Here is a 141,946-nt window from a genome sequence, read left to right on the forward strand (position 1 = left end):
AGCCGGCCCTAAGCATAGGCAAACTCAGCAAATGACTAGGGACATCCATCCAAGCCTACCTAGGGCCAGCGGAGGTTTGGGGAAAGTGACTGTGTTATAAAAATGTTTTGATTAATGTCAGCTCAGCACAGGTACTATGTGCTGGCCAGGTGAGGGGTGCTGGTGCTGTGTGCTGGCCAGGTGAGGGGTGCTGGTGCTGTGTGCTGGCCAGGTGAGGGGTGCTGGTGCTGTGTGCTGGTCAGGTGAGGAGTTCTGGTGCTGTGTGCTGGCCAGGTGAGGGGTGCAGGTACTGTGTGCTGGCCAGGTGAGGAGTGATTGGTGATGGGTGAGGCTGTGATCTGTGCTTCTGGGTGAGGGGTGCTGTGCTGGGAGAGGGAAGAGGTGTTCTATAAGAGGGGTGCTGGTACTGTGTTCTGGCCAGGTGAGGGGTGCTGTGTGCTGGCCAGGTGAGGGGTGCTGGTGCTGTGTGCTGGCCAGGTGAGGGGTGCAGGTGCTGTGTGCTGGCCAGGTGAGGGGTGCAGGTGCTGTGTGCTGGCCAGGTGAGGGGTGCAGGTACTGTGTGCTGGCCAGGTGAGGGGTGCAGGTACTGTGTGCTGGCCAGGTGAGGGGTGCTGCTGCTGGCCAGGTGAGGGGTGCAGGTACTGTGTGCTGGCCAGGTGAGGGGTGCAGGTACTGTGATCTGTGCTTCTGGGTGAGGGGTGCTGTGCTGGGAGAGGGAAGAGGTGTTCTATAAGAGGGGTGCTGGTACTGTGTGCTGGCCAGGTGAGGGGTGCTGGTGCTGTGTGCTGGCCAGGTGAGGGGTGCTGGTGCTGTGTGCTGGCCAGGTGAGGGGTGCTGGTGCTGTGTGCTGGCCAGGTGAGGGGTGCTGGTGCTGTGTGCTGGCCTGGTGAGGGGTGATTGGTGATGGGTGAGGCTGTGATCTGTGCTTCTGGATGAGGGGTGTTGGATGAGCATTTCTGTGTGGGAGAGGGGTGATGGGTGTTGTTGGCTGCCTCTGTGATCTGTGCTGTTGGGTGAGGGGTGCTGTGCTGGGTGAGGGGTGCTGTGCTGGGTGAGGGGTGCTGTGCTGGGAGACAGGGAGAAGGGTGCTTGCCAGGGACATGCAGTAAGGGGAGGCAGGGAAAGCAGAGCCTCCCTTGTCATAATAATTAAAATAAGATATTTATAACAGATTCTGTGTATATCTGCTTTGCATTGATCTTTAGTAAATATCAGTCGGGAGGCAGTGAGAGCATTGCCTCCCACTGACAATACTGTAGAAACCTTTCTGAAGTGGGGGCAGTGCAATGTCACGGGCTGTAACACGCCATTGATAATATAGGGGAAGGCAGCACCTATAGAAATGTCTCCTTGACATGGACTCATCTTCAGCCCACATGAAGATCCCGTCCCCGCCAGTCATTCTGCAGAGTTCGGCAGTGGCACCTTAGCATCATTTTTAAAATTCAAATTAGCTGCCGTGACCCAATCATGGCTTGCGACGTCATCACCCGCACCCTCGGCTGGCTTATATAAACAGTCTACCAGTGGGGAAGGAGCGTGCAAGAGCTCCCGAAGATAGAAGACTTCGAAAGTCCTGGGGAGGCGGCGGCCATTCACAAGAGCTGATAGGCCGCCGCCCGCTGGTGAAGATGCTGTATAATATACTGTTATTACAGGATTCATGTGTCTTGTATTTATTTAAATTTTTCTTTACATGTGGACTACAGGTGTCAGCATGCCCTTAATGTCCAGGTACATAGGCACTTGTGGTTCTACAACTGCCACCATGCTGGGGCAGGCTTGCTGGGATCTGTAGTATGCCTGTAAAGAACAATATTATCATATCGTGAACCCAGCACCCAGGGGTGCACGGGGGAAGCAATCGGGAAGCCGACTGCCTAAATACCAGCAGCCGGCTTCCCGACTGTCATTTCCCGGCAAGGGTGAAATGCCGGGCATCTAGATGTAGACGCCCGCATTTCCCCGATGCCGGCAGACCGGCGCCCGGCATCCCAATCGTAGCGATGCTGGGCGCCGCGAGCGGACAGCCGCGGGGGGTGGGTTAGGTTTAGGGCTCCCCGAGGGGACTTACGGTTAGGCACCCCCCCCGGGAGTGTTAGGGTTAGGCTAGGGGGAGGGAGGGTTAGGGTTAGGCACCCCCGGGGGGGACTAAGGTTTAGGCAGCGGGGAAGGGGGTGGTTAGGGTTAGGCACTTAGAGGGGGGATTAGGGATAGGCACCCCCCCAGGAGGGTTAGGGTTAGGCTAGGGGGAGGGAGGGTTAGGGTTAGGCACCCCCCAGAGGACTTAGGTTTAGGCAGCGGGGAAGGGGGTGGTTAGGGTTAGGCACTTAGAGGGGGGATTAGGGTTAGGCACTTAGAGGGGGGAAGTTAGGGTTAGGCATCCTAAAGGAGGGTTAGGGTTAGGGGGGTTAGGTTAGTATATACTCACCTATCCACGATCGGGTTTCCAGTGCTGTCGGGCTTCCGCTATGCGGCCGGCGGTATTTCATACCCATTCCGTGCAGGGCATAGCACTGGGCTTTCAGCCTAGTACTGATTGTTGCTCGGTTGGGGGGACCCCTTTTTTATTTTTTTGGAATCCCCACTTTCCGAGGAATTACAGCCCTGGGCTGACTAGTTTAAAGGGGGTTAATGTGATGGCATGGGGATCCCACACGGAGTTTTCCCCCTGGTATGGCATTATTCTCCTGACTGGTTCAGCCTGGTGCTGGTTACTGTTATATAGGGGGAACCCTACGCTGTTTTGTTTTATAAGGGGGGTGTTAATCAGCCAGTGCCTCCCCAGCCATTGACCTCACTGCATGTCACTAGTGCTCGCTCAGAGGTGGAACTAGCGGCAGAGCAGCCGGCACATTGAACTGACCTGGGCCCGCCGCAATGAAGGGGGCTGCATTCGCTAACGCAGAGGGGTTTCCAAATACCGAATACAGAACCATACACAATGACACAGACACACACATACACTAACAGACACACACATACACTAACAGACTCACACATACACTAACACACTCTGACACAGACACACACATACACTAGCAGACACACACATACACTAACAGACACACACTAACAGACACACACACACATACACTAACAGACACACACTAACAGACACAGACACACACATACACTAACAGACACACACACACACTAACAGACACACACATACACTAACAGACACACACATACACTAACAGACACAGACACACTCTGACACAGACACACACACACACTAACAGACACACACACACACACACTAACAGACACACACACACACTAACAGACACACACATACACTAACAGACACACACACACTAACAGACACACACATACACTAACAGACACACACATACACTAACAGACACACACATACACTAACACACTCTGACACAGACACACACATACACTAACAGACACACACATACACTAACACACTCTGACACAGACACACACATACACTAACAGACACACACATACACTAACAGACACACACATACACTAACAGACACACACACTAACAGACACACACATACACTAACAGACACACACACACTAACAGACACACACATACACATACAGACACACACACACTAACAGACACACACACACACACTAACAGACACACACACTAACAGACACACACATACACTAACAGACACACACACACTAACAGACACACACACTAACAGACACACACATACACTAACAGACACACACACACTAACACACACACACACACACACACTAACAGACACACACACACTAACAGACACACACACACACACTAACAGACACACACATACACTAACAGACACACACACACTAACAGACACACACTAACAGACACAGACACACTCTGACACAGACACACACACACACTAACAGACACACACACATACACTAACAGACACACACATACACTAACAGACACAGACACACAATAACAGACACACACATACACTAACAGACACACACATACACTAAGAGACACACACATACACTAACAGACACAGACACACACATACACTAACAGACACCGCTTTCACTTAAAAACATGAACGCAGGCAAACAAGTACAGCATCATTTATTAAAGAACCACGGAAACCCGCCACCGGGTGACTGAAACTGCACAACCAGCAGTGCCAGACTAAGGACAACATGGCTGGAGCTGAAATGTATCAAGGGCCGACTGTGTGTCACTGCAAGGGGTGTGATCAGCACTGCAGAGTATTTCTCCCGGGCGGGCAGGGGAAGCGCATCACAACGCTACCTCTCCGCACTACATCACTACACTACCTCTCCGCACTACATCACATCCGCACTACATCACACCGCTGCCTCTCCGCACTACATCACACCGCTGCCTCTCTGCACTACATCACATCACACAGCCGCCTCTCCGCACTACATCACAACGCTACATCACATCACACAGCCGCCTCTCCACACTACATCACTATGCTACATCACATCACATCACACCGCCGCCTCTCCGCACTACATCACACCGCCGCTTCTCCGCACTACACTACCTCTCCGCTCTACATCACTACGCTACAACACATCACACAGCTACCTCTCCGCACTACATCACAACGCTACCTCTCCGCATTACATCACACCGCCGCCTCTCCGCACTACATCACAACGCTACCTCTCTGCACTACATCACTACACTACATCACATCACACAGCTACCTCTCTGCATTACATCACACCGCCGCCTCTCCGCACAACATCAAAACGCTACCTCTCCGCATTACATCACACCGCCGCCTCTCCGCACTACATCACAATGCTACATCACATCACACCGCCGCCTCTCCGCACTACATCACACCGCCGCTTCTCCGCACTACACTACCTCTCCGCACTACATCACTATGCTACAACACATCACACAGCTACCTCTCCGCACTACATCACAACGCTACCTCTCCGCATTACATCACACCGCCGCCTCTCCGCACTACATCACAACGCTACCTCTCTGCACTACATCACTACACCACATCACATCACACAGCTACCTCTCCGCACTACATCACACCGCCGCCTCTCCGCACTACATCACACCGCCGCCTCTCCGCACTACATCACACCGCCGCCTCTCCGCACTACATCACAACGCCGCCTCTCCGCACTACATCACAACGCCACCTCTCCGCACTACATCACAACGCCGCCTCTCCGCACTACATCACTACACTACATCACATCACACAGCTACCTCTCCACACTACATCACACCGCCGCCTCTCCGCACTACATCACAACACTACCTCTCCGCACTACATCACACCGCCGCCTCTCCGCACTACATCACTACACTACCTCTCCGCACTACATCACACCGCCGCCTCTCCGCACTACATCACTACACTACCTCTCCGCACTACATCACACTGCCGCCTCTCCACACTACATCACAAGCTTCTGACACTATATATAACTACACTACGTCACCACACTATATATAACTGCACTACATCACCACACTATATATAACTACACTATATATAACTCCACTACGTCTCCACACTATATATAACTCCACTACGTCACCACACTATATATAACTCCACTACGTCACCACACTATAAATAACTCCACTACGTCACCACACTATATAGAACTCCACTACGTCACCACACTATATAGAACTCCACTACGTCACCACACTATAAATAACTCCACTACGTCACCACACTATATATAACTCCACTACGTCACCACACTATATATAACTCCACTACGTCACCACACTATATATAACTCCACTACGTCACCACACTATATATAACTCCACTACGTCTCCACACTATATATAACTCCACTACGTCACCACACTATATATAACTCCACTACGTCACCACACTATATATAACTCCACTACGTCACCACACTATATATAACTCCACTACGTCACCACACTATATATAACTCCACTACGTCTCCACACTATATATAACTCCACTACGTCTCCACACTATATATAACTCCACTACGTCTCCACACTAAATATAACTCCACTACGTCACCACACTAATATATAACTACACTACATCACCACACTATATATAACTACACTACATCACCACACTAATATATAACTACACTACATCACCACACTAATATATAACTACACTACATCACCACACTAATATATAACTACACTACATCACCACACTAATATATAACTACACTACATCACCACACTAATATATAACTACACTACATCACCACACTATATATAACTACACTACATGACCACACTATATATAACTACACTACATCACCACACTAATATATAACTACACTACGTCACCACACTAATATATAACTACACTACATCACCACACTAATATATAACTACACTACATCACCACACTAATATATAACTACACTACATCACCACACTAATATATAACTACACTACATCACCACACTAATATATAACTACACTACATCACCACACTAATATATAACTACACTACATCACCACACTATATATAACTACACTACATGACCACACTATATATAACTACACTACATCACCACACTATATATAACTACACTACATCACCACACTAATATATAACTACACTACATCACCACACTAATATATAACTACACTACATCACCACACTATATATAACTACACTACGTCACCACACTAATATATAACTACACTACGTCACCACACTATATATAACTACACTACATCACCACACTATATATAACTACACTACATCACCACACTAATATATAACTACACTACATCACCACACTATATATAACTCCACTACGTCACCACACTATATATAACTACACTACGTCACCACACTAATATATAACTACACTACATCACCACACTAATATATAACTACACTACATCACCACACTAATATATAACTACACTACATCACCACACTAATATATAACTACACTACATCACCACACTAATATATAAGTACACTACATCACCACACTATATATAACTACACTACATCACCACACTATATATAACTACACTACATCACCACACTAGCTGTTGTGTGTATATCAAGCTTTTTAGCCACAAATACACTATGGCAACTGAAGATGGTCACAATTTGATTTTATTTATCATTTAAACTTGTCGCTAACTGAACCAAGTTATAAATAGTTATAGAAAATTGCTACTTGAAGATAACTTTGTCTTTCTGGGCAGAAAAGGTGAATTATGATTGGTTTATGACTAAGACCCAGCACCTTGCTTTATCTGCAAAAGTGGAAGAAGAAGGTGAACGGCTTGATATGGAGGAATCTGTGCAGTGGTGATAGGTAGGGAGGGTCAATTATTTAGGGCAAAATCTATGATGTAATGCAGAGAAGTAGTGTTGGGTATAGTGGGGTGAGGGCCCAGGGGGTAATGCAGGAGAGAGGGAAGTGATGCAGAGAAGTAGTGTTGGGTATAGTGGGGTGAGGGCCCAGGGGGTAATGCAGGAGAGAGGGAAGTGATGCAGAGAAGTAGTGTTGGGTATAGTGGGGTGAGGGCCCAGGGGGTAATGCAGGAGAGAGGGAAGTGATGCAGAGAAGTAGTGTTGGGTATAGTTGGGTCAGGGCCCAGGGGGTAATGCAGGAAACAGGGAAGTGATGCAGAGAGGTAGTGTTGGGTATAGTGGGGTGACGGCCCAGGGCATAATGGAGGAGTCAGGGAACAGATGCAGAGTAGTGGTGTTGGGTATAGTGGGGTGAGGGCTCAGGGGGTAATGCAGGAGACAGGGAAGTGATGCAGAGAGGTAGTGTAGGGTATAGTGGGGTGAGGGCCCAGGGGGTAATGCAGGAGACAGGGAAGTGATGCAGAGAAGTAGTGTTGGGTATAGTGGGGTCAGGGCCCAGGGGGTAAAGCAGGAGTCACGGAAGTGATGCAGGGAGGTAGTGTTGGGTATAGTAGGGTGAGGGCAAAAGGGGATAATGCAGGAGACAGGGAAGTGATGCAGAGAGGTAGTGTTGGGTTTAGTGGGGTAAGGACAAAAGGGGGAAATGCAGGAGTCAGGGAAGTGATGCAGAGAAGTAGTGTTGGGTCTAGTGGGGTAAGGACAAAAGGGGGAAATGCAGGAGTCAGGGAAGTGATGCAGAGAAGTAGTGTTGGGTATAGTGGGGTGAGGGCCCAGGTGGTAATGCAGGAGTCAGTGAAGTGATGCAGAGAAGTTGTGTTGGGTATAGTGGGGTGAGGGCCCAGGTGGTAATGCAGGAGTCAGTGAAGTGATGCAGAGAAGTAGTGTTGGGTATAGTGGGGTGAGGGCCCAGGGGGTAATGCAGGAGTCAGGGAAGTGATGCAGAGAAGTAGTGTTGGGTATAGTGGGGTGAGGGCCCAGGGGGTAATGCAGGAGAGAGGGAAGTAATGCAGAGTACTAGTGTTGGGAATAATGGGGTGAGGGCCCAGGGGGTAATGCAGGAGAGAGGGAAGTGATGCAGAGAAGTAGTGTTCGGTATAGTGGGGTGAGGGCCCAGGGGGTAATGCAGGAGTGAGGGAAGAATTGCAGAGAAGTAGTGTTGGTTATAGTGGGGTTAGGACCCAGTGGGAAATGCAGGAGTGAGGGAAGTGATGCAGAATGGTAGTTTTGGGTATAGTGGGGTCAGGGCCCAGGGAGTAATGCCGGATAATCGGAAGTGATGCAGAGAAGTAGTGTTGGGTATAGTTGGGTCAGGGCTCAGGGTGTAATGCAGGAGTCTGGGAAGTGATGCATAGAAGTAGTGTTGGGTATAGCATGATGAAGGCCCAGGGGGAATGCAGGAGTCAGGGAAGTGATGCAGAGAAGTAATGTTGGGTATCGTGGGGTCAGGGCCCTGGGGGCAATGCAGGAGACAGGGAAGTGATGCAGATAGGTAGTGTTTGGTATAGTGGGGTGAGGGCCCAGGGGATAATGCAGGAGAGAGGGAAGTGATGCAGAGAGGTAGTGTTTGGTATAGTGGGGTGAGGGCCCAGGGGATAATGCAGGAGAGAGGGAAGTGATGCAGAGAGGTAGTGTGGGTATAGTGGGGTGAGGGCCCAGGGGTCAATGCACGAGTCAGGGAAGTGATGCAGAGAAGTAGTGTTGGGTTTAAGTGGGGTTAGGTCCCAGGGGGTAATGCAGTAAACAGGGTAGTGATGCAGAGTGGTAGTGTTGGGTATAGTGGGGTGAGGGCCCAGGGGGTAATGCAGGAGTAACCGAAGTGATGCAGAGAAGTAGTGTTGGGTATAGTGGGGTAATGCAGGAGTCAGGGAAGTGATTCAGAGAGGTAGTGTTGGGTATAGTGGGGTCAGGGCCCAGGGGGTAATGCAGGAGTCAGGGAAGTGATGCAGAGAGGTAGTGTTGGGTATAGTGGGATGAGGGCCCAGGGGCCAATGCAGGAGACTGGGAAGTGATGCAGAAAGGCAGTGTTGGGTACAGTGTGGTGAGGGACAGGGGGCAATGCAGGAGAGAGGGAAGTGATGCAGAGAAGCAGTGTTGGATATAGTTGGGTCAGGGCCCAGGGGGTAATGCAGGAGTCTGGGAAGTGATGCAGAGAAGTAGTGCTGGGTATAGCGGGGTGAAGGCCCAGGGGGAATGCAGGAGTCAGGGAAGTGATGCAGAGAAGTAATATTGGGTATAGTGGGGTGAAGGCCCAGGGGGTAATGCAGGAAACAGGGAAGTGATGCAGAGAGGTAGTGTTGGGTATAGTGGAAGATGGCCCAGGGCATAATGGAGAAGTCAGGGAAGTGATGCAGAGAGGTAGTGTAGGGTATAGTGGGGTCAGGGCCCAGGGGCTAATGCAGGAGACAGGGAAGTGATGCAGAGAAGTTGTGTTGGGTATAGTGGGGTCAGGGCCGAGGGGGTAATGCAGGAGTCACGGAAGTGATGCAGAGAGGTAATGTTGGGTATAGTAGGATGAGGGCAAAAGGGGATAATGCAGGAGACAGGGAAGTGATGCAGAGAGGTAGTGTTGGGTTTAGTGGGGTGAGGACAAAAGGGGGAAATTAAGGAGTCAGGGAAGTGATGCAGATAATTAGTGTTGGGTCTAGTTGGGAGAGGGCCCAGGGGGTAATGCAGGAGAATCGGAAGTGATGCAGAGAAGTAGTGTTGGGTATAGTTGGGTCAGGGCCCAGGGGGTAATGCAGGAGTCTGGGAAGTGATGCAGAGAAGTAGTGTTGGGTATAGCGGGGTGAAGGCCCAGGGGGAATGCAGGAGTCAGGGAAGTGATGCAGAGAAGTAATGTTGGGTATCGTGGGTTCAGGGCCCAGGGGCAATGCAAGAGACAGGGAAGTGATGCAGATAGGTAGTGTTGGGTATAGTGGGTTGAGGACGAAAGGGAGAAATGCAGGAGTCAGGGAAGTGATGCAGAGAGGTAGTGTTGGGTATAGTGGGGTGAGGACCCAGGGGGTAATTCAGGAGACAGGGAAGTGATGCAGAGAGGTAGTGTTGGGTATAGTGGGGTGATGGCCAAGGTGGTAATGCAGGATTCAGGGAAGTGATGCAGAGAGGTAGTGTTGAGTATACTGGGGTGAGGGCCGAGGGGGTAATGCAGGAGACAGGGAAGTGATGCAGAGAGGTAGTGTTGGGTATAGTGGGGTGAGGGCCCAGGGGGCACTGCAGGAGAGAGGGAAGTGATGCAGAGAGGTAGAGTTTTCAGTATAGTGCGGTGAGGGCCCAGGGGGTAATGCAGGAGACAGGGAAGTGATGCAGAGAAGTAGTGTTGGGCATAGTGGGGTGAGGGCACAGGGAATAATGCAGGAGTCAGGGAAGTGATGCAGAGAAGTAGTGTTGGGTATAGTGGGGTGAGGGACCTGGGGGTAATGCAGAAGTCACAGAAGTGAAGCAGAGAAGTAGTGTTGGGTATAGTGGGGTAATGCAGGAGTCAGGGAAGTGATGCAGAGAAGTAGTGTTGGGTATAGTGAGGTGAGGGCACAGGGGGCAATGCAGGAGACAGGGAAGAGATGCAGAGAGGAAGTGTTGGGTATAGTGGAGTGAGGGCCAGGCGGGCAATGTAGGAGAGAGGGAAGTGATGCAGAGAGGTAGTGTTTGGTATAGTGGGGTGAGGGCCCAGGGGATAATGCATGAGTCAGGGAAGTGATGCAGAGAAGTAGTGTTGGTTATAGTGGGGTCAGGGCCCAGGGGGAAATGAAGGAGTCAGGGAAGTGATGCAGAGAAGTAGAGTTGGGTATATTGGGGTCAGGGCCCAGGGGGAAATGCAGGAGACAGGGAAGTGATGCAGAGAGGTAGTGTTGGGTATAGTGGGGTGAGTGCCCAGGGTGTAATACAGGAGTTAGGGAAGTGATGCAGAGGGGTAATGTTGGGTAAAGTGGGGTTAGGGCCCAGGGGATAATGCAGGTGTCATGGAAGTGATGCATAGAAGTAGTGTTGGGTATAGTGTGTTGAAGGCCCAGGGGGAATGCAGGAGTCAGGGAAGTGATGCAGAGAAGTAGTGTTGGGAATAGTGGGGTCAGGGCCAAGGGGGAAATGCAGGAGTCAGGGAAGTGATGCAGAGAAATAGTGTTGGGTATAGTGGGGTCAGGGCCCAGGGGGTAATGCAGGAGACATTGAAGTGATGCAGAGAGGTAGTGTTGGGGGTAGTGGGGTGAGGACAAAAGGGGATAATGCAGGAGAAAGGAAGTAATGCAGAGAAGTAGTGTTGGATATAGTGGGGTCAGGGCCCAGGGGGAAAGGCAGGAGTCAGGGAAATGATGCACAGAAGTAGTGTTGGGTATAGTGGGGTGAGGGCTCAGGGGGTAATGCAGGAGACAGGGAAGTCATACAAAGAAGTAGTGTTGGGTATAGTTGGGTCAAGGCCCAAGGGGTAATGCAGGAGTCAGGGAAGTGATGCAGAGAAGTAATGTTGGGCATAGTGGGGTGAAGGCCCAGGGGGTAATGCAGGAAGCAGGGAAGTGATGCATAGAGATAGTGTTGGGTATAGTGGGGTGACGGCCCAGGGCATAATGGAGGAGTCAGGGAAGTGATGCAGAGAAGTAGTGTTGGGTATAGTGGGGTGAGGGCTCAGGGGGTAATGCAGGAGACAGGGAAGTGATGCAGAGATGTAGTGTAGGGTATAGTGGGGTCAGGGCCCAGGGGGTAATGCAGGAGACAGGGAAGTGATGCAGAGAGGTAGTGTTGGGTATAGTATGGTGAGGGCAAAAGGGGATAATGCAGGAGACAGGGAAGTGATGCAGAGAGGTAGTGTTGGGTTTAGTGGGGTGAGGACAAAAGGGGGAAATGCAGGAGTCAGGGAAGTGATGCAGAGAAGTAGTGTTGGGTATAGTGGGGTGAGGGCCCAGGGGGTAATGCAGGAGTCAGGGAAGTGATGCAGAGAAGTAGTGTTGGGTATAGTGGGGTGAGGGCCCATGGGGTAATGCAGGAGAGAGGGAAGTGATGCAGAGAAGTAGTGTTGGGTATAGTGGGGTGAGGGCCCAGGGGGTAATGCAGGAGAGAGGGAAGTGATGCAGGGAAGTAGTGTTCTGTATAGTGGGGTGAGGGCACAGGGGGCAATGCAGGAGTCAGGGAAGAATTGCAGAGAAGTACTGTTGGGTATAGTGGGGTTAGGACCCAGTGGGAAATGCAGGAGTGAGGGAAGAGATGTAGAAAGGTAGTTTTGGGTATAGTGGAGTCAGGGCCCAGGGGATAATGCAGGAGTCACGGAAGTGATGCAGAGAAGTAGTGTTGGGTATAGTGGGGTGAGGTCCCAGGGGATAATGCAGGAGAGAGGAAAGTGATGCAGAGAAGTAGTGTTGGGAATAGTGGGGTCAGGGCCAAGGTGGAAATGGAGGAGTCAGGGAAGTGATGCAGAGAAATAGTGTTGGGTATAGTGGGGTCAGGGCCCAGGGGGTAATGCAGGAGACATTGAAGTGATGCAGAGAGGTAGTGTTGGGTGTAGTGGGGTGAGGACGAAAGGGGATAATGCAGGAGACAGGGAAGTAATTCAGAGAGGTAGTGTTGGATATAGTGGGGTCAGGGCCCTGGGGGAAATGCAGGAGTCTGGGAAGTGATGCAGAGAGGTAGTGTTGGGTATAGTGGGGTGAGGGCCCAGGGGGCAATGCAGGAGACTAGGAAGTGATGCAGAAAGGCAGTGTTGGGTACAGTGTGGTGAGGGCCCAGGGGGCAATGCAGGAGAGAGGGAAGTGATGCAGAGAAGTAGTATTGGGTATAGTGGGGTGAGGGCCCAGGGGGTAATGCAGGAGAATCGGAAGTGATGCAGAGAAGTAGTGTTGGGTATAGTAGGGTGAAGGCCCAGGGGGAATGCAGGAGTGAGGGAAGTGATGCAGAGAAGTAATGTTGGGTATCGTGGGGTCAGGGCCCAGGGGCAATGCAAGAGACAGGGAAGTGATGCAGATAGGTAGTGTTTGGGATAGTGGGGTGAGGGCCCAGGGGGTAATGCAGGAGACAGGGAAGTGATGCAGAGAAGTAGTGTTGGGTATAGTGGGGTGAGGACGAAAGGGGGAAATGCAGGAGTCAGGGAAGTGATGCAGAGAGGTAGTGTTGGGTATAGTGGGGTGAGGACCCAGGGGGTAATTCAGGAGAAAGGGAAGTGATGCAGAGAGGTAGTGTTGGGTATAGTGGGGTGAGGGATGAGTGGTCAATGCAGGAGACAGGTAAGTGATGCAGAGAGGTAGTGTTGAGTATAGTGGGGTGAGGGCCGAGGGGGCAATGCAGGAGACAGGGAAGTGATGCAGAGAGGTAGTGTTGGGTATAGTGGGGTGAGGGCCCAGGGGATAATGCAGGAGTCAGGGAAGTGATGCAGGGAATTAGTGTTGGGTACAGTGGGGTGAGGACCCAGGGGGTAATGCAGGAGACAGGGAAGAGATGCAGAGAAGTAGTGTTGGGCATAGTGGGGTGAGGGCCCAGGGGATAATGCAGGAGTCGGGGAAGTGATGCAGAGAAGAAGTGTTGGGTATTGTGGGGTGAGGGACCTGGGGGTAATGCAGAAGTCACGGAAGTGATGCAGAGAAGTAGTGTTGGGTATAGTGGGGTAATGCAGGAGTCAGGGAAGTGATGGAGAGAAGTAGTGTTGGGTATAGTGGGGTGAGGGCACAGGGGGCAAAGCAGGAGACAGGGAAGTGATGCAGAGAGGAAGTGTTGGGTACAGTGGAGTGAGGGCCAGGCGGGCAATGTAGGAGAGAGGGAAGTGATGCAGAGAGGTAGTGTTGGCTATAGTGGGGTGAGTGCCCAGGGGGTAATACAGGAGTTAGGGAAGTGATGCAGAGGGGTAGTGTTGGGTATAGTGGGGTCAGGGCCCAGGGGATAATGCAGGAGTCATGGAAGTGATGCAGAGAAGTAGTGTTGGGTATAGTGGGGTGAGGGCCCAGGGGATAATACAGGAGAGATGGAAGTGATGCAGAGAAGTAGTGTTGGGAATAGTGGGGTCAGGGCCAAGGGGGATATGCAGGAGTCAGGGAAGTGATGCAGAGAAATAGTGTTGGGTATAGTGGGGTCAGGGCCAAGGGGGTAATGCAGGAGACATTGAAGTGATGCAGAGAGGTAGTGTTGGGTGTAGTGGGGTGAGGACGAAAGGGGATAATGCCGGAGACAGGGAAGTAATGCAGAGAGGTAGTGTTGGGTATAGTGGGGTGACGGCCCAGGGCATAATGGAGGAGTCAGGGAAGTGATGCAGAGAAGTAGTGTTGGGTATAGTGGGGTGAGGGCTCAGGGGGTTATGCAGGAGACAGGGAAGTGATGCAAAGAGGTAGTGTAGGGTTTAGTGGGGTCAGGGCCTAGGGGGTAATGCAGGAGACAGGGAAGTGATGCAGAGAAGCAGTGTTGGGTATAGAGGGGTCAGGGCCCAGGGGGTAATGCAGGAGTCACAGAAGTGATGCAGAGAGATAGTGTTGAGTATAGTAGGGTGAGGGCAAAAGGGGATAATGCAGGAGACAGGGAAGTGATGCAGAGAAGTAGTGTTGGGTTTAGTGGGGTGAGGACAAAAGGGGGAAATGCAGGAGTCAGGGAAGTGATGCAGAGAAGTAGTGTTGGGTATAGTGGGGTGAGGGCCCAGGGGGTAATGCAGGAGTCAGGGATGTGATGCAGAGAAGTAGTGTTGGGTATAGTGGGGTGAGGGCCCAGGGGGTAATGCAGGAGAGAGGGAAGTGATGCAGGGAAGTAGTGTTCGGTATAGTGGGGTGAGGGCACAGGGGGCAATGCAGGAGTCAGGGAAGAATTGCAGAGAAGTAGTGTTGGGAATAGTGGGGTTAGGACCCAGTGGGAAATGCAGGAGTGAGGGAAGTGATGCAGAAAGGTAGTTTTGGGTATAGTGGGGTCAGGGCCCAGGGGATAATGCAGGAGTCACGGAAGTGATGCAGAGAAGTAGTGTTGGGTATAGTGGGGGGAGGGCCCAGGGGATAATGCAGGAGAGAGGGAAGTGATGCAGAGAAGTAGTGTTGGGAATAGTGGGGTCAGGGCCAAGGGGGAAATGCAGGAGTCAGGGAAGTGATGCAGAGAAATAGTGTTGGGTATAGTTTGGTCAGGGCCCAGGGGGTAATGCAGGAGACATTGAAGTGATGCAGAGAGGTAGTGTTGGGTGTAGTGGGGTGAGGACAAAAGGGGATAATGCAGGAGACAGGGAAGTAATGCAGAGTGGTAGTGTTGGATATAATGGGGTCAGGGCCCAGGGGGAAATGCAGGAGTCAGGGAAGTGATGCAGAGATGTAGTGTTGGGTATAGTGGGGTGAGGGCTCAGGGGGTAATGCAGGAGACAGGGAAGTCATGCAGAGAAGTAGTATTGGGTATAGTTGGGTCAGGGCCCACGGGGTAATGCAGGAGTCTGGGAAGTGATGCAGAGAAGTAGTGTTGGGTATAGCGGGGTGAAGGCCCAAGGGGAATGCAGGTGTCAGGGAAGAGATGCAGAGAAGTAATGTTGGGTATAGTGGGGTGAAGGCACAGGGGTTAATGCAGGAAGCAGGGAAGTGATGTAGAGAGGTAGTGTTGGGTATAGTGGGGTGACGGCCCAGGGCATAATGGAGGAGTCAGGGAAGTGATGCAGAGAAGTAGTGTTGGGTTTAGTGGGGTGAGGGCCCAGGTGGTAATGCAGGAAGCAGGGAAGTGATGTAGAGAGGTAGTGTTGGGTATAGTGGGGTGACGGCCCAGAGCATAATGGAGGAGTCAGGGAAGTGATGCAGAGAAGTAGTGATGGGTATAGTGGGGTGAGGGCCCAGGTGGTAATGCAGGAGTCAGGGAAGTGATGCAGAGAAGTAGTGTTGGGTATAGTGGGGTGAGGGCCCAGGGGGTAATGCAGGAGTCAGGGAAGTGATGCAGAGAAGTAGTGTTGGGCAAAGTGGGGTGAGGGCCCAGGGGGTAATGCAGGAGAGAGGGAAGTGATGCAGAGAAGTAGTGTTGGGTATAGTGGGGTGAGGGCCCAGGGGGTAATGCAGGAGAGAGGGAAGTGATGCAGAGAGGTAGTGTTCGGTATAGTGGGGTGAAGGCACAGGGGGCAATGCAGGAGTCAGTGAAGAATTGCAGAGAAGTAGTGTTGGGTAAAGTGGGGTTAGGACCCAGTGGGAAATGCAGGAGTGAGGGAAGTTATGCAGAAAGGTAGTTTTGGGTATAGTGGGGTGAGGGCCCATGGGGTAATGCAGGAGAATCGGAAGTGATGCAGAGAAGTAGTGTTGGGTATAGTTGGGTCAGGGCCAAGGGGGTAATGCAGGAGTCTGGGAAGTGATGCAGAGAAGTAGTGTTGGGTATAGCGGGTTGAAGGCCCAGGGGGTAGTGCAGGAGTCAGGGAAGTGATGCAGAGAGGTAGTGTTGGGTATAGTGGGGTCAGGGCCCAGGGGGTAATGCAGGAGTCAGGGAAGTGATGCAGAGAGGTAGTGTTGGGTATAGTGGGCTGAGGGCCCAGGGGGTAATGCAGGAGACAGGGAAGTGATGCAAAAAGGCAGTGTTGGGTACAGTGTGGTGAGGGCCCAAGGGGCAATGCAGGAGAGAGGGAAGTGATGCAGAGAAGTAGTGTTGGTTACAGTGATGTGACGGCCCAGGGGGTAATGCAGGAGTCAGGGAAGTCATGCAGAGAAGTAGTGTTGGGTATAGTTGGGTCAGGGCCCAGGGGGTAATGCAGGAGTCTGGGAAGTGATGCAGAGAAGTAGTGTTGGGTATAGCGGGTTGAAGGCCCAGGGGGAATGCAGGAGTCAGGGAAGTGATGCAGAGAAGTAATGTTGGGTATCTTGGGGTCAGGGCCCAGGGGGCAATGCAGGAGACAGGGAAGTGATGCAGATTGGTAGTGTTCGGTATAGTGGGGTGAGGGCCCAGGGGATAATGCAGGAGAGAGGGAAGTAATGCAGAGAGGTAGTGTGGGTATAGTGGGGTGAGGACCCAGGGGGTAGTGCAGGAGTCAGGGAAGTGATGCAGAGAGGTAGTGTTGGGTATAGTGGGGTCAGGGCCCAGGGGGTAATGCAGGAGTCAGGGAAGTGATGCAGAGAGGTAGTGTTGGGTATAGTGGGGTGAGGGCCCAGGGGGCAATGCAGAAGACAGGGAAGTGATGCAGAAAGGCAGTGTTGGGTACAGTGTGGTGAGGGCCCAAGGGGCAATGCAGGAGAGAGGGAAGTGATGCAGAGAAGTAGTGTTGGGTATAGTTGGGTCAGGGCCCAGGGGGTAATGCAGGAGTCTGGGAAGTGATGCAGGGATGTAATGTTGGGTATAGTGGGGTGAAGGCCCAGGGGGAATGCAGGAGTTATGGAAGTGATGCAGGGAAGAAATGTTGGGTATAGTGGGGTGAAGGCCCAGGGGGTAATGCAGGAAACTGGGAAGTGATTCAGAGAGGTAGTGTTGGGTATAGTGGGGTCAGGGCCCAGGGGGTAATGCAGGAGTCACAGAAGTGATGCAGAGAGGTAGTGTTGGGTATAGTAGGGTGAGGGCTAAAGGGGATAATACAGGAGTCAGGGAAGTGATGCAGAGAGGTAGTGTTGGGTTTAGTGGGGTGAGGACTAAAGTGGGAAATACAGGAGTCAGGGAAGTGATGCAGATAAGTAGTGTTGGGTATAGTGGGGTGAGGGCCCAGGTGGTAATGCAGGAGTCAGGGAAGTGATGCAGAGAAGTAGTGTTGGGTATAGTGGGGTGAGGGCCCAGGGGGTAATGCAGGAGAGAGGGAAGTGATGCAGAGAAGTAGTGTTGGGTATAGAGGGGTGAGGGCCCAGGGGGTAATGCAGGAGTCAGGGAAGAATTGCAGCGAAGTTGTGTAGGGTATAGTGGGGTTAGGACCCAGTGGGAAATGCAGGAGAATCGGAAGTGATGCAGAGAAGTAGAGTTGGGTATAGTTGGGTCAGGGCCCAGGGGGTAATGCAGGAGTCTGGGAAGTGATGCAGAGAAGTAGTGTTGGGTATAGTGGGGTCAGGGCCCAGGGGGTAATGCAGGAGTCAGGGAAGTGATGCAGAGAGGTAGTGTTGGGTATAGTGGGGTGAGGGCCCAGGGGGCAATGCAGGAGACAGGGAAGTGATGCAGATAGGTAGTGTTCGGTATAGTGGGGTGAGGGCCCAGGGTATAATGCAGGAGAGAAGGAAGTGATGCAGAGAGGTAGTGTGGGTATTGTGGGGTGAGGGCCCAGGGGGTAATGCAGGAGACAGGGAAGTGATGCAGAGAAGAAGTGTTGGGTATAGTGGGGTGAGGACGAAAGGGGGAAATGCAGGAGTCAGGGAAGTGATGCAGAGAGGTAGTGTTGGGTATAGTGGGGTGAGGACCCAGGGGGTAATTCAGGAGAAAGGGAAGTGATGCAGATAGGTAGTGTTCGGTATAGTGGGGTGAGGGCCCAGGGTATAATGCAGGAGAGAAGGAAGTGATGCAGAGAGGTAGTGTGGGTATTGTGGGGTGAGGGCCCAGGGGGTAATGCAGGAGACATTGAAGTGATGCAGAGAGGTAGTGTTGGGTGTAGTGGGGTGAGGACGAAAGGGGATAAGGCAGGAGACAGGGAAGTAATGCAGAGAGGTAGTGTTGGATATAGTGGGGTCAGGGCCCAGGGGGAAATGCAGGAGTCAGGGAAGTGATGCAGAGAAGTAGTGTTGGGTAAAGCGGGTTGAAGGCCCAGGGGGAATGCAGGAGTCAGGGAAGTGATGCAGAGAAGTAATGTTGGGTATCTTGGGGTCAGGGCCCAGGGGGCAATGCAGGAGACAGGGAAGTGATGCAGATTGGTAGTGTTCGGTATAGTGGGGTGAGGGCACAGGGGGCAATGCAGGAGTCAGTGAAGAATTGCAGAGAAGTAGTGTTGGGTAAAGTGGGGTTAGGACCCAGTGGGAAATGCAGGAGTGAGGGAAGTGATGCAGAAAGGTAGTTTTGGGTATAGTGGGGTGAGGGCCCATGGGGTAATGCAGGAGTCAGGGAAGAATTGCAGAGAAGTAGTGTAGGGTATAGTGGGGTTAGGACCCAGTGGGAAATGCAGGAGAATTGGAAGTGATGCAGAGAAGTAGAGTTGGGTATAGTTGGGTCAGGGCCCAGGGGGTAATGCAGGAGTCTGGGAAGTGATGCAGAGAAGTAGTGTTGGGAATAGCGGGGTGAAGGCCCAGGGGGCAAGGCAGGAGACAGGGAAGTGATGCAGATAGGTAGTGTTCGGTATAGTGGGGTGAGGGCCCAGGGTATAATGCAGGAGAGAAGGAAGTGATGCAGAGAGGTAGTGTGGGTATTGTGGGGTGAGGGCCCAGGGGGTAATGCAGGAGACAGGGAAGTGATGCAGAGAAGAAGTGTTGGGTATAGTGGGGTGAGGACGAAAGGGGGAAATGCAGGAGTCAGGGAAGTGATGCAGAGAGGTAGTGTTGGGTATAGTGGGGTGAGGACCCAGGGGGTAATTCAGGAGAAAGGGAAGTGATGCAGATAGGTAGTGTTCGGTATAGTGGGGTGAGGGCCCAGGGGGTAATGCAGGAGACATTGAAGTGATGCAGAGAGGTAGTGTTGGGTGTAGTGGGGTGAGGACGAAAGGGGATAAGGCAGGAGACAGGGAAGTAATGCAGAGAGGTAGTGTTGGATATAGTGGGGTCAGGGCCCAGGGGGAAATGCAGGAGTCAGGGAAGTGATGCAGAGAAGTAGTGTTGGGTATAGCGGGTTGAAGGCCCAGGGGGAATGCAGGAGTCAGGGAAGTGATGCAGAGAAGTAATGTTGGGTATCTTGGGGTCAGGGCCCAGGGGGCAATGCAGGAGACAGGGAAGTGATGCAGATTGGTAGTGTTCGGTATAGTGGGGTGAGGGCACAGGGGGCAATGCAGGAGTCAGTGAAGAATTGCAGAGAAGTAGTGTTGGGTAAAGTGGGGTTAGGACCCAGTGGGAAATGCAGGAGTGAGGGAAGTGATGCAGAAAGGTAGTTTTGGGTATAGTGGGGTGAGGGCCCATGGGGTAATGCAGGAGAATCGGAAGTGATGCAGAGAAGTAGTGTTGGGTATAGTTGGGTCAGGGCCCAGGGGGTTATGCAGGAGTCTGGGAAGTGATGCAGAGAAGTAGTGTTGGGTATAGCGGGTTGAAGGCCCAGGGGGTAGTGCAGGAGTCAGGGAAGTGATGCAGAGAGGTAGTGTTGGGTATAGTGGGGTCAGGGCCCAGGGGGTAATGCAGGAGTCAGGGAAGTGATGCAGAGAGGTAGTGTTGGGTATAGTGGGGTGAGGGCCCAGGGGGCAATGCAGGAGACAGGGAAGTGATGCAGAAAGGCAGTGTTGGGTACAGTGTGGTGAGGGCCCAAGGGGCAATGCAGGAGAGAGGGAAGTGATGCAGAGAAGTAGTGTTGGTTACAGTGAGGTGACAGCCCAGGGGGTAATGCAGGAGTCAGGGAAGTCATGCAGAGAAGTAGTGTTGGGTATAGTTGGGTCAGGGCCCAGGGGGTAATGCAGGAGTCTGGGAAGTGATGCAGAGAAGTAGTGTTGGGTATAGCGGGTTGAAGGCCCAGGGGGAATGCAGGAGTCAGGGAAGTGATGCAGAGAAGTAATGTTGGGTATCTTGGGGTCAGGGCCCAGGGGGCAATGCAGGAGACAGGGAAGTGATGCAGATTGGTAGTGTTCGGTATAGTGGGGTGAGGGCCCAGGGGATAATGCAGGAGAGAGGGAAGTAATGCAGAGAGGTAGTGTGGGTATAGTGGGGTGAGGACCCAGGGGGTAGTGCAGGAGTCAGGGAAGTGATGCAGAGAGGTAGTGTTGGGTATAGTGGGGTCAGGGCCCAGGGGGTAATGCAGGAGTCAGGGAAGTGATGCAGAGAGGTAGTGTTGGGTATAGTGGGGTGAGGGCCCAGGGGGCAATGCAGGAGACAGGGAAGTGATGCAGAAAGGCAGTGTTGGGTACAGTGTGGTGAGGGCCCAAGGGGCAATGCAGGAGAGAGGGAAGTAATGCAGAGAGGTAGTGTTGGATATAGTGGGGTCAGGGCCCAGGGGGAAATGCAGGAGTCAGGGAAGTGATGCAGAGAAGTAGTGTTGGGTATAGCGGGTTGAAGGCCCAGGGGGAATGCAGGAGTCAGGGAAGTGATGCAGAGAAGTAATGTTGGGTATCTTGGGGTCAGGGCCCAGGGGGCAATGCAGGAGACAGGGAAGTGATGCAGATTGGTAGTGTTCGGTATAGTGGGGTGAGGGCACAGGGGGCAATGCAGGAGTCAGTGAAGAATTGCAGAGAAGTAGTGTTGGGTAAAGTGGGGTTAGGACCCAGTGGGAAATGCAGGAGTGAGGGAAGTGATGCAGAAAGGTAGTTTTGGGTATAGTGGGGTGAGGGCCCATGGGGTAATGCAGGAGAATCGGAAGTGATGCAGAGAAGTAGTGTTGGGTATAGTTGGGTCAGGGCCCAGGGGGTTATGCAGGAGTCTGGGAAGTGATGCAGAGAAGTAGTGTTGGGTATAGCGGGTTGAAGGCCCAGGGGGTAGTGCAGGAGTCAGGGAAGTGATGCAGAGAGGTAGTGTTGGGTATAGTGGGGTCAAGGCCCAGGGGGTAATGCAGGAGTCAGGGAAGTGATGCAGAGAGGTAGTGTTGGGTATAGTGGGGTGAGGGCCCAGGGGGCAATGCAGGAGACAGGGAAGTGATGCAGAAAGGCAGTGTTGGGTACAGTGTGGTGAGGGCCCAAGGGGCAATGCAGGAGAGAGGGAAGTGATGCAGAGAAGTAGTGTTGGTTACAGTGAGGTGACGGCCCAGGGGGTAATGCAGGAGTCAGGGTAGTCATGCAGAGAAGTAGTGTTGGGTATATTTGGGTCAGGGCCCAGGGGGTAATGCAGGAATCTGGGAAGTGATGCAGAGAAGTAGTGTTGGGTATAGCGGGTTGAAGGCCCAGGGGGAATGCAGGAGTCAGGGAAGTGATGCAGAGAAGTAATGTTGGGTATCTTGGGGTCAGGGCCCAGGGGGCAATGCAGGAGACAGGGAAGTGATGCAGATTGGTAGTGTTCAGTATAGTGGGGTGAGGGCCCAGGGGATAATGCAGGAGAGAGGGAAGTAATGCAGAGAGGTAGTGTGGGTATAGTGGGGTGAGGACCCAAGGGGTAGTGCAGGAGTCAGGGAAGTGATGCAGAGAGGTAGTGTTGGGTATAGTGGGGTAAGGGCCCAGGGGGTAATGCAGGAGTCAGGGAAGTGATGCAGAGAGGTAGTGTTGGGTATAGTGGGGTGAGGGCCCAGGGGGCAATGCAGGAGACAGGGAAGTGATGCAGAAAGGCAGTGTTGGGTACAGTGTGGTGAGGGCCCAAGGGGCAATGCATGAGAGAGGGAAGTGATGCAGAGAAGTAGTGTTGGGTATAGTTGGGTCAGGGCCCAGGGGGTAATGCAGGAGTCTGGGAAGTGATGCAGGGATGTAATGTTGGGTATAGCGGGGTGAAGGCCCAGGGGGAATGCTGGAGTCATGGAAGTGATGCAGGGATGAAATGTTGGGTATAGTGGGGTGAAGGCCCAGGGGGTAATGCAGGAAACTGGGAAGTGATGCAGAGAGGTAGTGTTGGGTATAGTGGGGTCAGGGCCCAGGGGGTAATGCAGGAGTCACAGAAGTGATGCAGAGAGGTAGTGTTGGGTATAGTAGGGTGAGGGCTAAAGGGGATAATACAGGAGTCAGGGAAGTGATGCAGAGAGGTAGTGTTGGGTTTAGTGGGGTGAGGACTAAAGTGGGAAATGCAGGAGTCAGGGAAGTGATGCAGATAAGTAGTGTTGGGTATAGTGGGGTGAGGGCCCAGGGGGTAATGCAGGAGAGAGGGAAGTGATGCATAGAAGTAGTGTTGGGTATAGAGGGGTGAGGGCCCAGGGCGTAATGCAGGAGTCAGGGAAGAATTGCAGAGAAGTAGTGTAGGGTATAGTGGGGTTAGGACCCAGTGGGAAATGCAGGAGAATCGGAAGTGATGCAGAGAAGTAGAGTTGGGTATAGTTGGGTCAGGGCCCAGGGGGTAATGCAGGAGTCTGGGAAGTGATGCAGAGAAGTAGTGTTGGGTATAGTGGGGTCAGGGCCCAGGGGGTAATGCAGGAGTCAGGGAAGTGATGCAGAGAGGTAGTGTTGGGTATAGTGGGGTGAGGGCCCAGGGGGCAATGCAGGAGACAGGGAAGTGATGCAGAAAGGCAGTGTTGGGTACAGTGTGGTGAGGGCCCAAGGGGCAATGCAGTAGAGAGGGAAGTGATGCAGAGAGGTAGTGTTGGATATAGTGGGGTCAGGGCCCTGGGGGAAATGCAGGAGTCAGGGAAGTGATGCACAGAAGTAGTGTTGGGTATAGTGGGGTGAGGGCTCAGGGGGTAATGCAGGTGACAGGGAAGTCATGCAGAGAAGTAGTGTTGGGTATAGTTGGGTCAGGGCCCAGGGGGAAATGCAGGAGTCAGGGAAGTGATGCACAGAAGTAGTGTTGGGTATAGTGGGGTGAGGGCTCAGGGGGTAATGCAGGTGACAGGGAAGTCATGCAGAGAAGTAGTGTTGGGTATAGTTGGGTCAGGGCCCAGGGGGTAATGCAAGAGTCTGGGAAGTGATGCATAGAAGTAGTGTTGGGTATAGCGGGGTGAAGGCAAAGGGGGAATGCAGGAAGCAGGGAAGTGATGCAGAGAGATAGTGTTGGGTATAGTGGGGTGACGGCCCAGGGCATAATGGAGGAGTCAGGGAAGTTATGCAGAGAAGTAGTGTTGGGTATAGTGGGGTGAGGGCTCAGGGGGTTATGCAGGAGACAGGGAAGTGATGCAAAGAGGTAGTGTAGGGTATAGTGGGGTCAGGGCCTAGGGGGTAATGCAGGAGACAGGGAAGTGATGCAGAGAAGAAGTGTTGGGTATAGTGGGGTGAGGACGAAAGGGGGAAATGCAGGAGTCAGGGAAGTGATGCAGAGAGGTAGTGTTGGGTATAGTGGGGTGAGGACCCAGGGGGTAATTCAGGAGAAAGGGAAGTGATGCAGAGAGGTAGTGTTGGGTATAGTGGGGTGAGGGCCCAGGGGGTAATGCAGGAGACATTGAAGTGATGCAGAGAGGTAGTGTTGGGTGTAGTGGGGTGAGGACGAAAGGGGATAAGGCAGGAGACAGGGAAGTAATGCAGAGAGGTAGTGTTGGATATAGTGGGGTCAGGGCCCAGGGGGAAATGCAGGAGTCAGGGAAGTGATGCACAGAAGTAGTGTTGGGTATAGTGGGGTGAGGGCTCAGGGGGTAATGCAGGAGACAGGGAAGTGATGCAGAGAGGTAGTGTTGAGTATAGTGGGGTGAGGGCCCAGGGGGTAATGCAGTAGACATGGAAGTGATGCAGAGAGGTAGTGTTGGGTATAGTGGGGTGAGTGCCCAGGGGGTAATACAGGAGTCAGGGAAGTGATGCAGAGAGGTAGTGTTGGGTATAGTGGGGTCAGGGCCCAGGGGGTGATGCAGGAGTCAGGGAAGTGATGCAGAGAAGTAGTGTTGGGTATAGTGGTGTGAGGGCCCAGGGGGTAATGCAGGAGACAGGGAAGTGATACAGAGAAGTAGTGTTGGGTATAGTGAGGTGAGGACGAAAGGGGGAAATGCAGGAGTCAGGTAAGTGATGCAGAGAGGTAGTGTTGGATATAGTGGGGTGAGGGACGAGTGGGCAATGCAGGAGACAGGGAAGTGATGCACAGAGGTAGTGTTGGGTATAGTGGGGTGAGGGCCGAGAGGGCAATGCTGGAGACAGGAAAGTGATGCAGAGAGGTAGTGTTGGGAATAGTGGGGTGAGTGCCCAGGGGGAAATACAGGAGTCAAAGAAGTGATGCAGAGAGGTAGTGTTGGGTATTATAGCGGGGTTACGGCCCAGGGGGTAATGCAGGAGAGAGGGAAGTGATGCAGAGAAGTAGTGTTGGGTATAGTAGGGTGAGTGCCCAGGGGGTAATACAGGAGTCAGGGAAGTGATGCAGAGAAGTAGTGTTGGGTATAATGGGGGGTTGAGGACAAAAGGGGGTAATGCAGGAGTCAGTGAAGTGATGCAGAGAAGTAGTGTAGGGTATAGTGGGGTCAGGGCCCAGGGGGTAATGCAGTAGACAGGGAATTGATGAAGAAAAGTAGTGTTGGGTATAGTGGGGTGAGGGCCCAGGGGGTAATGCAAGAGACAGGGAAGTGATGCAGAGAGGTGGTGTTGGGTATAGTGGGGTGAGGGCCCAGGGGGAAATGCTGGAGTCAGGGAAGTAATGCAGAGAAGTAGTGTTGGGTATAGTGGGGTGAGTGCTCATGGGGTAATGCAGGAGACAGGGAAGTGATGCAGAGAGGTAGTGTTGGGTATAGTGGGGTGAGGGCCCAGGGGGTAATGCAGGAGACAGGGAAGTGATGCAGAGAGGTAGTGTTGGGTATAGTGGGGTGAGGACAAAAGGGGATAATGCAGGAGTCAGGGAAGAGATGTTGAGAAGTAGTGTTGGGTATAGTGGGGTGAGGACAAAAGGGGGTAATGTAGGAGTCAGGGAAGTGATGCAGAGAGGTAGTGTTGGGTATAGTGAGGTGAGGGCCCAGGGGGTAATGCAGGAGTCTGGGAAGTGATGCAGAGAAGTAGTGTTGGGTATAGTGGGGTGAGGGCCCATGTGGTAATGCAGGAGTCAGGGAAGCGATGCAGAGAAGTAGTGTTGGGGATAGTGGGGTGAGGGCCCAGGGGGTAATGCAGGAGAGAGGGAAGTGATGCAGAGAGGTAGTGTTCGGTAAAGTGGGGTGAGGGCCCGGGGGGTAATGCAGGAGTCAGGGAAGAATTGCAGAGAAGTAGTGATGGTTATAGTCGGGTTAGGACCCAGTGGGAAATGCAGGAGTGAGGGAAGTGATGCAGAAATGTAGTGTTGGGTATAGTGGTTTTAGTGCCCAGGGGGTAATGCCGGAGAATCAGAAGTGATGTAGAGAAGTAGTGTTGGGTATAGTTGGGTCAGGGCCCAGGGGGTAATGCAGGAGTCAGGGAAGTGATGCAGAGAAGTAGTGTTGGGAATAGCGGGGTGATGGCCCTGGGGGAATGCAGGAGTCAGGGAAGTCATGCAGGGAAGTAATGTTGGGTATAGCGGGGTGAAGGCCCAGGGGGAATGCAGGAGTCATGGAAGTGATGCAGGGAAGATATGTTGGGTAGAGTGGGGTCAGGGCCCAGGGGGTAATGCAGGAGTCACGGAAGTGATGCAGAGAGGTAGTGTTGGGTATAGTAGGGTGAGGGCTAAAGGTGATAATACATGAGTCAGGGAAGTGATGCAGAGAGGTAGTGTTGGGTTTAGTGGGGTGAGGACTAAAGTGGGAAATGCAGGAGTCAGGGAAGTGATGCTGAGAAGTAGTGTTGGGTATAGTGGGGTGAGGGCCCAGGTGGTAATGCAGGAGTCAGGGAAGTGATGCAGAGAAGTAGTGTTGGGTATAGTGGGGTGAGGGCCCAGGGTGTAATGCAGGAGAGAGGGAAGTGATGCAGAGAAGTAGTGTTGGGTATAGAGGGGTGAGGGCCCAGGGGGTAATGCAGGAGTCAGGGAAGAATTACAGAGAAGTAGTGTTGGGTATAGTGGGGTTAGGACCCAGTGGGAAATGCAGGAGTGAGGGGAGTGATGCAGAAAGGTAGTTTTGGTTATAGTGGGGTCAGGGCCCAGGGGGTAATGCCGGAAAATCGGAAGTGATGCAGAGAAGTAGAGTAGGGTATTGTTGGGTCAGGGCCCAGGGGGTAATGCTGGAGTCTGGGAAGTGATGCAGAGAAGTAGTGATGGGTATAGTGGGGTGAGGGCCCAGGTGGTAATGCAGGAGTCAGGGAAGTGATGCAGAGAAGTAGTGTTGGGTATAATGGGGTGAGGGCCCAGGGGGTAATGCAGGAGAGAGGGAAGTGATGCAGAGAGGTAGTGTTCGGTATAGAGGGGTGAGGGCACAGGGGGCAATGCATGAGTCAGTGAAGAATTGCAGAGAAGTAGTGTTGGGTAAAGTGGGGTTAGGACCCAGTGGGAAATGCAGGAGTGAGGGAAGTGATGCAGAAAGGTAGTTTTGGGTATAGTGGGGTGAGGGCCCATGGGGTAATGCAGGAGAATCGGAAGTGATGCAGAGAAGTAGTGTTGGGTATAGTTGGGTCAGGGCCCAGGGGGTTATGCAGGAGTCTGGGAAGTGATGCAGAGAAGTAGTGTTGGGTATAGCGGGTTGAAGGCTCAGGGGGTAGTGCAGGAGTCAGGGAAGTGATGCAGAGAGGTAGTGTTGGGTATAGTGGGGTCAGGGCCCAGGGGGTAATGCAGGAGTCAGGGAAGTGATGCAGAGAGGTAGTGTTGGGTATAGTGGGGTGAGGGCCCAGGGGGCAATGCAGGAGACAGGGAAGTGATGCAGAAAGGCAGTGTTGGGTACAGTGTGGTGAGGGCCCAAGGGGCAATGCAGGAGAGAGGGAAGTGATGCAGAGAAGTAGTGTTGGTTACAGTGAGGTGACGGCCCAGGGGGTAATGCAGGAGTCAGGGAAGTCATGCAGAGAAGTAGTGTTGGGTATAGTTGGGTCAGGGCCCAGGGGGTAATGCAGGAGTCTGGGAAGTAATGCAGAGAAGTAGTGTTGGGTATAGCCGGTTGAAGGCCCAGGGGGAATGCAGGAGTCAGGGAAGTGATGCAGAGAAGTAATGTTGGGTATCTTGGGGTCAGGGCCCAGGGGGCAATGCAGGAGACAGGGAAGTGATGCAGATTGGTAGTGTTCGGTATAGTGGGGTGAGGGCCCAGGGGATAATGCAGGAGAGAGGGAAGTAATGCAGAGAGGTAGTGTGGGTATAGTGGGGTGAGGACCCAGGGGGTAGTGCAGGAGTCAGGGAAGTGATGCAGAGAGGTAGTGTTGGGTATAGTGGGGTCAGGGCCCAGGGGGTAATGCAGGAGTCAGGGAAGTGATGCAGAGAGGTAGTGTTTGGTATAGTGGGGTGAGGGCCCAGGGGGCAATGCAGGAGACAGGGAAGTGATGCAGAAAGGCAGTGTTGGGTACAGTGTGGTGAGGGCCCAAGGGGCAATGCATGAGAGAGGGAAGTGATGCAGAGAAGTAGTGTTGGGTATAGTTGGGTCAGGGCCCAGGGGGTAATGCAGGAGTCTGGGAAGTGATGCAGGGATGTAATGTTGGGTATAGCGGGGTGAAGGCCCAGGGCGAATGCAGGAGTCATGGAAGTGATGCAGGGAAGAAATGTTGGGTATAGTGTGGTGAAGGCCCAGGGGGTAATGCATGAAACTGGGAAGTGATGCAGAGAGGTAGTGTTGGGTATAGTGGGGTCAGGGCCCAGGGGGTAATGCAGGAGTCACAGAAGTGATGCAGAGAGGTAGTGTTGGGTATAGTAGGGTGAGGGCTAAAGGGGATAATACAGGAGTCAGGGAAGTGATGCAGAGAGGTAGTGTTGGGTTTAGTGGGGTGAGGACTAAAGTGGGAAATGCAGGAGTCAGGGAAGTGATGCAGATAAGTAGTGTGGGGTACAGTGTGGTGAGGGCCCAAGGGGCAATGCAGGAGAGAGGGAAGTGATGCAGAGAAGTAGTGTTGGTTACAGTGAGGTGACGGCCCAGGGGGTAATGCAGGAGTCAGGGAAGTCATGCAGAGAAGTAGTGTTGGGTATAGTTGGGTCAGGGCCCAGGGGGTAATGCAGGAGTCTGGGAAGTAATGCAGAGAAGTAGTGTTGGGTATAGCCGGTTGAAGGCCCAGGGGGAATGCAGGAGTCAGGGAAGTGATGCAGAGAAGTAATGTTGGGTATCTTGGGGTCAGGGCCCAGGGGTCAATGCAGGAGACAGGGAAGTGATGCAGATTGGTAGTGTTCGGTATAGTGGGGTGAGGGCCCAGGGGATAATGCAGGAGAGAGGGAAGTAATGCAGAGAGGTAGTGTGGGTATAGTGGGGTGAGGACCCAGGGGGTAGTGCAGGAGTCAGGGAAGTGATGCAGAGAGGTAGTGTTGGGTATAGTGGGGTCAGGGCCCAGGGGGTAATGCAGGAGTCAGGGAAGTGATGCAGAGAGGTAGTGTTGGGTATAGTGGGGTGAGGGCCCAGGGGGCAATGCAGGAGACAGGGAAGTGATGCAGAAAGGCAGTGTTGGGTACAGTGTGGTGAGGGCCCAAGGGGCAATGCATGAGAGAGGGAAGTGATGCAGAGAAGTAGTGTTGGGTATAGTTGGGTCAGGGCCCAGGGGGTAATGCAGGAGTCTGGGAAGTGATGCAGGGATGTAATGTTGGGTATAGCGGGGTGAAGGCCCAGGGCGAATGCAGGAGTCATGGAAGTGATGCAGGGAAGAAATGTTGGGTATAGTGGGGTGAAGGCCCAGGGGGTAATGCATGAAACTGGGAAGTGATGCAGAGAGGTAGTGTTGGGTATAGTGGGGTCAGGGCCCAGGGGGTAATGCAGGAGTCACAGAAGTGATGCAGAGAGGTAGTGTTGGGTATAGTAGGGTGAGGGCTAAAGGGGATAATACAGGAGTCAGGGAAGTGATGCAGAGAGGTAGTGTTGGGTTTAGTGGGGTGAGGACTAAAGTGGGAAATGCAGGAGTCAGGGAAGTGATGCAGATAAGTAGTGTGGGGTATAGTGGGGTGAGGGCCCAGGTGGTAATGCAGGAGTCAGGGAAGTGATGCAGAGAAGTAGTGTTGGGTATAGTGGGGTGAGGGCCCAGGGGGTAATGCAGGAGAGAGGGAAGTGATGCATAGAAGTAGTGTTGGGTATAGAGGGGTGAGGGCCCAGGGGGTAATGCAGGAGTCATGGAAGAATTGCAGAGAAGTAGTGTAGGGTATAGTGGGGTTAGGACCCAGTGAGAAATGCAGGAGAATCGGAAGTGATGCAGAGAAGTAGAGTTGGGTATAGTTGGGTCAGGGCCCAGGGGGTAATGCAGGAGTCTGGGAAGTGATGCAGAGAAGTAGTGTTGGGTATAGTGGGGTCAGGGCCCAGGGGGTAATGCAGGAGTCAGGGAAGTGATGCAGAGAGGTAGTGTTGGGTATAGTGGGGTGAGGGCCCAGGGGGCAATGCAGGAGACAAGGAAGTGATGCAGAAAGGCAGTGTTGGGTACAGTGTGGTGAGGGCCCAAGGGGCAATGCAGTAGAGAGGGAAGTGATGCAGAGAGGTAGTGTTGGATATAGTGGGGTCAGGGCCCTGGGGGAAATGCAGGAGACAGGGAAGTGATGCACAGAAGTAGTGTTGGGTATAGTGGGGTGAGGGCTCAGGGGGTAATGCAGGTGACAGGGAAGTCATGCAGAGAAGTAGTGTTGGGTAAAGTTGGGTCAGGGCCCAGGGGGAAATGCAGGAGTCAGGGAAGTGATGCACAGAAGTAGTGTTGGGTATAGTGGGGTGTTGGCTCAGGGGGTAATGCAGGTGACAGGGAAGTCATGCAGAGAAGTAGTGTTGGGTATAGTTGGGTCAGGGCCCAGGGGGTAATGCAGGAGTCTGGGAAGTGATGCATAGAAGTAGTGTTGTGTATAGCGGGGTGAAGGCCAAGGGGGAATGCAGGAAGCAGGGAAGTGATGCCGAGAGATAGTGTTGGGTATAGTGGGGTGACGGCCCAGGGCATAATGGAGGAGTCAGGGAAGTGATGCAGAGAAGTAGTGTTGGGTATAGTGGGGTGAGGGCTCAGGGGGTTATGCAGGAGACAGGGAAGTGATGCAAAGAGGTAGTGTAGGGTATAGTGGGGTCAGGGCCTAGGGGGTAATGCAGGAGACAGGGAAGTGATGCAGAGAAGTAGTGTTGGGTATAGAGGGGTCAGGGCCCAGGGGGTAATGCAGGAGTCACAGAAGTGATGCAGAGAGATAGTGTTGGGTATAGTAGGGTGAGGGCAAAAGGGGATAATGCAGGAGACAGGTAAGTGATGCAGAGAAGTAATGTTGGGTTTAGTGGGGTGAGGACAAAAGGGGGAAATGCAGGAGTCAGGGAAGTGATGCAGAGAAGTAGTGTTGGGTATAGTGGGGTGAGGGCCCAGGGGGTAATGCAGGAGTCAGGAATGTGATGCAGAGAAGTAGTGTTGGGTATAGTGGGGTGAGGGCCCAGGGGGTAATGCAGGAGAGAGGGAAGTGATGCAGAGAAGTAGTGTTGGGTATAGTGGGGTGAGGGCCCAGGGGGTAATGCAGGAGAGAGGGAAGTGATGCAGGGACGTAGTGTTCGGTATAGTGGGGTGAGGGCACAGGGGGCAATGCAGGAGTCAGGGAGAAATTGCAGAGAAGTAGTGTTGGGAATAGTGGGGTTAGGACCCAGTGGGAAATGCAGGAGTGAGGGAAGTGATGCAGAAAGGTAGTTTTGGGTATAGTGGGGTCAGGGCCCAGGGGATAATGCAGGAGTCACGGAAGTGATGCAGAGAAGTAGTGTTGGGTATAGTGGGGGGAGGGCCCAGGGGATAATGCAGGAGAGAGGGAAGTGATGCAGAGAAGTAGTGTTGGGAATAGTGGGGTCAGGGCCAAGGGGGAAATGCAGAAGTCAGGGAAGTGATGCAGAGAAATATTGTTGGGTATAGTGGGGTGAGGGCTCAGGGGGTAATGCAGGTGACAGGGAAGTCATGCAGAGAAGTAGTGTTGGGTATAGTTGGGTCAGGGCCCAGGGGGTAATGCAGGAGTCTGGGAAGTGATGCATAGAAGTAGTGTTGTGTATAGCGGGGTGAAGGCCAAGGGGGAATGCAGGAAGCAGGGAAGTGATGCCGAGAGATAGTGTTGGGTATAGTGGGGTGACGGCCCAGGGCATAATGGAGGAGTCAGGGAAGTGATGCAGAGAAGTAGTGTTGGGTATAGTGGGGTGAGGGCTCAGGGGGTTATGCAGGAGACAGGGAAGTGATGCAAAGAGGTAGTGTAGGGTATAGTGGGGTCAGGGCCTAGGGGGTAATGCAGGAGACAGGGAAGTGATGCAGAGAAGTAGTGTTGGGTATAGAGGGGTCAGGGCCCAGGGGGTAATGCAGGAGTCACAGAAGTGATGCAGAGAGATAGTGTTGGGTATAGTAGGGTGAAGGCAAAAGGGGATAATGCAGGAGACAGGTAAGTGATGCAGAGAAGTAATGTTGGGTTTAGTGGGGTGAGGACAAAAGGGGGAAATGCAGGAGTCAGGGAAGTGATGCAGAGAAGTAGTGTTGGGTATAGTGGGGTGAGGGCCCAGGGGGTAATGCAGGAGTCAGGAATGTGATGCAGAGAAGTAGTGTTGGGTATAGTGGGGTGAGGGCCCAGGGGGTAATGCAGGAGAGAGGGAAGTGATGCAGAGAAGTAGTGTTGGGTATAGTGGGGTGAGGGCCCAGGGGGTAATGCAGGAGAGAGGGAAGTGATGCAGGGACGTAGTGTTCGGTATAGTGGGGTGAGGGCACAGGGGGCAATGCAGGAGTCAGGGAAGAATTGCAGAGAAGTAGTGTTGGGAATAGTGGGGTTAGGACCCAGTGGGAAATGCAGGAGTGAGGGAAGTGATACAGAAAGGTAGTTTTGGGTATAGTGGGGTCAGGGCCCAGGGGATAATGCAGGAGTCACGGAAGTGATGCAGAGAAGTAGTGTTGGGTATAGTGGGGGGAGGGCCCAGGGGATAATGCAGGAGAGAGGGAAGTGATGCAGAGAAGTAGTGTTGGAAATAGTGGGGTCAGGGCCAAGGGGGAAATGCAGGAGTCAGGGAAGTGATGCAGAGAAATAGTGTTGGGTATAGTGGGGTCAGGGCCCAGGGGGTAATTCAGGAGACATTGAAGTGATGCAGAGAGGTAGTGTTGGGTGTAGTGGGGTGAGGACAAAAGGGGATAATGCAGGAGACAGGGAAGTAATGCAGAGTGGTAGTGTTGGATATAGTGGGGTCAGGGCCCAGGGGGAAATGCAGGAGTCAGGGAAGTGATGCAGAGATGTAGTGTTGGGTATAGTGGGGTGAGGGCTCAGGGGGTAATGCAGGAGACAGGGAAGTGATGCAGAGAAGTAGTGTTGGGTATAGTGGGGTGAGGGCCCAGGGGGTAATGCAGGAGTCAGGGAAGTGATGCAGAGAAGTAGTGTTGGGTATAGTGGGGTGAGGGCCCAGGGGGTAATGCATTAGTCAGGGAAGTGATGCAGAGAAGTAGTGTTGGGTAAAGTGGGGTGAGGGCCCAGGGGGTAATCCAGGAGAGAGGGAAGTGATGCAGAGAAGTAGTGTTGGGTATAGTGGGGTTAGGACCCAGTGGGAAATGCAGGAGTGAGGGAAGTGATGCAGAAAGGTAGTTTTGGGTATAGTGGGGTGAGGGCCCATGGGGTAATGCAGGAGAATCGGAAGTGATGCAGAGAAGTAGTGTTGGGTATAGTTGGGTCAGGGCCCAGGGGGTAATGCAGGAATCTGGGAAGTGATGCAGAGAAGTAGTGTTGGGTATAGCGGGTTGAAGGCCCAGGGGGTAGTGCAGGAGTCAGGGAAGTGATGCAGAGAGGTAGTGTTGGGTATAGTGGGGTCAGGGCCCAGGGGGTAATGCAGGAGTCAGGGAAGTGATGCATAGAGGTAGTGTTGGGTATTGTGGGGTGAGGGCCCAGAGGGCAATGCAGGAGACAGGGAAATGATGCAGAAAGGCAGTGTTGGGTACAGTGTGGTGAGGGCCCAAGGGGCAATGCAGGAGAGAGGGAAGTGATGCAGAGAAGTAGTGTTGGTTACAGTGAGGTGACGGCCCAGGGGGTAATGCAGGAGTCAGGGAAGTCATGCAGAGAAGTAGTGTTGGGTATAGTTGGGTCAGGGCCCAGGGGGTAATGCAGGAGTCTGGGAAGTGATGCAGAGAAGTAGTGTTGGGTATAGCGGGTTGAAGGCCCAGGGGGAATGCAGGAGTCAGGGAAGTGATGCAGAGAAGTAATGTTGGGTATCTTGGGGTCAGGGCCCAGGGGGCAATGCAGGAGACAGGGAAGTGATGCAGATTGGTAGTGTTCGGTATAGTGGGGTGAGGGCCCAGGGGATAATGCAGGAGAGAGGGAAGTGATGCAGAAAGGTAGTGTTGGGTATAGTGGGGTGAGGGCCCAGGGGGCAATGCAGGAGACAGGGAAGTGAAGCAGAAAGGTAGTGTTGGGTACAGTGTGGTGAGGGCCCAAGGGGCAATGCAGGAGAGAGAGAAGTGATGTAGAGAAGTAGTGTTGGGTATAGTTGGGTCAGGGCCCAGGGGGTAATGCAGGAGTCTGGGAAGTGATGCAGGGAAGTAATGTTGGGTATAGCGGGTTGAAGGCCCAGGCGGAATGCAGGAGTCATGGAAGTGATGCAGGGAAGAAATGTTGGGTATAGTGGGGTGAAGGCCAAGGGGGTAATGCAGGAAACTGGGAAGTGATGCAGAGAGGTAGTGTTGGGTATAGTGGGGTCCGGGCCCAGGGGGTAATGCAGGATTCACAGAAGTGATGCAGAGAGGTAGTGTTGGGTTTAGTAGGGTGAGGGCTAAAGGGGATAATACAGGAGTCAGGGAAGTGATGCAGAGAGGTAGTGTTGGGTTTAGTGGGGTGAGGACTAAAGTGGGAAATGCAGGAATCAGGGAAGTGATGCAGATAAGTAGTTTTGGGTATAGTGGGGTGAGGGCCCAGGTGGTAATGCAGGAGTCAGGGAAGTGATGCAGAGAAGTAGTGTTGGGTATAGTGGGGTGAGGGCCCAGGGGGTAATGCAGCAGAGAGGGAAGTGATGCAGAGAAGTAGTGTTGGGTATAGAGGGGTGAGGGCCCAGGGGGTAATGCAGGAGTCAGGGAAGAATTGCAGAGAAGTAGTGTAGGGTATAGTGGGGTTAGGACCCAGTGGGAAATGCAGGAGAATTGGAAGTGATGCAGAGAAGTAGAGTTGGGTATAGTTGGGTCAGGGCCCAGGGGGTAATGCAGGAGTCTGGGAAGTGATGCAGAGAAGTAGTGTTGGGAATAGCGGGGTGAAGGCCCAGGGGGCAATGCAGGAGACAGGGAAGTGATGCAGATAGGTAGTGTTCGGTATAGTGGGGTGAGGGCCCAGGGTATAATGCAGGAGAGAAGGAAGTGATGCAGAGAGGTAGTGTGGGTATTGTGGGGTGAGGGCCCAGGGGGTAATGCAGGAGTCACAGAAGTGATGCAGAGAGATAGTGTTGGGTATAGTAGGGTGAGGGCAAAAGGGGATAATGCAGGAGACAGGTAAGTGATGCAGAGAAGTAGTGTTGGGATTAGTGGGGTGAGGACAAAAGGGGGAAATGCAGGAGTCAGGGAAGTGATGCAGAGAAGTAGTGTTGGGTATAGTGGGGTGAGGGCCTAGGGGGTAATGCAGGAGTCAGGAATGTGATGCAGAGAAGTAGTGTTGGGTATAGTGGGGTGAGGGCCCAGGGGGTAATCCAGGAGAGAGGGAAGTGATGCAGAGAAATAGTGTTGGGTATAGTGGGGTGAGGGCCCAGGGGGTAATGCAGGAGAGAGAGAAGTGATGCAGGGAAGTAGTGTTCGGTATAGTGGGGTGAGGGCACAGGGGGCAATGCAGGAGTGAGGGAAGTGATGCAGAAAGGTAGTTTTGGGTATAGTGGGGTCAGGGCCCAGGGGATAATGCAGGAGTCACGGAAGTGATGCAGAGAAGTAGTGTTGGGTATAGTGGGGGGAGGGCCCAGGGGATAATGCAGGAGAGAGGGAAGTGATGCAGAGAAGTAGTGTTGGGAATAGTGGGGTCAGGGCCAAGGGGGAAATGCAGGAGTCAGGGAAGTGATGCAGAGAAATAGTGTTGGGTATAGTGGGGTCAGGGCCCAGGGGGTAATGCAGGAGACATTGAAGTGATGCAGAGAGGTAGTGTTGGGTGTAGTGGGGTGAGGACAAAAGGGGATAATGCAGGAGACAGGGAAGTAATGCAGAGTGGTAGTGTTGGATATAGTGGGGTCAGGGCCCAGGGGGAAATGCAGGAGTCAGGGAAGTGATGCAGAGATGTAGTGTTGAGTATAGTGGGGTGAGGGCTCAGGGGGTAATGCAGGAGACAGGGAAGTCATGCAGAGAAGTAGTGTTGGGTATAGTTGGGTCAGGGCCCACGGGGTAATGCAGGAGTCTGGGAAGTGATGCAGAGAAGTAGTGTTGGGTATAGCGGGGTGAAGGCCCAGGGGGAATGCAGGTGTCAGGGAAGAGATGCAGAGAAGTAATGTTGGGTATAGTGGGGTGAAGGCACAGGGGGTAATGCAGGAAGCAGGGAAGTGATGTAGAGAGGTAGTGTTGGGTATAGTTGGGTGACGGCCCAGGGCATAATGGAGGAGTCAGGGAAGTGATGCAGAGAAGTAGTGTTGGGTTTAGTGGGGTGAGGACAAAAGGGGGAAAAGCAGGAGTCAGGGAAGTGATGCAGAGAAGTAGTGATGGGTATAGTGGGGTGAGGGCCCAGGTGGTAATGCAGAAGTCAGGGAAGTGATGCAGAGAAGTAGTGTTGGGTATAGTGGGGTGAGGGCCCAGGGGGTAATGCAGGAGTCAGGGAAGTGATGCAGAGAAGTAGTGTTGGGTACAGTGGGGTGAGGGCCCAGGGGGTAATGCAGGAGAGAGGGAAGTGATGCAGAGAAGTAGTGTTGGTTACAGTGAGGTGACGGCCCAGGGGGTAATGCAGGAGTCAGGGAAGTCATGCAGAGAAGTAGTGTTGGGTATAGTTGGGTCAGGGCCCAGTGGGTAATGCAGGAGTCTGGGAAGTGATGCAGAGAAGTAGTGTTGGGTATAGCGGGTTGAAGGCCCAGGGGGAATGCAGGAGTCAGGGAAGTGATGCAGAGAAGTAATGTTGGGTATCTTGGGGTCAGGGCCCAGGGGGCAATGCAGGAGACAGGGAAGTGATGCAGATTGGTAGTGTTCGGTATAGTGGGGTGAGGGCCCAGGGGATAATGCAGGAGAGAGGGAAGTAATGCAGAGAGGTAGTGTGGGTATAGTGGGGTGAGGACCCAGGGGGTAGTGCAGGAGTCAGGGAAGTGATGCAGAGAGGTAGTGTTGGGTATAGTGGGGTCAGGGCCCAGGGGGTAATGCAGGAGTCAGGGAAGTGATGCAGAGAGGTAGTGTTGGGTATAGTGGGGTGAGGGCCCAGGGGGCAATGCAGGAGACAGGGAAGTGATGCAGAAAGGCAGTGTTGGGTACAGTGTGGTGAGGGCCCAAGGGGCAATGCAGGAGAGAGGGAAGTAATGCAGAGAGGTAGTGTTGGATATAGTGGGGTCAGGGCCCAGGGGGAAATGCAGGAGTCAGGGAAGTGATGCAGAGAAGTAGTGTTGGGTATAGCGGGTTGAAGGCCCAGGGGGAATGCAGGAGTCAGGGAAGTGATGCAGAGAAGTAATGTTGGGTATCTTGGGGTCAGGGCCCAGGGGGCAATGCAGGAGACAGGGAAGTGATGCAGATTGGTAGTGTTCGGTATAGTGGGGTGAGGGCACAGGGGGCAATGCAGGAGTCAGTGAAGAATTGCAGAGAAGTAGTGTTGGGTAAAGTGGGGTTAGGACCCAGTGGGAAATGCAGGAGTGAGGGAAGTGATGCAGAAAGGTAGTTTTGGGTATAGTGGGGTGCGGGCCCATGGGGTAATGCAGGAGAATCGGAAGTGATGCAGAGAAGTAGTGTTGGGTATAGTTGGGTCAGGGCCCAGGGGGTTATGCAGGAGTCAGGGAAGTGATGCAGAGAAGTAGTGTTGGGTATAGCGGGTTGAAGGCCCAGGGGGTAGTGCAGGAGTCAGGGAAGTGATGCAGAGAGGTAGTGTTGGGTATAGTGGGGTCAGGGCCCAGGGGGTAATGCAGGAGTCAGGGAAGTGATGCATAGAGGTAGTGTTGGGTATAGTGGGGTGAGGGCCCAGGGGGCAATGCAGGAGACAGGGAAGTGATGCAGAAAGGCAGTGTTGGGTACAGTGTGGTGAGGGCCCAAGGGGCAATGCAGGAGAGAGGGAAGTGATGCAGAGAAGTAGTGTTGGTTACAGTGAGGTGATGGCCCAGGGGGTAATGCAGGAGTCAGGGAAGTCATGCAGAGAAGTAGTGTTGGGTATAGTTGGGTCAGGGCCCAGGGGGTAATGCAGGAGTCTGGGAAGTGATGCAGAGAAGTAGTGTTGGGTAGAGCGGGTTGAAGGCCCAGGGGGAATGCAGGAGTCAGGGAAGTGATGCAGAGAAGTAATGTTGGGTATCTTGGGGTCAGGGCCCAGGGGGCAATGCAGGAGACATGGAAGTGATGCAGATTGGTAGTGTTCAGTATAGTGGGGTGAGGGCCCAGGGGATAATGCAGGAGAGAGGGAAGTAATGCAGAGAGGTAGTGTGGGTATAGTGGGGTGAGGACCCAAGGGGTAGTGCAGGAGTCAGGGAAGTGATGCAGAGAGGTAGTGTTGGGTATAGTGGGGTAAGGGCCCAGGGGGTAATGCAGGAGTCAGGGAAGTGATGCAGAGAGGTAGTGTTGGGTATAGTGGGGTGAGGGCCCAGGGGGCAATGCAGGAGACAGGGAAGTGATGCAGAAAGGCAGTGTTGGGTACAGTGTGGTGAGGGCCCAAGGGGCAATGCAGGAGAGAGGGAAGTGATGCAGAGAAGTAGTGTTGGGTATAGTTGGGTCAGGGCCCAGGGGGTAATGCAGGAGTCTGGGAAGTGATGCAGGGATGTAATGTTGGGTATAGCGGGGTGAAGGCCCAGGGGGAATGCTGGAGTCATGGAAGTGATGCAGGGATGAAATGTTGGGTATAGTGGGGTGAAGGCCCAGGGGGTAATGCAGGAAACTGGGAAGTGATGCAGAGAGGTAGTGTTGGGTATAGTGGGGTCAGGGCCCAGGGGGTAATGCAGGAGTCACAGAAGTGATGCAGAGAGGTAGTGTTGGGTATAGTAGGGTGAGGGCTAAAGGGGATAATACAGGAGTCAGGGAAGTGATGCAGAGAGGTAGTGTTGGGTTTAGTGGGGTGAGGACTAAAGTGGGAAATGCAGGAGTCAGGGAAGTGATGCAGATAAGTAGTGTGGGGTATAGTGGGGTGAGGGCCCAGGTGGTAATGCAGGAGTCAGGGAAGTGATGCAGAGAAGTAGTGTTGGGTATAGTGGGGTGAGGGCCCAGGGGGTAATGCAGGAGAGAGGGAAGTGATGCATAGAAGTTGTGTTGGGTATAGAGGGGTGAGGGCCCAGGGCGTAATGCAGGAGTCAGGGAAGAATTGCAGAGAAGTAGTGTAGGGTATAGTGGGGTTAGGACCCAGTGGGAAATGCAGGAGAATCGGAAGTGATGCAGAGAAGTAGAGTTGGGTATAGTTGGGTCAGGGCCCAGGGGGTAATGCAGGAGTCTGGGAAGTGATGCAGAGAAGTAGTGTTGGGTATAGTGGGGTCAGGGCCCAGGGGGTAATGCAGGAGACAGGGAAGTGATGCAGAAAGGCAGTGTTGGGTACAGTGTGGTGAGGGCCCAAGGGGCAATGCAGTAGAGAGGGAAGTGATGCAGAGAGGTAGTGTTGGATATAGTGGGGTCAGGGCCCTGGGGGAAATGCAGGAGTCAGGGAAGTGATGCACAGAAGTAGTGTTGGGTATAGTGGGGTGAGGGCTCAGGGGGTAATGCAGGTGACAGGGAAGTCATGCAGAGAAGTAGTGTTGGGTATAGTTGGGTCAGGGCCCAGGGGGAAATGCAGGAGTCAGGGAAGTGATGCACAGAAGTAGTGTTGGGTATAGTGGGGTGAGGGCTCAGGGGGTAATGCAGGTGACAGGGAAGTCATGCAGAGAAGTAGTGTTGGGTATAGTTGGGTCAGGGCCCAGGGGGTAATGCAAGAGTCTGGGAAGTGATGCATAGAAGTAGTGTTGGGTATAGCGGGGTGAAGGCAAAGGGGGAATGCAGGAAGCAGGGAAGTGATGCAGAGAGATAGTGTTGGGTATAGTGGGGTGACGGCCCAGGGCATAATGGAGGAGTCAGGGAAGTGATGCAGAGAAGTAGTGTTGGGTATAGTGGGGTGAGGGCTCAGGGGGTTATGCAGGAGACAGGGAAGTGATGCAAAGGGGTAGTGTAGGGTATAGTGGGGTCAGGGCCTAGGGGGTAATGCAGGAGACAGGGAAGTGATGCAGAGAAGTGTTGGGTATAGTGGGGTGATTACGAAAGGGGGAAATGCAGGAGTCAGGGAAGTGATGCAGAGAGGTAGTGTTGGGTATAGTGGGGTGAGGACCCAGGGGGTAATTCAGGAGAAAGGGAAGTGATGCAGAGAGGTAGTGTTGGGTATAGTGGGGTGAGGGCCCAGGGGGTAATGCAGGAGACATTGAAGTGATGCAGAGAGGTAGTGTTGGGTGTAGTGGGGTGAGGACGAAAGGGGATAAGGCAGGAGACAGGGAAGTAATGCAGAGAGGTAGTGTTGGATATAGTGGGGTCAGGGCCCAGGGGGAAATGCAGGAGTCAGGGAAGTGATGCACAGAAGTAGTGTTGGGTATAGTGGGGTGAGGGCTCAGGGGGTAATGCAGGAGACAGGGAAGTGATGCAGAGAGGTAGTGTTGGGTTTAGTGGGGTGAGGACTAAAGTGGGAAATGCTGGAGTCTGGAAAGTGATGCAGAGAAGTAGTGATGGGTATAGTGGGGTGAGGGCCCAGGTGGTAATGCAGGAGTCAGGGAAGTGATGCAGAGAAGTAGTGTTGGGTATAATGGGGTGAGGGCCCAGGGGGTAATGCAGGAGAGAGGGAAGTGATGCAGAGAGGTAGTGTTCGGTATAGAGGGGTGAGGGCACAGGGGGCAATGCATGAGTCAGTGAAGAACTGCAGAGAAGTAGTGTTGGGTAAAGTGGGGTTAGGACCCAGTGGGAAATGCAGGAGTGAGGGAAGTGATGCAGAAAGGTAGTTTTGGGTATAGTGGGGTGAGGGCCCATGGGGTAATGCAGGAGAATCGGAAGTGATGCAGAGAAGTAGTGTTGGGTATAGTTGGGTCAGGGCCCAGGGGGTTATGCAGGAGTCTGGGAAGTGATGCAAAGAAGTAGTGTTGGGTATAGCGGGTTGAAGGCTCAGGGGGTAGTGCAGGAGTCAGGGAAGTGATGCAGAGAGGTAGTGTTGGGTATAGTGGGGTCAGGGCCCAGGGGGTAATGCAGGAGTCAGGGAAGTGATGCAGAGAGGTAGTGTTGGGTATAGTGGGGTGAGGACCCAGGGGGTAATTCAGGAGAAAGGGAAGTGATGCAGAGAGGTAGTGTTGGGTATAGTGGGGTGAGGGCCCAGGGGGTAATGCAGGAGACATTGAAGTGATGCAGAGAGGTAGTGTTGGGTGTAGTGGGGTGAGGACGAAAGGGGATAAGGCAGGAGACAGGGAAGTAATGCAGAGAGGTAGTGTTGGATATAGTGGGGTCAGGGCCCAGGGGGCAATGCAGGAGACAGGGAAGTGATGCAGAAAGGCAGTGTTGGGTACAGTGTGGTGAGGGCCCAAGGGGCAATGCAGGAGAGAGGGAAGTGATGCAGAGAAGTAGTGTTGGTTACAGTGAGGTGACGGCCCAGGGGGTAATGCAGGAGTCAGGGAAGTCATGCAGAGAAGTAGTGTTGGGTATAGTTGGGTCAGGGCCCAGGGGGTAATGCAGGAGTCTGGGAAGTAATGCAGAGAAGTAGTGTTGGGTATAGCCGGTTGAAGGCCCAGGGGGAATGCAGGAGTCAGGGAAGTGATGCAGAGAAGTAATGTTGGGTATCTTGGGGTGAGTGCTCATGGGGTAATGCAGGAGACAGGGAAGTGATGCAGAGAGGTAGTGTTGGGTATAGTGGGGTGAGGGCCCAGGGGGTAATGCAGGAGACAGGGAAGTGATGCAGAGAGGTAGTGTTGGGTATAGTGGGGTGAGGACAAAAGGGGATAATGCAGGAGTCAGGGAAGAGATGTTGAGAAGTAGTGTTGGGTATAGTGGGGTGAGGACAAAAGGGGGTAATGTAGGAGTCAGGGAAGTGATGCAGAGAGGTAGTGTTGGGTATAGTGAGGTGAGGGCCCAGGGGGTAATGCAGGAGTCTGGGAAGTGATGCAGAGAAGTAGTGTTGGGTATAGTGGGGTGAGGGCCCATGTGGTAATGCAGGAGTCAGGGAAGCGATGCAGAGAAGTAGTGTTGGGGATAGTGGGGTGAGGGCCCAGGGGGTAATGCAGGAGAGAGGGAAGTGATGCAGAGAGGTAGTGTTCGGTAAAGTGGGGTGAGGGCCCGGGGGGTAATGCAGGAGTCAGGGAAGAATTGCAGAGAAGTAGTGATGGTTATAGTCGGGTTAGGACCCAGTGGGAAATGCAGGAGTGAGGGAAGTGATGCAGAAATGTAGTGTTGGGTATAGTGGTTTTAGTGCCCAGGGGGTAATGCCGGAGAATCAGAAGTGATGCAGAGAAGTAGTGTTGGGTATAGTTGGGTCAGGGCCCAGGGGGTAATGCAGGAGTCAGGGAAGTGATGCAGAGAAGTAGTGTTGGGAATAGCGGGGTGAAGGCCCTGGGGGAATGCAGGAGTCAGGGAAGTCATGCAGGGAAGTAATGTTGGGTATAGCGGGGTGAAGGCCCAGGGGGAATGCAGGAGTCATGGAAGTGATGCAGGGAAGATATGTTGGGTAGAGTGGGGTCAGGGCCCAGGGGGTAATGCAGGAGTCACGGAAGTGATGCAGAGAGGTAGTGTTGGGTATAGTAGGGTGAGGGCTAAAGGTGATAATACATGAGTCAGGGAAGTGATGCAGAGAGGTAGTGTTGGGTTTAGTGGGGTGAGGACTAAAGTGGGAAATGCAGGAGTCAGGGAAGTGATGCTGAGAAGTAGTGTTGGGTATAGTGGGGTGAGGGCCCAGGTGGTAATGCAGGAGTCAGGGAAGTGATGCATAGAAGTAGTGTTGGGTATAGTGGGGTGAGGGCCCAGGGTGTAATGCAGGAGAGAGGGAAGTGATGCAGAGAAGTAGTGTTGGGTATAGAGGGGTGAGGGCCCAGGGGGTAATGCAGGAGTCAGGGAAGAATTACAGAGAAGTAGTGTTGGGTATAGTGGGGTTAGGACCCAGTGGGAAATGCAGGAGTGAGGGGAGTGATGCAGAAAGGTAGTTTTGGTTATAGTGGGGTCAGGGCCCAGGGGGTAATGCCGGAAAATCGGAAGTGATGCAGAGAAGTAGAGTAGGGTATTGTTGGGTCAGGGCCCAGGGGGTAATGCTGGAGTCTGGGAAGTGATGCAGAGAAGTAGTGATGGGTATAGTGGGGTGAGGGCCCAGGTGGTAATGCAGGAGTCAGGGAAGTGATGCAGAGAAGTAGTGTTGGGTATAATGGGGTGAGGGCCCAGGGGGTAATGCAGGAGAGAGGGAAGTGATGCAGAGAGGTAGTGTTCGGTATAGAGGGGTGAGGGCACAGGGGGCAATGCATGAGTCAGTGAAGAATTGCAGAGAAGTAGTGTTGGGTAAAGTGGGGTTAGGACCCAGTGGGAAATGCAGGAGTGAGGTAAGTGATGCAGAAAGGTAGTTTTGGGTATAGTGGGGTGAGGGCCCATGGGGTAATGCAGGAGAATCGGAAGTGATGCAGAGAAGTAGTGTTGGGTATAGTTGGGTCAGGGCCCAGGGGGTTATGCAGGAGTCTGGGAAGTGATGCAGAGAAGTAGTGTTGGGTATAGCGGGTTGAAGGCTCAGGGGGTAGTGCAGGAGTCAGGGAAGTGATGCAGAGAGGTAGTGTTGGGTATAGTGGGGTCAGGGCCCAGGGGGTAATGCAGGAGTCAGGGAAGTGATGCAGAGAGGTAGTGTTGGGTATAGTGGGGTGAGGGCCCAGGGGGCAATGCAGGAGACAGGGAAGTGATGCAGAAAGGCAGTGTTGGGTACAGTGTGGTGAGGGCCCAAGGGGCAATGCAGGAGAGAGGGAAGTGATGCAGAGAAGTAGTGTTGGTTACAGTGAGGTGACGGCCCAGGGGGTAATGCAGGAGTCAGGGAAGTCATGCAGAGAAGTAGTGTTGGGTATAGTTGGGTCAGGGCCTAGGGGGTAATGCAGGAGTCTGGGAAGTAATGCAGAGAAGTAATGTTGGGTATCTTGGGGTCAGGGCCCAGGGGGCAATGCAGGAGACAGGGAAGTGATGCAGATTGGTAGTGTTCGGTATAGTGGGGTGAGGGCCCAGGGGATAATGCAGGAGAGAGGGAAGTAATGCAGAGAGGTAGTGGGGTGAGGACCCAGGGGGTAGTGCAGGAGTCAGGGAAGTGATGCAGAGAGGTAGTGTTGGGTATAGTGGGGTCAGGGCCCAGGGGGTAATGCAGGAGTCAGGGAAGTGATGCAGAGAGGTAGTGTTGGGTATAGTGGGGTGAGGGCCCAGGGGGCAATGCAGGAGACAGGGAAGTGATGCAGAAAGGCAGTGTTGGGTACAGTGTGGTGAGGGCCCAAGGGGCAATGCATGAGAGAGGGAAGTGATGCAGAGAAGTAGTGTTGGGTATAGTTGGGTCAGGGCCCAGGGGGTAATGCAGGAGTCTGGGAAGTGATGCAGGGATGTAATGTTGGGTATAGCGGGGTGAAGGCCCAAGGCGAATGCAGGAGTCATGGAAGTGATGCAGGGAAGAAATGTTGGGTATAGTGGGGTGAAGGCCCAGGGGGTAATGCATGAAACTGGGAAGTGATGCAGAGAGGTAGTGTTGGGTATAGTGGGGTCAGGGCCCAGGGGGTAATGCAGGAGTCACAGAAGTGATGCAGAGAGGTAGTGTTGGGTATAGTAGGGTGAGGGCTAAAGGGGATAATACAGGAGTCAGGGAAGTGATGCAGAGAGGTAGTGTTGGGTTTAGTGGGGTGAGGACTAAAGTGGGAAATGCAGGAGTCAGGGAAGTGATGCAGATAAGTAGTGTGGGGTATAGTGGGGTGAGGGCCCAGGTGGTAATGCAGGAGTCAGGGAAGTGATGCAGAGAAGTAGTGTTGGGTATAGTGGGGTGAGGGCCCAGGGGGTAATGCAGGAGAGAGGGAAGTGATGCATAGAAGTAGTGTTGGGTATAGAGGGGTGAGGGCCCAGGGGGTAATGCAGGAGTCAGGGAAGAATTGCAGAGAAGTAGTGTAGGGTATAGTGGGGTTAGGACCCAGTGAGAAATGCAGGAGAATCGGAAGTGATGCAGAGAAGTAGAGTTGGGTATAGTTGGGTCAGGGCCCAGGGGGTAATGCAGGAGTCTGGGAAGTGATGCAGAGAAGTAGTGTTGGGTATAGTGGGGTCAGGGCCCAGGGGGTAATGCAGGAGTCAGGGAAGTGATGCAGAGAGGTAGTGTTGGGTATAGTGGGGTGAGGGCCCAGGGGGCAATGCAGGAGACAGGGAAGTGATGCAGAAAGGCAGTGTTGGGTACAGTGTGGTGAGGGCCCAAGGGGCAATGCAGTAGAGAGGGAAGTGATGCAGAGAGGTAGTGTTGGATATAGTGGGGTCAGGGCCCTGGGGGAAATGCAGGAGACAGGGAAGTGATGCACAGAAGTAGTGTTGGGTATAGTGGGGTGAGGGCTCAGGGGGTAATGCAGGTGACAGGGAAGTCATGCAGAGAAGTAGTGTTGGGTATAGTTGGGTCAGGGCCCAGGGGGAAATGCAGGAGTCAGGGAAGTGATGCACAGAAGTAGTGTTGGGTATAGCGGGTTGAAGGCCCAGGGGGTAGTGCAGGAGTCAGGGAAGTGATGCAGAGAGGTAGTGTTGGGTATAGTGGGGTCAGGGCCCAGGGGGTAATGCAGGAGTCAGGGAAGTGATGCAGAGAGGTAGTGTTGGGTATAGTGGGGTGAGGGCCCAGGGGGCAATGCAGGAGACAGGGAAGTGATGCAGAAAGGCAGTGTTGGGTACAGTGTGGTGAGGGCCCAAGGGGCAATGCAGGAGAGAGGGAAGTGATGCAGAGAAGTAGTGTTGGTTACAGTGAGGTGATGGCCCAGGGGGTAATGCAGGAGTCAGGGAAGTCATGCAGAGAAGTAGTGTTGGGTATAGTTGGGTCAGGGCCCAGGGGGTAATGCAGGAGTCTGGGAAGTGAAGCAGAGAAGTAGTGTTGGGTATAGCGGGTTGAAGGCCCAGGGGGAATGCAGGAGTCAGGGAAGTGATGCAGAGAAGTAATGTTGGGTATCTTGGGGTCAGGGCCCAGGGGGCAATGCAGGAGACAGGGAAGTGATGCAGATTGGTAGTGTTCGGTATAGTGGGGTGAGGGCCCAGGGAATAATGCAGGAGAGAGGGAAGTAATGCAGAGAGGTAGTGTGGGTATAGTGGGGTGAGGACCCAGGGGGTAGTGCAGGAGTCAGGGAAGTGATGCAGAGAGGTAGTGTTGGGTATAGTGGGGTCAGGGCCCAGGGGGTAATGCAGGAGTCAGGGAAGTGATGCAGAGAGGTAGTGTTGGGTATAGTGGGGTGAGGGCCCAGGGGGCAATGCAGGAGACAGGGAAGTGATGCAGAAAGGCAGTGTTGGGTACAGTGTGGTGAGGGCCCAAGGGGCAATGCAGGAGAGAGGGAAGTAATGCAGAGAGGTAGTGTTGGATATAGTGGGGTCAGGGCCCAGGGGGAAATGCAGGAGTCAGGGAAGTGATGCAGAGAAGTAGTGTTGGGTATAATGGGGGGGTTGAGGACAAAAGGGGGTAATGCAGGAGTCAGTGAAGTGATGCAGAGAAGTAGTGTAGGGTATAGTGGGGTCAGGGCCCAGGGGGTAATGCAGTAGACAGGGAATTGATGAAGAAAAGTAGTGTTGGGTATAGTGGGGTGAGGGCCCAGGGGGTAATGCAAGAGACAGGGAAGTGATGCAGAGAGGTGGTGTTGGGTATAGTGGGGTGAGGGCCCAGGGGGAAATGCTGGAGTCAGGGAAGTAATGCAGAGAAGTAGTGTTGGGTATAGTGGGGTGAGTGCTCATGGGGTAATGCAGGAGACAGGGAAGTGATGCAGAGAGGTAGTGTTGGGTATAGTGGGGTGAGGGCCCAGGGGGTAATGCAGGAGACAGGGAAGTGATGCAGAGAGGTAGTGTTGGGTATAGTGGGGTGAGGACAAAAGGGGATAATGCAGGAGTCAGGGAAGAGATGTTGAGAAGTAGTGTTGGGTATAGTGAGGTGAGGGCCCAGGGGGTAATGCAGGAGTCTGGGAAGTGATGCAGAGAAGTAGTGTTGGGTATAGTGGGGTGAGGGCCCATGTGGTAATGCAGGAGTCAGGGAAGCGATGCAGAGAAGTAGTGTTGGGGATAGTGGGGTGAGGGCCCAGGGGGTAATGCAGGAGAGAGGGAAGTGATACAGAGAGGTAGTGTTCGGTAAAGTGGGGTGAGGGCCCGGGGGGTAATGCAGGAGTCAGGGAAGAATTGCAGAGAAGTAGTGATGGTTATAGTCGGGTTAGGACCCAGTGGGAAATGCAGGAGTGAGGGAAGTGATGCAGAAATGTAGTGTTGGGTATAGTGGTTTTAGTGCCCAGGGGGTAATGCTGGAGAATCAGAAGTGATGCAGAGAAGTAGTGTTGGGTATAGTTGGGTCAGGGCCCAGGGGGTAATGCAGGAGTCAGGGAAGTGATGCAGAGAAGTAGTGTTGGGAATAGTGGGGTGAAGGCCCTGGGGGAATGCAGGAGTCAGGGAAGTCATGCAGGGAAGTAATGTTGGGTATAGCGGGGTGAAGGCCCAGGGGGAATGCAGGAGTCATGGAAGTGATGCAGGGAAGATATGTTGGGTAGAGTGGGGTCAGGGCCCAGGGGGTAATGCAGGAGTCACGGAAGTGATGCAGAGAGGTAGTGTTGGGTATAGTAGGGTGAGGGCTAAAGGTGATAATACATGAGTCAGGGAAGTGATGCAGAGAGGTAGTGTTGGGTTTAGTGGGGTGAGGACTAAAGTGGGAAATGCAGGAGTCAGGGAAGTGATGCTGAGAAGTAGTGTTGGGTATAGTGGGGTGAGGGCCCAGGTGGTAATGCAGGAGTCAGGGAAGTGATGCAGAGAAGTAGTGTTGGGTATAGTGGGGTGAGGGCCCAGGGTGTAATGCAGGAGAGAGGGAAGTGATGCAGAGAAGTAGTGTTGGGTATAGAGGGGTGAGGGCCCAGGGGGTAATGCAGGAGTCAGGGAAGAATTACAGAGAAGTAGTGTTGGGTATAGTGGGGTTAGGACCCAGTGGGAAATGCAGGAGTGAGGGGAGTGATGCAGAAAGGTAGTTTTGGTTATAGTGGGGTCAGGGCCCAGGGGGTAATGCCGGAAAATCGGAAGTGATGCAGAGAAGTAGAGTAGGGTATTGTTGGGTCAGGGCCCAGGGGGTAATGCTGGAGTCTGGGAAGTGATGCAGAGAAGTAGTGATGGGTATAGTGGGGTGAGGGCCCAGGTGGTAATGCAGGAGTCAGGGAAGTGATGCAGAGAAGTAGTGTTGGGTATAATGGGGTGAGGGCCCAGGGGGTAATGCAGGAGAGAGGGAAGTGATGCAGAGAGGTAGTGTTCGGTATAGAGGGGTGAGGGCACAGGGGGCAATGCATGAGTCAGTGAAGAATTGCAGAGAAGTAGTGTTGGGTAAAGTGGGGTTAGGACCCAGTGGGAAATGCAGGAGTGAGGTAAGTGATGCAGAAAGGTAGTTTTGGGTATAGTGGGGTGAGGGCCCATGGGGTAATGCAGGAGAATCGGAAGTGATGCAGAGAAGTAGTGTTGGGTATAGTTGGGTCAGGGCCCAGGGGGTTATGCAGGAGTCTGGGAAGTGATGCAGAGAAGTAGTGTTGGGTATAGCGGGTTGAAGGCTCAGGGGGTAGTGCAGGAGTCAGGGAAGTGATGCAGAGAGGTAGTGTTGGGTATAGTGGGGTCAGGGCCCAGGGGGTAATGCAGGAGTCAGGGAAGTGATGCAGAGAGGTAGTGTTGGGTATAGTGGGGTGAGGGCCCAGGGGGCAATGCAGGAGACAGGGAAGTGATGCAGAAAGGCAGTGTTGGGTACAGTGTGGTGAGGGCCCAAGGGGCAATGCAGGAGAGAGGGAAGTGATGCAGAGAAGTAGTGTTGGTTACAGTGAGGTGACGGCCCAGGGGGTAATGCAGGAGTCAGGGAAGTCATGCAGAGAAGTAGTGTTGGGTATAGTTGGGTCAGGGCCCAGGGGGTAATGCAGGAGTCTGGGAAGTAATGCAGAGAAGTAATGTTGGGTATCTTGGGGTCAGGGCCCAGGGGGCAATGCAGGAGACAGGGAAGTGATGCAGATTGGTAGTGTTCGGTATAGTGGGGTGAGGGCCCAGGGGATAATGCAGGAGAGAGGGAAGTAATGCAGAGAGGTAGTGGGGTGAGGACCCAGGGGGTAGTGCAGGAGTCAGGGAAGTGATGCAGAGAGGTAGTGTTGGGTATAGTGGGGTCAGGGCCCAGGGGGTAATGCAGGAGTCAGGGAAGTGATGCAGAGAGGTAGTGTTGGGTATAGTGGGGTGAGGGCCCAGGGGGCAATGCAGGAGACAGGGAAGTGATACAGAAAGGCAGTGTTGGGTACAGTGTGGTGAGGGCCCAAGGGGCAATGCATGAGAGAGGGAAGTGATGCAGAGAATTAGTGTTGGGTATAGTTGGGTCAGGGCCCAGGGGGTAATGCAGGAGTCTGGGAAGTGATGCAGGGATGTAATGTTGGGTATAGCGGGGTGAAGGCCCAGGGCGAATGCAGGAGTCATGGAAGTGATGCAGGGAAGAAATGTTGGGTATAGTGGGGTGAAGGCCCAGGGGGTAATGCATGAAACTGGGAAGTGATGCAGAGAGGTAGTGTTGGGTATAGTGGGGTCAGGGCCCAGGGGGTAATGCAGGAGTCACAGAAGTGATGCAGAGAGGTAGTGTTGGGTATAGTAGGGTGAGGGCTAAAGGGGATAATACAGGAGTCAGGGAAGTGATGCAGAGAGGTAGTGTTGGGTTTAGTGGGGTGAGGACTAAAGTGGGAAATGCAGGAGTCAGGGAAGTGATGCAGATAAGTAGTGTGGGGTATAGTGGGGTGAGGGACCAGGTGGTAATGCAGGAGTCAGGGAAGTGATGCAGAGAAGTAGTGTTGGGTATAGTGGGGTGAGGGCCCAGGGGGTAATGCAGGAGAGAGGGAAGTGATGCATAGAAGTAGTGTTGGGTATAGAGGGGTGAGGGCCCAGGGGGTAATGCAGGAGTCAGGGAAGAATTGCAGAGAAGTAGTGTAGGGTATAGTGGGGTTAGGACCCAGTGAGAAATGCAGGAGAATCGGAAGTGATGCAGAGAAGTAGAGTTGGGTATAGTTGGGTCAGGGCCCAGGGGGTAATGCAGGAGTCTGGGAAGTGTTGCAGAGAAGTAGTGTTGGGTATAGTGGGGTCAGGGCCCAGGGGGTAATGCAGGAGTCAGGGAAGTGATGCAGAGAGGTAGTGTTGGGTATAGTGGGGTGAGGGCCCAGGGGGCAATGCAGGAGACAGGGAAGTGATGCAGAAAGGCAGTGTTGGGTACAGTGTGGTGAGGGCCCAAGGGGCAATGCAGTAGAGAGGGAAGTGATGCAGAGAGGTAGTGTTGGATATAGTGGGGTCAGGGCCCTGGGGGAAATGCAGGAGACAGGGAAGTGATGCACAGAAGTAGTGTTGGGTATAGTGGGGTGAGGGCTCAGGGGGTAATGCAGGTGACAGGGAAGTCATGCAGAGAAGTAGTGTTGGGTATAGTTGGGTCAGGGCCCAGGGGGAAATGCAGGAGTCAGGGAAGTGATGCACAGAAGTAGTGTTGGGTATAGTGGGGTGAGGGCTCAGGGGGTAATGCAGGTGACAGGGAAGTCATGCAGAGAAGTAGTGTTGGGTATAGTTGGGTCAGGGCCCAGGTGGTAATGCAGGAGTCTGGGAAGTGATGCATAGAAGTAGTGTTGTGTATAGCGGGGTGAAGGCCAAGGGGGAAAGCAGGAAGCAGGGAAGTGATGCAGAGAGATAGTGTTGGGTATAGTGGGGTGACGGCCCAGGGCATAATGGAGGAGTCAGGGAAGTGATGCAGAGAAGTAGTGTTGGGTATAGTGGGGTGAGGGCTCAGGGGGTTATGCAGGAGACAGGGAAGTGATGCAAAGAGGTAGTGTAGGGTATAGTGGGGTCAGGGCCTAGGGGGTAATGCAGGAGACAGGGAAGTGATGCAGAGAAGTAGTGTTGGGTATAGAGGGGTCAGGGCCCAGGGGGTAATGCAGGAGTCACAGAAGTGATGCAGAGAGATAGTGTTGGGTATAGTAGGGTGAGGGCAAAAGGGGATAATGCAGGAGACAGGTAAGTGATGCAGAGAAGTAATGTTGGGTTTAGTGGGGTGAGGACAAAAGGGGGAAATGCAGGAGTCAGGGAAGTGATGCAGAGAAGTAGTGTTGGGTATAGTGGGGTGAGGGCCCAGGGGGTAATGCAGGAGTCAGGAATGTGATGCAGAGAAGTAGTGTTGGGTATAGTGGGGTGAGGGCCCAGGGGGTAATGCAGGAGAGAGGGAAGTGATGCAGAGAAGTAGTGTTGGGTATAGTGGGGTGAGGGCCCAGGGGGTAATGCAGGAGAGAGGGAAGTGATGCAGGGACGTAGTGTTCGGTATAGTGGGGTGAGGGCACAGGGGGCAATGCAGGAGTCAGGGAAGAATTGCAGAGAAGTAGTGTTGGGAATAGTGGGGTTAGGACCCAGTGGGAAATGCAGGAGTGAGGGAAGTGATGCAGAAAGGTAGTTTTGGGTATAGTGGGGTCAGGGCCCAGGGGATAATGCAGGAGTCACGGAAGTGATGCAGAGAAGTAGTGTTGGGTATAGTGGGGGGAGGGCCCAGGGGATAATGCAGGAGAGAGGGAAGTGATGCAGAGAAGTAGTGTTGGGAATAGTGGGGTCAGGGCCAAGGGGGAAATGCAGGAGTCAGGGAAGTGATGCAGAGAAATAGTGTTGGGTATAGTGGGGTCAGGGCCCAGGGGGTAATGCAGGAGACATTGAAGTGATGCAGAGAGGTAGTGTTGGGTGTAGTGGGGTGAGGACAAAAGGGGATAATGCAGGAGACAGGGAAGTAATGCAGAGTGGTAGTGTTGGATATAGTGGGGTCAGGGCCCAGGGGGAAACGCAGGAGTCAGGGAAGTGATGCAGAGATGTAGTGTTGGGTATAGTGGGGTGAGGGCTCAGGGGGTAATGCAGGAGACAGGGAAGTGATGCAGAGAAGTAGTGTTGGGTATAGTGGGGTGAGGGCCCAGGGGGTAATGCAGGAGTCAGGGAAGTGATGCAGAGAAGTAGTGTTGGGTATAGTGGGGTGAGGGCCCAGGGGGTAATGCAGGAGTCAGGGAAGTGATGCAGAGAAGTAGTGTTGGGTAAAGTGGGGTGAGGGCCCAGGGGGTAATGCAGGAGAGAGGGAAGTGATGCAGAGAAGTAGTGTTGGGTATAGTGGGGTGAGGGCCCACTGGGTAATGCAGGAGAGAGGGAAGTGATGCAGAGAGGTAGTGTTCGGTATAGTGGGGTGAGGGCACAGGGGGCAATGCAGGAGTCAGTGAAGAATTGCAGAGCAGTAGTGTTGGGTAAAGTGGGGTTAGGACCCAGTGGGAAATGCAGGAGTGAGGGAAGTGATGCAGAAAGGTAGTTTTGGGTATAGTGGGGTGAGGGCCCATGGGGTAATGCAGGAGAATCGGAAGTGATGCAGAGAAGTAGTGTTGGGTATAGTTGGGTCAGGGCCCAGGGGGTAATGCAGGAGTCTGGGAAGTGATGCAGAGAAGTAGTGTTGGGTATAGCGGGTTGAAGGCCCAGGGGGTAGTGCAGGAGTCAGGGAAGTGATGCAGAGAGGTAGTGTTGGGTATAGTGGGGTCAGGGCCCAGGGGGTAATGCAGGAGTCAGGGAAGTGATGCATAGAGGTAGTGTTGGGTATAGTGGGGTGAGGGCCCAGAGGGCAATGCAGGAGACAGGGAAATGATGCAGAAAGGCAGTGTTGGGTACAGTGTGGTGAGGGCCCAAGGGGCAATGCAGGAGAGAGGGAAGTGATGCAGAGAAGTAATGTTGGTTACAGTGAGGTGACGGCCCAGGGGGTAATGCAGGAGTCAGGGAAGTCATGCAGAGAAGTAGTGTTGGGTATAGTTGGGTCAGGGTCCAGGGGGTAATGCAGGAGTCTGGGAAGTGATGCAGAGAAGTAGTGTTGGGTATAGCGGGTTGAAGGCCCAGGGGGAATGCAGGAGTCAGGGAAGTGATGCAGAGAAGTAATGTTGGGTATCTTGGGGTCAGGGCCCAGGGGGCAATGCAGGAGACAGGGAAGTGATGCAGATTGGTAGTGTTCGGTATAGTGGGGTGAGGGCCCAGGGGATAATGCAGGAGAGAGGGAAGTAATGCAGAGAGGTAGTGTGGGTATAGTGGGGTGAGGACCCAGGGGGTAGTGCAGGAGTCAGGGAAGTGATGCAGAGAGGTAGTGTTGGGTATAGTGGGGTCAGGGCGCAGGGGGTAATGCAGGAGTCAGGGAAGTGATGCAGAGAGGTAGTGTTGGGTATAGTGGGGTGAGGGCCCAGGGGGCAATGCAGGAGACAGGGAAGTGATGCAGAATGGCAGTGTTGGGTACAGTGTGGTGAGGGCCCAAGGGGCAATGCAGGAGAGAGAGAAGTGATGCAGAGAAGTAGTGTTGGGTATAGTTGGGTCAGGGCCCAGGGGGTAATGCAGGAGTCTGGGAAGTGATGCAGGGAAGTAATGTTGGGTATAGCGGGTTGAAGGCCCAGGCGGAATGCAGGAGTCATGGAAGTGATGCAGGGAAGAAATGTTGGGTATAGTGGGGTGAAGGCCAAGGGGGTAATTCAGGAAACTGGGAAGTGATGCAGAGAGGTAGTGTTGGGTATAGTGGGGTCCGGGCCCAGGGGGTAATGCAGGAGTCAGGGAAGTGATGCAGAGAGGTAGTGTTGGGTATAGTGGGGTGAGGGCCCAGGGGGCAATGCAGGAGACAGGGAAGTGATGCAGAAAGGCAGTGTTGGGTACAGTGTGGTGAGGGCCCAAGGGGCAATGCAGTAGAGAGGGAAGTGATGCAGAGAGTTAGTGTTGGATATAGTGGGGTCAGGGCCCTGGGGGAAATGCAGGAGTCAGGGAAGTGATGCACAGAAGTAGTGTTGGGTATAGTGGGGTGAGGGCTCAGGGGGTAATGCAGGTGACAGGGAAGTCATGCAGAGAAGTAGTGTTGGGTATAGTTGGGTCAGGGCCCAGGGGGAAATGCAGGAGTCAGGGAAGTGATGCACAGAAGTAGTGTTGGGTATAGTGGGGTGAGGGCTCAGGGGGTAATGCAGGTGACAGGGAAGTCATGCAGAGAAGTAGTGTTGGGTATAGTTGGGTCAGGGCCCAGGGGGTAATGCAAGAGTCTGGGAAGTGATGCATAGAAGTAGTGTTGGGTATAGCGGGGTGAAGGCAAAGGGGGAATGCAGGAAGCAGGGAAGTGATGCAGAGAGATAGTGTTGGGTATAGTGGGGTGAGGGCCCAGGGCATAATGGAGGAGTCAGGGAAGTGATGCAGAGAAGTAGTGTTGGGTATAGTGGGGTGAGGGCTCAGGGGGTTATGCAGGAGACAGGGAAGTGATGCAAAGAGGTAGTGTAGGGTATAGTGGGGTCAGGGCCTAGGGGGAAATGCAGGAGTCAGGGAAGTGATGCAGAGAGGTAGTGTTGGGTATAGTGGGGTGAGAACCCAGGGGGTAATTCAGGAGAAAGGGAAGTGATGCAGAGAGGTAGTGTTGGGTATAGTGGGGTGAGGGCCCAGGGGGTAATGCAGGAAACTGGGAAGTGATGCAGAGAGGTAGTGTTGGGTGTAGTGGGGTGAGGACGAAAGGGGATAAGGCAGGAGACAGGGAAGTAATGCAGAGAGGTAGTGTTGGATATAGTGGGGTCAGGGCCCAGGGGGAAATGCAGGAGTCAGGGAAGTGATGCACAGAAGTAGTGTTGGGTATAGTGGGGTGAGGGCTCAGGGGGTAATGCAGGAGACAGGGAAGTGATGCAGAGAGGTAGTGTTGAGTATAGTGGGGTGAGGGCCCAGGGGGTAATGCAGTAGACATGGAAGTGATGCAGAGAGGTAGTGTTGGGTATAGTGGGGTGAGTGCCCAGGGGGTAATACAGGAGTCAGTGAATTGATGCAGAGAGGTAGTGTTGGGTATAGTGGGGTCAGGGCCCAGGGGGTGATGCAGGAGTCAGGGAAGTGATGCAGAGAAGTAGTGTTGGGTATAGTGGTGTGAGGGCCCAGGGGGTAATGCAGGAGACAGGGAAGTGATACAGAGAAGTAGTGTTGGGTATAGTGAGGTGAGGACGAAAGGGGAAAATGCAGGAGTCAGGTAAGTGATGCAGAGAGGTAGTGTTGGATATAGTGGGGTGAGGGACGAGTGGGCAATGCAGGAGACAGGGAAGTGATGCACAGAGGTAGTGTTGGGTATAGTGGGGTGAGGGCCGAGAGGGCAATGCTGGAGACAGGGAAGTGATGCAGAGAGGTAGTGTTGGGAATAGTGGGGTGAGTGCCCAGGGGGAAATACAGGATTCAAAGAAGTGATGCAGAGAGGTAGTGTTGGGTATTATAGCGGGGTTAGGGCCCAGGGGGTAATGCAGCAGAGAGGGAAGTGATGCAGAGAAGTAGTGTTGGGTATAGTAGGGTGAGTGCCCAGGGGGTAATACAGGAGTCAGGGAAGTGATGCAGAGAAGTAGTGTTGGGTATAGAGGGGTGAGGACAAAAGGGGGTAATGCAGGAGTCAGTGAAGTGATGCAGAGAAGTAGTGTAGGGTATAGTGGGGTCAGGGCCCAGGGGGTAATGCAGTAGACAGGGAATTGATGAAGAAAAGTAGTGTTGGGTATAGTGGGGTGAGGGCCCAGGGGGTAATGCAAGAGACAGGGAAGTGATGCAGAGAGGTGGTGTTGGGTATAGTGGGGTGAGGGCCCAGGGGGAAATGCTGGAGTCAGGGAAGTAATGCAGAGAAGTAGTCTTGGGTATAGTGGGGTGAGTGCTCATGGGGTAATGCAGGAGACAGGGAAGTGATGCAGAGAGGTAGTGTTGGGTATAGTGGGGTGAGGGCCCAGGGGGTAATGCAGGAGACAGGGAAGTGATGCAGAGAGGTAGTGTTGGGTATAGTGGGGTGAGGACAAAAGGGGATAATGCAGGAGTCAGGGAAGAGATGTTGAGAAGTAGTGTTGGGTATAGTGAGGTGAGGACAAAAGGGGGTAATGTAGGAGTCAGGGAAGTGATGCAGAGAGGTAGTGTTGGGTATAGTGAGGTGAGGGCCCAGGGGGTAATGCAGGAGTCTGGGAAGTGATGCAGAGAAGTAGTGTTGGTTATAGTGGGGTGAGGGCCCATGTGGTAATGCAGGAGTCAGGGAAGCGATGCAGAGAAGTAGTGTTGGGGATAGTGGGGTGAGGGCCCAGGGGGTAATGCAGTAGAGAGGGAAGTGATGCAGAGAGGTAGTGTTCGGTAAAGTGGGGTGAGGGCCCGGGGGGTAATGCAGGAGTCAGGGAAGAATTGCAGAGAAGTAGTGATGGTTATAGTCGGGTTAGGACCCAGTGGGAAATGCAGGAGTGAGGGAAGTGATGCAGAAAGGTAGTGTTGGGTATAGTGGGTTTAGTGCCCAGGGGGTAATGCCGGAGAATCAGAAGTGATGCAGAGAAGTAGTGTTGGGTATAGTTGGGTCAGGGCCCAGGGGGTAATGCAGGAGTCAGGGAAGTGATGCAGAGAGGTAGTGTTGGGTATAGTGGGGTCAGGGCCCAGGGGGTGATGCAGGAGTCAGGGAAGTGATGCAGAGAAGTAGTGTTGGGTATAGTGGTGTGAGGGCCCAGGGGGTAATGCAGGAGACAGGGAAGTGATACAGAGAAGTAGTGTTGGGTATAGTGAGGTGAGGACGAAAGGGGGAAATGCAGGAGTCAGGTAAGTGATGCAGAGAGGTAGTGTTGGATATAGTGGGGTGAGGGACGAGTGGGCAATGCAGGAGACAGGGAAGTGATGCAGAGAGGTAGTGTTGGGTTTAGTGGGGTGAGGACTAAAGTGGGAAATGCAGGAGTCAGGGAAGTGATGCAGAGAAGTAGTGTTGGGTATAGTGGGGTGAGGGCCCAGGTGGTAATGCAGGAGTCAGGCAAGTGATGCAGAGAAGTAGTGTTGGGTATAGTGGGGTGAGGGCCCAGGGGGTAATGCAGGAGAGAGGGAAGTGATGCAGAGAAGTAGTGTTGGGTATAGAGGGGTGAGGGCCCAGGGGGTAATGCAGGAGTCAGGGAAGAATTGCAGAGAAGTAGTGTTGGGTATAGTGGGGTTAGGACCCAGTGGGAAATGCAGGAGTGAGGGGAGTGATGCAGAAAGGTAGTTTTGGTTATAGTGGGGTCAGGGCCCAGGGGGTAATGCCGGAGAATCGGAAGTGATGCAGAGAAGTAGAGTTGGGTATTGTTGGGTCAGGGCCCAGGGGGTAATGCTGGAGTCTGGGAAGTGATGCAGAGAAGTAGTGATGGGTATAGTGGGGTGAGGGCCCAGGTGGTAATGCAGGAGTCAGGGAAGTGATGCAGAGAAGTAGTGTTGGGTATAATGGGGTGAGGGCCCAGGGGGTAATGCAGGAGTCAGGGAATTGATGCAGAGAAGTAGTGTTGGGCAAAGTGGGGTGAGGGCCCAGGGGGTAATGCAGGAGAGAGGGAAGAGATGCAGAGAAGTAGTGTTGGGTATAGTGGGGTGAGGGCCCAGGGGGTAATGCAGGAGAGAGGGAAGTGATGCAGAGAGGTAGTGTTCGGTATAGAGGGGTGAGGGCACAGGGGGCAATGCAGGAGTCAGTGAAGAATTGCAGAGAAGTAGTGTTGGGTAAAGTGGGGTTAGGACCCAGTGGGAAATGCAGGAGTGAGGGAAGTGATGCAGAAAGGTAGTTTTGGGTATAGTGGGGTGAGGGCCCATGGGGTAATGCAGGAGAATCGGAAGTGATGCAGAGAAGTAGTGTTGGGTATAGTTGGGTCAGGGCCCAGGGGGTAATGCAGGAGTCTGGGAAGTGATGCATAGAAGTAGTGTTGGGTATAGCGGGGTGAAGGCCAAGGGGGAATGCAGGAAGCAGGGAAGTGATGCAGAGAGATAGTGTTGGGTCTAGTGGGGTGACGGCCCAGGGCATAATGGAGGAGTCAGGGAAGTGATGCAGAGAAGTAGTGTTGGATATAGTGGGGTGAGGGCTCAGGGGGTTATGCAGGAGACAGGGAAGTGATGCAAAGAGGTAGTGTAGGGTATAGTGGGGTCAGGGCCTAGGGGGTAATGCAGGAGACAGGGAAGTGATGCAGAGAAGAAGTGTTGGGTATAGTGGGGTGAGGACGAAAGGGGGAAATGCAGGAGTCAGGGAAGTGATGCAGAGAGGTAGTGTTGGGTATAGTGGGGTGAGGACCCAGGGGGTAATTCAGGAGAAAGGGAAGTGATGCAGAGAGGTAGTGTTGGGTATAGTGGGGTGAGGGCCCAGGGGGTAATGCAGGAGACATTGAAGTGATGCAGAGAGGTAGTGTTGGGTGTAGTGGGGTGAGGACGAAAGGGGATAAGGCAGGAGACAGGGAAGTAATGCAGAGAGTTAGTGTTGGATATAGTGGGGTCAGGGCCCAGGGGGAAATGCAGGAGTCAGGGAAGTGATGCACAGAAGTAGTGTTGGGTATAGTGGGGTGAGGGCTCAGGGGGTAATGCAGGAGACAGGGAAGTGATGCAGAGAGGTAGTGTTGAGTATAGTGGGGTGAGGGCCCAGGGGGTAATGCAGTAGACATGGAAGTGATGCAGAGAGGTAGTGTTGGGTATAGTGGGGTGAGTGCCCAGGGGGTAATACAGGAGTCAGGGAAGTGATGCAGAGAGGTAGTGTTGGGTATAGTGGGGTCAGGGCCCAGGGGGTGATGCAGGAGTCAGGGAAGTGATGCAGAGAAGTAGTGTTGGGTATAGTGGTGTGAGGGCCCAGGGGGTAATGCAGGAGACAGGGAAGTGATACAGAGAAGTAGTGTTGGGTATAGTGAGGTGAGGACGAAAGGGGGAAATGCAGGAGTCAGGTAAGTGATGCAGAGAGGTAGTGTTGGATATAGTGGGGTGAGGGACGAGTGGGCAATGCAGTAGACAGGGAAGTGATGCACAGAGGTAGTGTTGGGTATAGTGGGGTGAGGGCCGAGAGGGCAATGCTGGAGACAGGAAAGTGATGCAGAGAGGTAGTGTTGGGAATAGTGGGGTGAGTGCCCAGGGGGAAATACAGGAGTCAAAGAAGTGATGCAGAGAGGTAGTGTTGGGTATTATAGCGGGGTTAGGGCCCAGGGGGTAATGCAGGAGAGAGGGAAGTGATGCAGAGAAGTAGTGTTGGGTATAGTAGGGTGAGTGCCCAGGGGGTAATACAGGAGTCAGGGAAGTGATGCAGAGAAGTAGTGTTGGGTATAATGGGGGGTTGAGGACAAAAGGGGGTAATGCAGGAGTCAGTGAAGTGATGCAGAGAAGTAGTGTAGGGTATAGTGGGGTCAGGGCCCAGGGGGTAATGCAGTAGACAGGGAATTGATGAAGAAAAGTAGTGTTGGGTATAGTGGGGTGAGGGCCCAGGGGGTAATGCAAGAGACAGGGAAGTGATGCAGAGAGGTGGTGTTGGGTATAGTGGGGTGAGGGCCCAGGGGGAAATGCTGGAGACAGGGAAGTGATGCAGAGAGGTAGTGTTGGGTATAGTGGGGTGAGGGCCCAGGGGGTAATGCAGGAGACAGGGAAGTGATGCAGAGAGGTAGTGTTGGGTATAGTGGGGTGAGGACAAAAGGGGATAATGCAGGAGTCAGGGAAGAGATGTTGAGAAGTAGTGTTGGGTATAGTGGGGTGAGGATAAAAGGGGGTAATGTAGGAGTCAGGGAAGTGATGCAGAGAGGTAGTGTTGGGTATAGTGAGGTGAGGGCCCAGGGGGTAATGCAGGAGTCTGGGAAGTGATGCAGAGAAGTAGTGTTGGGTATAGTGGGGTGAGGGCCCATGTGGTAATGCAGGAGTCAGGGAAGCGATGCAGAGAAGTAGTGTTGGGGATAGTGAAGTGAGGGCCCAGGGGGTAATGCAGGAGAGAGGGAAGTGATGCAGAGAGGTAGTGTTCGGTAAAGTGGGGTGAGGGCCCGGGGGGTAATGCAGGAGTCAGGGAAGAATTGCAGAGAAGTAGTGATGGTTATAGTCGGGTTAGGACCCAGTGGGAAATGCAGGAGTGAGGGAAGTGATGCAGAAATGTAGTGTTGGGTATAGTGGTTTTAGTGCCCAGGGGTTAATGCCAGAGAATCAGAAGTGATGCAGAGAAGTAGTGTTGGGTATAGTTGGGTCAGGGCCCAGGGGGTAATGCAAGAGTCAGGGAAGTGATGCAGAGAAGTAGTGTTGGGAATAGCGGGGTGAAGGCCCTGGGGGAATGCAGGAGTCAGGGAAGTCATGCAGGGAAGTAATGTTGGGTATAGCGGGGTGAAGGCCCAGGGGGAATGCAGGAGTCATGGAAGTGATGCAGGGAAGATATGTTGGGTAGAGTGGGGTCAGGGCCCAGGGGGTAATGCAGGAGTCACGGAAGTGATGCAGAGAGGTAGTGTTGGGTATAGTAGGGTGAGGGCTAAAGGTGATAATACATGAGTCAGGGAAGTGATGCAGAGAGGTAGTGTTGGGTTTAGTGGGGTGAGGATTAAAGTGGGAAATGCAGGAGTCAGGGAAGTGATGCTGAGAAGTAGTGTTGGGTATAGTGGGGTGAGGGCCCAGGTGGTAATGCAGGAGTCAGGGAAGTGATGCAGAGAAGTAGTGTTGGGTATAGTGGGGTGAGGGCCCAGGGTGTAATGCAGGAGAGAGGGAAGTGATGCAGAGAAGTAGTGTTGGGTATAGAGGGGTGAGGGCCCAGGGGGTAATGCAGGAGTCAGGGAAGAATTACAGAGAAGTAGTGTTGGGTATAGTGGGGTTAGGACCCAGTGGGAAATGCAGGAGTGAGGGGAGTGATGCAGAAAGGTAGTTTTGGTTATAGTGGGGTCAGGGCCCAGGGGGTAATGCCGGAAAATCGGAAGTGATGCAGAGAAGTAGAGTAGGGTATTGTTGGGTCAGGGCACAGGGGGTAATGCTGGAGTCTGGGAAGTGATGCAGAGAAGTAGTGATGGGTATAGTGGGGTGAGGGCCCAGGTGGTAATGCAGGAGTCAGGGAAGTGATGCAGAGAAGTAGTGTTGGGTATAATGAGGTGAGGGCCCAGGGGGTAATGCAGGAGAGAGGGAAGTGATGCAGAGAGGTAGTGTTCGGTATAGAGGGGTGAGGGCACAGGGGGCAATGCATGAGTCAGTGAAGAATTGCAGAGAAGTAGTGTTGGGTATAGTGGGGTCAGGGCCCAGGGGGTAATGCAGGAGTCAGGGAAGTGATGCAGAGAGGTAGTGTTGGGTATAGTGGGGTGAGGGCCCAGGGGGCAATGCAGGAGACAGGGAAGTGATGCAGAAAGGCAGTGTTGGGTACAGTGTGGTGAGGGCCCAAGGGGCAATGCAGGAGAGAGGGAAGTGATGCAGAGAAGTAGTGTTGGTTACAGTGAGGTGACGGCCCAGGGGGTAATGCAGGAGTCAGGGAAGTCATGCAGAGAAGTAGTGTTGGGTATAGTTGGGTCAGGGCCCAGGGGGTAATGCAGGAGTCTGGGAAGTAATGCAGAGAAGTAGTGTTGGGTATAGCCGGTTGAAGGCCCAGGGGGAATGCAGGAGTCAGGGAAGTGATGCAGAGAAGTAATGTTGGGTATCTTGGGGTCAGGGCCCAGGGGGCAATGCAGGAGACAGGGAATTGATGCAGATTGGTAGTGTTCGGTATAGTGGGGTGAGGGCCCAGGGGATAATGCAGGAGAGAGGGAAGTAATGCAGAGAGGTAGTGTGGGTATAGTGGGGTGAGGACCCAGGGGGTAGTGCAGGAGTCAGGGAAGTGATGCAGAGAGGTAGTGTTGGGTATAGTGGGGTCAGGGCCCAGGGGGTAATGCAGGAGTCAGGGAATTGATGCAGAGAGGTAGTGTTGGGTATAGTGGGGTGAGGGCCCAGGGAGCAATGCAGGAGACAGGGAAGTGATGCAGAAAGGCAGTGTTGGGTACAGTGTGGTGAGGGCCCAAGGGGCAATGCATGAGAGAGGGAAGTGATGCAGAGAAGTAGTGTTGGGTATAGTTGGGTCAGGGCCCAGGGGGTAATGCAGGAGTCTGGGAAGTGATGCAGGGATGTAATGTTGGGTATAGCGGGGTGAAGGCCCAGGGCGAATGCAGGAGTCATGGAAGTGATGCAGGGAAGAAATGTTGGGTATAGTGGGGTGAAGGCCCAGGGGGTAATGCATGAAACTGGGAAGTGATGCAGAGAGGTAGTGTTGGGTATAGTGGTGTCAGGGCCCAGGGGGTAATGCAGGAGTCACAGAAGTGATGCAGAGAGGTAGTGTTGGGTATAGTAGGGTGAGGGCTAAAGGGGATAATACAGGAGTCAGGGAAGTGATGCAGAGAGGTAGTGTTGGGTTTAGTGGGGTGAGGACTAAAGTGGGAAATGCAGGAGTCAGGGAAGTGATGCAGATAAGTAGTGTGGGGTATAGTGTGGTGAGGGCCCAGGTGGTAATGCAGGAGTCAGGGAAGTGATGCAGAGAAGTAGTGTTGGGTATAGTGGGGTGAGGGCCCAGGGGGTAATGCAGGAGAGAGGGAAGTGATGCATAGAAGTAGTGTTGGGTATAGAGGGGTGAGGGCCCAGGGGGTAATGCAGGAGTCAGGGAAGAATTGCAGAGAAGTAGTGTTGGGTATAGTGGGGTCAGGGCCCAGGGGGTAATGCAGGAGTCAGGGAAGTGATGCAGAGAGGTAGTGTTGGGTATAGTGGGGTGAGGGCCCAGGGGGCAATGCAGGAGACAGGGAAGTGATGCAGAAAGGCAGTGTTGGGTACAGTGTGGTGAGGGCCCAAGGGGCAATGCAGTAGAGAGGGAAGTGATGCAGAGAGGTAGTGTTGGATATAGTGGGGTCAGGGCCCTGGGGGAAATGCAGGAGACAGGGAAGTGATGCACAGAAGTAGTGTTGGGTATAGTGGGGTGAGGGCTCAGGGGGTAATGCAGGTGACAGGGAAGTCATGCAGAGAAGTAGTGTTGGGTATAGTTGGGTCAGGGCCCAGGGGGTAATGCAGGAGTCTGGGAAGTGATGCATAGAAGTAGTGTTGTGTATAGCGGGGTGAAGGCCAAGGGGGAATGCAGGAAGCAGGGAAGTGATGCAGAGAGATAGTGTTGGGTATAGTGGGGTGACGGCCCAGGGCATAATGGAGGAGTCAGGGAAGTGATGCAGAGAAGTAGTGTTGGGTATAGTGGGGTGAGGGCTCAGGGGGTTATGCAGGAGACAGGGAAGTGATGCAAAGAGGTAGTGTAGGGTATAGTGGGGTCAGGGCCTAGGGGGTAATGCAGGAGACAGGGAAGTGATGCAGAGAAGTAGTGTTGGGTATAGAGGGGTCAGGGCCCAGGGGGTAATGCAGGAGTCACAGAAGTGATGCAGAGAGATAGTGTTGGGTATAGTAGGGTGAGGGCAAAAGGGGATACTGCAGGAGACAGGTAAGTGATGCAGAGAAGTAATGTTGGGTTTAGTGGGGTGAGGACAAAAGGGGGAAATGCAGGAGTCAGGGAAGTGATGCAGAGAAGTAGTGTTGGGTATAGTGGGGTGAGGGCCCAGGGGGTAATGCAGGAGTCAGGAATGTGATGCAGAGAAGTAGTGTTGGGTATAGTGGGGTGAGGGCCCAGGGGGTAATGCAGGAGAGAGGGAAGTGATGCAGAGAAGTAGTGTTGGGTATAGTGGGGTGAGGGCCCAGGGGGTAATGCAGGAGAGAGGGAAGTGATGCAGGGACGTAGTGTTCGGTATAGTGGGGTGAGGGCACAGGGGGCAATGCAGGAGTCAGGGAAGAATTGCAGAGAAGTAGTGTTGGGAATAGTGGGGTTAGGACCCAGTGGGAAATGCAGGAGTGAGGGAAGTGATGCAGAAAGGTAGTTTTGGGTATAGTGGGGTCAGGGCCCAGGGGATAATGCAGGAGTCACGGAAGTGATGCAGAGAAGTAGTGTTGGGTATAGTGGGGGGAGGGCCCAGGGGATAATGCAGGAGAGAGGGAAGTGATGCAGAGAAGTAGTGTTGGGAATAGTGGGGTCAGGGCCAAGGGGGAAATGCAGGAGTCAGGGAAGTGATGCAGAGAAATAGTGTTGGGTATAGTGGGGTCAGGGCCCAGGGGGTAATGCAGGAGACATTGAAGTGATGCAGAGAGGTAGTGTTGGGTGTAGTGGGGTGAGGACAAAAGGGGATAATGCAGGAGACAGGGAAGTAATGCAGAGTGGTAGTGTTGGATATAGTGGGGTCAGGGCCCAGGGGGAAATGCAGGAGTCAGGGAAGTGATGCAGAGATGTAGTGTTGGGTATAGCGGGGTGAAGGCCCAGGGGGAATGCAGGTGTCAGGGAAGAGATGCAGAGAAGTAATGTTGGGTATAGTGGGGTGAAGGCACAGGGGTTAATGCAGTAAGCAGGGAAGTGATGTAGAGAGGTAGTGTTGGGTATAGTGGGGTGACGGCCCAGGGCATAATGGAGGAGTCAGGGAAGTGATGCAGAGAAGTAGTGTTGGGTTTAGTGGGGTGAGGACAAAAGGGGGAAAAGCAGGAGTCAGGGAAGTGATGCAGAGAAGTAGTGATGGGTATAGTGGGGTGAGGGCCCAGGTGGTAATGCAGAAGTCAGGGAAGTGATGCAGAGAAGTAGTGTTGGGTATAGTGGGGTGAGGGCCCAGGGGGTAATGCAGGAGTCAGGGAAGTGATGCAGAGAAGTAGTGTTGGGTAAAGTGGGGTGAGGGCCCAGGGGGTAATGCAGGAGAGAGGGAAGTGATGCAGAGAAGTAGTGTTGGGTATAGTGGGGTGAGGGCCCAGGGGGTAATGCAGGAGAGAGGGAAGTGATGCAGAGAGGTAGTGTTTGGTATAGTGGGGTGAGTGCCCATGGGGTAATGCAGGAGAATTGGAAGTGATGCAGAGAAGTAGTGTTGGGTATAGTTGGGTCAGGGCCCAGGGGGTAATGCAGGAGTCTGGGAAGTGATGCAGAGAGGTAGTGTTGGGTATAGTGGGGTCAAGGCCCAGGGGGTAATGCAGGAGTCAGGGAAGTGATGCAGAGAGGTAGTGTTGGGTATAGTGGGGTGAGGGCCCAGAGGGCAATGCAGGAGACAGGGAAATGATGCAGAAAGGCAGTGTTGGGTACAGTGTGGTGAGGGCCCAAGGGGCAATGCAGGAGAGAGGGAAGTGATGCAGAGAAGTAGTGTTGGTTACAGTGAGGTGACGGCCCAGGGGGTAATGCAGGAGTCAGGGAAGTCATGCAGAGAAGTAGTGTTGGGTATAGTTGGATCAGGGCCCAGGGGGTAATGCAGGAGTCTGGGAAGTGATGCAGAGAAGTAGTGTTGGGTATAGCCGGTTGAAGGCCGAGGGGGAATGCAGGAGTCAGGGAAGTGATGCAGAGAAGTAATGTTGGGTATCTTGGGGTCAGGGCCCAGGGGGCAATGCAGGAGACAGGGAAGTGATGCAGATTGGTAGTGTTCGGTATAGTGGGGTGAGGGCCCAGGGGATAATGCAGGAGAGAGGGAAGTAATGCAGAGAGGTAGTGTGGGTATAGTGGGGTGAGGACCCAGGGGGTAGTGCAGAAGTCAGGGAAGTGATGCAGAGAGGTAGTGTTGGGTATAGTGGGGTCAGGGCGCAGGGGGTAATGCAGGAGTCAGGGAAGTGATGCAGAGAGGTAGTGTTGGGTATAGTGGGGTGAGGGCCCAGGGGGCAATGCAGGAGACAGGGAAGTGATGCAGAAAGGCAGTGTTGGGTACAGTGTGGTGAGGGCCCAAGGGGCAATGCAGGAGAGAGGGAAGTGATGCAGAGAAGTAGTGTTGGGTATAGTTGGGTCAGGGCCCAGGTGGTAATGCAGGAGTCTGGGAAGTGATGCAGGGAAGTAATGTTGGGTATAGCGGGGTGAAGGCCCAGGGGGAATGCAGGAGTCATGGAAGTGATGCAGGGAAGAAATGTTGGGTATAGTGGGGTGAAGGCCAAGGGGGTAATGCAGGAAACTGGGAAGTGATGCAGAGAGGTAATGTTGGGTATAGTGGGGTCCGGGCCCAGGGGGTAATGCAGGATACACAGAAGTGATGCAGAGAGGTAGTGTTGGGTATAGTAGGGTGAGGGCTAAAGGGGATAATACAGGAGTCAGGGAAGTGATGCAGAGAGGTAGTGTTGAGTTTAGTGGGGTGAGGACTAAAGTGGGAAATGCAGGAGTCAGGGAAGTGATGCAGATAAGTAGTGTTGGGTATAGTGGGGTGAGGGCCCAGGTGGTAATGCAGGAGTCAGGGAAGTGATGCAGAGAAGTAGTGTTGGGTATAGTGGGGTGAGGGCCCAGGTGGTAATGCAGGAGAGAGGGAAGTGATGCAGAGAAGTAGTGTTGGGTATAGAGGGGTGAGGGCCCAGGGGGTAATGCAGGAGTCAGGGAAGAATTGCAGAGAAGTAGTGTAAGGTATAGTGGGGTTAGGACCCAGTGGGAAATGCATGAGAATCGGAAGTGATGCAGAGAAGTAGAGTTGGGTATAGTTGGGTCAGGGCCCAGGGGGTAATGCAGGAGTCTGGGAAGTGATGCAGAGAAGTAGTGTTGGGAATAGCGGGGTGAAGGCCCAGGGGGCAATGCAGGAGACAGGGAAGTGATGCAGATAGGTAGTGTTCGGTATAGTGGGGTGAGGGCCCAGGGTATAATGCAGGAGAGAAGGAAGTGATGCAGAGAGGTAGTGTGGGTATTGTGGGGTGAGGGCCCAGGGGGTAATGCAGGACACAGGGAAGTGATGCAGAGAAGAAGTGTTGGGTATAGTGGGGTGAGGATGAAAGGGGGAAATGCAGGAGTCAGGGAAGTGATGCAGAGAGGTAGTGTTGGGTATAGTGGGGTGAGGGCCCAGGGGGTAATGCAGGAGACATTGAAGTGATGCAGAGAGGTAGTGTTGGGTGTAGTGGGGTGAGGACGAAAGGGGATAAGGCAGGAGACAGGGAAGTAATGCAGAGAGGTAGTGTTGGATATAGTGTGGTCAGGGCCCAGTGGGAAATGCAGGAGTCAGGGAAGTGATGCACAGAAGTAGTGTTGGGTATAGTGGGGTGAGGGCTCAGGGGGTAATGCAGGAGACAGGGAAGTGATGCAGAGAGGTAGTGTTGTGTATAGTGGGGTGAGAGCCCAGGGGGTAATGCAGTAGACATGGAAGTGATGCAGAGAGGTAGTGTTGGGAATAGTGGGGTGAGTGCCCAGGGGTAATACAGGAGTCAGGGAAGTGATGCAGACAGGTAGTGTTGGGTATAGTGGGGTCAGGGCCCAGGGGGTGATGCAGGAGTCAGGGAAGTGATGCAGAGAAGTAGTGTTGGGTATAGTGGTGTGAGGGCCCAGGGGGTAATGCAGGAGACAGGGAAGTGATACAGAGAAGTAGTGTTGGGTATAGTGAGGTGAGGACAAAAGGGGGAAATGCAGGAGTCAGGTAAGTGATGCAGAGAGGTAGTGTTGGATATAGTGGGGTGAGGGACGAGTGGAGAATGCAGGAGACAGGGAAGTGATGCACAGAGGTAGTGTTGGGTATAGTGGGGTGAGGGCCGAGAGGGCAATGCGGGAGACAGGGAAGTGATGCAGAGAGGTAGTGTTGGGAATAGTGGGGTGAGTGCCCAGGGGGAAATACAGGAGTCAAAGAAGTGATGCAGAGAGGTAGTGTTGGGTATTATAGCGGGGTTAGGGCCCGGGGGTAATGCAGGAGAGAGGGAAGTGATGCAGAGAAGTAGTGTTGGGTATAGTAGGGTGAGTGCCCAGGGGGAAATACAGGAGTCAGGGAAGTGATGCAGAGAAGTAGTGTTGGGTATAGAGGGGTGAGAACAAAAGGGGGTAATGCAGGAGTCAGGGAAGTGATGCAGAGAAGTAGTGTTGGGTATAGTGGGTTGAGGGCCCAGGGGGTAATGCAGGAGAGAGGGAAGTGATGCAGAGAAGTAGTGTTGGGTATAGTGGGGTGAGGGCCCAGGGGGTAATGCTGGAGAGAGGGAAGTGATGCAGGGACGTAGTGTTCGGTATAGTGGGGTGAGGGCACAGGGGGCAATGCAGGCGTCAGGGAAGAATTGCAGAGAAGTAGTGTTGGGAATAGTGGGGTTAGGACCCAGTGGGAAATGCAGGAGTGAGGGAAGTGATGCAGAAAGGTAGTTTTGGGTATAGTGGGGTCTGGGCCCAGGGGATAATGCAGGAGTCACGGAAGTGATGCAGAGAAGTAGTGTTGGGTATAGTGGGGGGAGGGCCAAGGGGATAATGCAGGAGAGAGGGAAGTGATGCAGAGAAGTAGTGTTGGGAATAGTGGGGTCAGGGCCAAGGGGGAAATGCAGGAGTCAGGGAAGTGATGCAGAGAAATAGTGTTGGGTATAGTGGGGTCAGGGCCCAGGGGGTAATGCAGGAGACATTGAAGTGATGCAGAGAGGTAGTGTTGGGTGTAGTGGGGTGAGGACAAAAGGGGATAATGCAGGAGACAGGGAAGTAATGCAGAGTGGTAGTGTTGGATATAGTGGGGTCAGGGCCCAGGGGGAAATGCAGGAGTCAGGGAAGTGATGCAGAGATGTAGTGTTGGGTATAGTGGGGTGAGGGCTCAGGGGGTAATGCAGGAGACAGGGAAGTCATGCAGAGAAGTAGTGTTGGGTATAGTTGGGTCAGGGCCCACGGGGTAATGCAGGAGTCTGGGAAGTGATGCAGAGAAGTAGTGTTGGGTATAGCGGGGTGAAGGCCCAGGGGGAATGCAGGTGTCAGGGAAGAGATGCAGAGAAGTAATGTTGGGTATAGTGGGGTGAAGGCACAGGGGTTAATGCAGGAAGCAGGGAAGTGATGTAGAGAGGTAGTGTTGGGTATAGTGGGGTGACGGCCCAGGGCATAATGGAGGAGTCAGGGAAGTGATGCAGAGAAGTAGTGTTGGGTTTAGTGGGGTGAGGACAAAAGGGGGAAAAGCAGGAGTCAGGGAAGTGATGCAGAGAAGTAGTGATGGGTATAGTGGGGTGAGGGCCCAGGTGGTAATGCAGGAGTCAGGGAAGTGATGCAGAGAAGTAGTGTTGGGTATAGTGGGGTGAGGGCCCAGGGGGTAATGCAGGAGTCAGGGAAGTGATGCAGAGAAGTAGTGTTGGGTAAAGTGGGGTGAGGGCCCAGGGGGTAATGCAGGAGAGAGGGAAGTGATGCAGAGAAGTAGTGTTGGGTATAGTGGGGTGAGGGCCCAGGGGGTAATGCAGGAGAGAGGGAAGTGATGCAGAGAGGTAGTGTTCGGTATAGTGGGGTGAGGGCACAGGGGGCAATGCAGGAGTCAGTGAAGAATTGCAGAGCAGTAGTGTTGGGTAAAGTGGGGTTAGGACCCAGTGGGAAATGCAGGAGTGAGGGAAGTGATGCAGAAAGGTAGTTTTGGGTATAGTGGGGTGAGGGCCCATGGGGTAATGCAGGAGAATTGGAAGTGATGCAGAGAAGTAGTGTTGGGTATAGTTGGGTCAGGGCCCAGGGGGTAATGCAGGAGTCTGGGAAGTGATGCAGAGAGGTAGTGTTGGGTATAGTGGGGTCAGGGCCCAGGGGGTAATGCAGGAGTCAGGGAAGTGATGCAGAGAGGTAGTGTTGGGAATAGTGGGGTGAGGGCCCAGAGGGCAATGCAGGAGACAGGGAAATGATGCAGAAAGGCAGTGTTGGGTACAGTGTGGTGAGGGCCCAAGGGGCAATGCAGGAGAGAGGGAAGTGATGCAGAGAAGTAGTGTTGGTTACAGTGAGGTGACGGCCCAGGGGGTAATGCAGGAGTCAGGGAAGTCATGCAGAGAAGTAGTGTTGGGTATAGTTGGGTCAGGGCCCAGGGGGTCATGCAGGAGTCTGGGAAGTGATGCAGAGAAGTAGTGTTGGGTATAGCGGGTTGAAGGCCGAGGGGGAATGCAGGAGTCAGGGAAGTGATGCAGAAAGGCAGTGTTGGGTACAGTGTGGTGAGGGCCCAAGGGGCAATGCAGGAGAGAGGGAAGTGATGCAGATTGGTAGTGTTCGGTATAGTGGGGTGAGGGCCCAGGGGATAATGCAGGAGAGAGGGAAGTAATGCAGAGAGGTAGTGTGGGTATAGTGGGGTGAGGACCCAGAGGGTAGTGCAGGAGTCAGGGAAGTGATGCAGAGAGGTAGTGTTGGGTATAGTTGGGTCAGGGCCCAGGGGGTAATGCAGGAGTCTGGGAAGTGATGCAGAGAAGTAGTGTTGGGTATAGCGGGTTGAAGGCCGAGGGGGAATGCAGGAGTCAGGGAAGTGATGCAGAGAAGTAATGTTGGGTATCTTGGGGTCAGGGCCCAGGGGGCAATGCAGGAGACAGGGAAGTGATGCAGATTGGTAGTGTTCGGTATAGTGGGATGAGGGCCCAGGGGATAATGCAGGAGAGAGGGAAGTAATGCAGAGAGGTAGTGTGGGTATAGTGGGGTGAGGACCCAGGGGGTAGTGCAGGAGTCAGGGAAGTGATGCAGAGAGGTAGTATTGGGTATAGTGGGGTCAGGGCGCAGGGGGTAATGCAGGAGTCAGGGAAGTGATGCAGAGAGGTAGTGTTGGGTATAGTGGGGTGAGGGCCCAGGGGGCAATGCAGGAGACAGGGAAGTGATGCAGAAAGGCAGTGTTGGGTACAGTGTGGTGAGGGCCCAAGGGGCAATGCAGGAGAGAGGGAAGTGATGCAGAGAAGTAGTGTTGGGTATAGTTGGGTCAGGACCCAGGGGGTAATGCAGGAGTCTGGGAAGTGATGCAGGGAAGTAATGTTGGGTATAGCGGGGTGAAGGCCCAGGGGGAATGCAGGAGTCATGGAAGTGATGCAGGGAAGAAATGTTGGGTATAGTGGGGTGAAGGCCAAGGGGGTAATGCAGGAAACTGGGAAGTGATGCAGAGAGGTAGTGTTGGGTATAATGGGGTCCGGGCCCAGGGGGTAATGCAGGATTCACAGAAGTGATGCAGAGAGGTAGTGTTGGGTATAGTAGGGTGAGGGCTAAAGGGGATAATACAGGAGTCAGGGAAGTGATGCAGAGAGGTAGTGTTGGGTTTAGTGGGGTGAGGACTAAAGTGGGAAATGCAGGAGTCAGGGAAGTGATGCAGATAAGTAGTGTTGGGTATAGTGGGGTGAGGGCCCAGGTGGTAATGCAGGAGTCAGGGAAATGATGCAGAGAAGTAGTGTTGGGTATAGTGGGGTGAGGGCCCAGGGGGTAATGCAGGAGAGAGGGAAGTGATGCAGAGAAGTAGTGTTGGGTATAGAGGGGTGAGGGCCCAGGGGGTAATGCAGGAGTCAGGGAAGAATTGCAGAGAAGTAGTGTAGGGTATAGTGGGGTTAGGACCCAGTGTGAAATGCAGGAGAATCGGAAGTGATGCAGAGAAGTAGAGTTGGGTATAGTTGGGTCAGGGCCCAAGGGGTAATGCAGGAGTCTGGGAAGTGATGCAGAGAAGTAGTGTTGGGAATAGCGGGGTGAAGGCCCAGGGGGCAATGCAGGAGACAGGGAAGTGATGCAGATAGGTAGTGTTCGGTATAGTGGGGTGAGGGCCCAGGGTATAATGCAGGAGAGAAGGAAGTGATGCAGAGAGGTAGTGTGGGTATTGTGGGGTGAGGGCCCAGGGGGTAATGCAGGAGACAGGGAAGTGATGCAGAGAAGAAGTGTTGGGTATAGTGGGGTGAGGACGAAAGGGGGAAATGCAGGAGTCAGGGAAGTGATGCAGAGAGGTAGTGTTGGGTATAGTGGGGTGAGGACCCAGGGGGTAATTCAGGAGAAAGGGAAGTGATCCAGAGAGGTAGTGTTGGGGATAGTGGGGTGAGGGCCCAGGGGGTAATGCAGGAGACATTGAAGTGATGCAGAGAGGTAGTGTTGGGTGTAGTGGGGTGAGGACGAAAGGGGATAAGGCAGGAGACAGGGAAGTAATGCAGAGAGGTAGTGTTGGATATAGTGGGGTCAGGGCCCAGTGGGAAATGCAGGAGTCAGGGAAGTGATGCACAGAAGTAGTGTTGGGTATAGTGGGGTGAGGGCTCAGGGGGTAATGCAGGAGACAGGGAAGTGATGCAGAGAGGTAGTGTTGTGTATAGTGGGGTGAGAGCCCAGGGGGTAATGCAGTAGACATGGAAGTGATGCAGAGAGGTAGTGTTGGGTATAGTGGGGTGAGTGCCCAGGGGGTAATACAGGAGTCAGGGAAGTGATGCAGACAGGTAGTGTTGGGTATAGTGGGGTCAGGGCCCAGGGGGTGATGCAGGAGTCAGGGAAGTGATGCAGAGAAGTAGTGTTGGGTATAGTGGTGTGAGGGCCCAGGGGGTAATGCAGGAGACAGGGAAGTGATACAGAGAAGTAGTGTTGGGTATAGTGAGGTGAGGACAAAAGGGGGAAATGCAGGAGAGAGGGAAGTGAAGCAGAGAGGTAGTGTTCGGTAAAGTGGGGTGAGGGCCCAGGGGGTAATGCAGGAGAGAGGGAAGTGATGCAGAGAGGTAGTGTTCGGTAAAGTGGGGTGAGGGCCCAGGGGGTAATGCAGGAGTCAGGGAAGAATTGCAGAGAAGTAGTGATGGTTATAGTCGGGTTAGGACCCAGTGGGAAATGCAGGAGTGAGGGAAGTGATGCAGAAAGGTAGTGTTGGGTATAGTGGGTTTAGTGCCCAGGGGGTAATGCCGGAGAATCAGAAGTGATGCCGAGAAGTAGTGTTGGGTATAGTTGGGTCAGGGCCCAGGGGGTAATGCAGGAGTCAGGGAAGTGATGCAGAGAAGTAGTGTTGGGTATAGCGGGGTGAAGGCCCTGGGGGAATGCAGGAGTCAGGGAAGTAATGCAGGGAAGTAATGTTGGGTATAGCGGGGTGAAGGCCCAGGGGGAATGCAGGAGTCATGGAAGTGATGCAGGGAAGAAATGTTGGGTAGAGTGGGGTCAGGGCCCAGGGGGTAATGCAGGAGTCACGGAAGTGATGCAGAGAGGTAGTGTTGGGTATAGTAGGGTGAGGGCTAAAGGTGATAATACATGAGTCAGGGAAGTGATGCAGAGAGGTAGTGTTGGGTTTAGTGGGGTGAGGACTAAAGTGGGAAATGCCGGAGTCAGGGAAGTGATGCAGAGAAGTAGTGTTGGGTATAGTGGGGTGAGGGCCCAGGTGGTAATGCAGGAGTCAGGGAAGTGATGCAGAGAAGTAGTGTTGGGTATAGTGGGGTGAGGGCCCAGGGGGTAATGCAGGAGAGAGGGAAGTGATGCAGAGAAGTAGTGTTGGGTATAGAGGGGTGAGGGCCCAAGGGGTAATGCAGGAGTCAGGGAAGAATTGCAGAGAGTAGTGTTGGGTATAGTGGGGTTAGGACCCAGTGGGAAATGCAGGAGTGAGGGGAGTGATGCAGAAAGGTAGTTTTGGTTATAGTGGGGTCAGGGCCCAGGGGGTAATGCCGGAGAATCGGAAGTGATGCAGAGAAGTAGAGTTGGGTATTGTTGGGTCAGGGCCCAGGGGGTAATGCTGGAGTCTGGGAAGTGATGCAGAGAAGTAGTGTTGGGTATAGCGGGGAGAAGGCCCAGGGGGCAATGCAGGAGACAGGGAAGTGATGCAGATAGGTAGTGTTCGGTATAGTGGGGTGAGGGCCCAGGGTATAATGCAGGAGAGAAGGAAGTGATGCAGAGAGGTAGTGTGGGTATTGTGGGGTGAGGGCCCAGGGGGTAATGCAGGAGACAGGGAAGTGATGCAGCGAGGTAGTGTTGGATATAGTGGGGTGAGGACCCAGGGGGTAATTCAGGAGAAAGGGAAGAGATGCAGAGAGGTAGTGTTGGGTATAGTGGGGTGAGGACGAAAGGGGGAAATGCAGGAGTCAGGGAAGTGATGCAGAAAGGTAGTGTTGGGTATGGTGGGGTGAGGACCCAGGGGGTAATTCAGGAGAAAGGGAAGTGATGCAGAGAGGTAGAGTTGGGTATAGTGGGGTGAGGGCCCTGGGGGCAATACAGGAGAGAGGGAAGTGATGCAGAGAGGTAGTGTTGGGTATAGTGGGGTGGGGGCCCAGGGGATAATGCAGCAGAGAGGGAAGTGATGCAGAGAAGTAGTGTTGGGTACAGTGGGGTGAGGGCCCAGGGGCCAATGCAGGAGAGAGGGAAGTGATACAGAGAGGTAGAGTTTTCGGTATAGTGCGGTGAGGGCCCAGGGGGTAATGCAGGAGACAGGGAAGTGATGCAGGGAAGTAGTGTTGGGTACAGTGGGGTGAGGTCCCAGGGGGTAATGCAGGAGACAGGGAATTGATGCAGAGAGGTAGTGTTGGGTGTAGAGGGGTGAGGACGAAAGGGGATAAGGCAGGAGACAGGGAAGTAATGCAGAGAGGTAGTGTTGGATATAGTGGGGTCAGGGCCCAGGGGGAAATGCAGGAGTCAGGGAAGTGATGCACAGAAGTAGTGTTGGGTATAGTGGGGTGAGGGCTCAGGGGGTAATGCAGGAGACAGGGATGTGATGCAGAGAGTTAGTGTTGTGTATAGTGGGGTGAGGGCCCAGGGGGTAATGCAGGAGACATGGAAGTGATGCAGAGAGGTAGTGTTGGGTATAGTGGGGTGAGTGCCCAGGGGGTAATACAGGAGTCAGGGAAGTGATGCAGAGAGGTAGTGTTGGGTATAGTGGGGTCAGGGCCCAGGGGGTGATGCAGGAGTCAGGGAAGTGATGCAGAGAAGTAGTGTTGGGTATAGTGGGGTGAGGGCCCAGGGGGTAATGCAGGAGACAGGGAAGTGATACAGAGAAGTAGTGTTGGGTATAGTGGGGTGAGGACGTAAGGGGGAAATGCAGGAGTCAGGTAAGTGATGCAGAGAGGTAGTGTTGGATATAGTGGGGTGAGGGACGAGTGGGCAATGCAGGAGACAGGGAAGTGATGCAGAGAGGTAGTGTTGGGTATAGTGGGGTGAGGGCCGAGGGGGCAATGCTGGAGACAGGGAAGTGATGCAGAGAGGTAGTGTTGGGAATAGTGGGGTGAGTGCCCAGGGGGAAATACAGGAGTCAAAGAAGTGATGCAGAGAGGTAGTGTTGGGTATAATGGGGTTAGGGCCCAGGGGGTAATGCAGGAGAGAGGGAAGTGATGCAGAGAAGTAGTATTGGGTATAGTGGGGTGAGGGCCCAGGGGATAATGCAGGAGAGAGGGAAGTGATGCAGAGAAGTAGTGTTGGGAATAGTGGGGTGAGGGCCCAGGGGGAAATGCAGCAGTGAGGGTAGTGATGCAGAGAGGAAGTGTTGGGTATAGTGGGGTCAGGGCCCAGGGGGTAATGCAGGAGACAGGGAAGTGATGCAGAGAATTAGAGTTGGGTATAGTGGGGTGAGAGCCCAGGGGGTATTGCAGGAGAGTGAAGTGATACAGAGAGGTAGTTTTGGGTATAGTGGGGTGAGGGACCAGGGGGTAATGCAGGAGACAGGGAAGTGATGCAGAGAGGTATTGTTGAGTATAGTGGGGTGAGGACAAAAGGGGATAATGCAGGAGTCAGGGAAGTGATGCAGAGAAGTAGTGTTGGGAATAGTGGGGTGAGGGCCCAGGGGGTAATGCAGGAGACAGGGAAGTGATGCAGAGAAGTAGTGTTGGGTATAGTAGGGTGAGTGCCCTGGGGGTAATACAGGAGTCAGGGAAGTGATGCAGAGAAGTAGTGTTGGGTATCGTGGGGTGAGGACAAAAGGGGGTAATGCAGGAGTCAGTGAAGTGATGCAGAGAAGTAGTGTAGGGTATAGTGGGGTCAGGGCCCAGGGGGTAATGCAGGAGACAGGGAAGTGATGAAGAAAAGTAGTGTTGGGTATAGTGGCGTGAGGGCCCAGGGGGTAATGCAAGAGACAGGGAAGTGATGCAGAGAGGTAGTGTTGGGTTTAGTGGGGTGAGGACTAAAGTGGGAAATGCCGGAGTCAGGGAAGTGATGCAGAGAAGTAGTGTTGGGTATAGTGGGGTGAGGGCCCAGGTGGTAATGCAGGAGTCAGGGAAGTGATGCAGAGAAGTAGTGTTGGGTATAGTGGGGTGAGGGCCCAGGGGGTAATGCAGGAGAGAGGGAAGTGATGCAGAGAAGTAGTGTTGGGTATAGAGGGGTGAGGGCCCAAGGGGTAATGCAGGAGTCAGGGAAGAATTGCAGAGAAGTAGTGTTGGGTATAGTGGGGTTAGGACCCAGTGGGAAATGCAGGAGTGAGGGGAGTGATGCAGAAAGGTAGTTTTGGTTATAGTGGGGTCAGGGCCCAGGGGGTAATGCCGGAGAATCGGAAGTGATGCAGAGAAGTAGAGTTGGGTATTGTTGGGTCAGGGCCCAGGGGGTAATGCTGGAGTCTGGGAAGTGATGCAGAGAAGTAGTGTTGGGTATAGCGGGGAGAAGGCCCAGGGGGCAATGCAGGAGACAGGGAAGTGATGCAGATAGGTAGTGTTCGGTATAGTGGGGTGAGGGCCCAGGGTATAATGCAGGAGAGAAGGAAGTGATGCAGAGAGGTAGTGTGGGTATTGTGGGGTGAGGGCCCAGGGGGTAATGCAGGAGACAGGGAAGTGATGCAGAGAGGTAGTGTTGGATATAGTGGGGTGAGGACCCAGGGGGTAATTCAGGAGAAAGGTAAGAGATGCAGAGAGGTAGTGTTGGGTATAGTGGGGTGAGGACGAAAGGGGGAAATGCAGGAGTCAGGGAAGTGATGCAGAGAGGTAGTGTTGGGTATGGTGGGGTGAGGACCCAGGGGGTAATTCAGGAGAAAGGGAAGTGATGCAGAGAGGTAGAGTTGGGTATAGTGGGGTGAGGGCCCTGGGGGCAATGCAGGAGAGAGGGAAGTGATGCAGAGAGGTAGTGTTGGGTATAGTTGGGTGGGGGCCCAGGGGATAATGCAGCAGAGAGGGAAGTGATGCAGAGAAGTAGTGTTGGGTACAGTGGGGTGAGGGCCCAGGGGCCAATGCAGGAGAGAGGGAAGTGATACAGAGAGGTAGAGTTTTCGGTATAGTGCGGTGAGGGCCCAGGGGGTAATGCAGGAGACATGGAAGTGATGCAGGGAAGTAGTGTTGGGTACAGTGGGGTGAGGTCCCAGGGGGTAATGCAGGAGACAGGGAATTGATGCAGAGAGGTAGTGTTAGGTATAGTGGGGTGAGTGCCCAGGGGGTAATACAGGAGTTAGGGAAGTGATGCAGAGGGGTAGTGTTGGGTATAGTGGGGTCAGGGCACAGGGGATAATTCAGGAGTCACGGAAGTGATGCAGAGAAATAGTGTTGGGTATAGTGGGGTCAGGGCCCAGGGGGTAATGCAGGAGACATTGAAGTGATGCAGAGAGGTAGTGTTGGGTGTAGAGGGGTGAGGACGAAAGGGGATAAGGCAGGAGACAGGGAAGTAATGCAGAGAGGTAGTGTTGGATATAGTGGGGTCAGGGCCCAGGGGGAAATGCAGGAGTCAGGGAAGTGATGCACAGAAGTAGTGTTGGGTATAGTGGGGTGAGGGCTCAGGGGGTAATGCAGGAGACAGGGATGTGATGCAGAGAGTTAGTGTTGTGTATAGTGGGGTGAGGGCCCAGGGGGTAATGCAGGAGACATGGAAGTGATGCAGAGAGGTAGTGTTGGGTATAGTGGGGTGAGTGCCCAGGGGGTAATACAGGAGTCAGGGAAGTGATGCAGAGAGGTAGTGTTGGGTATAGTGGGGTCAGGGCCCAGGGGGTGATGCAGGAGTCAGGGAAGTGATGCAGAGAAGTAGTGTTGGGTATAGTGGGGTGAGGGCCCAGGGGGTAATGCAGGAGACAGGGAAGTGATACAGAGAAGTAGTGTTGGGTATAGTGGGGTGAGGACGTAAGGGGGAAATGCAGGAGTCAGGTAAGTGATGCAGAGAGGTAGTGTTGGATATAGTGGGGTGAGGGACGAGTGGGCAATGCAGGAGACAGGGAAGTGATGCAGAGAGGTAGTGTTGGGTATAGTGGGGTGAGGGCCGAGGGGGCAATGCTGGAGACAGGGAAGTGATGCAGAGAGGTAGTGTTGGGAATAGTGGGGTGAGTGCCCAGGGGGAAATACAGGAGTCAAAAAAGTGATGCAGAGAGGTAGTGTTGGGTATAGTGGGGTTAGGGCCCAGGGGGTAATGCAGGAGAGAGGGATGTGATGCAGAGAAGTAGTATTGGGTATAGTGGGGTGAGGGCCCAGGGGCTAATGCAGGAGAGAGGGAAGTGATGCAGAGAAGTAGTGTTGGGAATAGTGGGGTGAGGGCCCAGGGGGAAATGCAGCAGTGAGGGTAGTGATGCAGAGAAGTAGAGTTGGGTATAGTGGGGTGAGGGCCCAGGGGGTATTGCAGGAGAGTGAAGTGATACAGAGAGGTAGTGTTGGGTATAGTGGGGTGAGGGACCAGGGGGTAATGCAGGAGACAGGGAAGTGATGCAGAGAGGTATTGTTGAGTATAGTGGGGTGAGGACAAAAGGGGATAATGCAGGAGTCAGGGAAGTGATGCAGAGAAGTAGTGTTGGGAATAGTGGGGTGAGGGCCCAGGGGGTAATGCAGGAGACAGGGAAGTGATGCAGAGAAGTAGTGTTGGGTATAGTAGGGTGAGTGCCCTGGGGGTAATACAGGAGTCAGGGAAGTGATGCAGAGAAGTAGTGTTGGGTATAGTGGGGTGAGGACAAAAGGGGGTAATGCAGGAGTCAGTGAAGTGATGCAGAGAAGTAGTGTAGGGTATAGTGGGGTCAGGGCCCAGGGGGTAATGCAGGAGACAGGGAAGTGATGAAGAAAAGTAGTGTTGGGTATAGTGGCGTGAGGGCCCAGGGGGTAATGCAAGAGACAGGGAAGTGATGCAGAGAAGTGGTGTTGGGTATAGTGGGGTGAGGGCCCAGGGGGAAATGCTGTAGTCAGGGAAGTAATGCAGAGAAGTAGTGTTGGGTATAGTGGGTGAGTGCTCAGGGGGTAATGCAGGAGACAGGGAAGTGATGCAGAGAGATAGTGTTGGGTATAGTGGGGTGAGGGCCCGGGTGGTAATGCAGGAGACAGGGAAGTGATGCAGAGAAGTAGTGTTGGGTATAGTGGGGTGAGGATGAAAGGGGATAATGCAGGAGACATGGAAGTAATGCAGAGAGGTAGTGTTGGATATAGTGGGGTGAGGGCCCAGGGGGAAATGCAGGAGTCAGGGAAGTGATGCAGAGAAGAATTGTTGGGTATAGTGGGGTGAGGATGAAAAGGGGTAAGGCAGGAGACAAGGAAGTGATGCAGAGAAGTAGTGTTGGGTATAGTGCGGTGAGGGCCCAGGGGGTAATGCAGGAGACAGGGAAGTGATGCAGGGAAGTAGTGTTGGGTACAGTGGGTGAGGTCCGAGGGGGTAATGCAGGAGACAGGGAAGTGATGCAGAGAAGTAGTGTTGGGTATAGTTGGGTGAGGGCCCAGGGGATAATGCAGGAGTCAGGGAAGTGATGCAGAGAAGTAGTGTTGGGTATAGTGGGGTGAGGGCCCAGGGGGTAATGCAGGAGACAGGGAAGTGATGCAGAGAGGTAGTGTTGGGTATAGTGGGGTGAGGACAAAAGGGGATAATGCAGGAGTCAGGGAAGAGATGTTGAGAAGTAGTGTTGGGTATAGTGGGGTGAGGACAAAAGGGGGTAATGTAGGAGTCAGGGAAGTGATGCAGAGAGGTATAGTGATGCAGAGAGGTATAGTGGGGTGAGGGCCCAGGGGGTAATGCAGGAGTCTGGGAAGTGATGCAGAGAAGTAGTGTTGGGTATAGTGGGGTGAGGGCCCATGTGGTAATGCAGGAGTCAGGGAAGCGATGCAGAGAAGTAGTGTTGGGGATAGTGGGGTGAGGGCCCAGGGGGTAATGCAGGAGAGAGGAAGTGAAGCAGAGAGGTAGTGTTCGGTAAAGTGGGGTGAGGGCCCGGGGGGTAATGCAGGAGTCAGGGAAGAATTGCAGAGAAGTAGTGCTGGTTATAGTCGGGTTAGGACCCAGTGGGAAATGCAGGAGTGAGGGAAGTGATGCAGAAAGGTAGTGTTGGGTATAGTGGGTTTAGTGCCCAGGGGGTAATGCCGGAGAATCAGAAGTGATGCAGAGAAGTAGTGGTGGGTATAGTTGGGTCAGGGCCCAGGGGGTAATGCAGGAGTCAGGGAAGTGATGCAGAGAAGTAGTGTTGGGAATAGCGGGGTGAAGGCCCAGGGGGAATGCAGGAGTCAGGGAAGTGATGCAGAGATGTAATGTTGGGTATCGTGGGGTCAGGGGCAAGGGGCCAATGCAGGAGACAGGGAAGTGATGTAGATAGGTATTGTTGGGTATAGTGGGGAAATGCAGGAGTCAGGGAAGTGATTCAGATAAGTAGTGTTGGGTATAGTGGGTTGAATGCCCAGGGGGCAATAAAGGAGTCACGGAAGTGTTGCAGAGAAGTAGTGTTGGGTATAGTGGGGTCAGGGCCCAGGGGGTAATGCAGGAGTCATGGAAGTGATGCAGAGAAGTAGTGTTGGGTATAGTGGGGTCAGGGCCCAGGGGGTAATGCAGGAGTCAGGGTGTGATGCAGAGAAGTAGTGTTGAGTATAGTGGGGTCAGGGCCCAGGGGGTAATGCAGGAGTCATGGAGGTGATGCAGAGAAGTAGTGTTGGGTATATTGGGGTCAGGGCCCAGGGGGTAATGCAGGAGTCAGAAAAGTGATGCAGAGAAGTAGTGTTGGGTATAGTGGGGTCAGGGCCCAGGGGGTAATGCAGGAGTCAGAAAAGTGATACAGAGAAGTACTGTTGGGTATAGTGGGGTCAGAGCCCAGGGGGTAATGCAGGAGAAAGGGAAGTGATGCAGAGAGGTAGTGTTGGGTATAGTGGGGTGAGTGCCCAGGGGGTAATGCAGTAGTCAGGGAAGTGATGCAGAGAGGTAGTGTTGGGTATATTGGGATGAGGGCCCAGGGGGAAATGCAGGAGTCAGGGAAGTGATGCAGAGTAGTGTTGGGTATAGTGGGATGAGGGCCCAGGGGGTAATGCAGGAGTCAGGGAAGTGATGCAGAGAAGTAGTGTTGGGTATAGTGGGGTGAGGACAAAAGTGGATAATGCAGGAGACGGGGAAGTAATGTAGAGAGGTAGTGTTGGATATAGTGGGTTCAGGGCCCAGCGGGTAATGCAGGAGTCAGGGAAGTGATGCAGAGAAGTAGTGTTGGGAATAGCGGGGTGAAGGCCCAGGGGGCAATGCAGGAGACAGGGAAGTGATGCAGATAGGTAGTGTTCGGTATAGTGGGGTGAGGGCCCAGGGTATAATGCAGGAGAGAAGGAAGTGATGCAGAGAGGTAGTGTGGGTATTGTGGGGTGAGGGCCCAGGGGGTAATGCAGGAGACAGGGAAGTGATGCAGAGAAGAAGTGTTGGGTATAGTGGGGTGAGGACGAAAGGGGGAAATGCAGGAGTCAGGGAAGTGATGCAGAGAGGTAGTGTTGGGTATAGTGGGGTGAGGACCCAGGGGGTAATTCAGGAGAAAGGGAAGTGATCCAGAGAGGTAGTGTTGGGGATAGTGGGGTAAGGGCCCAGGGGGTAATGCAGGAGACATTGAAGTGATGCAGAGAGGTAGTGTTGGGTGTAGTGGGGTGAGGACGAAAGGGGATAAGGCAGGAGACAGGGAAGTAATGCAGAGAGGTAGTGTTGGATATAGTGGGGTCAGGGCCCAGTGGGAAATGCAGGAGTCAGGGAAGTGATGCACAGAAGTAGTGTTGGGTATAGTGGGGTGAGGGCTCAGGGGGTAATGCAGGAGACAGGGAAGTGATGCAGAGAGGTAGTGTTGTGTATAGTGGGGTGAGAGCCCAGGGGGTAATGCAGTAGACATGGAAGTGATGCAGAGAGGTAGTGTTGGGTATAGTGGGGTGAGTGCCCAGGGGGTAATACAGGAGTCAGGGAAGTGATGCAGACAGGTAGTGTTGGGTATAGTGGGGTCAGGGCCCAGGGGGTGATGCAGGAGTCAGGGAAGTGATGCAGAGAAGTAGTGTTGGGTATAGTGGTGTGAGGGCCCAGGGGGTAATGCAGGAGACAGGGAAGTGATACAGAGAAGTAGTGTTGGGTATAGTGAGGTGAGGACAAAAGGGGGAAATGCAGGAGAGAGGGAAGTGAAGCAGAGAGGTAGTGTTCGGTAAAGTGGGGTGAGGGCCCAGGGGGTAATGCAGGAGAGAGGGAAGTGATGCAGAGAGGTAGTGTTCGGTAAAGTGGGGTGAGGGCCCAGGGGGTAATGCAGGAGTCAGGGAAGAATTGCAGAGAAGTAGTGATGGTTATAGTCGGGTTAGGACCCAGTGGGAAATGCAGGAGTGAGGGAAGTGATGCAGAAAGGTAGTGTTGGGTATAGTGGGTTTAGTGCCCAGGGGGTAATGCCGGAGAATCAGAAGTGATGCCGAGAAGTAGTGTTGGGTATAGTTGGGTCAGGGCCCAGGGGGTAATGCAGGAGTCAGGGAAGTGATGCAGAGAAGTAGTGTTGGGTATAGCGGGGTGAAGGCCCTGGGGGAATGCAGGAGTCAGGGAAGTAATGCAGGGAAGTAATGTTGGGTATAGCGGGGTGAAGGCCCAGGGGGAATGCAGGAGTCATGGAAGTGATGCAGGGAAGAAATGTTGGGTAGAGTGGGGTCAGGGCCCAGGGGGTAATGCAGGAGTCACGGAAGTGATGCAGAGAGGTAGTGTTGGGTATAGTAGGGTGAGGGCTAAAGGTGATAATACATGAGTCAGGGAAGTGATGCAGAGAGGTAGTGTTGGGTTTAGTGGGGTGAGGACTAAAGTGGGAAATGCCGGAGTCAGGGAAGTGATGCAGAGAAGTAGTGTTGGGTATAGTGGGGTGAGGGCCCAGGTGGTAATGCAGGAGTCAGGGAAGTGATGCAGAGAAGTAGTGTTGGGTATAGTGGGGTGAGGGCCCAGGGGGTAATGCAGGAGAGAGGGAAGTGATGCAGAGAAGTAGTGTTGGGTATAGAGGGGTGAGGGCCCAAGGGGTAATGCAGGAGTCAGGGAAGAATTGCAGAGAGTAGTGTTGGGTATAGTGGGGTTAGGACCCAGTGGGAAATGCAGGAGTGAGGGGAGTGATGCAGAAAGGTAGTTTTGGTTATAGTGGGGTCAGGGCCCAGGGGGTAATGCCGGAGAATCGGAAGTGATGCAGAGAAGTAGAGTTGGGTATTGTTGGGTCAGGGCCCAGGGGGTAATGCTGGAGTCTGGGAAGTGATGCAGAGAAGTAGTGTTGGGTATAGCGGGGAGAAGGCCCAGGGGGCAATGCAGGAGACAGGGAAGTGATGCAGATAGGTAGTGTTCGGTATAGTGGGGTGAGGGCCCAGGGTATAATGCAGGAGAGAAGGAAGTGATGCAGAGAGGTAGTGTGGGTATTGTGGGGTGAGGGCCCAGGGGGTAATGCAGGAGACAGGGAAGTGATGCAGAGAGGTAGTGTTGGATATAGTGGGGTGAGGACCCAGGGGGTAATTCAGGAGAAAGGGAAGAGATGCAGAGAGGTAGTGTTGGGTATAGTGGGGTGAGGACGAAAGGGGGAAATGCAGGAGTCAGGGAAGTGATGCAGAAAGGTAGTGTTGGGTATGGTGGGGTGAGGACCCAGGGGGTAATTCAGGAGAAAGGGAAGTGATGCAGAGAGGTAGAGTTGGGTATAGTGGGGTGAGGGCCCTGGGGGCAATACAGGAGAGAGGGAAGTGATGCAGAGAGGTAGTGTTGGGTATAGTGGGGTGGGGGCCCAGGGGATAATGCAGCAGAGAGGGAAGTGATGCAGAGAAGTAGTGTTGGGTACAGTGGGGTGAGGGCCCAGGGGCCAATGCAGGAGAGAGGGAAGTGATACAGAGAGGTAGAGTTTTCGGTATAGTGCGGTGAGGGCCCAGGGGGTAATGCAGGAGACAGGGAAGTGATGCAGGGAAGTAGTGTTGGGTACAGTGGGGTGAGGTCCCAGGGGGTAATGCAGGAGACAGGGAATTGATGCAGAGAGGTAGTGTTGGGTGTAGAGGGGTGAGGACGAAAGGGGATAAGGCAGGAGACAGGGAAGTAATGCAGAGAGGTAGTGTTGGATATAGTGGGGTCAGGGCCCAGGGGGAAATGCAGGAGTCAGGGAAGTGATGCACAGAAGTAGTGTTGGGTATAGTGGGGTGAGGGCTCAGGGGGTAATGCAGGAGACAGGGATGTGATGCAGAGAGTTAGTGTTGTGTATAGTGGGGTGAGGGCCCAGGGGGTAATGCAGGAGACATGGAAGTGATGCAGAGAGGTAGTGTTGGGTATAGTGGGGTGAGTGCCCAGGGGGTAATACAGGAGTCAGGGAAGTGATGCAGAGAGGTAGTGTTGGGTATAGTGGGGTCAGGGCCCAGGGGGTGATGCAGGAGTCAGGGAAGTGATGCAGAGAAGTAGTGTTGGGTATAGTGGGGTGAGGGCCCAGGGGGTAATGCAGGAGACAGGGAAGTGATACAGAGAAGTAGTGTTGGGTATAGTGGGGTGAGGACGTAAGGGGGAAATGCAGGAGTCAGGTAAGTGATGCAGAGAGGTAGTGTTGGATATAGTGGGGTGAGGGACGAGTGGGCAATGCAGGAGACAGGGAAGTGATGCAGAGAGGTAGTGTTGGGTATAGTGGGGTGAGGGCCGAGGGGGCAATGCTGGAGACAGGGAAGTGATGCAGAGAGGTAGTGTTGGGAATAGTGGGGTGAGTGCCCAGGGGGAAATACAGGAGTCAAAGAAGTGATGCAGAGAGGTAGTGTTGGGTATAGTGGGGTTAGGGCCCAGGGGGTAATGCAGGAGAGAGGGAAGTGATGCAGAGAAGTAGTATTGGGTATAGTGGGGTGAGGGCCCAGGGGATAATGCAGGAGAGAGGGAAGTGATGCAGAGAAGTAGTGTTGGGAATAGTGGGGTGAGGGCCCAGGGGGAAATGCAGCAGTGAGGGTAGTGATGCAGAGAGGAAGTGTTGGGTATAGTGGGGTCAGGGCCCAGGGGGTAATGCAGGAGACAGGGAAGTGATGCAGAGAATTAGAGTTGGGTATAGTGGGGTGAGAGCCCAGGGGGTATTGCAGGAGAGTGAAGTGATACAGAGAGGTAGTTTTGGGTATAGTGGGGTGAGGGACCAGGGGGTAATGCAGGAGACAGGGAAGTGATGCAGAGAGGTATTGTTGAGTATAGTGGGGTGAGGACAAAAGGGGATAATGCAGGAGTCAGGGAAGTGATGCAGAGAAGTAGTGTTGGGAATAGTGGGGTGAGGGCCCAGGGGGTAATGCAGGAGACAGGGAAGTGATGCAGAGAAGTAGTGTTGGGTATAGTAGGGTGAGTGCCCTGGGGGTAATACAGGAGTCAGGGAAGTGATGCAGAGAAGTAGTGTTGGGTATCGTGGGGTGAGGACAAAAGGGGGTAATGCAGGAGTCAGTGAAGTGATGCAGAGAAGTAGTGTAGGGTATAGTGGGGTCAGGGCCCAGGGGGTAATGCAGGAGACAGGGAAGTGATGAAGAAAAGTAGTGTTGGGTATAGTGGCGTGAGGGCCCAGGGGGTAATGCAAGAGACAGGGAAGTGATGCAGAGAGGTAGTGTTGGGTTTAGTGGGGTGAGGACTAAAGTGGGAAATGCCGGAGTCAGGGAAGTGATGCAGAGAAGTAGTGTTGGGTATAGTGGGGTGAGGGCCCAGGTGGTAATGCAGGAGTCAGGGAAGTGATGCAGAGAAGTAGTGTTGGGTATAGTGGGGTGAGGGCCCAGGGGGTAATGCAGGAGAGAGGGAAGTGATGCAGAGAAGTAGTGTTGGGTATAGAGGGGTGAGGGCCCAAGGGGTAATGCAGGAGTCAGGGAAGAATTGCAGAGAAGTAGTGTTGGGTATAGTGGGGTTAGGACCCAGTGGGAAATGCAGGAGTGAGGGGAGTGATGCAGAAAGGTAGTTTTGGTTATAGTGGGGTCAGGGCCCAGGGGGTAATGCCGGAGAATCGGAAGTGATGCAGAGAAGTAGAGTTGGGTATTGTTGGGTCAGGGCCCAGGGGGTAATGCTGGAGTCTGGGAAGTGATGCAGAGAAGTAGTGTTGGGTATAGCGGGGAGAAGGCCCAGGGGGCAATGCAGGAGACAGGGAAGTGATGCAGATAGGTAGTGTTCGGTATAGTGGGGTGAGGGCCCAGGGTATAATGCAGGAGAGAAGGAAGTGATGCAGAGAGGTAGTGTGGGTATTGTGGGGTGAGGGCCCAGGGGGTAATGCAGGAGACAGGGAAGTGATGCAGAGAGGTAGTGTTGGATATAGTGGGGTGAGGACCCAGGGGGTAATTCAGGAGAAAGGTAAGAGATGCAGAGAGGTAGTGTTGGGTATAGTGGGGTGAGGACGAAAGGGGGAAATGCAGGAGTCAGGGAAGTGATGCAGAGAGGTAGTGTTGGGTATGGTGGGGTGAGGACCCAGGGGGTAATTCAGGAGAAAGGGAAGTGATGCAGAGAGGTAGAGTTGGGTATAGTGGGGTGAGGGCCCTGGGGGCAATGCAGGAGAGAGGGAAGTGATGCAGAGAGGTAGTGTTGGGTATAGTTGGGTGGGGGCCCAGGGGATAATGCAGCAGAGAGGGAAGTGATGCAGAGAAGTAGTGTTGGGTACAGTGGGGTGAGGGCCCAGGGGCCAATGCAGGAGAGAGGGAAGTGATACAGAGAGGTAGAGTTTTCGGTATAGTGCGGTGAGGGCCCAGGGGGTAATGCAGGAGACATGGAAGTGATGCAGGGAAGTAGTGTTGGGTACAGTGGGGTGAGGTCCCAGGGGGTAATGCAGGAGACAGGGAATTGATGCAGAGAGGTAGTGTTAGGTATAGTGGGGTGAGTGCCCAGGGGGTAATACAGGAGTTAGGGAAGTGATGCAGAGGGGTAGTGTTGGGTATAGTGGGGTCAGGGCACAGGGGATAATTCAGGAGTCACGGAAGTGATGCAGAGAAATAGTGTTGGGTATAGTGGGGTCAGGGCCCAGGGGGTAATGCAGGAGACATTGAAGTGATGCAGAGAGGTAGTGTTGGGTGTAGAGGGGTGAGGACGAAAGGGGATAAGGCAGGAGACAGGGAAGTAATGCAGAGAGGTAGTGTTGGATATAGTGGGGTCAGGGCCCAGGGGGAAATGCAGGAGTCAGGGAAGTGATGCACAGAAGTAGTGTTGGGTATAGTGGGGTGAGGGCTCAGGGGGTAATGCAGGAGACAGGGATGTGATGCAGAGAGTTAGTGTTGTGTATAGTGGGGTGAGGGCCCAGGGGGTAATGCAGGAGACATGGAAGTGATGCAGAGAGGTAGTGTTGGGTATAGTGGGGTGAGTGCCCAGGGGGTAATACAGGAGTCAGGGAAGTGATGCAGAGAGGTAGTGTTGGGTATAGTGGGGTCAGGGCCCAGGGGGTGATGCAGGAGTCAGGGAAGTGATGCAGAGAAGTAGTGTTGGGTATAGTGGGGTGAGGGCCCAGGGGGTAATGCAGGAGACAGGGAAGTGATACAGAGAAGTAGTGTTGGGTATAGTGGGGTGAGGACGTAAGGGGGAAATGCAGGAGTCAGGTAAGTGATGCAGAGAGGTAGTGTTGGATATAGTGGGGTGAGGGACGAGTGGGCAATGCAGGAGACAGGGAAGTGATGCAGAGAGGTAGTGTTGGGTATAGTGGGGTGAGGGCCGAGGGGGCAATGCTGGAGACAGGGAAGTGATGCAGAGAGGTAGTGTTGGGAATAGTGGGGTGAGTGCCCAGGGGGAAATACAGGAGTCAAAAAAGTGATGCAGAGAGGTAGTGTTGGGTATAGTGGGGTTAGGGCCCAGGGGGTAATGCAGGAGAGAGGGATGTGATGCAGAGAAGTAGTATTGGGTATAGTGGGGTGAGGGCCCAGGGGCTAATGCAGGAGAGAGGGAAGTGATGCAGAGAAGTAGTGTTGGGAATAGTGGGGTGAGGGCCCAGGGGGAAATGCAGCAGTGAGGGTAGTGATGCAGAGAAGTAGAGTTGGGTATAGTGGGGTGAGGGCCCAGGGGGTATTGCAGGAGAGTGAAGTGATACAGAGAGGTAGTGTTGGGTATAGTGGGGTGAGGGACCAGGGGGTAATGCAGGAGACAGGGAAGTGATGCAGAGAGGTATTGTTGAGTATAGTGGGGTGAGGACAAAAGGGGATAATGCAGGAGTCAGGGAAGTGATGCAGAGAAGTAGTGTTGGGAATAGTGGGGTGAGGGCCCAGGGGGTAATGCAGGAGACAGGGAAGTGATGCAGAGAAGTAGTGTTGGGTATAGTAGGGTGAGTGCCCTGGGGGTAATACAGGAGTCAGGGAAGTGATGCAGAGAAGTAGTGTTGGGTATAGTGGGGTGAGGACAAAAGGGGGTAATGCAGGAGTCAGTGAAGTGATGCAGAGAAGTAGTGTAGGGTATAGTGGGGTCAGGGCCCAGGGGGTAATGCAGGAGACAGGGAAGTGATGAAGAAAAGTAGTGTTGGGTATAGTGGCGTGAGGGCCCAGGGGGTAATGCAAGAGACAGGGAAGTGATGCAGAGAAGTGGTGTTGGGTATAGTGGGGTGAGGGCCCAGGGGGAAATGCTGTAGTCAGGGAAGTAATGCAGAGAAGTAGTGTTGGGTATAGTGGGTGAGTGCTCAGGGGGTAATGCAGGAGACAGGGAAGTGATGCAGAGAGATAGTGTTGGGTATAGTGGGGTGAGGGCCCGGGTGGTAATGCAGGAGACAGGGAAGTGATGCAGAGAAGTAGTGTTGGGTATAGTGGGGTGAGGATGAAAGGGGATAATGCAGGAGACATGGAAGTAATGCAGAGAGGTAGTGTTGGATATAGTGGGGTGAGGGCCCAGGGGGAAATGCAGGAGTCAGGGAAGTGATGCAGAGAAGAATTGTTGGGTATAGTGGGGTGAGGATGAAAAGGGGTAAGGCAGGAGACAAGGAAGTGATGCAGAGAAGTAGTGTTGGGTATAGTGCGGTGAGGGCCCAGGGGGTAATGCAGGAGACAGGGAAGTGATGCAGGGAAGTAGTGTTGGGTACAGTGGGTGAGGTCCGAGGGGGTAATGCAGGAGACAGGGAAGTGATGCAGAGAAGTAGTGTTGGGTATAGTTGGGTGAGGGCCCAGGGGATAATGCAGGAGTCAGGGAAGTGATGCAGAGAAGTAGTGTTGGGTATAGTGGGGTGAGGGCCCAGGGGGTAATGCAGGAGACAGGGAAGTGATGCAGAGAGGTAGTGTTGGGTATAGTGGGGTGAGGACAAAAGGGGATAATGCAGGAGTCAGGGAAGAGATGTTGAGAAGTAGTGTTGGGTATAGTGGGGTGAGGACAAAAGGGGGTAATGTAGGAGTCAGGGAAGTGATGCAGAGAGGTATAGTGATGCAGAGAGGTATAGTGGGGTGAGGGCCCAGGGGGTAATGCAGGAGTCTGGGAAGTGATGCAGAGAAGTAGTGTTGGGTATAGTGGGGTGAGGGCCCATGTGGTAATGCAGGAGTCAGGGAAGCGATGCAGAGAAGTAGTGTTGGGGATAGTGGGGTGAGGGCCCAGGGGGTAATGCAGGAGAGAGGAAGTGAAGCAGAGAGGTAGTGTTCGGTAAAGTGGGGTGAGGGCCCGGGGGGTAATGCAGGAGTCAGGGAAGAATTGCAGAGAAGTAGTGCTGGTTATAGTCGGGTTAGGACCCAGTGGGAAATGCAGGAGTGAGGGAAGTGATGCAGAAAGGTAGTGTTGGGTATAGTGGGTTTAGTGCCCAGGGGGTAATGCCGGAGAATCAGAAGTGATGCAGAGAAGTAGTGGTGGGTATAGTTGGGTCAGGGCCCAGGGGGTAATGCAGGAGTCAGGGAAGTGATGCAGAGAAGTAGTGTTGGGAATAGCGGGGTGAAGGCCCAGGGGGAATGCAGGAGTCAGGGAAGTGATGCAGAGATGTAATGTTGGGTATCGTGGGGTCAGGGGCAAGGGGCCAATGCAGGAGACAGGGAAGTGATGTAGATAGGTATTGTTGGGTATAGTGGGGAAATGCAGGAGTCAGGGAAGTGATTCAGATAAGTAGTGTTGGGTATAGTGGGTTGAATGCCCAGGGGGCAATAAAGGAGTCACGGAAGTGTTGCAGAGAAGTAGTGTTGGGTATAGTGGGGTCAGGGCCCAGGGGGTAATGCAGGAGTCATGGAAGTGATGCAGAGAAGTAGTGTTGGGTATAGTGGGGTCAGGGCCCAGGGGGTAATGCAGGAGTCAGGGTGTGATGCAGAGAAGTAGTGTTGAGTATAGTGGGGTCAGGGCCCAGGGGGTAATGCAGGAGTCATGGAGGTGATGCAGAGAAGTAGTGTTGGGTATATTGGGGTCAGGGCCCAGGGGGTAATGCAGGAGTCAGAAAAGTGATGCAGAGAAGTAGTGTTGGGTATAGTGGGGTCAGGGCCCAGGGGGTAATGCAGGAGTCAGAAAAGTGATACAGAGAAGTACTGTTGGGTATAGTGGGGTCAGGGCCCAGGGGGTAATGCAGGAGAAAGGGAAGTGATGCAGAGAGGTAGTGTTGGGTATAGTGGGGTGAGTGCCCAGGGGGTAATGCAGTAGTCAGGGAAGTGATGCAGAGAGGTAGTGTTGGGTATATTGGGATGAGGGCCCAGGGGGAAATGCAGGAGTCAGGGAAGTGATGCAGAGTAGTGTTGGGTATAGTGGGATGAGGGCCCAGGGGGTAATGCAGGAGTCAGGGAAGTGATGCAGAGAAGTAGTGTTGGGTATAGTGGGGTGAGGACAAAAGTGGATAATGCAGGAGACGGGGAAGTAATGTAGAGAGGTAGTGTTGGATATAGTGGGTTCAGGGCCCAGCGGGTAATGCAGGAGTCAGGGAAGTGATGCAGAGAGATAGTGTTGGGTATAGTGGGTTGAGGGCCCAGGGTGTAATGCAGGAGTCAGGGTGTGATGCAGAGAAGTAGTGTTGGGTATAGTGGGGTCAGGGCCCAGGGGGTAATGCAGGAGTCAGGGTGTGATGCAGAGAAGTAGTGTTGGGTATAGTGGGGTGAGGGCCCAGGGGGTAATGCAGGAGAGAGGTAAGTGATGCAGAGAGGTAGAGTTGGGTATACTGGGGTCAGGGCCCAGGGGGTAATGCAGGAGTCAGGGAAGTGATGCAGAGAAGTAGTGTAGGGTATAGTGGGGTGAGGGCCCAGGGGGTAATGCAGGAGAGAGGTAAGTGATGCAGAGAGGTAGAGTTGGGTATACTGGGGTCAGGGCCCAGGGGGTAATGCAAGAGTCAGGAAAGTTATGCAGAGAAGTAATGTTGGGTATAGAGGGGTGAGGACGAAAGTGGATAATGCAGGAGTCAGGGAAGTGATGCAGAGAAGTAGTGGAGGCTAGGAAAGTGTCAGGGATGTGATGCAGAGAAGTAGTGTTGGGTATAGTGGGTTCAGGGCCATGGGGTAATGCAGGAGACAGGGAAGTGATGCAGAGAGATAGTGTTGGGTATAGTGGGGTGAGGGCCCGGGGGGTAATCCAGGAGACAGGGAAGTGATGCAGAGAAGTAGTGTTGGGTATAGTGGGGTGAGGACGAAAGGGGATAATGCAGGAGACATGGAAGTAATGCAGAGAGGTAGTGTTGGGTATAGTGGGGTGAGGATGAAAGGGGATAATGCAGGAGACATGGAAGTAATGCAGAGAGGTAGTGTTGGATATAGTGGGGTGAGGGCCCAGGGGGAAATGCAGGAGTCAGGGAAGTGATGCAGAGAAGAATTGTTGGGTATAGTGGGGTGAGGATGAAAAGGGGTAAGGCAGGAGACAAGGAAGTGATGCAGAGAAGTAGTGTTGGGTATAGTGCGGTGAGGGCCCAGGGGGTAATGCAGGAGACAGGGAAGTGATGCAGGGAAGTAGTGTTGGGTACAGTGGGTGAGGTCCGAGGGGGTAATGCAGGAGACAGGGAAGTGATGCAGAGAAGTAGTGTTGGGTATAGTTGGGTGAGGGCCCAGGGGATAATGCAGGAGTCAGGGAATTGATGCAGAGAAGTAGTGTTGGATATAGTGGGGTGAGGGACCAGTGGGTAATGCAGAAGTCATGGAAGTGATGCAGAGAAGTAGTGTTGGGAATAGTGGGGTCAGGGCCCAGGGGGTAATGCTGGAGTCAGAAAAGTGATGCAGAGAAGTAGTGTTGGGTATAGTGGGGTCAGGGCCCAGGGGGTAATGCAGGAGTCAGAAAAGTGATGCAGAGAAGTAGTGTTGGGTATAGTGGGGTTAGGGCCCAGGGGGTAATGCAGGAGTCATGGAGGTGATGCAGAGAAGTAGTGTTGGGTATATTGGGGTCAGGGCCCAGGGGGTAATGCAGGAGTCAGAAAAGTGATGCAGAGAAGTAGTGTTGGGTATAGTGGGGTGAGGACAAAAGTGGATAATGCAGGAGATGGGGAAGTAATGTAGAGTGGTAGTGTTGGATATAGTGGGTTCAGGGCCCAGGGGGTAATGCAGGAGTCAGGGTGTGATGCAGAGAAGTAGTGTTGGGTATAGTGGGGTCAGGGCCCAGGGGGTAATGCAGGAGTCAGGGATGTGATGCAGAGAAGTAGTGTTGGGTATAGTGGTTTTAATGCCAATGGGGTAATGCAGGAGAGAGGGAAGTGATGCAGAGAGGTAGTGTTGGGTATAGTGGGGTCAGGGCCCAGGGGGTAATGCAGGAGTCAGGGAAGTGATGCAGAGAAATAGTGTTGGGTATAGTGGGGTGAGGGCCCAGGGGGTAATGCAGGAGAGAGGTAAGTGATGCAGAGAGGTAGTGTTGGGTATAGTTGGGTCAGGGCCCAGGGGGTAATGCAAGAGTCAGGGAAGTGCTGCAGAGAAGTAGTGGAGGCTAGGAAAGTGTCAGGGATGTGATGCAGAGAAGTAGTGTTGGGTATAGTGGGTTCAGGGCCATGGGGTAATGCAGGAGACAGGGAAGTGATGCAGAGAAGTAGTGTTGGGTATAGTGGGGTGAGGACGAAAGGGGATAATGCAGGAGACATGGAAGTAATGCAGAGAGGTAGTGTTGGATATAGTGGGGTGAGGGCCCAGGGGGAAATGCAGGAGTCAGGGAAGTGATGCAGAGAAGAATTGTTGGGTATAGTGGGGTGAGGATGAAAAGGGGTAATGCAGGAGACAAGGAAGTGATGCAGAGAAGTAGTGTTGGGTATAGTGCGGTGAGGGCCCAGGGGGTAATGCAGGAGACAGGGAAGTGATGCAGGGAAGTAGTGTTGGGTACAGTGGGGTGAGGTCCCAGGGGGTAATGCAGGAGACAGGGAAGTGATGCAGAGAAGTAGTGTTGGGTATAGTGGGGTGAGGGCCCAGGGGATAATGCAGGAGTCAGGGAAGTGATGCAGAGAAGTAGTGTTGGATATAGTGGGGTGAGGGACCAGGGGGTAATGCAGAAGTCATGGAAGTGATGCAGAGAAGTAGTGTTGGGAATAGTGGGGTAATGCAGGAGTCAGGGAAGTGATGCAGAGAAGTAGTGCTGGGTATAGTGGGGTCAGGGCCCAGGGGGTAATGCAAGAGTCACGGAAGTGATGTAGAGAAGTAGTGTTGGGTATAGTGGGGTGAGGGCCCAGGGGGTAATGCAGGAGAAAGGGAAGTGATGCAGAGAAGTAGTGTTGGGTATAGTGGGATGAGGGCACAGGGGGCAATGCAGGAGTCAGGGAAGTGATGCAGAGAAGTAGTGTTGGATATAGTGGGGTGAGGGACCAGGGGGTAATGCAGAAGTCACGGAAGTGATGCAGAGAAGTAGTGTTGGGTATAGTGGGGTAATGCAGGAGTCAGGGAAGTGATGCAGAGAAGTAGTGTTGGTTATAGTGGGGTGAGGGCCCAGCGGGCAATGTAGGAGAGAGGGAAGTGATGCAGAGAGGTAGTGTTTGGAATAGTGGGGTGAGGGCCCAGGGGATAATGCATGAGTCAGGGAAGTGATGCAGAGAAGTAGTGTTGGTTATAGAGGGGTCAGGGCCCAGGGGGAATTGAAGGAGTCAGGGAAGTGATGCAGAGAAGTAGTGTTGGGTATATTGGGGTCAGGGCCCAGGGGGAAATGCAGGAGACAGGGAAGTGATGCAGAGAGGTAGTGTTGGGTATAGTGGGGTGAGTGCCCAAGGGATAATGCAGGAGTCACGGAAGTGATGCAGAGAAATAGTGTTGGGTATAGTGGGGTCAGGGCCCAGGGGATAATGCAGGAGACATTGAAGTGATGCAGAGAGGTAGTGTTGGGTGTAGTGGGGTGAGGACGAAAGTTGATAAGGCAGGAGACAGGGAAGTAATGCAGAGAGGTAGTGTTGGGTATAGTGGAGTGAGGGCTCAGGGGGTAATGCAGGAGACAGGGAAGTGATGCAGAGAGGTAGTGTTGTGTATAGTGGGGTGAGGGCCCAGGGGGTAATGCAGGAGACATGGAAGTGATGCAGAGAGGTAGTGTTGGGTATAGTGTGGTGAGTGCCCAGGGGGTAATACAGGAGTCAGGGAAGTGATGCAGATAAGTAGTGTTGAGTATAGAGGGGTTAATGCCAAGGGGGTAATGCAGGAGACATGGAAGTGATGCAGGGAAGTAGTGTTGGGTACAGTGGGGTGAGGTCCCAGGGGGTAATGCAGGAGACAGGGAAGTGATGCAGGGAAGTAGTGTTGGGTACAGTGGGGTGAGGTCCCAGGGGGTAATGCAGGAGTCAGGGAAGTGATGTAGAGAAGTAGTGTTGGGTATAGTGGGGTGAGGGCCCAAGGGGTAATGCAGGAGAGAGGTAAGTTATGCAGAGAGGTAGTGTTGGGTATAGTGGGGTCAGGGCCCAGGGGGTAATGCAAGAGTCAGGAAAGTGATGCAGAGAAGTAGTGTTGGGTATAGAGGGGTGAGGACGAACGTGGATAATGCAGGAGTCAGGGAAGTGATGCAGAGAAGTAGTGGAGGCTAGGAAAGTGTCAGGGATGTGATGCAGAGAAGTAGTGTTGGGTATAGTGGGCTCAAGGCCATGGGGTAATGCAGGAGACAGGGAAGTGATGCAGAGAGATAGTGTTGGGTATAGTGGGGTGAGGGCCCAGGGGGTAATGCAGGAGACAGGGAAGTGATGCAGAGAAGTAGTGTTGGGTATAGAGGGGTGAGGACGAAAGTGGATAATGCAGGAGTCAGGGAAGTGATGCAGAGAAGTAGTGGAGGCTAGGAAAGTGTCAGGGATGTGATGCAGAGAAGTAGTGTTGGGTATAGTGGGTTCAGGGCCATGGGGTAATGCAGGAGACAGGGAAGTGTTGCAGAGAGATAGTGTTGGGTATAGTGGGGTGAGGGCCCAGGGGGTAATGCAGGAGACAGGGAAGTGATGCAGAGAAGTAGTGTTGAGTATAGTGGGGTGAGGACGAAAGGGGATAATGCAGGAGACATGGAAGTAATGCAGAGAGGTAGTGTTGGATATAGTGGGGTGAGGGCCCAGGGGGAAATGCAGGAGTCAGGGAAGTGATGCAGAGAAGAATTGTTGGGTATAGTGGGGTTAGGATGAAAAGGGGTAAGGCAGGAGACAGGGAAGTGATGCAGAGAAGTAGTGTTTGGTATAGTGCGGTGAGGGCCCAGGGGGTAATGCAGGAGACAGGGAAGTGATGCAGGGAAGTAGTGTTGGGTACAGTGGGGTGAGGTCCCAGGGGGTAATGCAGGAGACAGGGAAGTGATGCAGGGAAGTAGTGTTGGGTACAGTGGGGTGAGGTCCCAGGGGGTAATGCAGGAGACAGGGAAGTGATGCAGAGAAGTAGTGTTGGGTATAGTGGGGTGAAGGCCCAGGGGATAATGCAGGAGTCAGGGAAGTGATGCAGAGAAGTAGTGTTGGATATAGTGGGGTGAGGGACCAGGGGGTAATGCAGAAGTCATGGAAGTGATGCAGAGAAGTAGTGTTGGGAATAGTGGGGTAATGCAGGAGTCAGGGAAGTGATGCAGAGAAGTAGTGTTGGGTATAGTGGGGTCAGGGCCCAGGGGGTAATGCAAGTGTCACGGAAGTGATGTAGAGAAGTAGTGTTGGGTATAGTGGGGTGAGGGCCCAGGGGGTAATGCAGGAGAAAGGGAAGTGATGCAGAGAAGTAGTGTTGGGTATAGTGGGATGAGGGCACAGGGGGCAATGCAGGAGTCAGGGAAGTGATGCAGAGAAGTAGTGTTGGATATAGTGGGGTGAGGGACCAGGGGGTAATGCAGAAGTCACGGAAGTGATGCAGAGAAGTAGTGTTGGGTATAGTGGGGTAATGCAGGAGTCAGGGAAGTGATGCAGAGAAGTAGTGTTGGTTATAGTGGGGTGAGGGCCCAGCGGGCAATGTTGGAGAGAGGGAATTGATGCAGAGAGGTAGTGTTTGGTATAGTGGGGTGAGGGCCCAGGGGATAATGCATGAGTCAGGGAAGTGATGCAGAGAAGTAGTGTTGGTTATAGTGGGGTCAGGGCCGAGGGGGAAATGAAGGAGTCAGGGTAGTGATGCAGAGAAGTAGTGTTGGGTATATTGGGGTCAGGGCCCAAGGGGAAATGCAGGAGACAGGGTAGTGATGCAGAGAGGTAGTGTTGGGTATAGTGGGGTGAGTGCCCAGGGGGTAATACAGGAGTTAGGGAAGTGATGCAGAGGGGTAGTGTTGGGTATAGTGGGGTCTGGGCCCAGGGGATAATGCAGGAGTCACGGAAGTGATGCAGAGAAATAGTGTTGGGTATAGTGGGGTCAGGGCCCAGGGGGTAATGCAGGAGACATTGAAGTGATGCAGAGAGGTAGTGTTGGGTGTAGTGGGGTGAGGACGAAAGGGGATAAGGCAGGAGACCGGGAAGTAATGCAGAGAGGTAGTCTTGGATATAGTGGTGTCAGGGCCCAGGGGGAAATGCAGGAGTCAGGGAAGTGATGCACAGAAGTAGTGTTGGGTATAGTGGGGTGAGGGCTCAGGGGGTAATACAGGAGACAGGGAAGTGATGCAGAGAGGTAGTGTTGTGTATAGTGGGGTGAGGGCCCAGGGGGTAATGCAGGAGACATGGAAGTGATGCAGAGAGGTAGTGTTGGGTATAGTGTGGTGAGTGCCCAGGGGGTAATACAGGAGTCAGGGAAGTGATGCAGAGAAGTAGTGTTGGGTATAGTGGGGTTAATGCCAAGGGGGTAATGCAGGAGACATGGAAGTGATGCAGAGAGGTAGTGTTGGGTATAGTGGGGTCAGGGCCCAGGGGGTAATGCAGGAGTCAGGGAAGTGATGTAGAGAAGTAGTGTTGGGTATAGTGGGGTGAGGGCCCAAGGGGTAATGCAGGAGAGAGGGAAGTGATACAGAGAGGTAGTGTTGGGTATAGTGGGGTGAGTGCCCAGGGTGTAATACAGGATGAAAGGGGATAAGGCAGGAGACAGGGAAGTAATGCAGAGAGGTAGTGTTGGATATAGTGGGGTCAGGGCCCAGGGGGAAATGCAGGAGTCAGGGAAGTGATGCACAGAAGTAGTGTTGGGTATAGTGGGGTGAGGGCCCAGGGGGTAATGCAGGAGAGAGGTAAGTGATGCAGAGAGGTAGTGTTGGGTATAGTGGGGTCAGGGCCCAGGGGGTAATGCAAGAGTCAGGAAAGTGATGCAGAGAAGTAGTGTTGGGTATAGAGGGGTGAGGACGAAAGTGGATAATGCAGGAGTCAGGGAAGTGATGCAGAGAAGTAGTGGAGGCTAGGAAAGTGTCAGGGATGTGATGCAGAGAAGTAGTGTTGGGTATAGTGGGTTCAGGGCCATGGGGTAATGCAGGAGACAGGGAAGTGATGCAGAGAGATAGTGTTAGGTATAGTGGGGTGAGGGCCCAGGGGGTAATGCAGGAGACAGGGAAGTGATGCAGAGAAGTAGTGTTGGGTATAGTGGGGTGAGGACGAAAGGGGATAATGCAGGAGACATGGAAGTAATGCAGAGAGGTAGTGTTGGATATAGTGGGGTGAGGGCCCAGGGGGAAATGCAGGAGTCAGGGAAGTGATGCAGAGAAGAATTGTTGGGTATAGAGGGGTGAGGATGAAAAGGGGTAAGGCAGGAGACAAGGAAGTGATGCAGAGAAGTAGTGTTGGGTATAGTGCGGTGAGGGCCCAGGGGGTAATGCATGAGACAGGGAAGTGATGCAGGGAAGTAGTGTTGGGTACAGTGGGGTGAGGTCCCAGGGGGTAATGCAGGAGACAGGGAAGTGATGCAGAGAAGTAGTGTTGGGTATAGTGGGGTGAGGGCCCAGGGGATAATGCAGGAGTCAGGGAAGTGATGCAGAGAATTAGTGTTGGATATAGTGGGGTGAGGGACCAGGGGGTAATGCAGAAGTCATGGAAGTGATGCAGAGAAGTAGTGTTGGGAATAGTGGTGTAATGCAGGAGTCAGGGAAGTGATGCAGAGAAGTAGTGTTGGGTATAGTGGGGTCAGGGCCCAGGGGGTAATGCAAGAGTCACGGAAGTGATGTAGAGAAGTAGTGTTGGGTATAGTGGGGTGAGGGCCCAGGGGGTAATGCAAGAGAAAGGGAAGTGATGCAGAGAAGTAGTGTTGGGTATAGAGGGATGAGGGCACAGGGGGCAATGCAGGAGTCAGGGAAGTGATGCAGAGAAGTAGTGTTGGATATAGTGGGGTGAGGGACCAGGGGGTAATGCAGAAGTCACGGAAGTGATGCAGAGAAGTAGTGTTGGGTATAGTGGGGTAATGCAGGAGTCAGGGAAGTGATGCAGAGAAGTAGTGTTGGTTATAGTCGGGTGAGGGCCCAGCGGGCAATGTAGGATAGAGGGAAGTGATGCAGAGAGGTAGTGTTTGGTATAGTGGGGTGAGGGCCCAGGGGATAATGCATGAGTCAGGGTAGTCATGCAGAGAAGTAGTGTTGGTTAAAGTGGGGTCAGGGCCCAGGGGGAAACGAAGGAGTCAGGGAAGTGATGCAGAGAAGTAGTGTTGGGTATATTGGGGTCAGGGCCCAGGGGGAAATGCAGGAGACAGGGAAGTGATGCAGAGAGGTAGTGTTGGGTATAGTGGGGTGAGTGCCCAGGGTGTAATACAGGAGTTAGGGAAGTGAAGCAGAGGGGTAGTGTTGGGTATAGTGGGGTCAGGGCCCAGGGGATAATGCAGGATTCAAGGAAGTGATGCAGAGAAATAGTGTTGGGTATAGTGGGGTCAGGGCCCAGGGGGTAATGCAGGAGACATTGAAGTGATGCAGAGAGGTAGTGTTGGGTGTAGTGGGGTGAGGACGAAAGGGGATAAGGCAGGAGACAGGGAAGTAATGCAGAGAGGTAGTGTTGGATATAGTGGGGTCAGGGCCCAGGGGGAAATGCAGGAGTCAGGGAAGTGATGCACAGAAGTAGTGTTGGGTATAGTGGGGTGAGGGCTCAGGGGGTAATGCAGGAGACAGGGAAGTGATGCAGAGAGGTAGTGTTGTGTATAGTGGGGTGAGGGCCCTGGGGGTAATGCAGGAGACATGGAAGTGATGCAGAGAGGTAGTGTTGGGTATAGTGGGGTGAGTGCCCAGGGGGTAGTACAGGAGTCAGGGAAGTGATGCAGAGAGGTAGTGTTGGGTATAGTGGGGTCAGGGCCCAGGGGGTGATGCAGGAGTCAGGGAAGTGATGAAAAGAAGTAGTGTTGGGTATAGTGGGGTGAGGGCCCAGGGGGAAATGCAGGAGACAGGGAAGTGATACAGAGAAGTAGTGTTGGGTATAGTGGGGTGAGGACGAAAGGGGGAAATGCAGGAGTCAGGTAAGTGATGCAGAGAGGTAGTGTTGGATATAGTGGGGTGAGGGATGAGTGGGCAAAGCAGGAGACAGGGAAGTGATGCAGAGAGGTAGTGTTGGGTATAGTGGGGTGAGGGCAGTGGGGGCAATGCTGGAGACAGGGAAGTGATGAAGAGAGGTAGTGTTGGGAATAGTGGGGTGAGTGCCCAGGGGGAAATACAGGAGCCAAAGAAGTGATGCAGAGGTAGTGTTGGGTATAGTGGGGTTAGGGCCCAAGGGGTAATGCAGGGGAGAGGGAAGTGATGCAGAGAGGTAGTGTTGGGTATAGTGGGGTCAGGGCCTAGGGGGAAATGCAGGAGACAGGGAAGAGATGCAGAGAAGTAGAGTTGGGTATAGTGGGGTGAGGGCCCAGGGGGTATTGCAGGAGAGAGTGAAGTGATACAGAGAGGTAGTGTTGGGTATAGTGGGGTGAGGGCCCAGGGGGTAATGCAGGAGACAGGGAAGTGATACAGAGAGGTAGTGTTGGGTATAGTGGGGTGAGGGCCCAGGGGGTAAAGCAGGAGACAGGGAAGTAATACAGAGAAGTAGTGTTGGGTATAGTGGGGTGAGGACGAAAGGGGGAAATGCAGGAGTCAGGTAAGTGATGCAGAGAGGTAGTGTTGGATATAGTGGGGTGAGGGACGAGTGGGCAAAGCAGGAGACAGGGAAGTGATGCAGAGAGGTAGTGTTGGGTATAGTGGGGTGAGGGCCCAGGGGGTAATGCAGGAGACAGGGAAGTGATGCAGAGAAGTAGTGTTGGGTATAGTAGGGTGAGTGCCCAGGGGGTAATACATGAGTCAGGGAAGTGATGCAGAGAAGTAGTGTTGGGTATAGTGGGGTGAGGACAAAAGGGGGTAATGCAGGAGTCAGGGAAGTGATGCAGAGAGGTAGTGTTGGGTATAGTGGGGTGAGGGCCCAGGGGGTAATGCAGGAGTCTGGGAAGTGATGCAGAGAAGTAGTGTTGGGTATAGTGGGGTGAGGGCCCATGTGGTAATGCAGGAGTCAGGGAAGCGATGCAGAGAAGTAGTGTTGGGGATAGTGGGGTGAGGGCCCAGGGGGTAATGCAGGAGAGAGGGAAGTGATGCAGAGAGGTAGTGTTCGGTAAAGTGAGGTGAGGGTCCGGGGGGTAATGCAGGAGTCAGGGAAGAATTGCAGAGAAGTAGTGATGGTTATAGTCGGGTTAGGACCCAGTGGGAAATGCAGGAGTGAGGGAAGTGATGCAGAAAGGTAGTGTTGGGTATAGTGGGTTTTGTGCCCAGGGGGTAATGCCGGAGAATCAGAAGTGATGCAGAGAAGTAGTGTTGGGTATAGTTAGGTCAGGGCCCAGGGGGTAATGCAGGAGTCAGGGAAGTGATGCAGAGAAGTAGTGTTGGGTATAGTTTGGTCAGGGCCCAGGGGGTAATGCAGGAGTCAGGGAAGTGATGCAGAGAAGTAGTGATGGGTATAGTGGGGTAATGCAGGAGTCAGGGAAGTGATTCAGATAAGTAGTGTTGGGTATAGTGGGGTCAGGGCCCAGGGGGTAATGCAGGAGTCATGGAAGTGATGCAGAGAAGTAGTGTTGGGTATAGTGGGGTCTGGGCCCAGGGGGTAATGCAGGAGTCAGAAAAGTGATGCAGAGAAGTAGTTTTGGGTATAGTGGGGTCAGGGCCCAGGGGGTAATGCAGGAGTCAGAAAAGTGATGCAGAGAAGTAGTGTTGGGTATAGTGGGGTCAGGGCCCAGGGGGTAATGCAGGAGTCATGGAAGTGGTGCAGTGAAGTAGTGTTGGGTATATTGGGGTCACGGCCCAGGGGGTAATGCAGGAGTCAGAAAAGTGATGCAGAGAAGTAGTGTTGGGTATAGTGGGGTCAGGGCCCAGGGGGTAATGCAGGAGAGAGGGAAGTGTTGCATAGAGGTAGTGTTGGATATAGTGGGGTGAGTGCCCAGGGGGTAAAGCAGTAGTCAGGGAAGTGATGCAGAGAGGTAGTTTTGGGTATATTGGGGTGAGGGCCCAGGGGGTAATGCAGGAGTCAGGGAAGTGATGCAGAGAAGTAGTGTTGGGTATAGTGGGGTGAGGACAAAAGTGGATAATGCAGGAGACAGGGAAGTAATGTAGAGAGGTAGTGTTGGATATAGTGGGTTCAGGGCCCAGCGGGTAATGCAGGAGTCAGGGAAGTGATGCAGAGAAGTAGTGTTGGGTATAGTGGGTTGAGGGCCCAGGGGGTAATGCAGGAGTCAGGGTGTGATGCAGAGAAGAAGTGTTGGGTATAGTGGGGTCAGGGCCCAGGGGGTAATGCAGGAGAGAGGGAAGTGATGCAGAGAGGTAGTGTTGGGTATAGTTGGGTCAGGGCCCAGGGGGTAATGCAGGAGTCAGGGAAGTGATGCAGAGAAGTAGTGTTGGGTATAGTGGGGTGAGGGCCCAGGGGGTAATGCAGGAGAGAGGTAAGTGATGCAGAGAGGTAGTGTTGGGTATAGTGGGGTCAGGGCCCAGGGGGTAATGCAAGAGTCAGGAAAGTGATGCAGAGAAGCAGTGTTGGGTATAGAGGGGTGAGGACGAAAGTGGATAATGCAGGAGTCAGGGAAGTGATGCAGAGAAGTAGTGGAGGCTAGGAAAGTGTCAGGGATGTGATGCAGAGAAGTAGTGTTGGGTATAGTGGGTTCAGGGCCATGGGGTAATGCAGGAGACAGGGAAGTGATGCAGAGAGATAGTGTTGGGTATAGTGGGGTGAGGGCCCAGGGGGTAATGCAGGAGACAGGGAAGTGATGCAGAGAAGTAGTGTTGGGTATAGTGGGGTGAGGACGAAAGGGGATAATGCAGGAGACATGGAAGTAATGCAGAGAGGTAGTGTTGGATATAGTGGGGTGAGGGCCCAGGGGGAAAAGCAGGAGTCAGGGAAGTGATGCAGAGAAGAATTGTTGGGTATAGTGGGGTGAGGATGAAAAGGGGTAAGGCAGGAGACGAGGAAGTGATGCATAGAAGTAGTGTTGGGTATAGTGGAATAAGGGCCCAGGGGGTAATGCAGGAGTCAGGGAAGTGATGCAGAGAAGTAGTGTTGGGTATTGTGGGGTGAGGGCCCATGGGGTAATGCAGGAGTCAGGGAAGTGATGCAGAGAAGCAGTGTTGGGTATAGAGGGGTGAGCGCCCAGGGGGAAATGCCAGAGTCAGGGAAGTGATGCAGAGAAGTATTGTTGGGTAAAGTGGGGCGAGGACGAAAGGGGATAATGCAGGAGACAGGGAAGTGATGCAGAGTAGTGTTGGGTATAGTGGGGTGAGGGCCCAGGGGGTAATGCAGGAGTCAGGGAAGTGATGCAGAGAAGTAGTGTTGGGTATAGTGGGTTGAGGACAAAAGTGGATAATGCAGGAGACAGGGAAGTAATGTAGAGAGGTAGTGTTGGATATAGTGGGTTCAGGGCCCAGCGGGTAATGCAGGAGTCAGGGAAGTGATGCAGAGAAGTAGTGTTGGGTATAGTGGGTTGAGGGCCCAGGGGGTAATGCAGGAGTCAGGGTGTGATGCAGAGAAGTAGTGTTGGGTATAGTGGGGTCATGGCCCAGGGGGTAATGCAGGAGTCAGGGTGTGATGCAGAGAAGTAGTGTTGGGTATAGTGGGTTCAGGGCCCAGGGGGTAATGCAGGAGTCAGGGATGTGATGCAGAGAAGTAGTGTTGGGTATAGTGTGGTGAATGCCAAAGGGGTAATGCAGGAGAGAGGGAAGTGAAGCAGAGAGGTAGTGTTGGGTATAGTGGGGTCAGGGCCCAGGGGGTAATGCAGGAGTCTGGGAAGTGATGCAGAGAAGTAGTGTTGGGTATTGTGGGGTGAGGGCCCAGGGGGTAATGCAGGAGAGAGTTAAGTGATCCAGAGAGGTAGTGTTGGGTATCGTGGGGTCAGGGCCCAGGGGGTAATGCAAGAGTCAGGAAAGTGATGCAGAGAAGTAGTGTTGGGTATAGAGGGGTGAGGACGAAAGTGGATAATGCAGGAGTCAGGGAAGTGATGCAGAGAAGTAGTGGAGGCTAGGAAAGTGTCAGGGATGTGATGCAGAGAAGTAGTGTTGGGTATAGTGGGTTCAGGGCCAGGGGGTAATGCAGGAGACAGGGAAGTGATGCAGAGATATAGTGTTGGGTATAGTGGGGTGAGGGCCCAGGGGGTAATGCAGGAGACAGGGAAGTGATGCGGAGAATTAGTGTTGGGTATAGTGGGGTGAGGACGAAAGGGGATAATTAATGCAGGAGACATGGAAGTAATGCAGAGAGGTAGTGTTGGATATTGTGGGGAGAGGGCCCAGGGGGAAAGGCAGGAGTCAGGGAAGTGATGCAGAGAAGAATTGTTGGGTATAGTGGGGTGAGGATGAAAAGGGGTAAGGTAGGAGACAAGGAAGTGATGCATAGAAGTAGTGTTGGGTATAGTGGGATAAGGGCCCATGGGGTAATGCAGGAGTCAGGGAAGTGATGCAGAGAAGTAGTGTTGGGTATAGTGGGGTGAGGGCCCAGGGGGTAATGCAGGAGTCAGGGAAGTGATGCAGAGAAGCAGTGTTGGGTATAGAGGGGTGAGTGCCCAGGGGGAAATGCCAGAGTCAGGGAAGTGATGCAGAGAAGTATTGTTGGGTATAGTGGGGCGAGGACGAAAGGGGATAATGCAGGAGACAGGGAAGTGATGCAGAGTAGTGTTGGGTATAGTGGGGTGAGGGCCCAGGGGGTAATGCAGGAGTCAGGGAAGTGATGCAGAGAAGTAGTGTTGGGAATAGAGGGGTGAGGACAAAAGTGGATAATGCAGGAGACAGGGAAGTAATGTAGAGAGGTAGTGTTGGATATAGTGGGTTCAGGGCCCAGCGGGTAATGCAGGAGTCAGGGAAGTGATGCAGAGAAGTAGTGTTGGGTATAGTGGGTTGAGGGCCCAGGGGGTAATGCAGGAGTCAGGGTGTGATGCAGAGAAGTAGTGTTGGGTATAGTGGGGTCAGGGCCCAGGGGGTAATGCAGGAGTCAGGGTGTGATGCAGAGAAGTAGTGTTGGGTATAGTGGGGTCAGGGCCCAGGGGGTAATGCAGGAGTCAGGGATGTGATGCAGAGAAGTAGTGTTGGGTATAGTGGGGTGAATGCCAAGGGGGTAATGCAGGAGAGAGGGAAGTGATGCAGAGAGGTAGTGTTGGGTACAGTGGGGTCAGGGCCCAGGGGGTAATGCAGGAGTCAGGGAAGTGATGCAGAGAAGTAGTGTTGGCTATAGTGGGGTGAGGGCCCAGGGGGTAATGCAGGAGACAGGGAAGTGATGCAGAGAAGTAGTGATGGTTATAGTCGGGTTAGGACCCAGTGGGAAATGCAGGAGTGAGGGAAGTGATGCAGAATGGTAGTGTTGGGTATAGTGGGTTTAGTGCCCAGGGGGTAATGCCGGAGAATCAGAAGTGATGCAGAGAAGTAGTGTTGGGTATAGTTAGGTCAGGGCCAAGGGGGTAATGCAGGAGTCAGGGAAGTGATGCAGAGAAGTAGTGTTGGGTATAGTGGGGTGAGGGCCCAGGGGGTAATGCAGGAGACAGGGAAGTGATGCAGAAAAGTAGTGTTGGGTATAGTGGGGTGAGGACGTAAGGGGATAATGCAGGAGACATGGAAGTAATGCAGAGAGGTAGTGTTGGATATAGTAGGGTGAGGGCCCAAGGGGAAATGCAGGAGTCAGGGAAGTGATGCAGAGAAGAATTGTTGGGTATAGTGGGGTGAGGATGAAAATGGGTAAGGCAGGAGACAAGGAAGTGATGCAGAGAAGTAGTGTTGGGTATAGTGGGATAAGGGCCCTGGGGGTAATGCAGGAGTCAGGGAAGTGATGCAGAGAAGTAGTGTTGGGTATAGTGGGGTGAGGGCCCAGGGGGTAATGCAGGAGTCAGGGAAGTGATGCAGAGAAGCAGTGTTGGGTATAGAGGGGTGAGTGCCCAGGGGGAAATGCCAGAGTCAGGGAAGTGATGGAGAGAAGTATTGTTGGGTATAGTGGGGCGAGGACGAAAGGGGATAATGCAGGAGACAGGGAAGTAATGCAGAGAGGTAGTGTTGGATATAGTGGGGTCAGGGCCCAGCGGGTAATGCAGGAGTCAGGGAAGTGATGCAGAGAAGTAGTGTTGGGTATAGTGGGGTCAGGGCCCAGGGGGTAATGCAGGAGTCTGGGATGTGATGCAGAGAAGTAGTGTTGGGTATAGTGGGATGAGGGCCCAGTGGGTAATGCAGGAGAGAGGGAAGTGATGCAGAGAGGTAGTGTTTGGTATAGTGGGGTCAGGGCCCAGGGGGTAATGCAGGAGTCAGGGAAGTGATGCAGAGAAGTAGTGTTGGGTATATAGGGGTGAGGGCCCAGGGGGTAATGCAGGAGAGAGGGAAGTGATGCAGAGAGGTAGTTTTGGGTATAGTGGGGTCAGGGCCCAGGGGGTAATGCAGGAGTCAGGGAAGTGATGCAGAGAAGTAGTGGAGGCTAGGAAAGTGTCAGGGAGGTGATGCAGAGAAGTAGTGTTGCGTATAGTGGGGACAGGGCCCAGTGGGTAATGCAGGACACAGGGCAGTGATGCAGAGAGGTAGTGTTGGGTACAGTTGGGTCAGGGCCCAGGGGGTAATGCAGGAGTCAGGAAAGTGATGCATTGAGGTAGTGTTGGGTATAGTGGGGTCAGGGCCCAGGGGGTAATGCAGGAGCTAGGGAAGTGATGCAGAAAATATTGTTGGGTATAGTGGGGTGAGGACCCAGGGGTTAATGCAGTAGAGAGGGAAGTGATGCAGAGAGGTAGTGTTGGGTATAGTGGGGTCAGGGCCCAGGGGGAAATGCAGGAGTCAGGGAAGTGATGCAGAGAAGTAGTGGAGGCTAGGAAAGTGTCAGGGAGGAGATGCAGATAAGTATTGTTGGGTATAGTGGGGTCAGGGCCCAGGTGGTAATGCAGGAGTCCGGGAAGTGATGCAGAGAAGTAGTGTTGGGTATAGTGGGGTGAGGGCCCATGGGGTAATAGAGGAGTCAGGGAAGTGATGCAGAGAGGTAGTGTTGGGTATAGTGGGGTGAGGGCCCAGGGGGCAATGCAGGAGACAGGGAAGTGATGCAGAGAAGTAGTGGAGGCTAGGAAAGTGTCAGGGAGGTGATGTAGAGAAGTAGAGAAAGCTAGGAAAGTGTCAGGGAAGTGATGCAGAGAAGTAGTGGAGGCTAGGAAAGTGTCAGGGAGGTGATGCAGAGAAGTAGTGGAAGCTAGGAAAGTGTCAGGGAAGTGATGCAGAGAAGTAGTGGAGGCTAGGAAAGTGTCAGGGAGGTGATGCAGAGAAGTAGTGGAGGCTAGGAAAGTGTCAGGGAGGTGATGCAGGTTAGTGTTGGTTTGGTATGGAGGGGACAGGGAGCTGGTGTAGGGGAACACAAAGACTTTGGAGGAAGCTATGACATGGCTCCACCTTTAGCTGCATGTTAGTTAGTAACATGTATAATAGGTGACAATTACACCTAAGCCATTCAGACACTAGTCACAACTCCCCTTCCCCTTTGCCAAATGATGTCATGCAGGTGGGCAGGGGGTGGGAGACTGAAAAACTGAATAGGGAACATTTTGGACTGGAATTAATTCCACATCATGAATGGGGCTGAGACTGCTGGGAGAAGGCTGCAGGTACCTGCTGCTGCTCTGCATGTGGTGACAGGCTGGGAGGAGGGGTCTGCATCTGATTGTGTAGGAATGGGGGATCTCTGCTACTGCCTGTGCATACTGTGCCTCCCCTGTGCATTAGGAGCAGCTACACAAACAACCAAATTACAAGCATCTTATTTGTAGATGTACTTACATAGGCAGAGTAGCCCGTTCTGTGACACATCCAGGCAGCAGCTATGCAGAAGGCTCCCCAGTGTGTGGACTGCACCAGCTGACTCATGTGTATCTTCATGTGCCCCGGATGGTGGAGGTGAGAATCTCCCCTGCGCTGTGCAGATTAACTCTCTGTTGCCCAGTACAAAAGCCCCTGTACAATGACTGACCTCTTCTTGCTGTCATGCAGTTTGTCCTTCGCGGAGAAGAACAGAATGGCAGGAGGAGCATGATGGGAGGAGCTACCCCCACCCTCCTAGTTCTGCCTTTCTGTTCTCCTGTGCGATGGCTGGACCGATGGATGGATGCATGTCAATGTGGGCGGGCACTGCGCAGGCAGCTTTCTTCCAGCCGCCAGCGACACAGTTGCCTGACCTCCGGTTGCTCCTTCTCATTATGATGAAAAATAAAAAATCCTTCAGCTGCATTGCGATGGATTGGCAGCCAGGGGGGTTTTCCAGGTACTCAGAAACCCCCCCTGCATGCTCATATGGCCTGCAGCAGTAAGCAGTACAATGAGTCAGAGTGAGTGAATTTACGCTGTTCACCCATGTGCTGTAAAAAAGGAGGATGCCCGGATGCAGTCCAGCCAGAGGTGTCAACAAAGGACCCATGGCGGCGGCATCATTAGTTTAAATAAAGGGTGATGAGATTAATCATCCCACATTAAGTCAAAACTAGCCCTTTTAGGTTGTACTGGCCGTGCACAGCATGCTCTGCGGAGGGAAGAGGAATGGTGCTGTAGAGTGTAGATTCACTGGATGGCTGGAGTCAGAAGGTGACATGAAGAGATTTACCACACGCGTCTCTAACAATCAAAAATATCTATAAAACCAATGTGTTATTTATGGTGTCCGTGTATAAAAACTAAGAGTAACAGAGTGAGAGAAAACTTCAACATTTTTAATATCAGCCAATGTAATACAGTCATAGAACATGGACACTCAGCCAATGTAATACAGTCACAGAACATGGAAACAGCCAATGTAATACAATCACAGAACATGGACACTCAGCCAATGTAATACAGTCACAGAACATGGAAACTCAGCCAATGTAATACAGTCACAGAACATGGACACTCAGCCAATGTAATACAGTCACAGAACATGAAAACTCAGCCATTGTAATACAGTCACAGAACATGGAAACTCAGCCAATGTAATACAGTCACAGAACATGGAAACTCAGCCAATGTAATACAGTCACAGAACATGGACACTCAGCCAATGTAATACAGTCACAGAACATGGACACTCAGCCAATGTAATACAGTCACAGAACATGGAAACTCAGCCAATGTAATACAGTCACAGAACATGGACACTCAGCCAATGTAATACAGTCACAGAACATGGACACTCAGCCAATGTAATACAGTCACAGAACATGGACACTCAGCCAATGTAATACAGTCACAGAACAGAGGAAACTCAGCCAATGTATTACAGTCACAGAACATGGAATCTCAGCCAATGTAATACAGTCACAGAACATGGACACTCAGCCAATGTAATACAGTCACAGAACATGGAAACTCAGCCAATGTAATACAGTCACAGAACATGGAGACTCAGCCAATGTAATACAGTCACAGAACATGGAAACTCAGCCAATGTAATACAGTCACAGAACAGGGAAACTCAGCCAATGTAATACAGTCACAGAACAGGGAAACTCAGCCAATGTAATACAGTCACAGAACATGGAATCTCAGCCAATGTAATACAGTCACAGAACATGGAAACTCAGCCAATGTAATACAGTCACAGAACATGGAAACTCAGCCAATGTAATACAGTCACAGAACATGGACACTCAGCCAATGTAATACAGTCACAGAACATGGAAACTCAGCCAATGTAATACAGTCACAGAACATGGACACTCAGCCAATGTAATACAGTCACCGAACAGGGAAACTCAGCCAATGTAATACAGTCACAGGACATGGACACTCAGCCAATGTAATACAGTCACAGAACATGGAAACTCAGCCAATGTAATACAGTCACAGAACATGGAGACTCAGCCAATGTAATACAGTCACAGAACAGGGAAACTCAGCCAATGTAATACAGTCACAGAACATGGAAACTCAGCCAATGTAATACAGTCACAGAACATGGAAACTCAGCCAATGTAATACAGTCTCAGAACAGGGAAACTCAGCCAATGTAATACAGTCACAGAACATGGAAACTCAGCCAATGTAATACAGTCACAGAACATGGAATCTCAGCCAATGTAATACAGTCACAGAACATGGGTACTCAGCCAATGTAATACAGTCACAGAACATGGACACTCAGCCAATGTAATACAGTCACAGAACATGGAAACTCAGCCAATGTAATACAGTCACAGAACATGGAGACTCAGCCAATGTAATACAGTCACAGAACATGGAATCTCAGCCAATGTAATACAGTCACAGAACATGGAAACTCAGGCAATGTAATACAGTCACGGAACATGGACACTCAGCCAATGTAATACAGTCACAGAACATGGAATCTCAGCCAATGTAATACAGTCACAGAACATGGAAACTCAGCCAATGTAATACAGTCACAGAACATGGAGACTCAGCCAATGTAATACAGTCACAGAACATGGAATCTCAGCCAATGTAATACAGTCACAGAACATGGACACTCAGCCAATGTAATACAGTCACAGAACATGGAATCTCAGCCAATGTAATACAGTCACAGAACATGGAAACTCAGCCAATGTAATACAGTCACAGAACATGGAATCTCAGCCAATGTAATACAGTCACAGAACATGGAAACTCAGCCAATGTAATACAGTCACAGAACATTTTGCATGTTTTAAAAACTCTCAAGATTTAAACTCTCATCCAGGTGTTTCCGGTTTGGAAAATACAACTCGATGATTGTATTAGTGTCAGAGTTTTACTACTAAACTCTCACATTCTCTAAACTCACCCTATTACATTTGGCCCCATGTTGGTGGTGGGATTATCTGCTAGGGGTACCTACAAAAGCCTTGCCTAGGGCATTAAATTGCTTGGGGCCAGCTCTGATTATACACATAGGGCCTGAATCACTCATGATCCCAATATTGCCTACGCATGCGGTTCAAATGCGATAGTCTGCTTATCCTCTGCGATTGCAATGCAAACTCAACACAACTAAAACATGCCCACTTTACACACATCCATAATGTTTAGCAGAATAGTGAAACCATTGGTACAGGCGAGTTCCATCACAGCCTCACGCACACTTACACCAGCCCTGACCTTACTCAGGAATTGGTAACTTCCGTCACGCTATGTGACCTCAGGCTGTGTGTACGGCATCACAGTGTATAATTAATGCACGCCCCTGCAATGGTGTGCCAATGCGCTGGCATGCCTGTGTTTGCCCGACCACCCCCCTGTCACCACCCACAAATGGTGCTTCCTGTCAAACACTCTGCAAGGGGTCTGTGTAGCCTCTGAGATCACAATCCCGATCGCAATAGCTGGTATGAGCACGCAAACAGAAGTGCATATACATGCTCATAATGCTATAATTAGGTGTATTAGCAACTCCGATCCATGCTGAAAAAGGCCCATGGTATATAAAATGTATCCACAGAAATATGTGGCTAATGTACAGAAGCAGATTAACATATATATATCTGGAATGATCCTATATATGTGCATACACATTTGTGTGTGTGTGTGTGTGTGTATATATATATATATATATATATATATATACACACACACACACATACACATATACACACACACACTCTATATATTTATAGGTACTACTGTACATCTTACCATTGGGATTGGCTGTCAGGCAACTAAATGTCCTATTATATTGCATGTATGAATTATTAGTCTAAATAAAACATATATATATTGTTTAGGGAGGGTATATTTATTGAAAAGTGTAATGTTATATATATTTGCTTTATTGCGAGGGGAGAGATACAGAAGCCATAGCAGAGGCCTATACATGCAAGAACAGAGGGAGCAGGGGGCTTGTGTAGTAAGCGGGAAAGACGGGCTGGAGACACCTTGGAAGGTGCTAGAAAGGGCACAAGATACCCCTAAGGCAGGGCTCATGCCACTCTAGAGGGGGTATATAAGGGAGTGAATGCTTCTGGTAGGCAGTCTGCTGTTCCCCCCTTGTGAGTGCACATCTCTCCTCAACAGGCGCCAATGTAGGCAAGGGCACTTGGGAGTAGTTGATTGCTGCTGCCAGTAAGGGGCTGTGGCTGGGTAACATAAGGTCAGAGCTGGGAGTTGTCCTTTGAGCATTTGGTACCCGCCACTAGCGGTGACAGACGGCTGGAGTAGTTAGGCTTCCGGAGGAGGGGAGAGCCGCGCTAGTCCTTCCGGCTCTCTTAGAGCATGATCAGCAGGCTCTGGTGATGGAGTCCAGTACCAGGAGCCACCTCTCCATCAATAGGTGCAGCTCAAAGGCAGGATGATCTCCACTATAATGGGCAGCAGAGCGGTGCCTCTAGTGAGTAGTCACATCTCCTGTTCATCATAAGAAGTCCCACACAACATATACCTGTCACAAGATGCAATCACGTCCGGACTGGTCAAGATTCCCTCAGGCCAGTTGCTGGGAGAAAAGAACACCACGCTCTCAGTTTGTAGATCCTCCCATCGAGCTGTCATCATCGCTGTAGAAAAAGGATTGGTGTTTCCTCCTTCCAGCTGTGTTTGTTTATTGCCGTTGTTCCATCCAAGCGGCTCCACCTACATTCTGTCTGCTCATGCTACTTGTGCCGTCTGGGCAGCATGGTGCGCTTCCTACCCGAATCTGTCTCCATCTGGCAGCTTTTGTCAACCAGGTGGTACTGGTCACAATTTAGCGTCACTAGTGCGCAATCCAGCGCACCATTGCCAGTGCCAACCCAGCGGCATTGGTCACAATTTAGCATCACAAGTGCGCTATTCAGCACACCATTGCCAGTGTCATCTCGGTGGCACTGATTGCAACTCTGTGTTCCAGGTGCGCAATCCAGCTCACCTTCGTCAGTGTCATCCCGGCGGCACTGGTTGGAACTCTGCGTTCCAGGTGCACAATCCAGCACACTGTCACCAGTGTCATTTTGGCAACATTGGTAGCAGCTCCACGCGATTGTGCACACTCCACCTAAGACTCATCAGCCTAAAGGCTGCATCTGTCCTGGGGCCACAGGCCACTATCAGCCCTCAAGGCTGCATCACATCTTTAGTCCATTGGCCACAACTATAAAGGTCACAATCAGCCCTCAAGGCAGCATCAAACCCTTAGCCATTGGCCATGACTAGTTAAATACATTCCAGCCTTCAAGGCTGTCAGACTGCTCTACATAAACACAGTCGATTCCCTCATGAAATCGTAACAATATTATTTTATTACAAGTTACAGAATCCATGGCCTAGCAGGGTATAAGGTCACAGCTGATGAAGGGAAGGAGTGCTACAATAAAGAGTAGACTGGTGAAGCAGAAAAGAGGAGTTAAAGGGGAGTTACAGAAGCCATTGTTAGCAATGCCTCTTTCTACAAGAACTACTAAGTGAGAATTGTCAGGAGCTGGATCTAGTGCACTGGTGTTTTATATCCTAGTGACCGGCTCCGTTTCCCTAATTGTCATTAGCTGGGACAAGCTTATCTAGAGTTTTACAATCTAACCCAGCAGTCACTACAGGGACTGAAGCAGTATCCAATGTTCAATGGACGGAAGCACTAGGTTAGCGCAGAGTTACTTTGTAACATCAGAATAATGTATACTGCAAGGGCTTAGTATGGAGTACACAAGTTTTGCACAGCCCAGGGGAATAGCAACCTTAAATAGGAAAAACAGCCTTATTCTCAGGCTTCTGCATTATAACCCCATGAGGAGAAATGATTGCTAGTATTGTATATTGTGACATTAGTAAGTTGGGCTTATGCATAGCACATGGAGAGTCATTCATAGATACCTGAAGCCCAGCAATAGTTCTTGAGGAAGAGACTATGAATCACCCTTAAAGGACATTTAAGTAAATTGTTGGATGAACTGATAAATGCAGGACAAGCTTCGATATTTCCTATGCAGGTTCAGGACTTGGATATCATTGCTCAGACTTATCTTTATGGGACTTATTGCATATCAACCAGGATTGTCCTTAAATGATAAGCTAAAGCTTTATTGTATTCAACGCAATACTGGTTGACATGTACAATATAGCTTAATGTAATATACTGTTAATGCTGGTGAACACATAATTGTACATGTTACTCTACCAACCTTATCTCTGATAAAATAAGTTTGAAACTGTCTAAGTTGTGTATGTACTTACCTGAAAACTGTTAAATTGATGTTATATCCTACTCCAAAACCCTCATACACTCACTGGTCATATCCAGATTGGACTACTGTAACCTTCTCCTATCTGGTCTACCCAACTCCCATCTCTCTCCTCTCCAGTCTATCCTCAATTCTGCTGCTCGACTCATCTTCCTCTCAGCATGCTCTACATCTGCCTCCCCTCTTCTACAAGCCCTCCACTGGCTCCCCTTCTCTTTTAGAACCCAATTCAAGGTTCTCACACTCACTTTCAAAGCCCTCACCCATTCCTCTCCCATATACATCTCTGATCTCATCTCCCTCCACTCTCCTGTCCGCCCTCTTCATTCAACTAATGCACGATTTCTCTCATGCCTACTGATTACTTCCTCCTACTCCCGCCTCGAAGATTTTGCCTGTGCTACTCCCGACCTTAGGAACTCTCTCCCTCTCCATATTAGACTCTCCTCCTGTTTACAATCCTTCAAACAGGCTCTCAAGACCCCACTACTTCATCAAAGCCTTCCAGAACCCATCCTAACTTGTTGCTACATGCTCCTTCCTCACTATTTATCCCATCTGTGTCACACCTGTTTGTCTGCCCCTCCCCTTTAGAATGTAACCTCTTATGAGCAGGGCCTCTACCCTCTTGTGCTACTCTTTACTTTCACCTACTTCTTATCCCCCAACAGAACACCTAATAGTTGGTTGCTTACGCTCTGTTGCATATCTAGGGTTATGGTCACTAATGTAGCAATGTATAATATCCATGTCCTTGTCCTATTTTGTACTGTAAGGCAGTTGTCAAATTGTTTATGTACTTTGTAAGGCGCTGTGGAACACTTGTGGCACCATACCATATAAATAAAGGATAATACATATATATATATATATATATATATATATATATATACACACACATACATACATACATACACACACATACATACATACACATACATATACACACATAAATATATATAGTTGGGGTAGGGGGTCCCTCTCCTGGGGTAAATGGACACCTCCATACACACAGCAGCCAGGAATCAGCACACCAGTCCAGGGTTTGCCTGCAAGCTGGTCGGAACCAGTTTTATTATGCATTATAAACAAAATAAGCAAAACATAAAAGTTAGTCCTAGCCCATCTGGGCACTAACTAGACAGGTTATTCCCTCTCCCTACTGCCTTACCACATAATACAAACACAGCACTTTCAAGTATTACAGTGTCTCTGAACAAACCTGTTTTCTCCCCAGGATATGTTCTCCCCAGGATATGTGAGACACTGAACCAAAACTTAACACAGCTTATATGAGCCACTTCCAGGTGCAACTACTAATCAGCCTACTCTCGGACTGCAAGGCCCAACACCTGAAATGGCCTGTGGATGGAGCCTTCACTTCTCTTCTCACATCCACACCCCTAGGACCCATTATCTGGCTTTACCAAAAGCTGACACTTCTTGTCTATTTGGCATAACAGACTTTTCCTGGGGCTTTTTAAAACATATATGAAAGGAATCTGGGACACACATATATGCCATCCCAGACTTCTCCAGTGCTTCTATCACATATCCCCCTCTTTGTTTCGACCTGTGGGGTGGAACAACTGCAACCCCCAAACAATAAACACGCGACAAAGCATCTGCATTGGCCAGCTGGCTTCCTGGCCTGTGTTCGACTGAGAACGTAAAGTTTTGCAATGCCAAGAACCACCTTGTTATTCTCCCATTGCTTTCTTTGTTCTCTGACATAAATTTCAAAGGGGCATGGTCAGTGATCAGCCTGAACTTCCTACCCATCAAGTAGTACCTGAGAGTTTCTAATTCCCACTTTATGGCCAATGCTTCTATCTCGACCGTAGCATAGTTTCTCTCATGTACATTCAATTTCCTGCTTAAGTAACAAATAGGGTGTTCTTCACCTTCTTTGCTCTGGGACAGGATCACTGCTATGTCTACATCTGATGCATCAGTTTGCACAACAAACTCCCTGTCAAAATCAGGGGTCATCAGAACTGGTTGGGTACACAATGCTATTTTTAACTCCTGAAAAGCCTTCTCTGCTTCAGGACTCCATTTAACCATGACTTTCTGTTTGCCTTTGGTAAGGTCAGTTTAGTGGGACTGCAATGGTGGCAAAATTGGGTATAAATATCCTATAATATCCAGTAATCCATAAGAAGGCTCTCACCTGCTTCTTATTCAGGGGTTGAGGCCAGTTTTGTGTTGCCTCAATTTTATTACGCTGTGGCTTTATCAAACCTCTGCCAATGGTGTATCCAAGATACTTTACTTCTTCCATCCCTAGGCAACATTTTTTTGGGTTGGCTGTCAACCCTGCCTTATATATGGATTCCAACACTGCTTGTACTCTGGGCAAGTGAGACTGCCAATCAGGACTATGAATGACCACATCATCTAGATAAGCAGCAGCATACTGCCTATGGGGCCTTTGTATCCTATCCATCATTCTTTGAAAGGTAGCCGATGCTCCATGTAACCCAAAGGGAAACATCTTGTATTGGAAAAACCCTTCTTATGCAGAAAAAGCTGTCTTTTCTTTGGCATTCTCAGTTAACAGCACTTGCCAATACCCTTTGGTTAAGTCTAGAGTGGTTAAAAACCTGGCTGTTCTTAGTCTTTCAATTAGTTCATCCACCCTTGGCATTGGGTAGGCATTGAATTTTGATACACTGTTCAATTTTTGGAAATCGTTGCAGAAACGCACACTCCTGTCAGGCTTTGGAATGAGCACAATGGGACTTGACCACTTTCTATGCAAGTCTTCAATTACACCCAATTCTAAAAAATTTTTTAATTTCCTTTGACACTGATTCTCTTTGGGCTTCTGGTAACCTATAGGGCTTTAGGTTAATCTTAACCCCTGGGTCAGTAATTATGTCATGTTTAAAGACTGTGGATTTCCCCAGTATATCTGAAAAAAAATCCCTATTTCTGATCAGAAATTCCTTAACTTCCTGCTGTTGAACTACGGACAGGGTTTTAGCTACTGTCACTTCGGGAACCAAGGGCTCTGGGTTTACTGGAGGGGCAGGGATGGCTGACAGAGCTGCTCTATCCTTCCAGGGTTTTATAAGATTTACATGGTATATCTGTTCTGGCTTTCTTTTCCCCGGCTAGTAAACTTTATAATTAACCTCCCCCACTTTTTATAGAATTTCAAAGGATCATTGCCACTTAGCCAGAAGTTTACTTTCTACTGTGGGAACCAACACCAACACTCTGTCCCCAGGAGCAAACATGGTTAACTGAGCATTGCGGTTGTATACCCTTTGCTGTTCATGTTGGGCCTGTTACAAGTGTTCTCTTACTATCGGCACCACAGCAGCAATTCTTTCCTGCATTTGAGAAATATGCTCAATTACAGTTTTATACGGACTGGACTTTCCCTCCCACGTCTCTTTGGCGATGTCTAGTAACCCCCTTCGGTGTCTCCCGTACAACAAATCGAAAGGTGAAAACCCGGTGGAGGATTGGGGAACCTCTCTTATGGCCAACAGCAAATAAGGCAACAAGTAATCCCAATCTCTACCATCTTTGTCCACTACTTTTCTAAGCATGTGTTTTAAAGTTTTGTTAAACCTCTCCACTAACCCATCGGTCTGGGGATGATACACAGAAGTTCTTAACTGATCAATTTTAAACAGGCGGCACAACTCATGATTTTTGACATAAATGGGGTACCTTGCTCAGTCAGGATTTCCTTAGGTATTCCCAACCTTTTAAAGACATGGACTAATTCTCTAGCAATGGTCTTTGTTGATGTATTGCGCAATGGTATCATTTCTGGGTACCTGGTAGCATAATCCATTATCACCAGAATATATTGATGGCCCCGGGCAGACTTCATTAATGGTCCAACCAAATCCATAGCTATTCTTTCAAATGGAACCTCAATAATTGGTAAAGGGACAAGTGGACTTTTAAAATGCAGCCTTGGTGCATGATACTGACAATCAGGGCAGGATGCACAATAGTCAGATACCTCTTTATGAACCCCGGGCCAGAAAAACCTCTAAAATTTGCTCAGTGGTTTTTCTACCCCTAGGTGACCTGCAGTTATGTGACCATGAGCCAGGTCTAACACGGTTCTTCTATATGCCTTTGGAACTATTAATTGTTTCACAACATCTTCCTCTTTCTTAGTCACCTGATACAAAAAATCCTGGCATACTGCCATGTGAGGATATGACAACGGACTATCAGAGTCCACGGATTTACCATCGATCACTTTTACATTTTCCCTGGTTTTTACCAGAGTGGGGTAATTTAATGGCTCCATGGCAAAGATCTCTTTTCTGACTTCAAGATCAGGCAGACGATCACCTGGCTTAATAACACTTCCCATCTCAATAGGAGGTACATCACTTGGTGAGCCACCATCATTTTCAGCATTCTCTGGCTCGCCAGTCATGCTAGAAAAAGGGAACATCTCAGATGCTGAAGAAACTCCCTCTGCTTCTGCATTAGTAACCTTCTCAAATGGGTCGGGTTATTTACAAATCGGCTTTCCCACAACTTCCAGAAGTGAGCAAAGTCTCTCCCCAGTATTGCATCATACATCAAGCCATGCACTAAACCCACAGAGACTATTGCAGAACCACATTGTGTTTCTATGTTCAGCTCTGCAGTAACATAATAGAGAGTATCCCCATGTATGCAGGTGACACCAACAGTTTTCCCCTTATGCTTCCAGGGGTTCACCAGTTCAGCTTTCATAAGTGTAACCAGGCTACCAGAATCTAACAGTGCCTCTACTCAGTTGCCTTCTACAGTGACTATACACATGTGCTTATCTGTCCCAGCCTGTCGGTCAGCAGTACAGGCTGGTTGTGTAAAGAAAGACATTCTGCGATTGACATAAGCAGTATCACATTGCATAGGTTCAGAGGTAGGTGAACAATTAGCAGAAATATGACCAAAACCACCACATTGGAAACATTGAATCATACTATTATCAAGTCTATTATGTGGTAGAAACCTTCCTGGCCTGGCTGGCCTATCTCCAGGTTCCAAACCCTCAGTCTTAAGAACATTCCACCACCCAGCACCCTTCTTCCCTGGAACAGTCTTACCAGTGATCAGGAGAGATCACCGTTGTGGAATCGGGGCTCATGGGGCACTCAACAGTTCCTCAGCCGTCACATACCTCTCCACCAGTTCAACCAATTGGTCTGCTGATTTTGGGTCTGCATGGCTCACCCACTTGTGCAGAGTTGTAGGTAGAGACCACAGATATTGATCCATAATGACCCTTTCCACGAATATTACACTGTACACTTAAGGTAAAGTTCTCCAAGCAAACTTTATAGCTTTACAAATAGTTTGGGTGGAGGCACTATTAAGCAACTCTTTAGCATAGGATATGGGTTATAGAGACAGCTAAGTGCACTTTCTACATACATCTGCAACTGATTCAGAGGACAGTAAAGGGTAAGAACTCTCTGTTCAGCACCTTCATCTATGAGAGAGGGATTTCTCAGGACAAGCATGTTCTCTATCACCCTGATTTGTCTGGTGTCCTGTAGCTGGGAGTAGAGTTGGCACCTGTCTCTGGTACATTTCTATTACACTGCTGTACTCAGGGCCAAGTTTACCCCTCCATCGGAGTAATTGCACAGGGGGAGGGGGGTAGTGCCAGTGAGGCAGGTGCCTGGGACTGATCAAAACTGGCTGTCTGGTGGCAACCATGGCAATAGCCACAGACAGCACAGCCAGAGGTGATGCAGGTGCATGACATCATAGGCATACATGACTAATTTGAAACTGTCCTCTCTGGGAGAAGCCCAGAGATGAGATGCAGCTGGACACTTCACATGGCCGGGCCCCACTGTCACATCATTAGGCCACGTCCCAGTCACTGGAAATGCTGAGAATAGCAGGTCTGTGGGGAGGTGGCAGAGCAAATGCATAATTTTAGCCCAGCCACATCCATACGGACCAGTGATACCTCGTATTCTCTCCCTATTCAGCACACTTCACTAGGGAGATCCAGCCACTATTCTAGTGCTTCAGGGAACTACCCAAAAAAATCATCAGCCTCCCGCACTTTTCAGGAGAGTAAGCAAGTATGCTCGTATGTCACGCAGCTGCACACCATCCAACCAGCACAGTGCTGCGCAGTCACTTAGTCACTGAGGCTGCAGCTGCGTGTTGGTGTCATCCATGGCTGAAGGTGACCTGGAGCTCCTCTCTCTCTTCTACTGAAAAGTGTGCTTTGTTTCTGTGGGGCCAATGTGTTTTATTTTTTTCTGTCAAAGCCAATGTGGTTGTTATTTGTTTTCCTGTGGGGAACAGTGTGTTTTATCTTTTTTTTGTGGAGGCCAATGTTTTGTTTGTTTTTTCTGTGATGGTGAATGTCTTTTTCCTGTGGGGCACATCGTGTGTATATTTTTTTTCCTGTGGGGCACATCGTGTGTATATTTTTTTTCCTGTGGGGCACATCGTGTGTATATTTTTTTTCCTCTAGGGCACATTGTATGTATGGGTATTTTTTTCATGTGGGGCACATCATGTGTATTTTTTTTTCCTCTGGGGCACATTGTGTGTGGGTAGTTTTTTCCTGTGGGGCACATCGTGTGTATATTTTTTTCCTGTGGGGCACATTTTGTGGGTATTTTTTTCCTGTGGGGCACATTTTGAAATCTTTTCCTGTGGGGCACATTGTGCGGGTATTTTTTTTAGTCCTTATAGCCCCTGCAATGTTGCATTTTTACCTCTAATCAACTTCTGTATTACATATTACATATTGCATATTTCTGCCACTATATTTTACTTCTGTGCTGGCTTTAACTGTGTTTTAGGGGCCTATTCATCATCACTTATTTTTCACAAAAGCATTTAAAAATTAACATTTGGCATACTTTTCTAAAAAATAAGTGTCAGGGTTATTCATCAAGTTCCGAAAAAGCAGTTTTTTCAGAACTTGATGGTGTAACTAAATGTCACTTTCAGATGGTGTTCAGCCCCCAATACTCTGTACAGGCTGCTGTTCACATGGCAGCCTATGATGATATACAAGAGCCACAGCAGAGGATCTGTTCGGATCCCTTCCTGCTGTGTTTGCACTGCAGAGTCCCGGGAGCTGAGAGCTATGGGGCACCACAGGGCTGTGTGCGACTCATCTGGCTGCTTGCGATCCACCTCCTGTCCACTGCGCCAATCCAGGGAGAGAGAAGACACAAAGACAGGTGAATAGAAGCAGAAAAGAGCGGAGCAGAGTGTGCGAGGACAGACTGGCCACCAGGGAAACCTGAGGGACACAAGGGGAGGAGCACGGCTAAGGACAGAGCTGACATTGGGTGTAAAGCTAGGGACACAGCTGCATCATACACCCATGGGGGGCGCATCAGACAGCCACTGGCGGCAGGAGGTGGGGCAGGGATTTTCATGGGACAGACACTGGTTAGCAAGGGGAGACACAGAGCAGGGTCTGTGGGCAGGGAGAGGGGGAGGCATGGAGCAGAGGCTGCGGGCACGGTGCGTGGAGACATGGAGCAGAGGCTGTGGGCAGGGTGCATGGAGATAGGCAGAGGCTGTGGGCAGGGTGCATAGAGATAGGCAGTGGCTGCGGGCAGGGTGTGTGGAGACACGAGGCAGAGGCTGCGGGCAGGGTGTGTGGAGACACGAGGCAGAGGCTGTGGGCAGGGTGTGTGGAGACAGGCAGAGGTTGTGTGCAGGGTGCATGGAGATAGGCAGAGGCTGTGGGCAGGGTGCGTGGAGACACGGAGCAGAGGCTGTGGGCAGGGTGCGTGGAGATAGGCAGAGGCTGTGGGCAGGGTGCGTGGAGATAGGCAGAGGCTGTGGGCAGGGTGTGTGGAGATAGGCAGAGGCTGTGGGCAGGGTGCGTGGAGATAGGCAAAGGCTGTGGGCAGGGTGCGTGGAGATAGGTAGAGGCTGTGGGCAGGGTGCATGGAGATAGGCAGAGGCTGTGGGCAGGGTGCGTGGAGACACGGAGCAGAGGCTGTGGGCAGGGTGCGTGGAGATAGGCAGAGGCTGTGGGCAGGGTGCGTGGAGATAGGCAGAGGCTGCAGAGAGCTTTCATAAATGAGAAAAGTGTCAATTCAGAAAAGCTGACTCCACAAAAAGAGCAACTTTTCAGAAGTGATACTTTAGGCAAGGAGACATGATGAATACCTCTGAATGATACTTTGATCTCGCAGCAAGCTCAAAACATAATTATCACTAATGATAATTATGTAATGACGAATAGGCTCCATAGGGGCCTATTCATCATCACTTAATTGTCACAAAAGCAGGTGAAAAAGCACATTTTCACCTGGAATTGTGTCAATTAAGAATTCGGACAATTCATTAAGAAGTTGAAGCAGGAGATATCACAGATATACACCCCATACACTACTATCACAGATATCTCCTGCTTACCTTTCTCACCCGAATATCCCGCTGTCCCCATACACTAGTATCACATATATCTCCTGCTTACCTTTCTCTCCTGGAATGGCTGCTGTCCCCATACACTAATATCACAGATATCTCCTGCTTACCTTTCTCTCCCGGAATGGCCGCTGTCCTCATATACTAGTATCACAGATATCTCCTGCTTACCTTTATCTCCCGGAATGGCCCCCTGTCCCCATACACTAGTATCACAGATGTCTCCTACTTACCTTTCTCTCCCGGAATGGCCGCTGTCCTCATATACTAGTATCACAGATATCTCCTGCTTACCTTTCTCTCCCGGAATGGCCCGCTGTCCCCAAACACTAGTATCACAGATATCTCCTGCTCACCTTTCTCTCCCGGAATGGCCGCAATCCCCAAACACTAGTATAACATATATCTCCTGCTTATCTTCCTCTGCCGGAATGGCCGCTGTCCCCATACACTAGTATCACTGATATCTCCTACTTACCTTCTGTTTCCGGAATGGCCGCTGTCCCCATACACTAGTATTACATATATCTCCTGCTTATCTTCCTCTCCCGGAATGGCCGCTGTCCCCATACACTAGTATCACATATATCTCCTGCTTATCTTCCTCTCCCGGAATGGCCGCTGTCCCCATACACTAGTATCACTGATATCTCCTACTTACCTCTCTCTCCGAGAATGGCCGCTGTCCCCATACACTAGTATCACAGATATCTCCTGCTTACCTTCCTTTCCCGGAATGGCCCACTGTCCCCAAACACTAGTATTACATATATCTCCTGCTTATCTTCCTCTCCCGGAATGGCCGCTGTCCCCATACACTAGTATCACATATATCTCCTGCTTATCTTCCTCTCCCGGAATGGCCGCTGTCCCCATACACTAGTATCACTGATATCTCCTACTTACCTCTCTCTCCCAGCATGGCCGCTGTCCTCATACACTAGTATCACAGATATCTCCTGCTTACCTCTCTCTCCCAGAATGGCCGCTGTCCCCATACACTAGTATCACAGATATCTCCTGCTTACCTTCCTTTCCCGGAATGGCCCAGTGTCGCCAAACACTAGTATTACATATATCTCCTGCTTACCTCTCTCTCCCAGAATTGCCCACTGTTCCCATACACTAGTATCACTGATATCTCCTACTTACCTTTCTCTCCTGGAATGGCCGCTGTCCCCATATACTAGTATCACAGATATCTCCTGCTTACCTTTCTCTCCCGGAATGGCCGCTGTCCCCAGACACTAGTATCACAGATATCTCCTACTTACCTTCTGTTTCTGGAATGGCTGCTGTCCCCATACACTAGTATCACAGATATCTCCTACTTACCATCCTCTCCCGGAATGGCCGCTGTCCCCATACAGTAGTATCACCAATATCTCCTACTTATCTTTCTCTCCCGGAATGGCCCACTGTCCCCATACAGTAGTATCACAGATATCTCCTGCTTACCTTCCTCTCCCGGAATGGCCGCTGTCCCCATACACTAGTATCACAGATATCTCCTGCTTACCTTCCTCTCCCGGAATGGCCGCTGTCCCCATACACTAGTATCACCGATATCTCCTACTTATCTTTCTCTCCCGGAATGGCCCGCTGTCCCCATACACTAGTATCACAGATATCTCCTACTTACCTTCTGTTTGCGGAATGGCCGCTGTCCTCATACACTAGTATCACAGATATCTCCTACTTATCTTTCTCTCCCGGAATGGCCCGCTGTCCCCATACACTAGTATCACAGATATCTCCTACTTACCTTCTGTTTGTGGAATGGCCGCTGTCCCCATACACTAGTATCACAGATATCTCCTACTTATCTTCTGTTTGCGGAATGGCCGCTGTCCTCATATACTAGTATGGGGACAGAATTCATCAAGCTCTGAAAATATGGCGAATTAGATGGCGTATACCCCGGCTTGGGGTTTGCAACCCGCTCTTCCCTTTGGGAAGTAGGACCGGGTTGTAGGAAGGGATCCTTTTTTATTCCTCCGCCCCTGTCCGGCTCCTTCCACCAGTCGTCGGGGATGTCCTGTGCATGCGTGACCTGTAGGTCACGCATGCGCACCACCGTCACTGCTCCAACAAGGAGCAGTGAAGCCGCTCACAGGAGCAGCTGATTTCACATCAGCTGTCACCGCGCCAGAGCAATGCTGAATTGCTTCGGTGGCTGCGTCGAATTAGAATGTTAATTATCAGATAATTAACATCATGAAAGGGCCCCTTGGTGTCTTATTTGTAGTGTCATTACAATCTGGTACGGCAATAGCACTAAGGGTGATTGGAAGCGCAAGTCGAGCGTACAGCAGTGGGTGTTATTGGCTGTAATTTGCCGTTTACATTGAAAGCTGTCGCTGTTAGGGTAATAGCATTGTACACGATTGTTATCGTCCCATCTATCTTCACCTTAGCAATGTTGTATACTTAATTTGTGTTACTTTCCTGTCTATTTTATTTTCCCTTCCCCTGTCCCCCACACATTACTGCCCCATATGTTGTCTAGTTGGCTTGTTTGCTGTGCTCTGATACTATTTATATGGGCATCAGGGGATTCTGATGGCATATAATGAGTGGGCCCTGACAGAATGGGTATAACCCTACTGTGGGTTCTACAGTTGACAAAGTATATTTGGTACATAAAGCTACTGATATACTATAGGGCCTGATCAGAGATGTACTAGAACCTGATGGTTAGCGCACATCTCTAATGGTTTACGGTCTATGCCTGCACAGGACCTGCTCTGTGCATGTAATAATGGGTCCTGTGGTCTCACCAAGACCCCTCCAAACTGCATCATTATTGACATGCTGCGGCATTTGGGGGGCAGAGGGGGGTGTCGCTGGTCACCTTTCCCGGAAATGGGAGCATGTCGTCCTCGTTTTCTGGGAGGGATGAGGCCAGGGTCTGTGTTGGTGAACATAGATTTCCTGGCCTCACAGCTGCCAGGAGCTGGCCAGGCTGTGGTAAGCTTCAGCTTCTATAGCCTAGCCAAAGGAGCAGCCATTTTTCATGACCATTGGTTTTGATGGTTGCAATGGTGATCCCAGACTACATTCATGGTCATAGCACTGGGATCGCAGATACAGCACGAAGGTGTCTGTTTCCAACAGACACCTCCTGCTGCATTTGCATTTCAGATGGAAGAAATTACACAGCCTCATGTGTGCAGCCCATACATGCCTACCTTGTCAATCTCCTCCCTGGGCGAACCTGGGGAGGAGAAGTAGCTGGGTGATGCCGGCGGCAGGGCCTCATGATTCAAATCATTAAGCCCTGCCCCCTCCATGGCAAATTGCCGCAATTGCCGCACATTTAGATAAGGGGCTATGCTAAATGAGGAGATTCATGAAGAATCGCATAATTAAGCCCCGCCCCCTACACTGGGACCAGCGATCACCGCGGAAGTTCTCCACATTTTGTCCACTTCATTAGGAAGTTGGCAGAATGTGGGATAAGTGCCTACCCTTCCGGGGGTTACCCAAAAATTCAGGAGCCTCCCATGAAATCTGGGAGGGTAGGCATGTATGGTGCAGCCGCATGTGTGCAGCACAAAAAAGAAATTGTAAAGGGGTGGGAGGCATATGTATGTCCTGTTAGCTGTTGATTAATAGATATTGTGCTATGGCACTAATCCTGTTCTGTGTGGGCTGAACACAACCTCTAATGACTGGCCAATTATCGGGTGGATGGCCGTACCACCTCTGGTAAATGACCATGCCCCTTTGTGTGCCTTTATGATTGCATTCACTGGTGGGTCCTTCATGTCCCAGTCTGACATTGCAAACAAAAAGTATGGTGGTCGCTCACATCAGCTTAATGATATTGCACAGGTGATTGTAAAGGGCGAGGTTTACACTGAACCACAGAAAAAAAGGGATTTGCCCTCCAGCACACTGCAGCAATATCAACAAAAATACTTGAATCCTACATAATAAAAATAAATTCATAGGTATTAATTACATACATTTGCAAATATATGAATAAGCGCCAGGCCAGCATCAAGGCTCCTCTATACCAGCGTCCCTAACATTATGGGGTTCAAGTCTGAGGCGCAGGGAACCCCAAAAGAATCCAGCCAAGGACCATCCCCAGGGCATCACACTAAATTAGGAAAAAAGGTGATAGTGAAGTGTAAAGTATAGGTGTGTAAAGATAAATCAATAAGTGTTAATATAATGAGAGTGTATTAAAATTACATAAATAATAATCAAACAAATAGAAAGGTGATAAATAGTTGCTATGTGAATTAAGTGGTGATGCCCTGAAAAGGTCCAGCCAGAACAACTCCGGGGGCACCACGCCCAAACGCTCACCCCAAAATAATTATTGCTACCCAATAGTAGCACCCACTCTGGGTCATATAATTACAATTAATGTACTGCATAATAACAGCACATGTATAGGCAGAGAGCTGACTCACCTAGGAGGTACCCCAGAAACCTCCAAATATGTGGACCAGCACTCCTCCCAATGCTGGCTCCATTCATGCCTCTCAAAACTGCAAACAAAAAGTATGGTGGTCGCTCACATCAGCTTAATGACATTGCACAGGTGCTTGTAAAGGCCGGGGTTCACACTGAACCACAGAAAAAAAGGGAGATTCCCTCCAGCACATTGCAACAATATCAGCAAAATTACTTAAATCCTACATAATAGAAATTCAGAGGTATTAGTTACATACATTTGCAAATATATGAATAAGCGCCGGACCAGCATCAAGGCTCCTCTATACCGGCGTCCCTAATGTTAAGGGGTTTACGTCCAAGGTGCAGGGCACCCCAAAAGATCCCAGCCAAGGACCATCCCCAGGGCATCACATGAAAAGGGGAAAAAAGGTGATAGTGAAGTGTAAAGTATAGATGTGTAAAGATGATCAATAAGTGTTAATATAATGAGAAAGTATTAAAATGACATAAATAATAAACAAATAGAAAGTTGATGAAAAAGTATCTATGTGAAATAAGTGGTGATGCCCTGAAAAAGGCCAAGCCACAGCAACCTCAGGGGCCCCACGCCCAAAGGCTCACCCCAAAATAATTATTGCTACCTAATAGCAGCACCCACTCTGGGTCATGTTATGAATACCTAATGATCTATACACCCTAAATGTCAATATTTAGCGTTATAAGTCGCACAACAAATAATTGCTTTCCAGACTTGGAAAAAAATATTATTCACCAAAAAGCAGATAGTTACACGCTGTGATCTAAATACAATTAGCGCAAAAACAAATGATACAACCACAAGGTACAGTCGAATACATATGCATGCGCTCTGGATCCAGATTCCCGGCATCAACTATGAAACCTCCATCAACAGCATAGACAGATGACTGACTATCAGATCCAGAGTGCTTGTTTATGTACCCTTACAGAGATAGGCAATACAATAGAACAAATTGGCATAATCCCATTGATTCTTCTTCCTGGTTCTTCTGTTACGACACAGTTCAAAGGTCAGTTTGTATTCTAATAGTTCAGCCTCCAACAGCTCTTTGTGTCCGTTTTCCCACCGAAGAACAAGTCTAAACTGGCTAATAAACATTACATTACATCACAGAGTACATTTCAATGCTTAACTCTCTATGATCCATAATTTGCAGACACATATTGCGATCTCCATGCCAATGGAACCAGAGATCTGCAAATAAACAGTGGTTTAGAATAGCACCAAACACGGTCTGCTTTTCATGTATTAACCTGAGATCTTAAATACGGTTGCTTTATTATATAATTAATAATGAATAAAACCTTGAATATTAACCTTAATGCTAGGGAACCTTCCTATGTAAGTGTGCAATGTGTAAGTGTAAGGATATTAAGAAAAGATGCTAGTTAGCATTGTATGTCTGTTTGTGGAGTACACCGGGGTACGTGTTTTGCAGGGTTGTTCATATTATGTTTTAGTAAATGTAGGTATTTATATAATGAGGACTTTTAACATTGGTTTATTGCGTGGGAATCGCATGATGCTAAATAATAACATCGCCGTATGTACTGATATTGTGTGAGATTCGCTAAAATGGCGTTGGGTGGCCATTTGCAAATTGGCATTGTGCAGATTTGAATTTTAACGGTTTCTGCCTTAGCCAGTTATCCGGCTTCGACAGTCCACCCTTTCATAGCAAACAATACGCTATCACACTCTGATTTTAAAATTTAATTTAGGCTTACACTATGACATATTATTTAATGTTATATAATGGGATGGCAAAAGGTGGTTCTTAAACCATCAATAATGTATCTATGGGAGGGACATAAAACTACCCTTATATGCACCACGCGGATCTTGGGAGATCATGGGAAAGATGTGGGGATGCACCTAACTTATAGAAGGAAGTCTTGAAGGGGATAGGGACTTACATTATCTAAGATCTTTAAAATAACATTTCATAACACATTTCACGCATGGCAAAATTTATACATCATCTGATGGTACATTCTAGTTCAGGGTTGTAATGCATACTTCATTTACCTCAGTATTCATATTGTCATTACTGACCACCATCATAATTTAATACCTTCGATTTACCTTATGTTTACATTTTCCACATTTCAACACAGTAGGAACACACCTGACACATAAGCCAATTACTATGATGACAACCAGTATGAGGATCAGGAGTTTACCTATGCTCGCAATCATTTCCTGGACCAACTCTCCTAGACTGGAGAATCATTTCACTTTGTTCAACCAAGAAACCCATTCCTCTACCTTCTCTTCTACTTCAGCCACTGAAGCATTATGGTTCTTCCAAAATTCCCATTTTAATGCAGATTTTTGTCCATCTTCCAGTCTATCACCTCCATGGGGTCACTAGTATTATTTGTAATATATGTGCAACACTCTACACCAAATTGGGTGGCCAAAGTTACACAATACCCTCCAGTGACAGCTGTTAAATAATTTAATACTAGTCTGTGTTGTACCAGTTCTTTCTTGTAGGCCTGTAACTCCTTACCTGTGTACCTAAATGTGTCATCATACATCTCGGTGATATCTATTTAGCAAGATCTTTGATAGATCTGAAATTTAGTGTACCCTGAGTGATCCAATGCGACTAAAACTTGAAAGCCAGTTGTTTCACTAATCAATTGTGTGGCTTTATGTACATCACCAGGTATCATGTTTCTCTTGTCATGGTGTTCATACTGTGTGTGAAGATATGGTGATGGTACTGTATGTTTTTATGAATACCAAGCATTTCACCATGTTTAAGGGCCATAACCTCTGGGAGTACTCTTCCCAGATAACACAAACCATCAGAACTCGGAGAGAGCATAAGGAATAGAATGCATCATGATCATCCAACACATTTCCCTAACAAATGATCCTATCTCAGGTTCTCCCATCTGGCGAATACACATTTCTGGTTGTATAACCCTGGCACGGTACCCTTCTGGTACTCTGCCAACCATTTCTTCGATGTCACTTAGTGTGTACCGATACCAGAAGTGTCTCCCATTTAACCTAATTGTGCGCAACAGTTTGAAATTTATAGGCTCATAATCAGCTCTTAGTGAGAAGGTCATCTGATTATTCCCAGTCACCTCCCAACTTCCTGGTTTATTGAAGTTGGTGATGTTCAAACATAAAAGTGATTTATCTACTTGGTACTGGTGGAGTTTAAAATGAGGTGGTTTGGTGTTAAGAAATTTTCCATCCAGGGTCTTCCCTTGTTGTAATTCTAAGACCTCAGAGACATTTAATGGAAACAGCACTAACCCTATATTTTGCCATCCCTGAGGCACATGAGAACACACCCAACAGTCAGTCTGGTTTAAAAGAGTATAAAAATCCTCTAAAGGATACCCACTCCAATACTGGTTATACTTAGGTTGACACTGCTGGATGCATTTCTCAACTAAGGACCCACAAAACTCACAAATACAATAATCCTCATACGATAGACCTTCACACTGTCCCAGAGTTTCCAAAATAACAGATCTCTTAACAATTACTGTACTGTGTTGGGTCAGATACCGCCCTTGTGACTGTATTGCTCCTTCTTCCAACTCCACTCCATTGATATCACCATCAGCTCCCCTCTCCATCCTCTGTCCTCCATCACAGAAACCAGAGATCCCGAAACAACCCAGGATAACGAGAACTCTGGGAGAAAACACAAAGATAACCACAGCGTACCACTCCATTGCTGAAAACAATGATCTACAAATTTCTTTAGCTCAGATATCTCACTGTAACCTTTAACCCTCCTGGAGCAGACTTGCAATTGACAGATCTACATTATCTGCCTCGATTCTGCCTTCTCTCCACTGGTTGGTTGACCTTATAGTGAGTGGAATGGACACAGGTATCTCTCTCTGCCACTTTCAAGGAAGTTGTACTTAACAGCAACACCTGATACCATCCTTCCCACCAATCTGTCAAACAACCTGAATGCAAGAAATTTCTGATCATAACAAATTCTCCAGGTTCAACATCATGACAGGTTGTTTCAGGCATATCATGTGACAACAATTTCAGTTTCTGCTGTTGTTGCTTTAACTGTTTATTCATTGTTATAAGATACCTTACAGTAACCTCATTGTTACTTTTCAAATGTTCCTGCGGACTTCTAATCAAATGAGGTTGTCTACCAAACAGTATTTCAAAGGGGGACAGATTGAGAGGGGGTCTAAGAGTTGTCCTAATACTGTGGAGGACAAGTGGTAGTGCTTCTGGCTACCCCAATCCAGTTTCTGCCATGATCTTACTTAATTTATTTTTAATAGTTTCGTTCATCCTTTCCACCTTGGTGCTGGCTTCTGGTCGGTAGGGGGTGTGAAGTTTACTATTAATACCCATCAACTTACACATGTTTTGAAAAACATCTTCTGTGAAATGAGTACCCCTGTCACTCTCAATGATTTTAGGGATACCGTACCTGCATACAAACTCCTGAACTATTTTCTTAGCTGTAAACGCAGTAGTATTTGTGGCAGCTGGTATGCCTCAACCCAATTAGAAAACACATCAGTGCACACTAATAAATACTTGAGATTCCTGCAGGGTGGTAATTGGATGAAATCAATTTGTATTACCTGAAAAGGTCCGTTGGTCGGAGGAATGTGGGATGGCTCGGTAGGGATTGTTTTCCCAATGGTTTTCCTCAAGCAGGTCAAACAGGACATTGCTCTCTTTTCCGCTTGAGAAGAAAAACCCAGTGCACACCAGTATGCTCTTACTAACTTGCACATACCTTGCTTCCCAAGTGAGTCAGACCGTGCGCTGCCTCAGCCAGGCTTGGGTAGTACGCCTTGGGAGCCACTGGCTTACCTTGTCCATCTCTCCAGAGTCCAGAAGACTCTTGCCAACATCCCTTGGACCTCCAGACTACCTTTTCCTGAATGGAACACATGTTTTAGCTCAATTAATTTCTGCATATCAATCGTTTGAAACATCATTTGGTTAATTGGCATGTTCACTTTTAACCCTGCTGCCCATTTAGCAGCTTCGTCTGCCCGGTTTTTGCCCAGTGACACCAGATCGTCCTCACATGTATGGGCTTTACACTTAATTACGGCCACTTCCTTAGGCAAATGGATCTCAGTCAGTAGTCCTTTTATATGTTTTGAGTGTGGGACTGGTGTACCTGCTGCTGCCATAAAATTTCTCAGAGCATAGAGCACCAAAATCATGTACTACACCAAAGGCATACCTAGAGTCAGTGTAAATATTAGTAGATTTGCCTTTTGCTAATTCACACGCTCTTCTTAGTGCCATTAGCTCTGATACTTGGGCTGAGTGAGGTGGACCAAGGTGTTCGACTTCTATGATGTCTTCATCATTTACCACAGCATAACCTGTACATAACTCTCCAGTGTCAGTCTGTCTATGACAACTCCCATCCGTGTAAAATGTCACATCTACATTTTCTAAAGGTATATTCCGTATGTCAGGTCTTGCTGTAAAAATCTGATTCAGATATTCCATACAATCATGTGCATCAACATACCTGCAGAACTCACCTCCCAGCAGTGACTCACCTCTCTCCATCCTTTCTGCATCCTGAGGCACATATGGTAAATATGTTGCAGGATTTAACGTACTGCACCGCTTAATGGTGATGTTTGCAGGTGCTATTAGGGCTAGTTCCCATTTCGTGGACCTAGCTGAGGAGACATGTCTGGTTTGGGCATTATTTAGCAAAACAAATACAGCATCTGGAGTATAGACAATCATATCATGGCCTGATACTACATCCTCACACTTACTGACCAATAGAGCAGTTGCTGCTACACTTCTTAAACATGTTATGAGTGATCTTGCCACAGTGTCCAATTGTGCACTGGAGTATGCTACCAGCCTATTGGCATCACCATGTTTTTGTGTGAGGACACCTGCTGCACAACCATTAGCATCCGTACAGTAAAAATCAAAATGATTTTCATATTCAGGTATTCCCAAAGCAGGTGCGCTTGTCAGACTATCCTTAAGGTTAAGGAAAGCCTGCTCTGTTTCCTCAGTGTGTACGACATGATCGGGCTTTGAGGAAGAGACTAAGGCCCTCATTCAGAAGCAGTCGCAAGAAGCGATTGCTCTCTGAATGAGGGTGGCCGCTTCCTTTATTTTAGTGTGGCCTCCAGGTTGCTAGCTAAGCTGTGGGTTACCACCCACAGCTTAGCAACTGACCAGGTTTATGGTCGCACTGATGAACACCATCGTGATCATCGGGGCTTGCAACAAGGCCCTAAGGTTGGGTCTAGGCAACCGCAAGCCCCAAGGAGCTTCCTTCTCTGATCGAGCAGGAAACTTCCCACTGACATCACTGATGTCAGTGCGGCCGCCCACAAAATGGTAGGACTTCCTTTCTTTAAACCACCCCCCTACAAAAAGGGGTGAGCTGTCGATCAACATCAACAGCCACCCCTTATGTAGAGAGCTCCGGAGCAAGAGAATTTCTTTCTCACTCGGTCCGGGGCTTGCACAGTGTGGCCGCTGTGCGTGCACAGGGCTAACCATTGACCTGGTTGTGAGCGCATCGGCGCTTGTGAGCGGGTCTGAATGAGACCTGAAGTCCTGTAATGGCAAGGCCAAAATAGAAAAACCTGGGATCCACATTCTGCAATATCCACACATTCCCAAGAAGTTACGGATTTGCTGTTGGTTCTGCGGCAGTGTCATGGTCTGTATGGCCTGGATTCTGTCAGTGATCAGATGTCACAACCCCTGGGTTAGGCAATGTCGCAAGTATTTGACCCTGGACTTGCATCGCTGTAGTTTGTCCTTAGCTACCTTGTGTCCTGTTTGCGAGAGATGAAGCAATAAAAGTTTAGTATCATTTAAACATGACAAATTAATCAGAACACAACAATAAATCATCCACATATTGTATTAGAACAGATCCATTGGTAGGTTGAAAAGATTGTAAACAGTCATGTAATGCCTGTGAGAAGATACTGGGGCTGTCTATGAAGCCCTGGGGCAATCGTGTCCATGTGTATCATACCCCCCTGTATGTAAATGCAAATAGGTACTGACAGTCAGGATGAAGAGGGGCAGAGTAGAAAGCAGAACAGAGGTCAATGACACTAAAATGGGTTGCATTTGGTGGGATCTGCATGAGAACAACAGCTGGATTCGGCACTATGGGGAATTGTCTTTTTATTACCTTATTAACCCCTCTAAGGTCTTGTACCAGCCTATAACCCCTCCCACCACTCTTTTTCACAGGAAAGATGGAACACTCGCTGTACGGACTAAAATTCTCTGTTGTAATAACCGCTCAATTATGGGATAAACCCCTATCTCTACCTCTTGTTTTAATGGGTACTGGGGAATTTTTGGACCTTGCCTACCTTGCTTTTTAGATTTACCATAACGGGAGCTACATTTGCCATCAATCCAGTGTCCTGTCCATCTTTGGTCCAGAGGCTCCCCGGTATCTGAGATAACATTTGTTCTACTTGAGATGGATTCTTATCTGAAACAGTAGAGTGAAACATTAACCTTTGGGGAGTGTCCAGTGTATCCCCCACCTTTTGCGCAACTCTCTGGGATATCTAGAAATATACCATCAGGGGTACAATAAATGACACATCCCATTTTACATAACAAATCTCTTCCCAGTAGGTTAGTAGGGGCCGCTGCTGCCAGGAGAAAGGAAAGCCTGGTATGCAATGGGCCAATAGTAACCTCTGCAGATTTGGTTAAAGGATAATGTTGCACTGTACCCGTTACACCCATTGCTGGTACTGTTTCGCTTGTCACCTGTAAATTAGATGGAGATATTATCACTGATCTGGTTGCCCCTGTGTCTACAAGAAAAGAATGTTTAGTACCAGCTACATCAATTAACATGACAGGTTCTTCTCTAACATCCCCAGTTAACCTGACTAGCTGTAGACTACAGATGAGACCTGACCCCGAGAGCTGACTATCTTCTTCCAGCAAAGCATTTACTGCTGCGATGTGAGCAGTTGATGGCTGGAATTGTCCTGACTGCTGTGGGTGCTCCTTCTGTGGGTATGTCGGGTTCCCTGGTTTGGTGTTTCCCATTTCTTAGCCTTACAGAACTTACTTATGTGGCCCTCCTGGTTACATCTATAACACCTTTGTAGTTGACATGTTGTGAAAGGTTGAAATTGTGTGGGTTGGGGAATGAGGAAAGTCTGTGGTTGTGTATAGGGATAAGGGTTTGGTGGTGGTAAGAATGCTGGCATTTGCATTCCTTCCAGAGCTTGGATACTAACAGCCATTAGTTTCTCGCTCTGCATTTCTCTCTTCCTAAAGATGTTTTTATCATGTTCAATTGCAGATTCCCTGAGTGTGTCTACTGTAACTCCCCTCCAACCAGGATGTGAGCTCTGAACCCTGGCTTTTAGAGTGTCCTTAAGACCATCCATAAGCACTGATTGTCCCTGTGATGGGTGTTGTCTTTTATGTCCTCTATACCTGTGAATTGGGTAATAGTCTGCAGCGCTCTGGTAAAATAATCTGCTGCAGACTCACTCTCTTTCAGCTTAATCATGAAGATTTTACTCCAGTTAATTAATGGGAAAAATACAGCCAATTGGGTGACAATGTGGGTTATATTGTACTGATTACCTTCATCAGTTATGGGACTATCTCCATCCAATACACAGGCCGTGATAAACTTTTTCACGTTGGTATTGTGAGGAAGACATGCCCGTAAAACCACTCGCCAATCTTTATTGGTTGGCTCATTACCTAAATCCTTTATAAATCTCTGGCACTTTGCTAGTTCTTTCCTTGGGTCGGGGAAATTTGTCATTATGGAATGTAGTTCTGCTCTTGTCCATGGACAATGCATCGTTACATCCCTTGTGGCTACTACACCATGCGCATCCATATTCCCATTGGGAACAGTTATTGTCTGGACAGGATGGATCCCTGCCACACTGCTACCTTTGGCCTGATTACCTAGTTGAGGGTTCAGCCTACTGCTACTACGTATTGTGCTACTGTTAAAGCAGGTGTTAATATTTCCTGTACTGGTGGGGCTACCTCCATTTCTGGTACTAGCAGGGCAGCTACCTGTGCTTGCTGTGGTGGTACATTTAACATTTGTGCAACATGGGAAAGAGCGGACATCACAACAGGTTCATCATCTGCATCATAAACATGTTCCTTATAGTTACTTAGAAGAGGGTACAAATTACTTGTTACATTTTTATGAGTTTTTACATCAACTACCTTCACCCCCATCCGCATAGGTTGGTGGTGGTGCTCATGAACTACTGACATTACCTTCCACAACGCTACTTTGCTGTGCATGTACACTACTTTGTGGAGTGCACGCAACGCTATTTGGGTGCGCGCCCCCTTGCGTCGTGCACGAGACGCTAGTTTGTGTCGCATGCACACCGCTAAGCCACATATCCCCCTCCTGCTGCCACAACTTCAAGCAATCATTAAACTTTACCCTTTTCTTCAGAGACTTCATTAAACATAGACTGTCTCTGAGATTTTTCAGAACCTCCGAATCAAAGCTACCAATCTTAGGAAAAGGTGCTCTACATTTCTTGGTCATTTTGACCCATATGTCGCAATATGCTGTAGCGTATGCACCATACTTAGACATATATAGACATTGCTTCACACCCATCAGGGAAAACGCTCAGCAATTTCTAGAGAATTTTGACTGGTGAACGATTTTCAGAGAGCAAATTTCACTCACTCCCTCCAGTTATACCCAGCTGACCCGCCTGGCATTACAGTCGGCCTGCACAACGAGGAGCAGACTAACCACCTATTGTAAATTATTCTACTTGCGGCCACATTAAACCAAGCTTCAGCCACACGCTCCCTCCCGCTATACCCCACTTCACCGCTACGTTATGATCCGTGTGTATACACGAGGAGTAAAGTAAACGCCTAGCGAATTATTTTACTTGTGATGAATTTAACCCAAGCTTCACCACTTGCTTCCTACTTTGAGTTTACTCCCACTGGTAGCATCTAGAAGTTCCAATAACCCCTAACCTTGCCAGCAGATTCACTCCCATGACACCCACTTCACAATCACAGTTTACATAACCATGCGGTCCGATCGCATTGCCCAAAGAACCTAACTAAACAATGGACTTTGCGATTAATGGGTGCCGGACCAAGAAACCCCTTAGTTTCTCGATAACCTAAACCACAATGTACCTGCTTTGTACACTGGCCCAGTAGTTTGTGCTGCCCCATCGGGCACCTACCGATTTTATATCGAGGTTTAACAGACAGTAGCCTCCACTTTGCAATCACACGTTTCATTTATACACTCCTTTTCTGTACAGAAAACAAAACCCTTTTTCCCTTAATATAGCAGTATAATTCAGAGGTCTTAACAAGCAATCACGCTATACATACAATGACCATTGAACACATGGCAGCAATACAGGAAATATGCGTACGCTATTGTGCGACTTCCCCTTCTTAACACAAAACTTTATCAACGAAGGAAAACAAACTTTTTCCTTACTTGTCCTTCTAATCAGTGCGCCTTGAACTCACACAATAACGGATAGTGGTCTTTCAGCATCCAGTGGTAGCAGGTTTTCGAAGGCACAATGCGTTCTTTCCTGCATATGGCGCCTCCACCCTTTGCTGAGAAATCAATAACCATGTGTTACCGTGTAAATTTGCAGCATGATCTCTCACTCTATGAGCCCCCAATTATGAATACCTAATGATCTATACACCCTAAGTGTCACTATTTAGCGTTATAAGTCACACAACAAATAATTGCTTTCCATATTTTTATTGTGGTTCCAAAGCTCAAAAAGATATTATTCACCAAAAAGCAGATAGTTACACGCTTTGATCTAAATAGTGCAAACAAATTATACAATAACAATGTACAGTCAAATACATATGCATGCGCTCTGGATCCAGATTCCCGGCATCAACTATGAAACCTCCGTCAACAGCAAAGAAAAGATGACTGACTATCAGATTCAGAGTTCTAGTTTATGTACCCTTACAGAGATAGGCAACACAATAGAACAATTTGGCATAATCCCATTGGTTCTTCTTCCTGGTTCTTCTGTTACGACACAGTTCATAGGTCAGTTTGTATTCTAATAGTTCAGCCTCCAACAGCTCTTTGTGTCCATTTTCCCACCAAACAACAAGTCTAAACTGGCTAATAAACATTACATCACAGAGTACATTTCAATGCTTAACTCTCTATGATCCATAATTTGAAAACACATGTTGCGTTCTCCCTGCCGATGGAACCGGAGATCTGCAAATAAACAGTGGTTTAGAATAGCAGCAAACACTGCTTATCATGTACTAAACCTGAGACCTTAAATATGGTTGCTTTATTACATAAATAATAATGAATAAAACCTTGGATATTAACCTTAATGCTAGGGAACCTTCCTATGTAAGTATGCAATGTGCAAGTGTAAGGATATTAAGGAAAGATGCTAGTTAGCATTGTGTGTCTACATTGTTTGTGGAGTACACCATGTTATGTTTTTTGCAGGGTTGTTCATATTATATATTTTAGTAAATGTAGGTATTTATATAATGAGGGCTTTTAACATTTTTCTATTGTGTGGGAATCGCACGATGCTAAATAATAACATCGCCGTATGTACTGATATTGTGTGAGATTCACTAAAATGGCATTGGGCGGCCATTTGCAAAATGGCGTCTTGTTGCCATTCGCAAAATGGTGTTGTGCAGATTTGAATTTTAACATATTCTGGGCCTCATGCAGAGCTGCTCGTAAGCGGCCGCTCGTTCGCTCCGAGCGATGTTCGCACATCTGCACATGTGTATGGGTCGTAATGCGCATACCAGTCATTGCGCTCGGAAATTGAGCGCTCGCAAAATAGCGAGTGCCTGCTAATTTGAGTGACAGGATGAGGTGTTTGTGGGTGGTAACAGGGGAAGGTGCTTGAAAACGGGGAGTGGTGATCCGAACGCAGGCGTGCCAAACGTTTTAAGGGTGTGCATAATTAACAAAGCAGCGTCATCGATCACGTCACTTGGTTGTCCCTGAACTGTTCGCATGATTCAGGCAGGAAAATCCTACCGCAAGCACTGCGAGCAGTTCATACGCCTGTCGACTTACTCGATGAATCAAATAAATAGCGGAGATGACGTCTGATGCGAGCAGCCAGGGGGCATCTTTACAAAATAGCGAGCGCATGTTTCGTTCGCTCACTCAGACAGAGGCGTCAACAGACCGCAAAGAGCGAGCGCTCAAATTAAATAGCCAGCCCCTTTTTCTGAACGAGCGAGAGCAAATAGCATCCGGCTCTGAATCAGGCCCTCTGTCTCAGCCAATTATCCGGCTTCAACAATATAATTACAAATTAATGTACTGCATAATTATAGCACATGTATAAGCCGAGAGCTGACTCACCTTGGAGGTACCCCAGATACTTCTAAACGGCACTATCAGGACCAGCACATCCTCCCAATGCTGGCTCCCTTCATGTCTCACAGAACTGCAAATAAAAAGTATGGTGGTCGCTCACATCAGCTTAATGACATTGCACAGGTGCTTGTAAAGAGCGGGGTTTACACTGAACCACAAAAAAAAAGGTAGATTCCCTCCAGCACACTGCAGCAATATCAACAAAAATACTTCAATCCTACATAATAATAGAAATTCAGGAGGTATTAGTTACATACATTTGCAAATATATGAACAAATGCCAGGCCAACATCAAGGCTCCTCTATACTGGCATCCCTAACATTAAGGGGTTTACATCCAAGGTACAGGGCACCCCAAAAGATTCCAGCCAAGGATCATCCCCAGGGCATCACACGAAAAGGGAAAAAAGGTGATAGTGAATGGTAAAGAATAGATGTGTAAAGATAAATCAATAAGTGTTAATATAATGAGAAAGTATTAAAATTACATAAATAATAAACAAACAAATAGAAAGGTGATGAAAAAATATCTATGTGAATTAAGTGGTGATGCCCTGAAGAAGTCTCACACTACCAGGACGTGTTACTGCGTGTGACAGTGTGCCGGATCCCGGCATCTACTTACTGGGTCCAGCAGCACTGATGTGTTGCGGGGCAATGGGTGGCTGGTTCCCGGCACCTGCTGATTCAGGGTCCAACTGGCTCTCTTACTCCACAGCTGCCCCAGGCATGCCATATGCAGTCCTGGCCTCTTGTTCACCCTACCCCTACTTCTGGATAGCAGCTGCGGCTCCCATGGGACAACGCAGTCTGCTCAGAGATAGTTTTAAAGGGCCAGGCACACCATATGTGACATCTCATGGTTGCCAAATTAAAGTCTCCTCCTATACAAGTCTTTTTATATACGGAGGCTCCTGAGGTCACTCTGGTGCCACAGTATAGGCTCCCACAACTTACTCCATCTTCTCCCTGGTACTATGCTTGGTATTCTGGTTTTGACTATCCTGTGTGACCTGCATATGTCCTGGGGTGTCTAATTATGTAACAGTGTTGAGATGGGGTGGCTAACTGTTGTGATGGGGTGACTGTTGTGATGGGGTGACTAACTGTTGTGATGGGGTGACTGTTGGGGTGCTGTAGCTGTATTGTGTGATGAGCTAACTAACTGTTGGGAAGGGCTGACTAACTTTGTTGTGATGTATCTGTTCGGTCGGGTGCTGTAGCTGTATTTTGTGATGAGCTGACTAACTGTTCTGATGGGGTGACTAACGGTTTGGTGGGGTAATGTAGCTGTATTTTTTGATAAACTTACTGTAACTGTGTTGGGAAGGGCTGACTGTAACTTATAGAATGTGGTGACTAGTTGTAGAGATGGGTTGAAAAAGTCTGTTGCGATGGTGTGACTAACTGTTGGGATAGGGTGAATTTAACTGTGTTCAGTGCGGTGACTAACTGTTGCAAAGGGGTGACTGTAAATGTGTTGGGATAGAGTGAGTGTAACTTTGTTCGGGTGGGTGACTGTAGCTGTGTTGGGATAGGCTGACTAACTGTTGCATTGGGGTGACTAACTGTTGGGATGGGGTGACTTTAACTTGGATGCAACGGGGTGACTGTAACTGTTGGCATGGGCTGACTAACTGTTGTGATGAGGTCACTAACTGTTAAAATGAGGACATTAACTGTGTTGGAATGAGGTGACTGTAGCCGTGTTCGGGTGGGCTGACTGTAAATGTGTTTTGATGGAGTGACTGCAACTGTAATGGGATAGGGTGAATGTAACTTTGTTGGTATCAGGTGAATGTAAAGGTGTTCAGTGGGGTGACAAACTGTTGGGATCAGATGACTAACTTGGATGCAACGGGGTGACTAACTGATGGCAGGGGCTGACTAACTGTGTTGTAATGTGGTCACTGTTATGGTGTTAAAATGGGGACACTAACTGTGTTGGAATGAGGTGACTGTACTGTAACTGTATTGTGATGGGGTTACTTTAACTTGGATGCAATGGGATGACTGTGTAGGCATGGGCTGGCTGTAACTGTGTTGTGATGAGGTCAGTTACTGTGTTAAAAAAATCTTTCCGTCGGACATTCTGAAACTGCTCTAGCTGCTGTCAAACTGGATTGGAGAGTTTGTACTTGCTCTTTACAGCTGACTTTAAGACGGACCATCTCCATCTCTTTTTTTTCACTGTCACTTTCCCACTGAGCGCGAGTCTGCAGCATCTGGAGATACTTCTCTTTCACTTCACAAAACTCTTCAGCCAGAGAACTTTTCTCCAATTCACAATCTTTAAGTTTTACTTGTGTGGACACAATTAAAGAGTCTTTTTCCTTTAACACAAGAGCCAGATCCGCCACTTTCACTTGTGCACACTCTGCATCACTCCGATGTCTCTGGACACCTCCTTTCAATTCCTCCTCTTCCTGCTGAAGTAACACACACTTTTACTGCAATTCAACAACATTTTGCTCTAATACATCATTCTCTGCTAGGAGCACATCATTCTCATACTTTGTAACACACTTGAAAAGTTCAGCTTCCTCAAGGCATTCAGACATAGCTGCCAATTTGAAGTCTGTCTCTTTAAGAACTTCACGTTTTTTTTTTGTTTATTTCTTGCTGCTCAAATGCCATTTTCAAAGTGGACAATTCACTCCGTAATTTCTTTTCAGCTTGTTCATGAACATTTCTCTCATCAGCTAATTGTTCTATCATCAACCTTCCCAGCATAATACGCATTACCTTCACTCAAAGCTTTACTCATATTGTCAAATTCCTCCAGGCTGATATAGTCCTCTCTGGACGGACCTTGCACCATACACTGACCACAGACACACTGACATTTATTTTGCTTTGTAAACATCTGTATCAATGTAATAACACTGTTTACCCCATCAATTTGAAAGGATTCACCACAGAGGATTTCATACAGCTTTAAATCCCTTCCACGTAATCAACTTTCTTCACATTCAGACTGTAGACTCCAGTCCTGGATTTGCAAATCTCCAGCCTTAAACTGGACCTTTGTAGCCGGCTTTCTGCCTTTAAAACATTTATTTTTATTTGCCATAATTCTTGATACAAAATACACAAGAACAACTGTTTTTTGTTTTCACTGTATCACACTTTGTCTTCACAAGTAGTTTTAACCCAGCAAAACATTTTTTCTTCATGTGGCACTACAATTACCAGCATGTATCAAAACAGTCTCAATAGCTTTTCAATAGGAGCCTCTGCTCCCTCAGTACCACACCTTGACTTAACGAGTTTGAGGATTAACAGAACTTTTAAACCACAGTTTCTTTTAACCATTCCAATGCCAAGGAAATGCACATTTCTTCTTCACAGACAATATATTTGCACTTTTCACTTTTGCAAAACACTTGAATACTTTATTTCTGGCAACTTTGCATCTCATAAGCAAAACAATTCTCCAGCAGCTTGTGTAA

Source organism: Taudactylus pleione, unplaced genomic scaffold, assembly GCF_031769625.1.
Source record: "Taudactylus pleione unplaced genomic scaffold, aTauple2 ptg000892l, whole genome shotgun sequence".
Taxonomy (NCBI): Eukaryota; Metazoa; Chordata; class Amphibia; order Anura; family Myobatrachidae; genus Taudactylus; species Taudactylus pleione.